Raw genomic sequence first — 144,179 nt, 5'->3', positions numbered from 1 at the left:
TCTCGAACAGCTAAAGCACTTCCGTTCTATTTCTTGAGGTTAATTTATGGGCAGAATCACCACTCTGCTTCTTTGACCTGCTTCAGATCTGGTTGAATCAAATCTCTGTACTGCAGTGCCTTGCATTTCTGGTTCCAGATTTAGTCATGTCAGGTCCATTACCAGTCATTTTACCTTACTGAAAACAAATATGACTAAAGCAAACTGGTGTGATGCCATCTTAGGTGTTCTTCGGCACAAAGAAAATGAATAGTGGCTAGCAGAACAGCAATGCTTGCTGGCATTGGGACAGTTCTTCACAATGTGTGAACTGCTCCAGGTAGTCCATATCCATACAAGACATGGTCCGTTGACTATATCCGCATCAGTAAGTAGTGCTAAGTCTCTGAGGTTAAATGGCCCAGTTTGGCCATGTTCATACAGTTAATCTCTCATGTACCAAAGCATAGATGCTGCATCCAAATTCCCCATTGGGGATGGTCCTTGTACTCAGTGATGACTGGGAATTGTTTGCAAGGATCTTTTAAGCAAAGTAATTATGAAGACAACCAAGTTCCAGCACCTGGGACCATTACTATGTACCAGCATGGATGCGATCATTATTTCTGTAACAGTGATAGGAGCTCCAGAAGAAGCACAGCACCAGGTGCTGAGGAGCTGAAATGTCTGGAGCTGCACATGGAAGCACTGTCTAGTTCTTAGGGGTGCTTTTAGACAATGGTGGTAGCAGTGCCTATCAGAGATGACAGTGGTTATACCACTGGCCTCCCTTTTCTCTTGCGTTCTGAGCGCTAAAATGTGTATGTCCAAAATGTGAGTGTATAGAACTGGAGAGCCCCCCAAACAGGGTCTGGGCTAATGCCAAGCTTACGGAAGAGAGTGGATCCAATAGTGCATCCAGCTTACTGTGGAGAATGCTGTAGGACAGCCCAGTAAACTGCTTTGTCACCTTATCTCCTTTAGAAGGATAAACATTTGATAGCCAACATGATGGTTCCTAGAATAAGCCATTCAATTGCATTCACCATCAGGGACAGAGTTTTGTTTTGTGTGACATATTCAGAAGAAATGGGTTCTGTTTCTCTTAGCTTGTAGGACATTCCAATAAGATCATTAATAAATATCTATAATTTAACCCTCTGACATTAATTAAGGTGTTTTTAAATGAAACTGGGATAATATGTCACTCCCTCTTTGTTTTCTTTATATAACTGTTTTAACCTCTGAGACAAAGAACGCTTCCTTCAAGAATTTACCCTTGCCCTATTGGGAAGACTTGTTGCTTCCAAATAGTGCTATTGAGGAAATGATCTCTGTCATCTAATGGCTTTTCTGATAAAGAAAAAACACCTTTGAAAAATTGAGTTAAATAGCAGATTATTAGATGGAGCCATCACTTGGTTTTGGTCTGACAGCTGTATTTATGGGCAGTACTAGATGAAAGTTAAACTGGCATTTTTATGCCCATTCCCTTGGCCAGATGCTTGGCAGGACCAGATGTTGCTCTTGTTTTCTTCCAGCACCACTTACAACAGAATGAAACATAAAACATACCCACTGAAGCCACCGCAAATTGCTAACTCTGCCTCCTGAAGGCCTAGGGGATGTTTGCAAATACTGATCCACTGAGTCCTACTCTGCTGATTATTGCTGTGATATTGCTTGGCTTCCAGCACCTGTGGGAATATCACCTGAGTATGGACAATCGACAGCCACAACTGAGGCTATTTGCTCTAAGCTGATGCGTGTGATATGTAGATGAACAAAAACAGTTTTTCAAAATCAAGCACTTGAAACTGTTTGTGCTTAGAAGCAAGCCTTTGTTTTTTTCCCTCCACAAGTATGTGTGACCACTCTTGGAAAAAAAGGTTCTTAAAAAAAAAAGTGGAAAACAATTTCGTCATTCATGTTTCTGTTTTAGTTTAACATATTTGATGTTCCTATTAGTTCCACTTGGAGAGAGAAAAAGGCTTTCATTCTGCATTAGTTGATTGTTTCCATCAGTCTCCCTTCCCCCTTCCCCCCCCCCCCATTTTTCACACCTCCTACTGTGTATGAACGCCTGCTGCACCATTTATTTTTGCAATGTGTAAACTGTTACTTCCTCCAACAAATCAGATCTGCTCAGGGTGAAATTAAAGATCTGAAGGGGTGACCGTCCTGCTGGTTTCAACATTTTAAGATTTTAATGCTATGCAAGAAGCAGCTGCCCTTTTCTGCCTATAGATACTTACTAAATCTCCAAAGGAATTATGGAATCAGAAATGAATTATTTTGGCATAAAAAGAAAGAGGGAGGAATCTATTCCAGGAAACACAAGCTGAAGTTCTTGCAGTGAGATGAGATCTGGCAAGAAACAGGGTGAGAAATAATTAGCCTGTCTTTGGTGTCTCCATGCAGTGGGCAGGAGTGCCTGGAACTCAAATTTTAGTGCCAAGGTTAAAAGTCATGGTATAAAACGATTTAAAACTGACAGATTTGTGTGCCTAAGGCAGAAGACGGAGTGTGGCCTCCTTGTACAGATCTTGGGCCCCATTCTGCAAATCTCTACTCATGTGAGTTATCCGTATATCTCAAAATAGCTCCTTTGGCCTCAATCAAATGACTTTTCTTGTATGCAAGGGTCTGTAGGATGGAGTCTGTACATTATATACTAAAAAAAAGTATAATGCTGCACTGTAGTCTGGTATCTCAGCAATGAGCAAGTTGTAACTTCCAGGACAGGAGCTGATGCACAGATCCAGAGGATTTTACAACCTGTCTAACATGCCCTAGGTTAGGACAAGCCATGTCACTGGCCCTCTGGGTGTGCCACTGGCTGTAAAGGGAATTGAGGCTGCCAGGTGGGAGGACAAGCCTATGTTTCAGGTGGCTGATGATGGTTGAGATGAATTGTGGCTCCAGGAGAGATGCTTGTCTCACAGTGAAAGGCAGGATCTCTGCACCAGAATAACTCCGTCAAAGCAGGCTTGGGGCTTTTTCATCCAAGCTGCTTTTTTTCTCTCTCAGATCATGTTCATGACTATTTCTAGATGAACAGGCCATTAAAGGAAAGGAATCATCTCCTTGGCAGACAGACTTCGGGCCAAATGTGCACCATAACCACTGAAAGGTTGTCGTTTTCCTCCTTCCCACTCCCTCATTATCCCATGGATGATTTTATGGCATATGATTAACAGGCAAATGCCAGTTGCATTTTTATTCTCAGCTTGCTGTCCATAGAGGGATTAAATCTAAGAAAACAACATGACCTGCTCCTGGAGGGAGGGAAGACCATGAAAATAACTGAGGTACACTCCCAGTTCAAGGTCTGAGTCTCCACTATCCACTCACTTTTTAGCACCTCACACCAATGCTCTAGTTGCACAAAGACCATTCCTACCTTTTATTCAAGTCTATTAACTTTTTTTTTTCACTACAAAATATATGCATTTATCCTATAGCAGTGACTACTACTTAGCCTTACTGGCTGAGGTAAATGTTGGAAAACAACTGAAGGCAATTTTAGGGGGCAATTCAAAGCCCTACTGCATTTTTTAAAATTTCATTATATCAATGCTTCTTATCACTATAGTAACTGCCCATCTCCTAGTCATGTATTAAATGACATGACGTGACTAACATCTGTTGCGTGCAGTTTGTTCTGTTTTGCATCCTCTTCCAAAATGATAGAACTAAATCTGAGCTGAGTGTTCTGGGTTTGGTCCTATTCTTTTAATTGTACATGAAATGTAAGAAAGGACAGAGTGAAGAACTACAGCCTGTGCTCAGGGGAGGAGAGCTAACAGAGGTAACAGTCTTCAATCCTTGTGGAAGTTTGCTTTGCCCTGAAAAAGTTCATAGTCACAGTTTAATTTTGTGCCATAAAGTAGTTGTACCAGGGAAGAGCACGAAAAAGAAAGAAAATAGCCCAAATCTGCCAAGTTAGACATTCCTTATGGGTATGGCAGTGAAAGTGGTTGGATGCTTGGTTTGAGTTCACATCAGTTTAAGTAATCCAGCTTTAAAAAGTCTATCTCCAAATGGTTATGGACTCCCAGGCAAATATTTGGGCACCAGCCCCAGATCAGCTGTGGGCCACTGGAGCTGGGCTGCTGCTCAGGAAAGCAGTTGAAGCTATTCAGGTAGCTCTACACAAGACATCTTTGAATGGTAAGACCGTTTGAGCTAAGAAATAATTAGGAGAGGCTGGGGAGACCGGGGGATGGATTGCTGCATCTCTTGGAAGCAATAACCAGGACAGTAGGCTTGAGAGTACACCTGAAGTAGCAACTTACATCATTCTGGGACCACCTCTGTCAACTGCACATCTGCGTGCTAGCAAACCTCCTCATCCTTCAGAACAGAATGGCTTCATGCAAACTGTCTGCTGGGAAAGGTCCTCGGCCAGATTTAATCTGTGACCAGTGCCAAGAAGTGGTTTCTTTTTAATTTACCAGTGTGAGCAAATCCTACAGAAACAGAGTGTAGCAAAAGAGAACTTTTTTCTTAGTTCCCTTGCTTTTTCTGCTCATTTGACAGCGGCATCTCTGCATCTGTACACACGCCCTGCTCTTGCTGACCTCAGGCATTGCTCTGGGCATGAATGAGGTTACTCAGCTAGTTTTAATGTTGTTGGGGATTAAGGCCTTAAATCATTACAAGTTTTCTTAAACTGCTTAAGGATTATCAGGAAAGTAGCAAAGGTGAGGCAAATCACTGTACTAAAATCTCCTGTAGGGAGAGAAGACTTCTTATTCAGCTTGGAGCGGAATTTGCATTTTTCCCTCAATGATACTCAAAGCTGAGCACAGTGCTTTTGAGCAGCTGCTGCTTTGGAAGCTGGTTTGTTCAGTTTAGGATGTAGGTAGAAGTGTTTTCCTGCAAAGAAAATAATTATACGCTCCCAAACACACAGAAGCATCAGAATTCACAGCATGCTTTTTACAAGGGTAATAAAGTTTTATGTGCATACACAGAAGAAACAGTTTGCAGCAAAATACTTAATGCACCCAATTATCCCCCCAAATAAATGATGGGAAAGAAACAGGCAAAATTTGGCTCATGCTTAATTATTTAACATTTGAACTTTTCTGTTCTTAGCAATAAATTTCCATTTCTGCCACCCATTTCTTGGTACTTCACTTGGCCTGGACTCTTGTAACTGCACTCTAAGCATTTAGGAGACTGCCCAATGTCAGTGTGAAGAATATGGGAAAGGCTTGACATCAATTACAACATTACACAGAACATAAAATTTAACGGCTTGATTCAGCCTTTCATTGCTATTTAAAGCAACCATGTATGGTTTTTCTGAGATCCTAAAAATTAACCAGCTTCTAAAAGGTCTAAATTTTTCAACAGCACAGGATCTTACTCTGAGTTTTTTACAGTGTTATTTCAGTTCCATGGTATAAATGGCGGGGGGGGGGGGGGGGGGGGGGGGGGGGCGGCACAGCGGCGGAGTGAAGTTTAACAGGTAAATAGGTAAATGGATTTTTGAAAGTAAAAAAAATAAAATCTTCTAGGCAAAGGAGAACTCTGTGGGGTAAATTAAAAGAAATAAAGTCAATCAGATTCTTTGCTGGCTTGCATTCTTTGCAACTCCTTTGAGAGGCGGCAAGCTGAGGCAGTGAGCCTGCTGGGCTGAGACCTGGGGAAGAATTTGGCCAGTAGGTTTGTATGTTTGTTCTTAAGTAACTGGGAATCGCATCGAGGACTTGGGTGGCTCAGTGATAAAGTGCTGCTTTTCCACCTTTGCGGCCAGAGTCAGAATTTACGTGGTGGCCCCAGCTTTGCCTCTCACTGATGTGCAATTGTCTTGTAAAACACCAGTTTCTGCCCAGGGGAGACGCAGGCGGAGCAGGAGCAGGACCTGGCTTACCTCTCACCTCCGGTAAGGGTGGTCCCTGCAGGTCAGAGCTGAGGTCACCCCGAGGGCGGCACGAGGAAGCTTGCTTGTTTTGCAGCTGCAAATTCTGGGCCATGGATAAATAAAAGGCTCAGTTTCTAATTTTTTAACTAAATAATCAGATAAAACTTGGAAAAAGAGATCCTGAAACTGTTCTTAAGGGAGGAGGGGAAAAAAAAAAAAAAGTCCTCCGGAGATCTGCAGATATGTTTTTACTCGGTGCGCTGGGGTATAATTAAAAAGCCACTTTGAGGCAGAGTGAAATGGTTGCACGCAGACCTTGACCATCCCACCTTTAATAAGGGGCTAGTGGGGAGAAATATATAACCTTTACATTAGGAATGTTTCACTGATTTTATTTACAGTCCATAAAATTTTACTTCTCTGAGCTGCTGCTGTCTGCCAGGAGTAGCTTTAGTTTGGACTGGATGCGCAAGGATGTTTAGTGAGTTTTATTTCACACTATATGAACACCGGTGTTGGTTTTTTGGAAATATTTTTTTCCCAGCTGAAGTATAGCTGTAACCACGACCTAGGTCACAAACATTTCCTGGAGGGGTTGTGAAATTTTCCACAGAATCCAATGTTTTAATTGTTGATATTTCCTCCATTTAAAATATATCTGGTTTTAAGTAGAGCATTTTGCCTTATCAACACCGGGAATCACATGTAACTTTTACTGACTATATGGAAAGAAATAGCTGTAGGCTCTGGTTTAGAAGTCTCAGGTTGTCTCAGAAAATCATGGAAAGATCAATCAAAAGCTAGTCACAGTTGCAGGTATTTGACAAGCAGCTTTTCTCCTGTAAAAGCTGAGCATCTTCTGTCTCCCACCCCAGGCCTGGGAGAGAAGCCAATCCCTTCCTACAAAAGGACCTAAAGGAGACAAGGGGGACTGAGATTCCCCAAAACAGTCAGCAAGGCCTCTTGTTGCACCCTGGGAGATTGGTGAGGGATAATTCAACTTCCATTAGATCTCAGGCCAACACACACACACATACATATTTGCTGCAAAGCGTCTGAAACAGTCTAATTCCTCATCCAAACAGCATACCCGCTCAAAGGGAAGACTGGAGTCACCTCTAATGTACATGTTGTGATTTGATAGGCAGTATGAATGAAATTCTCACACAAAAAATAAACACCAGAAAAGAGAAACTGATCCTGAACCTTGCGGGAGGAAAATATCCCAGATTAAAAATCAAGCATTGGCCATAATGTCATCTGGAAACTACACCAGCTGGTCTTTTACCTGGTACATTTTTGGAACATAATAAAAACAAATGTGAAATGAACCATTTTTATATTGTAAATTATCTAAGAATTTATTATCAGAAAATAAAATCTATTTCATTACCTCAGTGGTTTACAGGTCCCCAAATCTCTGTTTAGTTTAATGGACAGAAAAAAATTAATAAAATAATATTTAAATAAAGCATTATCTGCTGTTGGACAGCAAGGCTTTCAAACCGCAGCTTACACACTTCAAACAGCCCCCAATGACTTAGCCACACAAGACATAAAACCCCCTAATCAACGCCATTTATACATAGAAGCAAAAGACTATGTTTCCCATCATAAAATGTTACGGTGTTTACACAAAAGCTGCAGCTAACCTTGTAAAACTATTGATTTCCCAGTGGGGTCCTCAGAGGACACTTGGCTGAGTTAGACGACACACTGATTTCTAGCACCAAAATAACCCTGGTTTCCTTTCAGAGCCTGGATGCATAATACTGCTCATGTCAAGTGGGTCTTTTGATACAGAATTCCTTGTTCATAGAGCTACCTCTCAAGAACTTCAACTTCAGTAGTCTTTTTATGAAGACAGACAAAACCACTGGAAGTAAATCACAAAATTGCGAATTTCTGTTATTTTGCTCTGGGTTTTCTTTGGTGGTAGAGGAGTTTTTGCCCTTTTAAAGGAGTGCCTTTCCTTGAGCATTGTTTAATAGCTACAATAAATAGCCCAATTCTTACAACAGCTAAAGATCAATAGAAGAAAAAAAAAAACAACAAAAAATACCCCAAATCATCATCAGAAAAAAAAAGAGAAAAATAAGATTAACAGAAAATCTCTTCTGCAGAATTAATTTAATTTTAAATGAGGCATATACTGAGAATTTCTATTTGTAAAACATTTTTACACCAGGCAATTAAGCAGACTTTTCTCCAAAGACAACAGACTTGCCATATTTTCAGAAACATGTCAAAGGATTTTTATATGATAGTCAACATCAAATGTCTGATTTTTCCACAGGGTAAATAAAACAGAATTATGTGAAAAAAATAATAAAAATATGACAATTCTCTGTTGTGGCTTAAAATGTGATATAAGATTTAAAGCCTTATAAAACCTGAAGTTTTCTGGTAAAAATTCATTGTTATAAAAGGAAAAGCATAGGAAAAAAGAAGCAATTGTTTTCTTTCTGTTCTTGAATCTTACATTCATAGAAGTCAAACGAACTGAACAAATTAAATCCTTTCTAAACAGTTACACCAACTCCAATTTGATTCTGTTGCCAGAAGAACTTACTCCCCCCACTCCTATTATTTACTTAAAAGCATCTAATATTGGTGTCTAAATTATAAAGGACAAGCCCTACTCTTTCCAGCTAACAGGAGCTGGGGAGTGCTTGCTAGGGAATAGGATCTAGTCCTGCAAGATCAGAGATTGCAAGATCAAATGGATTGAAAATAAAGATTAATTGTGTCATATCATAGGTATTAATTTAAGACAACTCATTGCAAAGACCTTAGAGCAGCTAGTTTTGAAGTACAGAGAAATGTCAAATGAAAAATGGAGAGATAAAACATGTTAGTTGGGAAATACTCGTCTTTTACTAATAAAGGCTTTTAATATGTGCTTTTCTTTCCCCTCTTGCTCAATTAAAAATATGTTAATACAATGTTAAGTTTGAGATTTAAACCCACAAGAGTCAGGAAATTCAGAATTAAGGCTCCTTTGGGAACCTTAATTCTGTTCCCATTGTGCATATTATGTTTTATGATAGGGGCTTTCATTACATGATCACATAACACTGGGGCAGTGTGACATGCAAAGAGTGGTATTGAATATTGTGGTTTGTTATGGAGGTTAAAGAAATGTCAATGTTACCGAGTAGCCTTGCAAAAATGTAACAATTACAGGTTTTATAAAATTATTGTTTCATTATAAAAAGAAAAAAACACCACCACTTTGAGCATACTGTTGTATACAGGCATCCTCTTCTTAATAATGGTATGTGCAAATGCAAGGAAAAAAGAGATTTTTCTCCTTGTTTCTCCGCAGACTGTTCTCAAACACTTTTGGAGAGGATCTTCAGGAACTGTGTAATTGCATGTTAGGAACCTCTGCTTTCTCTTTTTATCTTTGGAAACGATGTAGGTTGTATCAAGCCCTGGGAAGATGCTGGGCTACTGTTCTGGAAGATTAATTGTTTTGTTAACCACAAAAATAAGTTTTGGGAACGTTTTCCTATAAAAATAAAAATGCTTAAAAATATTCCCCAAAAATATTTAATATCTTATAAGTAAGGTGTGAGTCTTGCCAGCTTTTGAGTCTGGGGGATCTTTTCAGAAGTACTCTCCTCATTTCTGAGAACAATTTTTGATTTGGTGACATAAAGCTGTATTGGAGGCAAAGATCTGAGACATGAGTACTCAAGCCCTCTTGACTGCATGGGCATTAACATGCCAATTTGCTTGGACATTATCTCATAGACATATCTCATACATAAATTTTGTAGGTCTGATAAAAGCCTACCATCTTAAAAAGACACCCAAAGAGTACAAAGATGCACCCATGGCTCCAAAGATTCTCCCAGTGCTCAAGTAGGAAATCTTAGTCATATTTGGCTTTTATTTAATGATGACCACTGTGTATTAGAAACATGCCAATATGTTTGGTTTTTTTTTTTTTTTTGGGGGGGGTGGACACCATTCCGATGGTGGAAAAACTTTTAAAGAAGGACTAGTAGTTCCCTGGTGGGTGATAGGAGGAAAGTTCTGCTATGCATGTGTCCTGGCAAGCTCTCTATGTAACGGTGCACATGCCAGGATCAAAAGCACAGAAATATATTCAGAAGGATGATTTGAGAGACGGAAGACATCCCAGATGTCTTGTCCAAGTAGGGCACGTGCTACAGCCAATGGCAGAGATGGTTGAAATGTTTCAAAATTGGAATATATTGAAAGCAGCCCTACAGAGAAAGGCTTGATACTGGTGCATGAAGAACTGAATATGAGCCAGCAATGTGTGCTTGCAGCTCAGAAAGCAATCTTGTCCTGGGCTGCATCAAAAGAAGTACAAACAGCAGGTCGAGGGAGGTAATTCTCCCCCTCTACTTTTGTGAGACCCCACCTGGAGTACTGCATCGTTCTGGGGCCCCCAGCATAAGAAAGACATAGACCTGCTTGAGCAGATCCAGAGGGGGCCACAAAGATGGTCAGGGAGCTGGAGCACCTCCTTTATGAGGACAGGCTCAGAGAGTTGGGGTTGTTTAACCTAGAGAAGACAAGGCTCTGGGGAGACCTTATAACAGCCTTCCAGTACTTGAAGGGGGCCTACAGGAAAGATGGAGAGGGACTATTTATCAGGGAGTGCAGCAATAGAATGAGGGGTAACGGTTTTAAAATGAAAGGGGGTAGATTTAGATTACATATTAGGAAGAAATTCTTCACTGTGAGTGTGGAAGCACTGAAACAGGCTGCCCAGAGAAGCTGTGGGTGCCCCATCCCCGGCAGTGTTCAAGGCCAGGCTGGACGGGGCTTGGAGCAACCTGGTCTAGTGGAAGGTGACCCTGCCCATGGCAGGGGGGTGGAACGAGATGAGCTTTAAGCCCTCATCCAATGAAACTGTTCTATGATTCTAGGAAAATATAGTTCATATTTTCAACCTTTTGGCCGGGAACCTAGTCAGCTCTATTCTTTACAATGAGTACTTACAGGGTTTTTTGCTTTATTTTTTTAAATAGATTATTTTTAGCCTTTTTGTAAGCTTGCTTTATTTATCTTACAGACATAAGGTGGTGAAATTTAATTACCCGTGACAAACACAAAATCAATTTAAATGATATATAGAACTTGTCTGACCCTGAACTTCCAACTAGAGAGTTGGACCCAATGATCCTTATGGGTCCCCTCCAAACTGAGATATTCTGTGATTCTATGGTACATTCATTGATCAATTTTGGAAGCAGTCTAGTTGCCTAGCTTAAACATTTAACTTGCAAGGAAATTTTAAGTACTTGGTTAATAAGCCTCAAAGTGTTGAAGTTCTGTCTATAGATAATGAAAGGATACTGGTGCCTCAAAAATGTTACCACATAGTTTAGAGAATGAATCTTCCCTGGACGGTACAAGGATGCAGGAATCTGAAGATGGACGTTTTGGCCATAGAGGCACATGCAAGATCCCCTTGCCAGGATTTTTCTGTTCCAGCCCATATGGAAGCCAGGGGGCACTAAGCATACTGCTTAAGATGAAATTTCTGCTCAATTAAAGTCTTAAAAGTAGCATCTTAAAAAGCAATATAATTTTTTCTGAATACCTGTAACTTCAAGCTGGCATGGCAGTGGACATGCAGTGCTTCTTAAAACTAGAGATATGTTACTAGGAGAATTAAATAGAACATAAAGATCCAAAAGTCTGGTTTTCCACTTCTAATCCTCAAACATATTTCAGTACCTAACGTTTAGTAAACTCTGCAGGAGTTATGAACCTGAATGAAATATGCCTCTGAGCTAGGCCCATAGGCCTTGGTTTTCTTTTTAGTAACATGACAATGACAGAAATACTGAGCTCTTCTGCCTGGAGGAAGGCAGGAGAGAGGAAGAGCCTTCTTGGCATCTCTTTGGAAAGAGGATCTGAGTTTCCTTCCAGCTAGCCTAAAACATGCTTAAAGCCCCATTCACTAAAGTTAGGACTTAAGCTAAGTTAGGAACTTAGGGGTCCATAAAAGTAATGCTCTTCACTTCGGTAACCTGCATGTAGGAAAATTAAATTAGGTGAAAGAACCTTTGTCTACAAATGTGACAAAATGTAAGTATTACTGCAGTATGCTCTATTAATGCAGGATTGTTCACGATCACTTATCTTTCTTTTTCTGGCTGAGTTTCTTGCTTAGTAAATGGACATTCATTTTTGTTGCAAAGTAAGACTGCTCAGTTTTCATGGATCATATTTTTAAAGAGCTGATGCTAGGAGAGGCTAGTGATGGGTATTTTGTCTCCTGCCTAAGAGTATTGTTTTAGTGACAAGGATGGAGAAATAACTGAAGTGTGGCAGGACAGCAAAGAAAAATGGTGCTGTGTTCACAGTCACCACAGCCACAGTTCAAAGCACCAGCCCTCAGCCCCTGGTGGGAATTTGTAGTTTCAAGTAAACCAACTAATCTCTGGGAGCTCCTACTATAAAATGGAGGTAATGTAATCTTGTCCCTCCTCCTTTTATGTATTCTCTTAATCTTTTACTTCATGGAAGTCTTTGTAGCAAGCACCATCCCTTGCAATATTTAACAGTCATATTCGATGACTGAATGAAGACTTTAAGGGGTAAAATTAAAGGCCGCAAACTCTGAGGGCAGACACATGCTATACAATACCAAGAGGGTTTAAAAGGTTTCTTCTTCCTCTCCTCTTCTTTTGGATGCTGAAGATATAATTAGTAACGCCTCAGACAAGAAACATAATGATACTTTGTCAGTACAGACATAAAAGGGTTAGATTTAAAACGGTGGCATTCCCCATACTTAACTAGATAGTTTCAAAGAGATTTATAACCAGCTGTAAAGTTTTCCTCACGTGCCTGCCCTTTCAGTTCCAACTTCTGAAAGTCTCTGGTGATCCTAAAGCCTTGCACAGTTTGACATCTGAAGTGTAAAATTTTTTGTTTCCTTAAAGTAGCAAGATCCTTCTTACTCCTGGGGTTTCAAAAAATGAAAGGAAGGAAAAAAAAAATAATAAAAAATATAGACTACCTCTCATTTGGAAGAAGTTGCTTTGTTGCTTTGCCAGGTTCATTTGCTAACATCCAGACTGTCTTGGACTGTAAGCACGCTTAATGCAAGCAATCCTTTCTTGCACTAAGTCTTTATGTTGGACCTCCTCAGTGATCTAAATTTTAGTCCAGCCCTTCTAGTGGCAGGCAGTCTCAGGGCACTGTGAGTGCAGCTCTCTTTTCTGCTTGATGGGGCAAACAAGTAGCAGTGGGAAGTCAGAAGAGTGAGGTCTGTGGGCAGTGAAGCATCCTTCTGCATCCTCATGCAGCAGGAGGAGTACAAGAGGGAGAGTAAAGGCACCTTCCTCCCTCCCCAGCCTTTGCACTTCTCCTCTCCTACAGACAACACTGGGTAAAACAGTGAGAGTCAAACCCAGGGCAATGGGAGTACAGTTCTCCAAGAATCTTGGCCTTCTAGCTTCCGCTGTGCTTTCCGCCCCCACCAGTCCCAGTCCTGCTGCCTTATTTGTGTCTCAGAGTGGTTTGCCCATGGGTGGTCTTAGTTGGATGAAGGGGGTTGCTCAAAGGGCAGCTCTGGGTGTCTCACACCAGAACCCCTGTGAAACATGGAGTGATGCAGTACAGGATTCATAATGCACCAGAAAGATCACCTGAGTGGAAATGCTGCTCATTTTGTCCTTGGCTTGCTCTAGGACCACATGATGCAAAAAGCCGGCCTTGCTTTCATCTGGATTTTGATATCTGTTTTTCTCATTTTCCTCTTTGCTGGGAACAGATTGGATATACTAGTTAGGATTTCGGTATTGTAACCATCAGTTTTCTTCTTTTGTTTGTGTTTAGGCATTTGCCAACCATAAGGAAATGTATAAATTTATAAAAATGACAATATATATCTCTCTATATATGTATAATATATAAATCTATAAATAATATGAAATTAAATGGACCCAATGGAAGCTATTTGTGTGCAAAACAGCTCTAATCCTTGTTAAAGGTCATTAAGTCATCTGATGTCACTTGGAACATGGTCCATGTTTGTTGGTCCTCCCCTCATAGTGAGGTTTCATTGATCCAGCAGTTTGTAATCAATACTGCCCCTGCATTCCTGCTTTCATTGGTTTGTCTCTAATGTCACTTGCCTTACCCTGTGGTGGGCTGTTTCAGCCCAATAAACTGATAGCAAACCAATCAGAAAAAAGCCAGCTGCTGATTAGCAAGCTCAGCTGGCTCATTAGGTGGTCAGGTGAGGGCAGGGGCTGGGGCACTGGCATGGGCTAGAAAACAGCAAAGGAGAGAGGAGAAAAAAAGGCCCTTTTTCAGACACAGCAAACTGTAAAATTGGTAAAAGTTCATTTTAGCACAAAAATCTTAAATGCCAACACTTGCAGGGTGAAAAGGCTACAGATATTAAACGACTGTATAATAACAGCGATTTTTTGGTGGGATTAATTCCCTACTCTGATTCACTAGGTGAGTGCATGCTGTGGTTTAACCCCAGCTAGCAGCTAAATACTCACACCCCTGCCATGCCCCTGGTGGGAGGGGAAGGAGAACTGGAAAAAGGTAAAAACCATGGATTGAGATAAGAACAGTTAATAATTGAAATAAGTTTAATATTAATATTAATAATGAGAATAATAATGAAGAGGAGAAGGAGAAAAAGAAATAAAACCTAAGGGGAAAAAAACCAATACCCGGATGGCCCCCAAGCAGCAACCAGCCCCTCCCAGCCAGCTCCTCCCCAGTTTATACACTGAACATGATGCTCTATGGTGTGGAATATCCCTTTGCCTAGTTTGGGTCAGCTGTCCTGGCTCTGCTTCCTGCCAGCTTCTTGTGCACCTCCTCGCTGGCACAGCATGGGAAACTGAAAAGTCCTTGGTTTAGAGTAAGCACTACTTAGCAACAACTAAAACATCAGGGTATCAATATTATTCTCATACTAATCCCAAAACACAGCACTCTACCAGCTACTAGGAAGAAAACTAACTATCCCACAGAAACCAGGATAGTGCACAAGCCCAAATCTCATTAAATTGGCACAGGTTAGAATGTTGTCTAAATTAAGTAATGTAGTATGACTACATTAAATGAGATGAATGTCATGATGACCTATGTGTGTCAATAACATTGTTCAATAAATATCACCCTAAAAGCTCCTACACCTTTCATACTGTGGGAAAATGTTTGACATTAACTATTTCTTTTCAATAACAACATTATTTTTCATTGTACAGTTGATAATAACCAACCACAATGATATTTCCAGGCCCTAAGCTAATTGTGACAAATGGACGACTTATTTTCTCTTCCAACTCTGTGACCAGTATGATGAAAGTCTGAGCAAGCAGCTTTCATTCATTTTCCCCAACCCAGCCTGCAAAATGAACATAAGGATAATTTGTAATTTATCTTACAAATTTTGAAAGAAAAGTACTGAGTTAAGTATTCTGCTCCTGAACAGACTGCTATGCTGCTATGGGAAGGGGGATCACTCAAGGTCACACTGGAGTGATGGTTAGGTTTCACTTTTTTTGCTGCTGTGTTCATATTTACTTATTAAATATGCCACCTGTAGTCAGTAGGAATTGTTTATTTTTTACAGATGTGCTACTATTGGATGTTATGTAGGGGTCAAGTTAATTTCCTCAAATATCTTACTCTGTCAAACATCTTTTCTTTTGAACGTTGTTTTCTTTTTCTTTATGTATGGGGTTCTTTATGCTGAATCAGTAGCTCATACACTTGCAGTTAAATATGAACTGGTACTGTGGCTTCAGTGAGTCATCAGTTTACCCTTCTGCTATCTGAGAAGTCATGCAAAGGGGACATGGAGGTCACTGCTGTTACAGGAGCTTGGTCAGCTTGTCGGGTTATTATGATGGGTGCTAAAAGTCAGTTCTGATTTCAGACAAAATATTTATGGCGAGATTTCTTCGCCTTCCAGGAAAGGATAGTTTTAGTGTCAGGCATCAGGACATGACAGCTTTATGTCTTTCTCTCCACGGCCTGATCTCACTCTGTATGTTTAATTCTACCACCTCTGGGACTTATAATTTAAATATACAAAGAGCAAACATTTATAACTGTAGGTGTATCTTGATTTTGATTTTAAATGTGCTGATGCTAAGCAATGCATACCAAGTAGGATCTGCTCCTGGGCTTAGTGCCCTGCTCCTGCCTCTGCTGCCTGGGCAGAACTGAGGGAAATCTGGGCAGCCCGTAGAGCAGCACCATTGCACTGCAGAGCTTATGTGCAGCCCGATGGCTGATATGGCCTCTGCAGGTTCATGTCTGGCGCTGAGTCACTGATGGAATGAGATTCTTGCTGAAATATTATGGGCATAGCCTGTAACACAGTGTGCCAGGGGGAAACTCTGAAGAATGAAAGAGCTGAAATTGAGGGGTTTATGTCAAAGCACCTCTCGTCTGGTTTGTGGACTGAATATATCTGTTAGCTGTTGGAGCTCATGGTGTGCTGTCCTGGATGGAAATTTCTTGGTAAATTTAATCCCAAAAAGCTCCAGTTCCTGCAGCAGGAGAAAAAGTGCCATAATTGGGGATGGTCAGGAGACTCCAAAAGTACAGACATAGCAGCAGTGTAGGCACTCTTTGACTGATTTCATACTACCATGAACTCCCATTCTGGTTTCATGGGACTGAGCTTTTTTCTTCTGATTTTATCAACTATTCTGTGATTTCTGTAATTTATCTAAATAGTGTCCCTAGAATTCAGAGTCCCAGCATAATAAACAGAACTTTCCAAAGCTGTTATGTCTTCTTTATTTAGTTCTAGTAATGGTTTGCCAAACTAGACCCTCAGAGCTCTTTGAGATATTTACATACTGGCAAAAGGATATAGGAAAGTGGTCGAATCTCCCTTCTACTGATGCAGAAACCAAGGCAGGTGCTGGAGGCCAGCTTTAACATGCCTGCAGTTTAATAAGAAAACTACAGCCCTCCGGGCCACAAACAGCCTGCAGACGTGGTCCAAGTGGGTAAGGCAGTGCCTGGATGGTGAGGCCGTACTGCCCTTTCTGCCTGCAAAGCAATAATGAAAAGCCCGAGGTAAAGTAATCTTAAGGGAAATGTCCTGTAAGGTTAAAAATAAAATGGGAAAACAATAAAAGGATTTGTTGATTGTCTCTGTTCTCTATCCTGCCTGGCATCCCGCTTTATGGTCTGCCTTATGGTCCAGCCAGTCAGGAAATAGGAATTAAAGATCTGTCAATCACAGATAGCAAATAACCGCTATCCCATCCCATGAGCCTTCTCTTCTGCAATGTGGCTACCTAGTCATCAAATCCATTTCCAGCTGTTTTTGTCTTTTCCTGCATGCTGGATGTGGCTGATGAGTATTTGAAAGACCATTCAGCCCACTGCTGGAGAGAGGCTGGCTGTTAAATGTGCAGCATTTAGGACTGCTGCTGGAGAGGACGAGAGGAGAGAAATGCACAACAGGATTACGCATGGTCATCCTGTTTGTGAGCTCCTGCTCGGCTCCCATCCTGCGTCCTGGCCAGAGCCCCCGGGGGAGGGTCACCCGGAGGACGGCATTCTCTGCTCTTGCTTTGAAGTCCTCCCCTGGGAGGAAGTGGGTGGTCTGGATTTGTACATTACCCAAGACTGAAGGATGTTAAATTCTTGTCTTCCTGGAAAGTAAAGCCATTTCTCCTGTCAAGGGGGCTGCTGGAAGTGATGGGAGAAGAGGTTACTATATGAGACTGAAATCCAGGTGAAGAAAAGGAGATCATCCTGTGAGAAAGCAAAACCGCCTTATGGTTCTGTGTATTTCTGAGGCTGACTCTCTGGAAGCGGACATCTTTTGAGAAGCACAAGCTAAATGTATTCCCTTACATTTAGGGCCTCCAAGGGAGCACATTTCAGAAAAGAACATTTCACCTTCAAGACCATTTCCCTACAGTCTAATAGATCCTGTCTTCCCTGAACAGCATCGTGGCTTATGCTTGAAGCCTGAGAGTCTCTCTTCTCTCTTTCTTTCTCTCTCATTTCTTCCTTTCTACCTTTTTTTGTTTGTTTGTTTTTGTTTTTTGTGTTTTTTTTTCTTTTTGTTTTTTTTTTTTGTTACCACTTCATTCAAGTTTTTGTGGATTGTGAGGACTAAGGAGGACTAGTTACTGACAGAGCTCAGATCTGTCTAGGTAAAACAACTATAGCAACTTAGACTGTGCAACGGGTTTCTGATTTTGCCTTAAGTCCAAACAAGGTCTTTTTTAGGTTCATTTGAAAGCAAGTCAACCAGAGTTTCAACTCCTGAAGAAACATAGTAATTTCTGGCAGATGGGAGTAAACTCTAGAAATTCAAGGAAAGAAATCAGAGCATGTACTATACTGCTGAGTGTATGTTTGACTTTCCCTCTAAGACCCATGAAACAGGTAAAACAGTGAAAGTAACACTGCTGATAGCTTCCGTCTTTGTGAAATTATAGGTAGATCAATTCCTATTAACAAAAAAGCCTTAATCTTCTTTCAGTGGTATTGGCTGTGGCTAGAGGAGAGTCAGGCTTCTTTCAGGATTTTTCAGTTTCAGGATTTAGTGTGAAGGCATTGCGAAGACAACAGGATTTTATCCAAGATGACTGCTGTCATTTTATTCTGCAGTCTTCTTTGGTCAAGGAAATAGTTTCAGATTCTCCAGCAGTCCTCCAGCTCAAAGTCTCCTGCTTGCCATTGAGATGATCAGGAAAGATGTACAGCCCATGCACTAAATATGCTAAATCTACCTCTTCTTTCCCCAAAAGGCTGTTTCAGTGCTTGCTCCTGTCCATCAGGCAGGTGAAGGGAAAGGACACACGTGTGTCAGAACAGCTACATAGGATCAGACTAAAGGTCCCCTTGGTCTGGTATCTTAGCTCTGGCAAACACCAAGGGAGGTGTCCAAAGCCAGCGAAGGTCGTGCAGAGATATTTCCGTCTTCTCTCTCCTCCCACCCAGCCTCCAGCAATCTGGTATTTCCTGAGCACGAGGTAACATCTTGATGGACCCTAAATTTAATCTGAGTACAATGCCTTTTTAAAATTACTGTATTTGTTTGTGTTGGTACAGATTGTTAGCAGCATAGACTGCACAGATGTGTTAGGTGCTACACAAACACGGGACAGAAGGACTGTCCCAACAGAATCATGCTACTGACAGTGAATTTACAGTGCTATGTAAAACACATGAAGCAATTTAAAGTAGAGGAGGGTGAGGCAGCTGTGAGACGGTATTAGTCTTCAACAATATCAGCACATCAAGCATCTACATATTTTCCATTTTCCTGTAGGTATCATGACAGAGGAAAGTGCAACAGAAGGACATGAAGCATTCTTGTTGCCAAGGAAGGGCAATGCAAAAGTTATACATCCTGTCATCTTCTTTTTATTTTAAAGCTTTTTAAAATAATTTCCTTGTTTCAATTGCTTACAAAAAATTCTTCTTGAGCATGAAGGGAAAGTATGGGCAAAAATATAAGGTACTTCTTTTCTAACTGGCAATGTGGATGCTCAGGCTCCATACCAAGGAAGATCACTTTTTTGGTATGCATAAGAAATGGGAGGAGGGAGGTGGGCAAAATACAGGGAAGGACATGAAGATACATCAAAGAAAGGAATTAAAGGAGAGAAGCAAAGAACAAAGACAGGAACTGGTCTGGTTAAAGTGATGTAGTGGGAAAATGATTTTCCAAGGGACATTCTGAGTTGATATGAATGGAAATGATGCTGTTGCCCAGGAAAAAAATCACTGTGGTCTTCGTCCTGAAAAACTGCTCCAGCTCAAGTTTTCTCTGTTCATTTTCTTGTGAGAAAGAGTGGTAAGAGTTACCAGTCACTAAACACCAGTGACCTATTGTAAATCCCTGGGATCAGCAAACAGCCATGATGAGTATCAGGCAGTAATTCCAGCACTGCAGAGCTGCAATTCCTGAAGTGCTGAGTGTGGAAGAACTTGGGAAAAATTAAGTTCCTATTTGAGGTTTTTTGCTTGTACTGTCCGATAAAGGCTGTGAAGTACATAGGCACAGTACCCACATTTTCCTGATCTGCTAAACGCTTAATGTGTTTTTTTCAGTACAAAACTTTTAGGTTTCAGTTTGCATGGCCATAAATCTTTAAAAAAGATCCCAGGTTATTATTGTGAAAAAAATAATTTAAAAAACCTTTATGAAAGGTAATAGTGTATAATATTTTCTTTCATACTAGACTTAATCTTATCTTGGTTTTTTAGCATCCACATCAACATAGATAATAATACTTTTAAAATTTTTCAGTGATTTTATTGAACATCGTGCAACTGAAGTCAGCACTAGTGTACAGAACCTGCCAATTTCCTTCCATTCCCATCCCTCTCATAATTTGCTCCTTTACGCTGGTTCCAATAGCCACTCTCTCTGGTAGCAGAAATACTGTAACATTGATGTCTGTCGGCTTCTCTTCCTTTCTCCTCTCCCTTTCAAGTATATAGCGTACTGCTCTTCTCCAAATGTCAAAAACTCTGAAGAACAACCTCTTGCTTAACATGTCAAAATGTGAGTTCTGGCTGGCAATTGCTTTGGTTTCGTTCCCTTGAGATCTGACAGTGCCAGAAATCAAAGCATAATTTTGCAGATGTTGAGATCCTGTAAGCCCCCTAGGTTGCAAAGCTAAACCATAAAGCCAGCTGGCACTGTGTACGTGTGCTAAGAATGTAAAAGTATACATTTTTAGTTTTCAACCAACAATGACCGACTGCTGGTAACTTCAACAAAGTGAAGCATTGCTAGCTTTATTTTTGGAGAGTGAGTGGCTCTGTGAATTCCCCTGAGCTCTTCTGTTATAGTGCTGCTGTTTCAAAGATGCTGTTCAGAAGCATAGAAGTTTCTTTGGTGCCTTTCCAGCATATCTGCTGTTCTTTAAAGGGATACCACACTCTGACAGCACCTTCAGTTCATGGCAGATAAATGAATAGTTATTTCAGCCAACCTTAACCTTGTTGATTTTAAACTGTTTTACCTTTCTTCTAAAGGAAGTGCATTTGAGGGGGAGAAAAACAACCCACAATGTCTAAGTGAAAATAATAATAATATGATGGTACAGCTAGCAGGCTCATCTGCAAAGAGGCACTAGATAGCCAAAGTGCTATCTATCTTTCCACTACGGGGAAAATTGAAAAATACACATTTAAATTTCTAAAATATTTGGACAAAAAAGAGTATCATAATATCTTTTAATCTGGACTTTTCCTTTCATGTCTTCATGTGAGTCCCTTCATTCAGTGCAATGTGCCTTCGCTGAATCTTGAGAGTAGAGATAGCTGGTTAAAGCAATGATGCTGGTGAGGTGTTTTGCAGATAGGTGTGCACAGAGCAGGGCAGGAAAAAATTTTCCACTTCCTCCAAAATTTTAGAATTTGGAAATGATTTTTATTTCCTACTAGGACAAAGCAAAGGCCTTTCAGTTCTTATACATGAAACCTATTCAGCGGAGACACCGCCCCAGTACAGAAAGATGTTATGGGCTTGTGATCACTCAGGATTTGATAGAGTCAGCTTCAGACTAGGACAATAGAATTCACCCCTGGATAAACAGCAGGCTGAGTCAGGATTTCATTGATGCTGTGCAAACCATGCAGCAGGCACTCATGTTTAGTTCTCCAATGTCCAGCCTTGTACTCTGATTACGTTACTCTGAGCTTTTATTTTTCCCGGTTTTGATCAAAATTCCAGGACCTGAGAAACCTTTCCTAAAGCAAATTGCACCCAAACCACTAGATTCTCATGCACAGTTTAAATTTCAATGAAGTGGTATTTTCCAATGAAAAAAAAACAGTTTAATTGAAAAATTCCTGACAAGCTCTAATCCTATTAACTTCACTGTGGTTGCACATATGCTAATGAGAGCCGTGTGTGTGAGACTGTTGCTAAATTTGAAAAACACAATACCCAGGACATGCATATTATATGTAGTTTGACACAGGCACATATGGTTTATATTCTGTATTCTAAAACAATATTATGAACATTTTATAAGGTTGCAAAAGTGAGTATTGTAAATTCAAGAGATGCAAAAGTTATTGAGGCATGCACTTTGGACTCTCTCTCTCCAGTGTAATTGGCCATATACACCTTCCACTTCCTTTTCTCTCCCTGCTCGTCCCTCTCATATTCCTCCTTTCTCTTCTCAGTACCTTTCTTCTCTGGATAGCCTTCCTTTTTAGCAAATAGCACCTTTCACACTAACATGGCACCAGAGGTCATCATGAGCTGGTACTATATTGCCTTCTCTTATCTTCCTTCTGTCCTGTCAGGTCAGACTAAGTTCTGCAGGGAAAATGATATCTGCTCCATGGAGTGCAGGCAGTGATTACCATGTAGGTGCATTGTTCTTGATTGCTCTTTGGAAACTTCACATTAAGCACAGTTCAACTCTAAATAAATGTGTTAGGACATGTATTATTGCCTTTAGTTAAGCAACTGTTGACTTATAAGGGATCACATTTTTTGACAAGAAGGTTCTCTGTGTACGAAAATTTTGTCAATTTTCCTGTAACAGTGTATCTTACAGATAAATAGTTATTTACATTTTTGCTAGGACATGTGATCAATTCATTTTGAGCTGTCCTAACCCTACACAGAAGTCTTTGCTGGTGTGAAACTCCAGTGAAATCGTCAGGGCACTGTTCATGCACAAGGATTTGCCCCTACATTTTAACTTTGAGACTGAGGACAAACACACAATTTTCCTCAAGAAGCAGAACAGACAGACCTTGTTGGGAAGGATGTCAACCCAAAGGGTAGGAGCATCTCACTGCTTTCAGCAAAGTTACTGTCTAGTCTAAAGTCGGCATCCAAGTTCCATCTTTAATTAACAGAGAAAGGTGTAGAGATGAATTCTCCTTCACTGTTACCTATCTTAATTATCTATATTTGGAGAGAATAAATTTTCTCCTGCAGGCATTTATCAATAAATTTATCAATTATCTCCCTAATCAAGATATTTTAACCATGTTGTTTAGACACTATAACTAATTTTTAGATGGCTACGTTACAATGCAATGAATCTCACATTTTGTTTCAGTTTCAGGTGACTCTTGAGCTGCCATACTGAGTCCTGTTGCTTTCATGGTGTGCTGTCTTGTGTTGCCACTTGCACAGTGATGGGGAAGTTGGCAAGATGGGGACTACACTGTATGTGTCCTGCAGCAGAGGAGCTGATCTATGCTGCAAGTTCCATGATGCACCGCAGCAGTTCTAGTGTATTCACATTAATATCATGTTGACCTGAAAGTCAGAGTTTTTATTCAGCTTGACAAGCTGAAATATTTAGAATCCAATTGACTTGACCCAAAAGAATGTATTTTGCTTACATTTTCCCTATGGAAAATTGAAGCATTTCTGGAAAAAGTAACATTTTCCCACAGAAAACTGTTTTTCACTAAAAAACAAAACAAAACAAAACAAAAGTTTTCATGGAACGTTTCCAACCAGCTGTAATTATAGTGCATACATAAAAGAGGCCAAATTGATGCTGTAAGGGCATTCCTAACTGTAGTCAGTCCATAATCTCTGAGTGCTAGTCTTTGTAACATCAGAGCTTTTGAAAGCTAAGAAATGTTTGTATCATTCAAAACTTAAAAATTCACATAAATGCACTATGTTGTATTCTATGTACTTTGGCTTATGCTAAATTAAAGGGCAAAACCATGATAAGGGCAGTCACCCATTAAGCAGTGGGCAAAGACCACCAAACTCATGTTCATGTCTGAAGCTGTTGCTTGTGTCTGATTCCAGGTCCCTGAAGGGTTTGGTTTCACATCACTAACAAGTCAAGAGGAGATGCAAATCATAATTCCTAAAGTGTGAAAAAGAATTTGGCCATGTTCAGATGAGCTGCAATCCAGTTTTCTTGGAAATAGGTACATTTTGGGGAGAACGGAGGGTTGTTGCTCTCCTCCCCGCAACCCCCACTGGAAGTAACAAGCTTATTGAATTTTACACCCAGGTGTTTGCCATAGAATCTGACACATAACCGTGCCCTGGAAAACTATAAAACAATATAATTTATAGAAATAAACTGAGTGAGAATCATTATTTTTTATTGGTACCACTTAATGTGCAGAAAAAGCATACTTTCCAAAAATATGGAATAAACGTTCTGTTAGCCTTATTGGGTCCAAATGTTAGGGTTTAAATTATTTTACTATGCAAACTTTCTTTCATATCTTGGCAGTAGTGATTTCCATTTTTATTCCTTTGGTATCCATAATCTTATTAGAATCAAAAACATATGCTTTGAGATCATTGGACAGATCCCTTCTCCCACCCTACCCCCTTCTCTCCATGTTAAAAAATGCACCAAAAAGACTGACACTCTAGTATCAAGAATAACAGGAAAGGTATAGGAGAAAACGATGCAGACTACCAAGCCTGAATGGGAAAACCGTTTGAGAAGTGTAGTTTGGTTTTCATGCTTTTGATTTGCAAGTCATTAAAGGTGCAAAAGTCTCCAAGCCTCCTGCTGGCTGCCATTCGGAGCCCCACTCCCTCTCCTGCAGCAGGAGGTGCTCGCACCAGGATCACAGATTTATAATACAAAAAAGAGTACAGGCAGATTTGAGCTTTATAACACTTCTGGGGATGTAACACTTGCTGCAACGCATACATCTTGATGTCAGGGAATTGTATCTGTGGGGCTGCAATGTTAGCTCATAGCTATGGATTTATGAATATCCTTTTCTTTTTTTATTAGTAGAGCAATGAAAAATCTCTTAACATGCGAGCCCAGCAGTTTATGAAATGTATTGCATATTCCACCTGGTTCCCTTTTAACTATGGGATACTCAGCAGATGACAGGGAGTTGGTGGCCTTTGTTTAGATGTTTTCATGGTAGCAGACAGAATTTTCTTTTAAATTTTCTTTATAAAAGCACTTAATTTTTCATTAAATTAGTGTGTATGACAAGTCCTGGCTATTAGAGGTAGAAGCCTAACAAAATACTTCGTTTTCTCTTCTGAGACAGCTACTTTATCCTTTTATTAAGCTGTAGTATATTCTGTATGAAATGAGCTTTTATCCATTCTGGTCTTTGAAGCTGGAATGGGAGTTGAGATTCCTGTCAACAATGTGAGGGAAATATGAATTAATCTGGTTGCTGTATATGAAGCACTGAAGCTTCATATAAGTGTAGCGCAAAGGCTATACTTAAAAATAAATGCATTCTATAGTATGTAGATTCACTCTAAATGCACCCAAACCATCCTAATTCCACCTGGCAGTGACATCATGTAATGACTCTTTGAATAAGATTAGAAATGTTTAATGTGAAGTATAATCCAAACTCTAACTTTCTTAAGGGAGTTGTCATTTACTGAACTGCAGCCCATCAGCTAATGATGCTTAGAAACATCACTGGGGATGTATGAGTTGTTGCTATATTTTTGGGACAGACGTTTTTTAAATGTTGTTGTGGGAACAGAACAGAACTCAGCCCAAATGAAAGATTTGCAGCTTGAGCTTTTTTAATTATATTTTGACACACTCTCATTTCGAGATTTGTGTTCTGCTTTCAGCTGGATGAAGAATCCCCACTAATTTCACAGAGGCTGATAAACACCTTCTGGATGTAGAGGATTTTGAGAACCTTCAATCAATTCTGCTGCCATGGCCCAACTTGGAGTAGGTCATCAAGAGGTGACAGGCTCTCAGTTCCTTTGCTGTTTGATCCACAGCGTTATCCTTACATCTTTCAATAAGAATGGTATCATATGTTATGAAACTGGAACTTTAGGGAGCTAGACAAGATTCAAACCTACCCCTTTAAAGACAGCACTGATTTTCATGTTTTGTTTGATCCATCATTTACTCTGCTTGCTCTAGTATCAAGAGTTTTGAGATGGTATTATACCTTAAACTTCAGTACACAAAGTACTTAATTGAGTGCACAATAAAATGCATGACCTAATCCATTCCTAAAATGGTTTCAGCTTTCCAAGAAAAAGGAACTTTTAATCTGGAAAAGGCTTCCTGGGCTATTTAATCCAAATATCAAAGGAGGTCAGAGTTGCCCAAGCACATTCTATAGCTAACGCAGAGACACAAACCCTTCAGCCTGGGTTCATATCACTTAGTTTTACACACCTGAAGATGGTATGTGCTTCCTCCATGGGAAAACCAGGGACCGCTGAAAAGTTGGGCATTCCCCACCCGCTCTCAAACGCTGTCTGTATCAAGAGCCTGGGATGACTGGTTCCTAAATGTTACTGAATTTGTAGTCCATGCTATTTACATTACTTGACGATTAAACTAAGAAAGAACAATTGTGGTTTGTTTGAACTTGTCATGAACTAAGGTAGTTTGTCAAATTGACAGTTATGGCTGAACTATAAACTCAAGTCAAATTTTTCGAAATGGATATGCAAGAATCCAACCCTTTTTATTTGAGAACCAAAATAAAAGGAATGCAATATGTATGTAAAGAAAAGGACATTAATTTTAGGCAGTACTAAAGCAGCTCCTATACAAACAATTTTTATGCACCTGAACTGGACAACAAATATCATTACTTTCTGATATTTTTTGTTAAACAGTAATTGAACATACTTTATGCATGATGGAGAAATGGTCTTAGCTATAAATAGCATACTGTTCAAGATAATTAACAGTGATCTTTTTCTCTTCCAGAAAACATCCGTAGAAATTACAAAATGAAAACAAAAATATTTTGCTGAAAAAAAGTAACTTTTCCCGGAAGACATGAGGACTGTTTTTCATTAGTATGAACCATGGGAAATATTGCAGCTTCATCAGTGAAGGTCTGACATACGATTTCTATCAAAGACACATTTCATTTACCCTAGGCTTATTCAGCACTACTCTTATAATATGTTCCCTAGCAGCTGTTGTTGCTGCTGTTTGCTAGTAATTAATTGCTTTGCTCCTGGCCTGAGAAATAGTGTCACTTAGTGCTTAAGCTTCTAATGGGCTACCAGTCTCTTCCTTTACCAAATATTAATTGTACCAAAAAATACAGAAAGGTCCCTAACAAAACCTGGGATGCAAGTAAAGTTTTGAGTTTTGTTGCTTAATTTCATCCTTCCATACATAAAGTACACTGCGGTGAGTATTCCTGCCTCTCTAAAATAACACAAATTTGCTAAAGTATCTGTTTCCTTATGTATCAGCCACATGTTCTATTTTTATCTCAGCAGTGAATCCAAGAAGTTGAATTACACATTACTAATGGTCATGTGGCTGCAGGAGCTGAAGGTCCAGAAAATGCAGAGAAAATGCCTGAAAATGTCTTTGGGAACACATAAGAGAATCACAAGTGTCTGCACTTTGCAGTAAATGATTAGACAAAGTTATTTATTTATTTATTTATTTATTTTTATTTATATTAAACTCTTTAAAAAGTAGCATTCATGGCCATTCTTGTTATGGATTTTCATTCTGGCTTTCATTTTGCTGCCACATATTAATTTAACTTGAGACTACACTGCACAGTCATGCCACTGAGACTTCAATAGTACTGTGTGCACCAGTACTATTTACAATAGTAAATGTGCACCAGCACGTGCCAAGGCCATGAAAAAGGACACACTTTTATTGATTTCCTTTTTTGGTAGACAGTATTTGCTGAGATGGGCAGAGAGTTGGCTTTGAGGATTCATGATTGATAAATATTATGAAAGTGATGAATTCAAGCACAGAAGTGAGACTAATGGATTAATGTAGCATTGGTTTTTTCTTCTTGAAGGGAAATTTTTTTTTTGGTAGTTTCTGGTAAGGTGGAATCCTTGTTTAAGTTTATTTAAAATCAACCAAAGCTTCAATATAATTGATGCTGTATTTACATTTGATTGATGCTTACAGATGTCTTCTGTATGTGGCTGTCTGACAGTCACATTGTCAATGCCACCACCCCCATTTTTGTGATTTCCTCCAGTTCTGGAAAAATTCTGTGGGACATGTTCTCCCTGAAGGGTCAGAAATTTGTTATTTACTCAGCTATGTTACTGCCTCCAGTTAATGAGGTCTCCATTAGAAAAAAATCACTTTATATAGAAAAAGAAGCCACAAATTTGCTCAAAGGTGTATGTATTCAGTTTGGGGAAATGCAATACAATACATCCCACAGTATAAAAAATGCTTCAGAATTTGCCTAATGACAGGTTCTGTAATTAGATTAGGCCTCAGCATTCCTGTTAATGATGTAAAGGAAGTTAGATATGCATTAAACATTTGATAGTTTTTATTCCAGACAGAAGTTGACAAAAGACATTCATTAGTTCTAATAAGTAGGAGTACTGAACAATTCACTGGTAAAAGTCAGTTTATAATTATAGGCATAAGATCTGGACCTAAATATGCAGAAAGAAATCACCACATTTTTCTTCAGAGGTTCTAACCACAAAAATTTAATAAACATTATTTCCTCTTCATGTGTGTCCAAAGGCAAAGGTGAAGAGAATTTTTAAATCTCGGGGACAAGAACTTGTACTGGATGTTATCCGGTCTTGTAATACTACTTTTAAAATGTAGGCCTTTCTGCAAAGGAAAGAATCAATCCACTGCTTTGTGTTCAGATGCTGATCAGTAGGAGTTTTCCTTGATGAATGAGTAAAGATTAAACCAGAACATTATTCTGAAAGACATAACTGCGGACGTGATTTGACCATTATCAGTGTCCTGGGCCTGTTCATGGGGTGTCATAACGACTTTCTGATCCCATGTGCAGGACTCATCGTAAAGGCTTGGAGTCATGTAATGCTAACATAAACAGTTTATAGTCAAGGAAATTGTGGTATAAAATGTCTGAAGAAGAGAATGTAGGCACAGTGTGTGTTTTGAAAGTGCACTTGGGACTTGGATGAAAAGCAGGAGAGGAAGGAATTTTGCAAACTTTGCACAGATATCTGGTCCACTTTTTTCCTATTCTATGCCAAGCTGTTATTGAATTACATTGTAATTAGCATTTCTAAATTCTAAAAATTTGTACCATGACCAGATACATAAAAAATATCAAAATAAGGATTTTCAGAATGCGCAGCAAAAATTCTTTGTGCCTCTTTATTATTCTTCTTGAACTATATTCCCAAGAGGGTGCTATTTCATCATCAGTTTTCCCTGAAGCACATTTCATCACTAGATGGGAGCACATCATTTTCACTCCCATGCCAAAGCCCCCCCTGGGCTCCCATGGGCATCCCCTTTGCTCCTGCCCCTGCCCGGAACATGCTTTCCTTAAGGTCTGTGTATCTTGAGCCCATTTGCTGGGTTTGCTTTGTAATATTGCAATAATAAAGGGAAAAATGCATGCTAGTGATTCATTCTTTTGGGAGAGATTAACATCAGGTGAAATAATGGTTTTATAAATTCATAGCCAAGTGAATCCGGGTTGCTGAATGTCTGGTACTGTATCAAAGCAGCCAGGGACATAAACCGAAGGACTTGCTGCAGAAACACTGGCATTTATAACAGATCTATAATAAATGACCACTGAAGCTGGAAAGGAAAATAAAACCCCAAACCATAACAGACCATCCAATAGATTGTCTAGAAAGTGAAAGAGAGTTTCTTGTAATACTTTATAATGTCTATGCCAATGTTAAAGCTGCGGTTCAGAAGGTTTTCTGTACATGTTGTCCAATCTTACTTTCTTGTCTGTTCTAGTTCAGGTACAAAATCCATCTTCCTTGTTATTTCTAAGAAATTAATTCCTACTAAAATTAAATGTTCAGCTTTGGCTTAGACCCACAAGCAAATGTTTTGGGGATGTTTGGTCAAAAATGCTTTTCTTTAGTTGTAAATATTAAACAGTATGCTCTTCACAGCTGCTATGACAATGAAAGTTGTATTTAAAGCCTGACTTATGTATGTCCCATTGAGTGTTCAAATTCAAGACAAGTTTTAGCTTGAAATGCTTAACATTCATAAACATTTCTTCCACTAAAAGAACCTAAACATATTCCATTTGGACATTTCAGGACATTCCAGAGCTTCTTATGTCCTCCGAGTTGGTGACAGACCAGTGTGACCTATCTGTATGACAGCAAAGCGTAACAGCCTTGGTCAGGGATATGGGAGGGATATGGGCCTTTCCATGCAAAGGAGGATATATGTCCAAGAGGGAAAGATGCAATGTTTGCAAACTACCTGCTAAATATATATCACTATGAATATTTATGAATACTGTGTGATTCTTGTAATAATGAAGACAGACACAGATGTAAAGGTGGATAAATAAATCTGTGAATAATAATTTTTTCTCTCTGCAAGATAAGCTGCACACACAGCTCTTTGTGTTTTCTCTCTTTTCATCTTAGCTCTGACCCATGCTCTTTGTTTGCTTAAACACAGAACAAGGAAGTTTAATGTGCAAAAAAAGTTTAATCTAGTCTGAAGTACACACTTAAAAACCAGAAAAATACTCAAATTAAGAGCAAAAGTCCAAAATTAATTTGGAATAGATTTTACCTATTTTACTTTGCACAGTACATTTTCAAAGAGATTTAACAGAGCTTTAAGTACAGAAAAGAACATTAACTGTTCTAAACTGATGTATGCCAAGGTTCATTGTTTTGCTCTCAGATAGTCATGTATTGAGTGTAGAGTTAGGTTAAACTAACACATTTCATCCCTCAGGAGTGTTAACATGAGAATTAAGGGCACTGAAAGGTAAAGACGCATTACCTGTTCATGTATAGATCCAGTGAAGTTGCACCCTCCTTATAGAGAGAAATAGGAAAGCTGAAAATAATTATTTTTACAGTTCCTTAAACTTTTCAGAGGATTGAAAGACGCAGATCTCAGCCTGTTCAAATCATTATCTGTTTTTCTGCTAGGAGGATGGGAACAGCATCCCCTTATTTATCTGTGGTTGTCTGCTCCCTTGTCACCTAGCACTCAGAGCCCAGGAAAAAAAACCCGGAAAACCCAAGCAAATGCCAAAATTTGTTGTAAGTTTCCTGCAATGCTTTTTTATTTTTTAATAATGAGGAGCCCTTTGGATCCATTGTTAGCTTTTTAGGACTCTGTCATTCCAATGTGCTGGACTGTATTGAGACCATAGCATCCTTCCTGCCATTCAAGTGAAATCCTCAAGAGAACTCTGAGTGACCTTATTTATCCCTCAATAAACAGGCTATGATATCTATTCCTAACTATGGCTGTACTCTCAAGACAGGAATTCCTGTGTGTAATGGATGACAGCAGATTTTGGATAAAACTGGGATACATAGAACTAATGTGAATACTGTCTAAGGTTTGGATTTCATAAGCATCATTTTGGAAAAGTGTGACAAAAATAACTAGATGCATGTCCCTACTCATGACAACTAGTCTTTATGTAAACTCCTTTCTTCTTTTTGCCATTCAGAAAACTTCTCTCAAACCTTTACTCTACAGACTGATATATAACTAATGTTTAGAAGTAAATTACTAGGTAGAATTATTGTGTTTTATTAAGGAATTCAGTGCTTTTCCAAAACTGGTTAAACAGTTTCTCCCAAGTATTATGGTGTAACTAAACAACTGTTTTAATTAGTACATCCTTTAAGATGCAGAATTAAGCAATATTGTTTCTTAATGTTTGATTTGTTTTACTCTCACAAATCTGACTTCATCATCCCTGTATTGGATTGCATCATGACTTCATCAATAAGATGGAGAGTATCTCTATTCTTTAATCTTTAATAAACTGATTGAGCTGAGATATTTATGATTTGCTTTTCAGTATGGCTGAAAAATTAATTTGAGTTAGACAACTTCCTGAAAGAGCTGGTCTACCCAGCAGGTTTCAATCTCCTTTTCATTCAGGTCTTTCCTTAGAAGATTTGCTGAGCTCAGACCTGTATGTATCTATCTTATAATCACAGAATCAGAGCCCGGTCCTTACATAGTCTTCAAAGCAGCCTTGTGGCATTGGCTTATTCAAGGCCACCTCAGATACGATGTCTGATACGATGTAGTTGTCCACAATTCTTCTGCATCCACTTATTCAGCCACTTCAGGCCTACCTCTGAAGTCACATCTGAAAAGATCCTGTTTCATGCTTCCTCATCTCAAGGACTGAAAAGATGCCTAAAAACATTTTATCTCCACACATTGACAAGTAACCTAGTCTTCACTAAAGAAAGAGCCAGAATATTGTGGTCATAACAATTATTATGGTCATGATAATATAGAAGTTTCCTGGTTTTTTATATCTTAGAAAGGTCTTGATTTGCATCTGAGATGAAATCTTTCAGAGTTCATAATACTTCACATTTCTCTTTCTTTTTTTGTTTTGATAACCAGCAAAATTTTCATATTTTCTTCTGACGTTCTCTAGAATAAGGTTAAAAACCATCTGTCAGGGCTGTTTTGGGAAGAATTGATTTTACTTTGCCTCCAGGGATTGGAATAGATGATCTCTTGAGATTCCTGCTGTCCTAATTTCTGCGAGTTAGTGATTTATCATCTTGAAAAATTTTCAGTAACACTGATTTTGAGTTCTCCCCTGAAAAAAAATATTAAGAAGTAATGGGGGCTAAGGAAAGAGGTGTAGTAAGAAAGAGTTTAGTAGATAGGTTCTCCAAATTCTTGCGGATGTCAGCCAGCTATGTTATAGGTAATCATCTTTCCTTTGTAACCCTCTTATGTCTCATTCATGTGACATGGAAACAATTACATGAAAATGCAGATGTAGATTCCAGTAATCTCTTTGGAATAGATAAATAGACTTTGAAATAATTTACAAATGATGCACAAAATCTGTGGGCCATCTGCTCACTGTTGGGGAAAGAAAACACATTTCTCCCAACAGGCTTTTTATATACAGAATTGCTCTTTTCACACAGCAAGGAGGAAAACAATAGATAGCCAGCAATCTGGAATGCAACTCACTCACACACGCTTTGAGAGCTGCATTGTGATCATCTCTTGTGAAAGCAATTAGGGCAAGAACTGTGTGTATATTAAGAAACTGCTTTTTCCTCAGCCACATGTGCAGCCAGGGCAAGAACCACTCACAGCAAGAACTGCCTGTGCTATCTGCTCTCCAGAAGCAGATGAATCGATGTGAGTGTAATATAGAAGAAGGCAAGGTGGGATTATAGCAACAGACCACAGTGGGTGCTGCCTATACTGCAATACTGCTTCTATCAAGCTCCCAACAAACCTGAGCACAGTTTCTCCTGGTGTTATACCAGTACCTTGTGGAGCTCTGCCTATGCAAGTCTCTGACAAAGCTTTCCTTAAAAGTTCTTTGTATTCATGTATAAGATAAACATCTACTTTCATGCAGAAGTAGGAAGGACTTTGTTATGCATTGCCCTTTTATTAGCCAATTCAACAGTTAAAATCCCTTTGAATTAGTGATATGTAGACTGCACTCTAAGAATAATAGTCTAGAGGGGTTTTGTCTGATTCTTAATCATGTAGGTCACTTAAACATTACTAGTGTTTGCACAAGCCAAGTCACAGTCTTCTTGGTGGCAGAATTGTCAGCCTAAACTCAGCTGATCTACAGAGGATAGTCCTCTACTGTGAGTCATAGTCTACACGTGGCCATATCAGCACTTCAGATTTTCTTGACAACCCCATCTGTGTCTGCTGGCAAGGCTCTCTAAGTTTGACCAGAGTGGAAACAATTCAGTATGATTCTGAAGCAATTAAATGCTGGTTGCCAAACAGTAAGATTCCCAGCAAGAAAGTGCCTCAGCGCAGCTGACAGATTCCTTCTGCCAGGGAGATCCCACTGAAAAGTTCTGGTGTGAAGAAGATGAAATAAAGGCTTGGCAGGATTTCCTGTGAGTTACAGGGAGGTGAAAGGCATTGTGGTGCAGTGGGAGGTCAGGTGAGCTCTTGGCATGTGCCACCATTCTGACTGAAGCGTCTTCATGGTGACTGTGAGACAGCACGTGACCAGACATCTGTTTGGGTTGTAGGCTTCCTGATGTGACGCATGGTCTTCTCTTGGTGTTGCATATCAATCAATCAAATGTGAAACAAATGGGCTTAGAGTGGAGTCCAGCAAGTTGATAATTTTCAGTTAGAGACCAAGGGTAAAGTCCTGAAGAGAAAGGGTGCAAAATTCCCAGGTATATCCAGAATAGTTAGCTATTAAATCCCACTAGATTGTTATAGGTCTCAGTTTTGGCAGCCAGTTTTATGAGATATCTCTCTCCTAGTAGGAATGAAGTCAAGATAACCTGAGTGCAGCATGTTTCTTCCATCACAACATTCATCTCCTGAGTTCCACAAGATTTTTGAGTTTGAAAAAATGCATACAAATTTTTTTGAAGTATTCAGCACCAAATATCCGTTTTGGTCAGTAATCAAACATGACAAGCCATATCAAAATTTGGAATACACTTACAGTAGCAGTGATTTGAAACTGAGTGCTAAAGTAGATCTCATCAGAGGTGATAGATTTCTAGAAAGTCTGATGACATAAAAGTTAAAAAGAACTGGCTGTAGTTCAGATCTTTGAGATAAGTTGCTCAGCTGGGACCTTGAGGAGTCAGCCTTCCTCATATGCTTTCCCCAATTACTTGGGCAATGCTTTCCACCCAAACTTAAATAATTACTTACATGACCATATTTGGAAGAAAATGCTCAAAATCTCAGTCACTGGCCAATGCAGGGCCATCCTTCAATTTGCCATATCACACACTACTGAGGGAAATCCCATTAAACTCAGTGAGATAAACTGTTTGAATAAATGCTTATCAGTGGGAACTACTGCTATATGAAGAAAATTGAAGATGATTAGATTCATACTTGTTTATGGTATGAAGAGATGTATTTTCCCCCACTTCTTCTTCCATCAAGTTTTACTTAACTCTGTGAAATATCTCAGTGCAACTGGTAGTAATGCTGCTGTGATAGGGTACTGTCCCAAGGGGATCCTATCTTGGCTCACTGTAATTTCAAAGGCCTAGATATAAGAGCTGTTTAGATCATTTGCAAATTTGGATGGGGAATCTGTAGTACAGCAGTGTTGCCACACAGCATTCCCACATACGGTTTTTGTTACCCATTGTCTGTTCAAAGTGCTAGACACTGGCCGTGTGACTCCTATAAAACTTTCTTTTGTAATTTATTTATCTAGGAAACCACAGTTTACACTCAATGTCTGGTTTCCAGTGAAGTTTTGCTTTTATTTCCAATTGAACTTGCTGAGGCACGAAGAGGTCAAACAACTAGTGAAAGGTCACTTGGTGATATTAGCCAATGGCTCAGGTCAAATCACCACCCAGTGCCTTCTGGTTAGTTGGTAAATCTCTTAGGATTTCTTTTTTTTTTTTTTTTCCTATGCTGCTGTTCTACTCACCTGTTTAAACTGCTCCATTATGGCAGTTGTAGTGTAAAACCTCCACATATTGCCTCAGAGAAGTATTTCATGACTGTATTTGTGGAAAAACCCATACATGATAATTTTGTAGAAGTGGACTGCATACCAGATGAGAGTATACACTGCTGTATAGCCTAGTTGTCCAGGCCTAGTGATCTCACAGATATCATAGACCTCCTGTTCCTTCTATCTATCTGCACAGGCTATGATGGAATGGAAAACAGTAGAAACAGATGAAGCACAAATCATTCCAAACCATTCTGGCTTGGAGTTGGCACAGTCTCCCCACAGTGACCATGGATTTGGGATCAACCCTTATAACAATAAAAAGTTCATACAACATGTTTCAACTAAAATTATTAAATTTTGATCCTCATGTGAATCTGATAGGTCATGTTTATTCAACCACTACCCTTTGCTTCCCCCACTCTGAAATAAAAATAAAATAAAAAAATCCCCTACGACAGTGCCTGCAGTTTGATTGACTTACTAGGATGGCAGGGTGACAGGCAGCAGGACCAAAGGTAAAACGGTCAGGACTAGAAAGGAGCAGGATCAAATAAAACCAATACAATAAGCTCTAGTACTCAGGTAGCATTTGAAAGAGAGAAGAGTAATATACCTTTAATTACAACTTTGTCCAGTCATTTGCTTAATTCTACTCTAGCAAATGAAACAGAATTTTCTAATCGAATAGACTGCAGCAGTCATAAGAAAACCAACATTAAGAACAGACTAAAAATTAATATACTTTTTGCCTTTACATAAAGGTCCCCTTCAAGAATTGCCTGCTTTCATCTGAGGTCATACCTGAGCACCAGCTTCCGTCCCTGTGTGCTGCATAGACAGCAGAATGGCCATCAGTGTGTGGGAGAACCAAGCAGTGTGGGAGGACACTAACGCATAACTTTAAGTAGCACAGAAAAAAACATATCTTCATCTTAGACCTGGGCAGTGGAACTATAGGCCCCAGCCTAAAGAGACGAGAAATTAGGAGAAGCAAAATAAATGAACAAGTACATTTTATTCAATTGGCAAGAACAGAAAACCCCTTAACTCAACTACTCAGTCTTCTGGTGGGCTTTCCCTGCAAATGATCGCTGATGGACCAGCCCTCTTCATGAACGTGGTTTCTGGGAGAGGAAAATAAAGTCATAAGTGTTGTAAATGCTCTGGGAGACACTGTATTGTTCTTCCCTGTGCCCATACAAAAAGCTGTATCGCATTTGTGGTTATGCATTGCATAGTGTTGACAATTCCAGAGGATCAAAAATTACAGGCCTGATTTGCAAAACTGTGAGATTAATTCCCAAAGTATGAGTATATTTCATCTGATTTATTTTAAAATGACTACATTGAATTGTTTCGTCTGTCTTTAAGCTTTGGAATTCTTCCTGCTCTTTTCAGCCCCAGAGCACCTGATCCCCTAGAGCAGGGGTCCTCAAACTACGGCCCACGGGCTGGATACGGCCCCCCAGGGTCCTCAATCCGGCCCCCGGTATTTACAGAACCCCCCTGCCCCCCCCCTGCCGGGGGTTGGGGGGGGAAACCAAGCAGCCGCAGATGGCCTCCTGCCACTTCATCCGCGCGCCGGCCCCCTGGTTAAACAGTCTGAGGACCCCTGCCCTAGAGGGTCCCTCTTGAGTCCCAGCTCCCACAGTTGCATAGGATAAGATGATTCAGTGTCCTGTTCCTAGAGCTTTCCCATCATTTCTAGTCTCATCAGTTCTGTCACCACCCATTTATCTCTTCATTCCACACAGCCCTTTCCCTCCTCCAAAGACACGTATCCTTAGTTCTTCCCCTATTTTCCCAATAGCATTTTTTCTCATCTTGAAGATCCTAAAGATAGGTATCTTCCCCTGACACACCCATCTCTCCATTCCAAATAAGGGTGACCACCTTAGGATTCTTCCAATATTTCTCCTGTTCAGCAGGAGGAGGGATGGTGGAGGGACATATTAAATCCAGAAGTCTAGGGATGAAGAATTCACTCCCCAAGAAGTTGGGCTTTTCCAGTCCTCTCCTCCCTTCTCTAAGAATGCCATTCAGTCCTCAGTGGTAAAGGAGAGCAGTTGACTTTCCCCCATTAGGTCCTCTTCCCTGGGGCAGGAAGAGTGGAAGACAACATGAGATGTTTTTTCCAGGAAAACTAAAATTCAAGAGGAAGCTGGAGCTGTTCTTCAGCTCACAATGGCTCCAGCTATAAACAAAATATTGTCCCCTCCACCCCCCACCAAATTATATCATAAAGATTGCTTCCCTCTGTATAAAAAATTATGAACACAGTGTCTGAAGAGTGCACTGATAACCCTATCACCAACCATCTACAGTTGTGACAGAGAGCCTTGGCTACAGATTTTTCTCCTTTTATCATATGGTCCATACAACCTGTCAGAGGTCAGCATTGTTTCACAGCAGGGTTCTGCCTCCCCTGATGGCCAAGCTACTGTTTCTGGGTAGAGTTCACCATGTAGTAACCTGAAGCCACAAAACATGAGGTGTCACAGGAGCTTCAGTGCTGGGACCCAGGCCCCTGCTTGCCTGCTGCCTGTGCCTGCCAGCTGCTGTTTCCTGTTGTAGATCTACCACACCACTGAACATTGTGAAATGTTTTTATCAGGGATGGGAAGTATCCAAAGGAAGCAGGCAGGATGAAAGGAAGGAGAGTTCACTCTGGCTGCTGGCACTGTAAAAAGAACTGGGAGTAATTTAGAAGAGAAATACCTGAATAGTTAAAAACTTCAAATAAGATGCTGCTGCTGCTAGCTGTGTTCCTGTCACCTCCATAAACTATATTTCTTTATTCAGATGCTTGGAACAATTTATTTTTATCTTCCTGGTAAGGTAAACCGATGCTAACAATTTCTAGCACTTGAAGCTGTTCTTGGGACATTTCCAATAGATAGCAGTATTTTCAACACATATGTATGTGCATGTGTGCATGCATTTTACCACAGTTACTAATCCTCTTTCTAATTTTTATCTGTATATTTATACACATATAAGTTTAATACTTGCATAGGCAAGTGTATTTCAGAGATGGTAACATTTTTCAGAAAGGTCATATTTATTTAGAGATTTAACTCTAGTTTTGGTGTTCAGTTCTGTAGTCTCTCATCTTGCAAATGGCTCCCATGACTCTATCATAAATTAAAAAGACAAAAATCACCTCCCCAGCATTATTTGGGCCTTGCAACTGAGCTGCTAGGGAAGTAGCAGTTATTATAAACCATTTGTAATGAAGAAAAATGAGTTAGAAAATAGATGTGATCTATCAAATAATACTCAATGTGCATAGGTTATAATCTTTTCAAAATGTAAGATCTGGAAAGTAGGGCCTGTGGTTTTTTGTATTAGTTGGGTAATACAAAATGCCATGAGATACTGAATGAAAATGTTAATGCTGTATAATAATAGTAATAATGATAATTAAAAACAGAATTTAAAAATCTTGACCCCTGCTCCCACTCTCTTGTGTAGTTCTATCACAGTGTTGTCCAAGAAGCTGCATCAATGATCTTAAGTTTTGTTTGCTTGAATTAGTGCCTGACCCATCTGAGACAGTGATTCTACAACCTGAGTTGGTGTGACATACTCTCCTGCTACTTTTCCAAAGCTGTATGCCAGAAGTTAGGATCTGTTATTATTTCAGTAATTTAAAAAAAATATTGTGGTAATTGGGACTATGTAGTAAATTGAGTTATAGTCAAAAGGAATAAATCCACTTCAGGCATCCAGTTTGATGTATGAAGAAAGAAACTGTTTGTCAAGTTATAGATGTTTTTTGTTTTTAAATATCCAGTGGAGGAAGGAAGGTTTTTTGATTGATATAAAGACTGAACTGGGAGTTAGAAGACCTGGGTTCAATTTGCAGCTCTTCACAGACTTCCTGTGTCACCTTGGATCAGCCATTTACATTTCCCAGTTCTTCTCTTTCCTCCCATCAAAAAAAAAAAAAAAAAAAAAAAAAAAAAGGAATAATTATATCTACTGACATCACAGGAGGTCTGTGAGACTAACTTAAGAAATGAGACGAACAACTTTTAGAAGAGTTCTGGCTCTTGGAAGTTACTCTACAACCTCCCGTTCTCAATATGCTCAGAGCATTACACTTCAGAGCACCCTGGAGGGTCTATCTTATCTACGTATCTGTGTATGAGGAACTATATTAGACTGAGCTGAATTGGAGGGATTGTGTTACTTGGTACAGTGCCTCTGGAATGCTGATTTCTGTAATCTTTGCATTGCTGCTGGTCTGGGCTGGTGTCTTTTGTGACTTGTGACTCAATTAAAAGGACGTCTAGGATGCTCAGTGTATCTGCAGCAAATACAACATTTAAATAAATAAAAGATGAGTAATATCTGTGTAAGGACATGAAACATTTGGAGGGGACTTACAGAGTTGAAGTTCTTATGCATTGTTAGAATTTGTAATTAAAAAATTTCAAGTTTTTAATTTTTCCTTTTTGTTAGAAAAAACTTTAGTCCTTTTCATTTGTAGTCATTTGACATCAGGATACATTCACAAACAATGTATAGTTTGTGTGTGTTGGTGCATGTATATATTTATACATGTGAGTATGCATTTGCACATGTAATGTGTATGCATAAAGAAAGTTGCTTCTGAGTGCATGAACTTGTGTATGAAAGTAGGAACAATAATTTTTGTATCACAGCTGTGGCTGTTTTCAACATCAAAGTGAAAAGAAAACAGTAAAAGTAAAAGAAAAGAAGGGAAAAAAAGAAACATAAACCAAAACTATTATTAGAGAACAAAGGAACTGATCCCACAGACAATTTTTCAACAGCTGGCAAGGTTCATCAGCTATTTTTACTGGTGTAGTGCCGGTCCTGTTAATTCTGTCATTTTTTCTATTTTGTTTTGTGCACTTTTTTTTGTTCATGAGTATCACTTATGGTTGGATTGATTTCAATTATGCAGGTGTATGTGTTAAGTAAAACCATACTGAAGTCAAGGAAGTGCAAAAATCAGCATCCTCAATAGTTCTGCAGGGACTCATTGCCTTGATCTGCGAGGCAGGTGGCCTTCAGATAATATACATTTAACAACTGGTCCAGTATTTCAATTGTTCTCCCTGGAATTTGTCATGCTGTAAAGCAACCCTTCAAGTAAGCACCTTCATTCCCCTTTTTGCAGTGAGCTGAGAGACCCTCAAGACTGCCAGCCATTGACATTCAGAAATTGTACCGATCGTCAAACAGTGAAAAGAATGACTAAAAAATCATGTGATTATGTAAAACTGGGAAAGTCCTGATTTCTTTTGGTTCATTCTTTCTAGCTTGCAGTTTTGGTCTAGAAACTGGAATCTATTTATTTTATAGGAGGAAAGCTGAGATTCTTGCTTAATCATATGACCCCAGGAGCTGAAGCTTAATGGAAAAGAAACAGTGAACTGTCATAAGGCTCAGGATGCAAATTACGAGAGTTGGCAATGCTGAAGGCACATACTCCTCTACTTCTGAATCTTGGATTGACTAAAAGAGATGGGTTTTCAGCATCCTGCAGAAGCTGTACATGTATCCAGAAGTTTCATCCATAAATGATTCCTGCTGAAGCAGCTTCTCATCCTTTTATGGGGCTGATGAAAGTATTGTAACTGGTAGCAAAGATTTTTCACTACCAATAATATTCCAGAAATAGGTTGTGAGGGAAACCTGAGAGAATATTTTTAAGAATGCACTGACTGAAGAAGCTTAAGTGTCTAAAAGATGGGATCTGCCTATCAGGAGGTAAATATTTGCAGTTAAGGCTTTGGAAAAAATTAATCAGTGGGATAAGGGAATCTAACTGTTGACTAAAGTGGAGTAGCACCCATAGATAGGGTACAGATAAGAACAATGAAAACTGTTTCATTTTGTCTGTCTTGGGAGTATTTTCTAATTATATCATCTAAAGAAGATACTAATTCACTGAAAACCAAAACTGTATATGCAGCCAAAAATAAATCAAATCAATAAAAGATCATTTGCCCCATTTGTGATGTTATGATTAGTCTGTGACAGGCATATAATTATTACTTCCCATTGGGTGAGATTCAGAATTCCCTCCCTCAGCAACTGTTTCTGTCAGTGCAATGTCTATAAATGTCTATCTGGACACAGGCAGGGAATCCAGATAAGTGGTTTTCTTACATGGTCCCTGTAGGGATGCAACAACCTCCAACAAGTCATTCTTTACTCCTGAAAGTTAAGTAGCAGCTGCCTAAAACTAGCCAATAAGATAGACTAAGTACAGGGACCTGGAGTTAGCATTTTTTTTTCAGACTGCAGCTCCTAAATCCTGGATGCTGATTAAGCATCTTCACCTGCTTCAGTACGGAGCAGAACCTCACTGAGGAACTTTATTATCTGCATTTGGATAAGTGCTCAGGTGTGAAGACTTGTGCTCATGTTTTTGAGAGGTTTAAAAGGGTAATTGCCCTTCTCTGAGAAGCTTATTCCAATCAATAGTCATTCAGCAGGCTGGCTGCGCAGATGAAGAAAACTCACTGCATTTGCCTTTCCTGTGAGCTTAGCCGCTGCACAGTTAAGAATGCAGTAGTCATGGGGACAGTATGAGCCCCTAAGGCTGAATGAAAATGATTCCAGGCTCATGTTTTCCGCCTGCTCAGTACATGATCCTACTATTCCTCATTTTATAAATGGTTGCCTTCTTTGGTCTAGATGAAAGTCACCATGATTGCTGTGCTCTGCATAGAAGATGGTGTCCATGCTCATGCTCCAAGTTCTGTTTGTGCTTCATGAATCAGGTCTTCCTGGGTGGCAAGGGCATAAGTAGGTTGTGCCTTACCTTTTATATGGATTACTGGGAGCTCAGACCAGGCTAGAAGTGGACCTGATTGACTGAACTAGCAAGAGCAAGTATTCCTCAGTTCTTTCTCCAGTAACTGGAATGGATTCATGTCTTTCTTTGGGAACCTTTAATTTATATACACTGAGCCTTTCAAAAGGACTTTGTTAGATTTTGATCATGACTGTTCTTGGGGTGAGTACATTTAGTTTTGGAATTACTTGATAACATGTGGAATAATATTTACATTGGCTTACTATGAGAGGAAAACATGAATATTTCAAACTGTGTTCCACATGTTTACTTTTTAAATCCTTCTAAGCCAGCTAATTTTTACACTGAGTCTGTACATTCATTACCTGGTATCACACACTTAAAGAAAATGTCTATGGACTAGAGCTAAGAGGTCATCCTGCTGATTTCCCTGCACATATAGAATCATTCCTTACAGAAATATTTTTTCTTGAGAGTGCTGTTTTATTTTAAGAGGCTAATCAATGGTTCTACGATGAGTTTCCTTGGGAAAATGTTCCACTGGCTGGCAGACCTTGCTGTTAGGAACATGGGTCTGGTATTTAGACAATTTTTTTTCCTTGGATCATTTTGTGCCTTATCATTTATTATTTAATTTACCATGATGTCTCTTTCTCCATACAAATGAAAAAAAAAACAACCAACCTTCTAAGGCATCATCACCAGGGTGTTGAGGAGGTGCTATGAACCTTCATAGCTGGGGTTTGGTCATAGATGGCTCGATTTTATTCCCTACCAGTAGGTACTTTGTGTCCTTTCAGACTTGGTATGTGATCCTGCCTGGCCTCCTGCTGCTGATCCAGAAGGTCCTATGTCAGACTTTGCCAGCCTTATATGGGTGTGTCAGAGGGTGTCTCTGATGGCATTCAGTACTTGCGTTAAGGCAGCTGAGTTGCACAAAGAACCACCGTTTTAAGAATATGAGTCTTCAGAGTAAGGTAAGTACAATAAGAATGTGAAGTCTTATGAAAAGTCTTCTTCGATGAGGATCCCATGGTAAAAGCTGGGCTTTGGAGTCAGCCTTTTTTTTCTGACTAGGTATAATCTGTGGCTCTACTTACCAAGCTTCTACAGGATGGAAGAGATATTAAAGGTGAGATTCAGCGGCTGGACCAAGATACCTACATGAGCACTACAGTGACCCAGGCCTGGCCCTCTCTGGCTGTATTGGCTACCCCTTACAGTGGGATTTTGTAGCTCACATAATATCCCTTGTTGTGTGAGCTGAATCTCATGGCCAAAATTCAGCTGCTTAGCCATACATGTCTTCTGTCATTTGAAATATCCTGATATACCCAAATTACCCACACAACCTGTTTTACATATAACATAGGATGTGCAACAGACCTACACATGTCTGGAGAGGTGCGTGAAGGTGGTGGAACACCTAGGCCATCTAAAATGGTGCTAAGTACCTATGTTTTACCTATGTTTAGACAACTGAATCTCACCCTGAATTTCTGAAGGATGAATACTGAGATGTCTCTCAAAACTTTCAAGTATATTTATTCAGCTAATTCAACCACACAAAATCTTTCTTTTATTATTTAAAGGTTTAACGCTTTTCACTAATGTTTCATTTAGTGCATGTAGTTTATTGTAGGACAAGTAGAGATTAAAAAAGAAAATAAGGGGTACTCCGCTGATACCTAATCCAAATATGCCTAAAAATTATGGCCAAAGCAGGGACCTATCAAGCACGTGATTGCAATGGCTCATGGACACCTGGGGTATTCACATTGTCATCTGGCTTGGCATCAAGCTTGAGTATCCTGCTTAGAAATTGCTTCCTCTCCCCCTATCGTGAACAAAGCACAAAGCATGGGCGCTCTGAATATCACCTGAACCAAAAGTCTAAAATCAAGAGTGTCTGACTATCACCTACTGAAAGCAGTTGCAAAATATTGTTGTGGAACTCTGTTGTTTGAATGCTTATTTTCAAAAACTAAGGCTTCTATTGCAGTCTTTATGCAATGCCACAGTGATGAGTCCCAAGAAATGGACTAAAAAGACTCTTCATTGCCAATAACTGAGAAGCAACACAACTGTGTACTCAAAAAAGATATTTGCACGGACAAGAAATTCTCTTACTACTTATTGTCCAACATTTAGTTGACTCTAATGTAGTAAAAATAATTCCATATAAATAATTTATGTCATGTCTTGCAACAAATTTTACTTCTAGAAGATTCTAACAATAATTTTTGCTGGATCAATTAATTATTCGAACTTCTATGAACTTTTTAATACATTCAACTTCTCTATGCTACCATGTCTGATACGAAATATTTCAAATTTTTGGTTGTTTTCTTCACTGTCATGAGTTGCAGAGGAATTCTTGTCTACTGTATTTGGATGTGAAGATTTCTTAGGGTACTGCTTTTTGTTCCCTCCAATTTAAAAAATGATGACAAAATTAATGTTGGTGAAATGTCAGACTTGGGAATATAAAGCTGAATTGCATGATAACAGTAAGTAAATTCAGGAAGAACAGATAAATATCCCTGTTTACTCCTTTAACTGAGGAATATCATAGAATCATAGAATGGTTTGGGTTGGAAGGGAACTTAAAGATCACCTAGTTCCTGCCTCCCTGCCATGAACAGGGTCAACTTCCACTAGACCAGGTTGCTCAAAGCCCCATCCAGCCTGGCCTTGAACACTGCCGGGGATGGGGCATCCACAGCTTCTCTGGGCAACCTGTGCCAGTGCCTCACCACCCTCACGGTAAAGAATGTCTTCCTAATGTCTAATCTAAATTTACTCTATTTCATCTTAAAACCATGCCTTTGTAAGAAGTCCCTCTTCAGCTTTCCTGCCGGGCCCCTTTAGGTACTGGAAGGCTGCTACAAGGTGTTGCTGGATCATTATGAAGGCGAAAAATGCAGTAAATATATTTATTTACATATGAGAAGAATGCTACTGATTTACTTATTTTAAGGCAATGTTTTGCAAACCCAGTTATTAACAGAACTAATAATGTAATATACCAAGACTTATACCCACAAATTCAGCCTTACAGATACTCATGCAATAATGTCTTTGAAATTAGACCCTGGAATTTTGCTGGCAACCCTAAGTAGTAAGAAGCTACCTCTGATGTAGTATTTGTCTTGTGCTTTACACAGAGACTTGCAATGCAGAGTATGTCTGCATTTCTGCTGACCCTGCGCATTACAAATCATGAGCTGCATCTTCTCAAAATCATAAGATGGAAAAAAAATCATAAATCTGGAGTTTTTTTGATTTACCTTCTGTCATTAGGGGTGTTAGCTTTGAAGTCTTCAGCAGTTCCTTCAGGCTTGATAGTTTCCTTTTAAAAAGAGAAAACTAAGGGTTGTATTTAATCCTGAAATGAAAAGTGATTTAAAAAAGAGAAACAAACACAACCCCTCACTTGAGGGACCCCTTATGAAAATTCTGAGGGTTTCCAGTGCTAACCCATCACTCCCCTAGTGTGTTTCACTTTATAACTGCATATCTGTATTTATCATATAAATTTATTAAGTAAGATGGGAAGATAGCTCAGAATATATTGTAGTGTGCTCCACCGCATTCTGGACTAATTTAGTGTGTCTTTTTTCATGTTTTTTCATTCCCTGTGAGCAGTACTGAGGAACCTTCACTTCAGTCATTCTTTTCTGGGGAAAGGGAAAATATAAACTGCCCTTGCTTGCGTGTTCCTACTAAGAACGGGCTATTGCCTGTAATTCAGATGACACGGCAGCTCAGGGTTTCCCAGGTGTCATGGTCTCACATCCTTCATAATCATGGCTGACTGATGTATGCATACCAGCAAATGCAGAAATTTACTTTGGGTCAGTTAATGTGGCCTTAAAATTACCAGATGGGTAAATGCAGCGCTTCCCTCACAGTGCACAAAAGCGCTTATCCAAGCTGGAAAAGGATCCAGCCACACCCTGCAGAGCTGAGGCTGTGCATACATGCAAAACTACTTGTGTGGACGCAACTGCAGAGAATTTAATGCTGAAGCCTCAGGAAAGCAGAGCCGGAGTGTGCCCGCTGTGGCTCTCATGGCAATAACAGGCACAGCTTCCAACTTGGCAGCTTGTCTCAGCCTGAGCTTCAAATATTCGCCAGAGGAGCTAGTGGAGATTAGCTTTCAGAGTTAAGTCAGGAAAGTTGCTCCCGGTCTTAATTCTCATAAACACAACCCATTCTTATCCTGTACTCACACCACTGGGTACCTGAATGTTTCGAGTAGGAGAGGTGGGTTGAAACATGAGTGTACTTAGAAGGTATTCATGGCAAGAGTGCACACATGTGAAAATGTCTCCAGGCTTTTCCCTTTGAGCCATCATCCTGCAGGCGATGGACACAATGACATATTTTTGTCCCACCTAATTGGTTTAAACTGATGTTTTTTCAAAACTGTATCCACCAAGACAAAGGAGAACAAATTCCTTTTCCTAACAAAAAAAGCTTTTACTGCTCCTGCAAAGGGCAATTTTCACAGAAGCCCTCTCTTGCAGGAATTGCAAGACTCATCTCATTTTCAAAAGCAGGGATTAACAATACTTTATGTATTTACTGAGTGTTGCTACCCAAAAGTAACAGGTGAGTGAGCACCTGCTGGTTGATATAGTGAGTACTGGAATAAAAATCAATATATTTTTGCAACCCTCCCCAATTGTTCAAAGTATACTGTCTAATCCCCAAAATGTATGAAATCACTGCACATATAAATATATCTTTTTCTATATATGAATTATTATCCATGATAAATCAGTATGGATATTATAAAAATATATTAATTTCATACTTTCTTTTCAAGCAGGAACTAGTCAGATCTACCTGAAAATTTTTATGAACAAAATTTTAAAAGGAGGAATGATAAATGCAAGAAAGATTATCAGAAAGGTCTTTCTGTAATGATATGTACCTTAAGCTGTAACTGCTCTGAATGTTGCTGAATAATTTGTAGTCTACTTATAATCAAACTGTAAATTAAGCTCAAAAGAATATTTACACTACATTTTTGGTACAGTAGTTTACCTGAAAACATGGATTGTCATGTTTTTCCTGTATCTCTCTACTTCCTGCACCTTTTTATGGATGTCATAAATAAGGCAGATGTGTACCTTATATTCTTCAAAAGGAGTTAGATTTTCTCCCCTCCGCTCTTATTTGCAAAAGGGCATTAACTTTGTGTACCAACAATGACTAAGTAAACTGGATTTAGAGCTGCACTGCGTTAATGGTGCTGGAGCTTGCACGGGATCAAATCCTACTGTTTTTGAATTGATGGGAACAAAACCAGGCTCACAGTGTAGAAAGCTTGTGTTAAACTTTGGTTCAGTAGAAGGTATGGAAAGAATATAGTTTCTTCTTAAAATGATTTATTTAAATGGGTAGACTAGAATTATACTTAAAACTAAGTGTCTAAATGCACCTGTTTAAGTCAGCTTCTTGTTCTCTCAGGTATTTAGGCATTGAATTTTCCCCATTAGCAGCATGATTGACACTGTGGTCCTTACAATAACACATGATTATAACTCTGAAAATAGCAATTACATAAAATGGAAACCAGATGTTGCATGGAATTTGACTCTCTTGGTTTCTCAGTGAAGTAGATGAATTTGTAAAGCAGAAAACCACAATCATTATTCAGATGGATTGTACATGAATTAATGACATAATATCTAAATCATATATGGATGAAAATAATTATTAACTTCAGCTATCAAGATAAGCTAATGGAAAACAGATTTTTTCAAGAAAAAAATCAAGGACATGCTCTTTTCAATATATTTTATCTTTACAGTAATAACAAAACCAGACCTGTTTTAACATTTCTTTATCCCTCAGATATCAAGGATATATTTAAAAAAAACCCTCTTCACAACTTCTAACCTCAGGGAGTGAACTGAACAACCGTATATGTTGTATCACATTGAACACAAGTGCTTTACCTTCTCACGCTGGAATAAGTTTAATCGGATCACCTCTCTGTAATGATAATGTTTAGTGAACAAGCTTCAGCAAAGGTTCAGCTTTGTGCCTGCATAGAGCACAAGCACCGCGCTAACACTCGGTCTGTGCAGCCACGTCCACAACGGAAATGCGCCAGCAGACACTGCGCGTTGCTTTGCAGGACTTTAATGCGTTTGTAACAATGAATATCACACACAGATCTCAACCCTCAGTAATTAGCAGCATCCTAAATGGTTAAATTTATGAAAGCTTTGGCACATAATTTTCACTATCGTGTATTCTCAATGACATCATCATTGTAAAATTAGGAACTTTCTTTCTCTCTTTCCTGCAGATGTGGAAGTTTGAAATTGCATTCCATGGTCCTGTGCCACATTTCATCAGCGTTTTTCCTTTGCTTTCTCCAAAGACTGGCCACATGTGGTGTGTAGATTGCTGGTGCTGTTTGGGATCTCATATCAAATACTGCTACCTAATCCCAGGCGGGCCTTGGCGGGCCCACACCTGCAGCTGATTGAATCCTCCCGGAGTACAAAGGCCTGATTTACAGCATCAAGGATACAGGGCCTGGTTGCAGCTGGGCTCCAGCAGGAAAAGGAAGTTGTTCATCATCTTGTGTGCATTTCATTAACAATAGTGTACCCGATATGTAGCTTATACAATAATTTCAAATCACTGACAGAGAGCATTATGGTATTTGGCATTAGGAGGAAAAATACTTCAGGATGGGTAAATTAAAAGTGAGCGTGAGGTTTTCATGTGACCCAGCGAAGGTCCACACACTGATTTACACTGGGAGGGCTAATCTTGGAATATTTTCTTTCTTTAACTTTATCCCATTTCTTTCCTTTTGTCTGATGAACAGATGGATGCAGCACTGTGAGCTTCAGTGTACGAACATGGGGGAAAGCCACCTCAAGTTATAACCCTTTCAGAAGAAAAGGCCTGAAAAAGAGGGCTGAAGAAAGGGATGGTCATGGCTACAAACCTGTTGTTGTCTTTAATAGCAAGGAAGTCATGGCTGAGAAATGAGCCTTGAGATAAATCCTGCCACGGTCTTGCTGGGGCACAAAGTGATTCATCAAATGGAATTTTCAGGTGCCCAGATCTGTATTAACTAGCTGTGTAGCCATGGGGGAAAAAGGGCACAGTTAAGATGACGTTCTTCCAGCCTGGATGTCTTACCCTTACAGAATCTACAGTCCCCTCTTTTAAGTAGGGCTTGTGGGTGCTGTTTCCTGGCAGGACAAATCTTGCACTCCTAGCACTGGTCTAAAATGTTTATGACTGACTATTCAGTGGTTTGACTCATCTATAACAAAGGATTCTTTACAAGAAAGTTGTATTCTTTGTAAAACTGTGTCTTTTGAGCATTCAGCTCACTTTCCTCCTTTATAAGATGACCTGGTTTCTTATTTCAACAGAATTATAGATGGTTTTTTTTTTACTAAATAATGCTGTTTTCTTCCACTTTCTTTAATCAGAACGCTTACAAGCAGGCTCAATGACTATTGCATATCTGAGTCTTTCAAATTCAAGACACAAACTTTGGTAAAACAGTCTCTAAACTGAAATCAGTCTTTTTTCAGAAACAATTAAGTAGTTTCCTGGCAAAATAGTATTATTTACACTCAAAAATCATTGAATTTCTGCAATTGTAATGTCAAATATAATTTAGATTTGAAGGCATTGAGCTGAAGAATCTTTAAAAAATGCATCTAATGTCTGTACAAACTAAGCATAGGTTTGGTGCTGGTAGGACAGATAACGCTAAGACAATTCAACACGGATTTACTTGGTGATCAGGAAATTTGAAAAGATATCTTGAATGATGTGAAGTTTAAGAACTACACAACGATAAATGCAGTTTAGATGGGGTAAAATTTGCACTCAGAAAACCTTAGTTCTTTAGTTTTATTATAACATATCATAGTCTAGCAGTGTTCTTACTGAGAAGGAAAGAAAACTACAGAAAGCATTTCTCCTTGAAAAAAAAACAATAAATGTTCTATATCCATTTATTTCATTAATCTGCAACGTGAAGTATTTTACTGGGAACAATTCTGTCTAATTTGTAAACACAGTTGATGACTTCAGCTCTTTAATCAAGAAATATGTTTAAACAATACAATGTGCATCCTCAGTAAGTTTGCAGATGACACCAAGCTGGGGGGAAGAGATGATCTGCAGAAGCATAGGAAGGCTCTGCAGAGGGATCTGGGCTGGTAGGATTGATGGGCTGAGGCCTGTTGTACGAGGTTCAAAGAGGCTTAGTGCCGGGTCCTGCACCTGGGTCACAGCAGCCCCAGAAATCACTAAAGGCTTGGAGAAAAGCAGCTGGAAAGCTTCCTGGCAGAAAAGGACCTGGGAGTGCTGGCTGATGGCCAGATGAACATGATCCAGCAGTGTGCCCAGGTGTCCAAGAAGGCCAACAGCATCCTGGCTTGTATCAGAAATAGCATGGCCAGCAGGACTAGGGAAGTGATCATCCTGCACTTAGCACTGGTGAGGCTGCACCTCAAATCCTGTGTTCAGGTTTGGGCCCCTCACTTCAAAAGGGATATAGAGGTGCTGGAGCGTGTCCACAGATGGGCAACAAAGCTGGTGAAGGGTCTGGAGCACAAGTCTTATGAGGAGCGGCTGAGGGAACCGGGGTTGTTTAGCCTGGAGAAAAGGAGGCTTGGGGAGACCTTATTTCTCTCTGCAACTACCTGAAAGGAGGCTGGAGTGATATGGGTGTCAGTCTCTTCTCCAAAGTAACAGGTGATTGGACAAGGCGAAATGGCTGCAAGTTACACCAGGGGAGGTTTAGGTTGGATAGTAGGAAAAATGTCTTCACAGAAATGGTGGTGAAGTATTGGAACAGGCTGCCCAGGGAGGTGGTGGAATCAGCATCCATGGAGGTATTTAAAAGACATCTAGATGTGATACTTAGGGACATGGTTTAGTGGTGGACTTGGCAGTCCTGGATTAACAGTTAGACTCAATGACCTTAAAGGTCTTTTCCAACCTAAATGATTATATGATTTTATGAGAAGTCTACAAAAAGAAAAAAGTTACTTCCTTAACTCTCATTCTTGTGATCACAATTTACATGTGGCAATTGTGCGAATAACATGGCATTAATTAATCAGGTTTTCTGAAAAAAATATTTGAAATGTGTGTAAGGTATTACCCAGAAGATTAATTTAAGTAGATAGTTTTAGAGGTATGAATCATGGGGAAAACTCAACCGTGGCTATTGGTTTGTTCTGAGATTCCCTTTATTTTCAGTGCTGTGAGCTTCTGAAATTATTGACTAAACATTGCTGTTACAGGACATGTAACAAAAAATGTAAAAATAAAAAATAGGTATGGTGAGGATGTGTGTGCATCTTTGAGATGGTTTTCTGACTTCATCCATATTTCCTTTAGCACCCCATGCTCAACAGCATCTGCAGACTTGTTCTCATGGGCATGCAGTTATGCAAAAATTAGAACTACTTGATTTACCTTAGCCTCCTCAGCTTTTTTTCTGCTGTTCCCTATAATTTCTCCTCATACATCCTTCCCAAACTTGTCACTTCTTACCCACAATAAGGTCTGTGTTAGACACTCAATGCAAAGCCTTTACATAGTTTCCTATTTGCTTTTTCTCCACTGACATTTACTCTTCTTCTCCTACTCAAATCTGATTAAATCGGGCATGTTTAATATTTTTTTCCTCTAGCATGAAGTAAGTGTGCGGTGTGTTTGTAAGGCAGGGGTACTTCACCAAGTTTGAAGTCAACAGACACCCAACAACAAGCTGGTGCCCTGCAACATAAACTCCTAATGTACTTATAAGACACCTCATTACTTCACCTTGTGAGCTCCTGAGACAGCCCCCCAAACCTCACTGTCTCCAAAAATACCTTTTATTGTCTGCTTCCGTGATCACGTACCTGCCTACCCTGCTAAATGCTCAAACTGCTTGGCTATCCAGGGCGTCTGATAATGGCCAACATCAGCTTTGTAAGTGTCCTAGAGTCTCAGCTTCTCTACACTCTCTCCTGTGCCATTTTGCTCATGCCCTAGGTTTTGAAAACATTAATTGAAAATAATAGGAATTAGGAAGTCTGAAGAGATTTCCCCAAGGTTGGATATCCTTATTTCACAAAGGTATGAGTATAGGATAAGTTATCTTACATTTCTGAATCCAGAAATATGAATCTAATTGAGGACTGGAACAAATCCATTGAAATTGTCTGTAAAAATAATTTCCCTTGAATAGTTATCCATACAGTATTGTTGCTGATACAGTTGTAAAAAACATTTACCACTTTATAATCCAATCTCTGCTCCTATGCAGGCCTGGGAACGTATTCTGCTTAGAAGGGTAACAACTTTTACAAAGTGTTCCTCATGGAAATCACCTGGAAGACTTCCAGGATGGCATTCCAGATGTTATAGTTTTAGCAGTCACAGAAATGCACCGCACTGCATTTCCAGATCCTACATATAGTAAAATGATTGTATGGGGTAGCACCTTCTCCTTAACCCAAGAACACTGTTATTGAATTGTTTAGTGCTTGATATGCAAGATGGGATATTCTAAAGCTCTCAGTCATTGCTGGCCTACCTCTGCTCACAGAAAAGCCAAGGGTAAGTCCTGAGGTGACTTTACAGAGAGCAGAGTTAGACCAATACAGAAAACCTTTGGCAATTCCACATACACTCTCAGATCAGTCATGTACAGGTAACAATTCCATATGTATAAACATACATGTTGGGGAAAGACAAATTTCTCTTTGAACATGGTTTCTTTGCTACAGATATTTAGTGAAGGGCCCTTTTGATAATTTGGCTATATTTTTATCTTTTGCACACCTGCAGTCCCAAAATATTATCTGGCAAGGTACACAAAATGTGATGACTTTAAATAATGCAGCAATTACTCTGAAACATATACTACAGCATTTAAAGAAAACATTTCATATTATAAACTTTTAGGCTGTTCCGTAAGTAATGTCATCAGGGTTTGAGCCATCAATTAGACAGGATGTTAGGCTTTTATCTTGGTGTACAGCAATATAAATAACACATAGCATGGATAAAACATGAAACTTACCTTTGGAGCCATGTCAAGCTTATAGCTCACATGTAACTTAAAATATTAAATTTGCTGTATTTGATTGACTGTTAATAAAGCTTCTAGGAACCCAATGCAGATTTGTTAGACCACTATGCTAGCTACTGGCTGAAATGCACGCATCTAAAAAGCAATATCTTGTAGTGGAATGAAGCTGGGTTAATTAGCATTGATAATATACAGCTGTGGAGAGGTGGTGGGTTGGCTGATGTAGATAAGGTGCAGGTGAGGCTGGTTAAGATGTTGGGCAGCCAGGGAAGAGAGAGCAGCTGAGGAAGGAGAGAGAGAGGAAGAAGTAAGAGAAGAGAGGGCGTGCCCTGGATGAGGTGAGGCTATGAGAAGGCAGCAGAGGGACTGCCATGAAAAGTATCATAGTATGTGATGGTAAAAGACCTTGTTGCAGCTGGCTAGCTTGGAGAGTGCTGTGACAATATCTCCTTCAATAAATGGCTATAGAAATATAAAATAAGGAACAACGACAACAATCAGAAAGTCTGAACAAGGTTATACAAACAATCATAGTGCTGTTTCAATGACTTCAAAGAGTGAGTTTTCTGGCTCTTTTCTGAGAACTAGATTTCACCGTAAATGTCTAGAATTGGTACAGATGCAGAAGCCCTGTGCCTGTTCTATGAGAACTGAGTCTAAATGAGACACAGTGCAAAGGTCTGGTCAATCATGCACTCTAAGTGGGATTAAATACACAAAATTATGGTAAGCAGCTTCTTTGAATTGCAAACTAATTGATTTGGAGTTAGGTTAGATGTCACCTCATTCTTCTCCTCCCATCATGTTTCTTCAAAAAAACTGTGATAGGAAAAAAAATATTGATTGGTTTACAAAACTTCTTGAATGTAGTTTATTGGCATTTTATTTGGTAAAACATCGTTCCCTCTCTTGATAAGTGTGTGCTCTCTTTTTAAGACCCCCTCAAGAAAGAGATAAATTTCTTTCTGGTTGTTCGGTATAGACAAGCTTTCTAAGGTTTATTTTTTCCAGAAGGAGGGAGGCATTGAAAACTGCAGAGTATACAGGGAAGATCTCAGGAGGAGAAGGCCTATTCAATTTATTTATTTACTTATAATTCTTCAAACATGATCCCTTAATGATGCTAACATGAGGATCTTTCTATCCCCTGTAAAGTAATTGCGTTTCACTTTGGAGAAAGTATCTCCTTAGAACCATTTCTATATGTAGTCTTTCTCTCCTTGAACATTTCTCCAGAGGTTCATCTTGCCTCCTTTCATTTCAGTTCACAAATCATTATTTTTCCAGCCAAAGACTCCTTTATTTGGTAAGTAGCAGAGCAGAACTTTATCCACATGTTGTCACCACTGTTTTCCAAAATAGCCTATTCAAGTGGGTTGGCAAATTTCAACTGAAATGTGTGTAGAACTGAAAACAATATCTGGCTTCTTGAGTTACCAGTCTTAATTGTGCCAATGTATGCTTTCATTGCCTGTTGCTGTTCCACAACTTTCTCAAACATAAACAAAACAGAGTTCCAAAATATTAGAACTTTCCAGCTTTGAGAAACTTGTTTTCTTCCTCAAATCGGGTAAGGGATTTTCTAGCTGTCAAAAATGGAAAAAGTGTTCAAAAATATTTTTTCTACCCAACTGCCTTTTAATGCTTATTCCGTATTGCATTTTTACCCATCATGTTGTTGATGTCTTGGAACATACAGCAGGGGGTGGCTGCCTACGGTTGACCACCTCCATGCAGTGTCTGTATTGGCATAACTGTCTGCCACTGCACTGAGTGCCAAGACATAACCCCTCATGGGCCACTAGTTGGGTGCCCTCTTAACTCATTTAATCACAATATAATTATGCATGCAAATTAAGAGCAGCTAATAAATTTTATAGTGTTTTTTAATAGAGGAGAACTACACTTGAAGGATTTAGAGAATCACATTTTAACCCTATCAGCTATGTTCAGCTTGAGAGTCATTCCTGTGATCACCTGCTGTCTACTGTGAGCTCCTTGATTCTGACATACCATTAGATGTGCATATGAATATATTCGCACATGTTTTGCTCATGCTTCATAAACTATGTTTCATAAAACTAGAGAGAACACTCTCCAGGAATGAAGATAGCAGTGGACAGCTGTGGTTTAAATTTCATTGTTTCGCGGGAAAAAATTATTGGATGAGAGCAACATAAAGATGAGCTCAGAAAACTATTTATTCTAGTGCTAGACACGTATGTGATTTGGAATTCATTTGATTTCTTTTTTTATGACCAAGATTTAGTGCGGTATTGCTAGCTTTTCTCTGCAAATGCTTATCTGTAGCAGTGATGCTACAGAAGAGCAAACTAAAATGGCATTACCCATGTAAAACTTGATTTATTTTAATGATCCCAGTGAGTAGGGGTACGGTTCTCAGGTTAAGCAAAGCACTAATTAAAACAGCTGCTCTGCCCTGTTTGCTTGTTTCCTAGCTGCTTGAATTCTTCTTTATTACAATTGTTTGGAGAATTTTTGAGGCTTGAATTACGAGGGTGTGGATTAGAAGCTGACTACCCTAACTGCAACATCTGTAAACTCTTAATTTCTGCTACAGCAGGTGTCAACTTTTCCCTAGATGACAGTCCTGCTGTTGTTCTGGTTACATGTAGCCTTGTCAACAAGCTGTTTGTCAGCTGTTTTTCTCATGTTTCCCTTCCTTCATGACCATTGATCAAGCCAACAACTGGAGAGTATCTAGGGTGGAATTCCCTTTAGTTCTGTGCTGGTTGATTTAAAGTGTGATCAGACAGGTCTGAGAGCAAGAAATGTCATATGAATGATTGTGAGTGACACTGTCTTTTATGATACTATATTTTTCAAGGACCTGCAAATTGTAATGCATTGGAACGTTAATATATTGGAACTAACTTGACTTCCTACTTAGCAAAAGCCATAGGAATTCCCTGGATGTCTGAGTATATGTTTCACTAAAAAGGCCAATCTGATGAGCACATTTCCAGTGATGTAGAATCCACTACTGCTTTTAGAGTGTTGATCCTTTTAGTTAGTATTCCTTGCTGCAATTTCATGCCTGAGTTGTATTGCTCTGGTTTCCAGCTGTTGGAAGGCATTTTATCTGCTAAAATACTATTTCCTAGCCTGATACTATCAACTTTCTGCTTTTAGAGATTGCGCAAAAATAATGTCTTAGCTTTTGTATCCTCGTTATGTTCATCACAGCTAAGTCCTTGTGCCTCGCAAGAGTCATGTCCAGTTCTTTAAAAATTCTTGTGACAATGCTCTGAACTATCATCAAATATCTCCATCCATATATTTTTGAGTGTGCTTGGTTAATGATTAGCTGTGAGACTTTCTTGAGACATGCCATGGAACAAAGAGTCCTGATGAGAGGCAGAGTATGTTAACCCAGGCTCAGTGCCACACTGATAGCTGTATGCTTAGCTAACAGCGAGTTTGTTCCAACGCCTGTTGAAATCAGTGGCCAAGCTCCCATCGATTTCTCTGGGTTCTGGAACAGGCCCATGTTTTTAGGACTTAACAGATTTTTCAATAACAACAGTACTTTGTGAGATTTTATGTCTGATGTGAACCCCTATTCAGTCCCAAGTGACTTCTTTCTATTATCATTTTGAGTATCAATTCCAAATAATAAATAGATGAAAAAAATACTAGTAAATCTGAAACGAAGCATCACTTTCTGCTTGGTTTTCCTACCAGATACAAAAAATTCAATTTCCAGTCTCTTCACTCATTTTTTTCTGATTAACCATCGATTATTAACTATTAGGTTTCGTATTTCCAGAGTAATTCTGATTAACCTTCTCAAATCTCATCCTGATTTGCTAAAACCTGCCCCAGGCTCAGGGTCTGTGCTAATGTCAAGCCTCTGCTTGCTCTCAAGTTTATTGAGCAAAGTGTCGTAACACTTTATTAGGACTGCATGGAAATGGAACCTAAATGTGTAAATAAGCACCAAAATTGGATCAAATTGCAGCTGGCTAGCCAGAAACTCACAGATAAGAAGGGATCACCAGTAAGGATGAATAAGATTATCTAGTTCTTCCACATAGCTGAGTTCTGGCACAGTTGTCCACTCTGAATAGACAGCCTTTTTGGTGCTGGATGCAGAATGCTGCCCATCTGCTCTCACCAGGGCCCAGGCAAAAGAGATGAGGAACTGATCTAGAAGTTGCAGAGCTGGATCAGTGTTGTGCAGTGCCTGATGCGGTAAGTCCCAGGTCAGGGTAGACCAACCCACGCTTGGCACCGCTTCGTTGTTCCCTCACAGCTCCCAGGTAGCAGTCAGCAGGGGGTAAGGCACCTTCAAAAGATGCTGAGGTTAGTTCACAGCTTCCTATAGTTAACCATGTAGGTGAACTCTTCCTGCCTGCATGTGCATGCTCCAAAGCTGTTGAATTCAGTGGCCAGACTCCCACTGGTTTCTCTGGGCTTTGGCATTTTGGCTCCGGGTTTTTATGCTTTGGAATGGCACCGTGCTTTCTTGGATTCCAGAGTTTCTGAATCAGTGTGTTCAGTCTGTCAATATTTCTGCATGTTTCCATTCTTCTGAAGGAAGCAGAAGATGGAATATGAGCTGGACTGTGTGCTTACTATGTGGCAGTTGATGAGAGTGCCACAGATTGGGCACTGCTGCTTGAATAAAGGAAAAATAGGTTTATAGGCAACTGTAAGAATAAAGTAAGTCAAAAAGGTGCCAAGAAAATCCAAGAATAAAATTCCAGGGATCTTTTTTAACAGAATATGATATCTTATATTGAAAACACTTTGATACCTCTAAAAATAATTTTCCATTTTCCTTGTAATTGCCTGAAACAAATAGTCTATTTGCTTCTATTGCTCAGCCCTTTCACAACCCCAGTTCAAAATCACATAACTGTTGGAAGAACTCTTGATTTTTATCAAATAGGTTCTCTATTAATATCTACCTCAGTGAAGGTGTAGTAAACTTGTTCGCTCAAAACCCGCAGAGGCAAAGCAAGGAGTGAAGGTGGAGGCATGTGGGCCCATCTTTCAGACTGCACCCTGGAGTTAAATCAGGCTAGCTACAATGACATTACTAAACTTATATTTTTATCTGAGGGTGTCCTCCAGCTTTTCGTAATTCACTAAAGATCATACAGTGTGTTATTCTTTGACATCAAATATCTATGATAAGACAAGACTTCTGCTGTCCTCACAGAATATTTTCTTTCGCATCCTTTGAAAAGCAGGAAATCTATAGGAAAATTCAGAAAAGCAGAAAAAGACTTGATAAATAGGAGTCTCAGCTTGTTTCTGTGATGAATTGTCTCCAACAACCTGGTAAGTAGGGTCATTCAGTGCATATTTCCACGATTAACTCAACTTTCATTTTAGCTTTGCAGTTCACCTTTAAATATTTAGCTTGGTTCCTGTGGACAAATGTTGATGTTGGCTCTCATGTCAGACTGATGAAAATGTTACACAGATGTCCTTTGGTGATCCAGTACCACTAAAAGGCCTGCAAATTGCTAAATTATGAACTCTCTTTCTCCATCATTCTTTTGGTTGGTGGCTTTCACTTAAGATCCTTTGTTCCTCATTCTGTGTGCTTGTCTAATGTCCCTGCTCTTCCTTCATGCAGTAATGCCTGAATGTTTTATTTGCTGGACAAAACTGGCTGCACAACACTCTTCTGAGAAGACTGCATTTTGCTGGCTGCTGATTAGAACTCATGACAATGTCCTGTATTTTCTTTAGAAATATCTCACTTGGTAAAGCAGATACTTCAGCAGTTTTACCAGTAGCTCATAAAGAGCCCATCCTCTAACAGAATACCAGTGGCTCAACCTCACATGTCATTTCAGGAAACCTAATTTAGTCTGCACAAGAATACTGTTTGTCAGGTGTTTCACCTTTTTTCTCCCTCTCCTTCACTCAGGCCCTGGAAAATGTCAAATCCTCTTTCTTCTTGTTGGTTTCCATAGCTGACTGGGTAACAAAGGCACTTCTCCCTGACTGATCATTTGGGGAATGTTCTGCTTCACTCATTTGAACTAGTCTTTCAATGTTTTTGAGGATCCTTAACTTGCAAGGGAACAAACAGGAGACAGAGCAGTAGTCCCACTAATTTAGAAGCCGAGAGTTTAGGAGACTGCTTTCCTCAGCTCACTTGCTGTATAGCCTTAACCCAACATATTCCTGCCTTATTTATAATGCAGAATGCTGTATTTGAAGGGGAGGCTGGAATTGAGGTCAAAATTGCTCTTGGATGCTTAATCCATCACATTACAGACACACATCTAGCTGCAGAACACTTGAAAGAAGAAAACTTTCAGTTAGCACTTAGTATACAAGCAGTGAGGCTACTTTATCAAAAGGATAACACTAAATTTCTCAACTTCTATCTAATGCTCTTTAAAGGCCACTGGCTCTTGTATTCTTTCTTAAGAACAGGCAAGGGGGAGTCATGAGAATTGTCTGTTCAACACTGTCCTGTTGCCTAAAGATCAGTTTTGGTTTTGACACTTCCTTCAAAATCCAGAACTCTCACTGGCACTCTCCTGGCACTTTCTCATTGGCACATGGAAGGACTATTTTCTTATGTGAAAATTTTTTTACCCTCTAAATGCTTTTTTCAACCTTCTTCAGGCTCACATGGTGTTCAGTCTACACCTTCCTGCACTGAGGTACTTGAACTTGGCCCATAGGAAGCTCAATGCTTGAATAAAATAAAAACCAGAGATCCCAACAATATGATGTCAGGAAAGTTTTTATGATACCATTCAGACACAGATCCAAACATACATTTCTATTTCTTTAATCAGTTAAACCAACTCAATGTTCAGTCTTGACTATACCAGTGAGAAATAACTTTCTTCAGCAATTTAGGTTCTGTGCACCATAATTATGCGATGCATGAGGACACTTTTCAAGGAATTTATTGATTTCATGTTGTCACCTATGGACTATTAACAAATAGTCCATAAAAATTCTCACTACGACAGTCTTCCACGTCTTGAGCACTGCACTTAACCAAAGACGCAATGATTTCACTTCACTTAGCAGCTAGATAGGGTGAATGACAGACAACAGAGTGACATTTTTGATGGATGAATGTGATTTCTTTTCACCATCTATAGTTTCTTCAATATCTCTAATATCATGTTGTTTTCTGATGTCTTATGGACAGCTTTCAAAACCTAGTGTATTCCATTCTTTGGGAAAGCTGTTCTGATTTTAGTGGGTGAAGCGTCATTCCTTTAGTGCACCTAACATTTTGGCCATATCCACATTAAACAACAGAGCACTGTGCTTGCAACATGTCAGCTTACACTAAAAGAGCTAGCATGTCCACAGGGAATAGCGTGGTGCTGCCTAAGATACCAACCCAGCTCTAAAGAGCACAGCAGCTCAGAGGAATGGCTAAGCAATGTCTGACCCGAGTCCTGCTGACACGGTTGTAGTTCAGGGGATTGCTTGTTCAGAGCTACCTTGGTTAGTTCTTCTTGCACTTGTACTCTGTGGTTATAGAAATATCCCACTTTAGGGTAAATCAAGGGATTTTGTACTGTTTTTTACTTAATTGTGTTGCCTTTTTTTCCACGTGCTGATTGACAGTTAACCTTGTGTTGATTAATTGATGCAAACAAACCATAATTAGCATTGCTCCAAAGGCTAACTTTCATTGCTGGAAAAATGGGGTTTAACTTCATTCATTTTCATGGACTAGAGCCTGCTTATGTCAACACTGACTTTGGCTTCAGAGAATGAAAACAATAGAGTCATACAAAGGAGAGTGCTCTTTTTCTATCAGTGTATTAAACAAAGGATAATATTAAGTTTGGATAGTGGATAAAGTTAAGCTATGCTAATACTTATAATCAACTACCACTCTGTTGAAATTAGAAATCATGCATTCCTGAGGTTTCTAGCTATTTTTCCTGCCAAGAACATGTAGTTCTTCTACCAACTGCATAGTAAAAACAAGAGACAAACTTCCTCGCACTGAAGCAGTCAGCAGTTACTGTAAGTTCACCTTTAAATCATGGACACCTTGATTATTGATAATTTAAGAAAATACACAGAGCATGGAGAGATATTGCTTGATGAAGAGTGGTGAAAGCATTATGTAGTTTGGGAAAAAGCAACTGAACAGTGTTTCTCTGGTGTCAAAAATCTCATTTCAGAAAGTAACAGGGGAGTGAGTAAGCCTCTTCCTCTCTCCGTTTCTCATTACTAAGAGGAAATTTGCCTGCTCCCTCCAAAACTGTCATCCTGTCAAACTGGAAATTTTCTATAGATGCTGGGCTGTGGATGCTGCAAGTGCACCCTAGAGCCCTGTGTGCTGGCTTTGGTGGAAGGATGGCCTCTTGGGCCTCACCTAGACTAGAAAAAATGAGGTTCAGATTGGACAATCAGTAACATTGGTGGAATTTTCATCCTTAAGTGATTTTTGACACTTGGCTAAGGCAAGCCACAACTGGCTTGATCTAGTGATAGGAATTGTCCTGGAGGAGGCTGGAGTGGACAGACCAACCAGAGGTGCCTTCCAAGCAACATTTCTGTATCAACTTGTACTTCTCCAAGCCTCAGTACAGACCCAATATATTCATGCACTTCGGCCTGGGTGTTCTCTAGAATAAATTTCACAATGGAAAATACTTTCTCATGTAGTGCATCATGTCTCATGGAAGGTCATACAAATGTAGACACTTTCCTCTAGCTATGACATTGCAAAGACACACACCACTACAGTAATACACAAGGCTGAAGAACAAAACTTGCCTTAAAGACCTAGACTTTTCCATAATTATATGGTTTATTAGATCTTAGGAAAAGATGCCTACATTTCCTCTGTTTCCTCTCCCTGCAGTGTAGTAGGAATATGCCACATTTTATAACTGGACACTGTATTTTTGTTGACTGTGCATGGGAGAGGAGATATTGTACAGTTGCTATTTTACTTTTAGATATACTATGTCAATGTCCGAACTTCATACTCTTCTGGATAAACCACTAGTCTTAAGGTACTTGTAAATTTATTTGTATTTTGTAGGCAATGTGGAGCAAAACACCATTCTTTCTAGCACTGAAAATGGACTTCAGACTCAGTTCTGATGTTCAAAAAAATTCTGAGAGGCAGAGTGCCCTCCCTCTGTTATAGCAAATAATACAGAAGGAAATGTTCAATTCTAATCTGAAAAGACTATCAGCTTTTAGAACTAAAGCACACATCTGACCTTCTAACTGGGAAGTGCTAGTTTATATTGTGAGCCAAATACTGTTAATTTTTAGTGCTCCACCCAGGGTTACAAGAACTTTATATTGTGTATATTTTTTCCACTTAGTGTAATTAATAACAACTTTTAGTCAGTTTCTTTTGCCCTAAAGATGTAAACAACTTTATGAGCTTATTATTAAGAAATAATGGGCTTTCCACAATTATAGTGGTCATCGGCTTCCATTGCAATGCTTTATTTTTGCCACCTTATAATTTTCACTTGCAAAAAAAAAAAAACCCAACCAAAAAAACCAACAACAACCTTGCCTGATAATTGCTGATTTTACTCTGAGGGCAAAGGAGAATTATTCTGTGGAGTTTGATGAAAAGCGACCAAACCACACCTGAGTAACAGGCCATTAAAAATCACCCATATTTCAAATTTTGGAATTTGGCTTGAACTTTACATTTGACACCTTTCTTTTTATGAAAAGTGTCATTCAATCTTTAATGATGAACGTTCAAACTCTGGACCTTGCGCTTTATGTCCCATGTGAAAAGTGGTACCTTTTGTAACATATTACACCTTGATTTAGAAGTAACATGGTGCCTTAGAGTTATGGCTGCAGCTCTAACCCACAGTACTGTAGATCCTGAATGGAAATATGTTTGACCATGGAGCTACATGTGAGTGCAAAATGATTTAACTGCATCACTTATACTCCTTATAACATCAAGTATTTCTCCAGTGCTTATCATACCTGTCTGAATTATTGTTACTGGTTTTTTTGCTTTCCTATTAGTATCTTGTCTCACATTTTGACCTGTTAAAATGTGAGTTATTTAGTGATTAGTGTTCCCCAGATGTTTATTACTTTATTCTTTCTGTACAGTTTTTTAAGGTTTCCATGCAATCCCAGAATCCTGTGGGGATTTCCACTTTCTCTGTTATAATAAGGCAAAACAGAGAATTGATCTAGACCTGGCATAAATGATAGAGCAGAGACCTCCATATCTCTCTGGGAAAGATAGCAACAGCTGGTGAAACCGAGCAGCCATCAGGGAATAAAAACCTTCTCCTGTAACATATTTGTTCTAAGAGGTTCCTGCCTTCTTTAGTCCCTTTTGTCATAGTGTTTCTTCCACAGACACTCACTGAGATATCTCCATGCTGATGTCTACATGTGCACTAGAAATTTGCACTCCCATTGTAGTCAATGGAGATTGCAGTTAAAAGAGTCCCAGCCATGTATTCATGCTAAGAGGAAGAGACAAATTTAGGGTTAGATTATAATTGTATAGGCTCAGGTTTTAGGGGCAAGGAAGATAGCTTTGCTGCAGTATCACAGAAAAATTCAGGCTGGAAGCAACCTCTGGAGACCATCTGGTCTGAACTTCTGTCGAAAGCAGGGCCTTAGGTTAGGTTATCCAGAGCACTGTGAAACCAAGACTTGAATGTTTTCAAAGACTCCACCACTTCTTTGAGCAACATAAACCCTAAGTTTTATTGTTCTCATGATGATTTTTTTCCTGTATTTCTCTTCTGTGTATGTAGGATTTCCCTTAAAGCCACTTTCTTGTGTTTCTTATGTCCTGTCACTGTGCATCCTTTGGATGTACATTCACATCCTCTAAAACTGGCTTTTAGGTATTAAGAGGCTGTGGTTAGATCCCCCTTAAGCTTCCTCTTCTCCAGGCTGAACAAACACAATTCCCTCACTGTTTTGTCATATGTCAAATTCTCCAGTCCTCTAATTGTCTTTGTAACCCCCCACTGGACCCTCTCCAATTCTTCTCTCTCTCTCTTACGCTGCAGGGACCAAAATGGATACAGCATTTGAAAAGTGACCTAACAAGGGTTGAACAGAGTTCATAATCACTCCCCTTGATCTCTGCATGTTGATCCCTTGCCAGTGATGCTGTTAACTTCACTGCTGCCAGGGCCCAGTGCTGGCTCAGGTGGAGCTTGCTCACCATCAGGAACCCCACGACCTTCTCAGCAGACCTACATCAGAGCAAGTCAGATTCCTTTATCTACTGCTAGTTGGAGTTATTCCACCCCAGGTGAAGGACTTTACATTTATCTTTTTTAAACCTCGAGCAGTTCTTGTTATCACAATTTTTCAGTCCACCAAGCTCTCCCTCTGTGGTGTTTTTTACTTCTGGCACTTAAACCTCTCTCCCCCACCATCTGCAAATGGTAAGGGATCCTTCAGCTCTGCAATCCACACTGTTAATATAGATGCTGAATAGGACTGAACTTCTGCCATTGACTTCTGAGGAATTCTGCTTGTGACTGGCTGCCAGTTAAACTCTGAGCCATTACCTACCATGCACCAAGGTCAGCATGGCAGTTAAACTCTGAGCCATTACCTACCATGCACCAAGGTCAGCATTTTAGACAGTTTTCCACCTGTCTTATGGCTCATCTATCCAGTACATATCTTACTAGTTTGTCAACAAGGATGTTGTAAGTGAATGTGTTATACATTTTGCTAAAATCAAAGTAGATCATGTCCACAGCTCTCCTCTTGCTTACTGAGTAGGTTTTTTTGTCATCTAAGGAATGAGATTGATAAAGTATGAATTATTCTTGGTAAATATGTCCTTTTTTTTTCCCAGTCATATCCTTGCACTATTCATCTGTCTAGAAATACCTATCATGAGGACTTGTTCCATAGTTTTCTCAGGGACTGGCTGGTCTGTATTTCCTAGATCTTCCTTTTTGCCCTTCTTGTAGATGGGCATAATATTTGCCCTTTTGTAGTAATCTCTGACTTCCTTTGATCTCCACAATCTTTCAAAAATGGTAAATGGTGGCTTTGCAACAATTAACCGTTGGATGTATCTCATCCACTTCCATACACTTGTATATTTTGATCTTGTACAGCTTGTCACCATCTTGACCCCCCTCTACTATTCATGTTCACCACTTGCTTTGATTTACTTCTTGACACAGAGACTTGGGGGGTGACTTTATCTGCAAAGACAAAGAAGCTTTATCTATACAGGGTTTGTCACAAATAAAGCCTGGCTTCTAGAGGTTTTTGAAATGCAAATAATAGTGATTGTATCAAACCTCACAAAGTAAATCACATTGCTATGCCTTAGGAAGTTGCTGAAGGAAATGGTAATGTTACTTAACTTTTGGTGTCTGCATATATGTGTCTACATTTGAGCTAGTCATTTCAGGCTACTTCTACTGTATTGGAGAGAAACAGGTAGTTTTAGAGTGATTTGCCTGACCTAGCTTAGATCTCTACTACAGGATGAGATTATTTGTGTAAAATTCTTACTTCAGCACAGAAAAAAAAGAGTAAAAACCTGACTATGATCATGTGGTGCAGCTCAGTTTATGCCCAGAAACCTGGTAGATCACATTAACCCTATCAGACACCTGAGCTTTCAGTGGCTTCAGTTCTAACTTCTCAGCAGAGCTGGGCTGAAGTCAGAAGGACAATGGTAAAACTAGTAGCAACATAGCACTTCCCAACCAGCGCACCTACTGTTGACACCTGAAAAAAATCAGCACCTCTAGCCTCAGCTGTGGCAGCTGCAGAACAGATGGAAACTAGTGCTGTTTGACTCCTCCTCCACTTCTAATTAACCTGTACAAAGGGGAAGGCAGTCATAAGATCCTAAGTGAAAAACCCTGTGCCTCTGTTAAGGCTTTTTCTCTGTAAAGTGGTGAAAAGCAGGGAGAGCTCTATATCTTAGCAGGTACAATTCCTGCCTTTCAACACAGAGCCCACACTTCGTGTTTAAAGGAGTTGCTTATGTTAATTCAATGCATCTCATCTCAAAAGCTAGTGCTGTGGTCTAAATGAAAGAATGTCTGGACTCTCAATTCTCTCATCAGCTGAGAATCTCGTATTCAAAAGAAACTTCGGGTGACATAACAAAGTCTAAACTCATCTACAGATGAACACAAGAGGAAGAGGTCACAAAATCCATGCTAACACTGTAAGTATTGACTGTAGAAGTTGTGAATCTGCACATAATCTGGCCTGAGACCTTCTGCTAGTGTGGTATTCTGTACAAATACATATGTGTGCATATACATACATATATATGTGTTCTAAATACTTGTAATATAACATAGTAAGTTTACAGCAGAAATGTGTTTCAAGAATTCCTGTGTAACAGAGGCAGAGCTAACTAAATAATAAACTTGTATATATAATGAATGACAGCCATTTGCACAGCCATAAATTTTAATATCCATGAATGGAGGTGGATTCTCATCCAAATTCTTATTTGCTCTTTATAGGTTTGTTTATTATTTATTCCAGGATGAAGCTATTTGAGAATGGGAATCACATAAGGAGACATACTTGGTGATTCGAAAGTATAAATTCTCATCTCTGAAGAACATATAAAATATTAAAACAGAAATACATCTCCATTCCCAAAACTGTAGTAAGTGAGCAGGAATAATTTCTTACAAACATCATGCTATTGCCATACTTTAAAAACAAAATAATGTGTAAATCATGTGATTTAACCTTGTGTCATGTCAGTGTTTTGGCAGTTGACTTGGTCAGATGCTTATTTAAAATCAAATTTAAAATAATTTGTTTTTAAAATAAATGTAAAAGTTAACAAAACACATCCGGATTAATAATTACAGATGGTGTTAGTGGGAAAAAAATGCTGAGCAGGTGTTGACCTAGCCAGTATTCTGACATATTTTATGTTATTGCCCAGTATAATAACATTAGACAACGACATCACCATACCACTTCAGAGGTGTAGGTATTCATCAGAGAGTCATTAAATACTGGATTTTCTCAGTGTCGCACAATTGCAGAAACAGTTGTGTTGAATATTTGTGCTGATCCACTGAGAAAACTGTCAGTGTTGAATGATCCCAAAATGTCTTGTTCTTTAGCTATATGAAGCATGCAGAGAGTTGAAATTTAAGTCTGTGTCAGCTGGTGAAGAATCAGCAACAGGTGGTTTTTTTTCTTCTTCTTTTTTTTTTTTTTTTTAAATAATACTGTCCAGGTTACTTTTGAGATTCCTAACTTAAGAATGTTAATTTTTTGCTCATTCTGTGTTTTGAAATTGCTGCTGTCTTCCATCTGTTAATTGCCTTCACTCAGATTCTTTAAGGATTCCTATTTCCCCAGTCCAAACATGCCACTGCTGCCTTCAGCTTCACTTTACTTCTCCTGGATCGTTTTAATCTGTACTTGAATCTCCCAACAGCTTAGTCTCTCCTGTGGCATTCAATTAAATTTTTTCTTTCTCCACTTGGAAGTGGACTTAGATCATTGTCAGAGTCTGGATCTTGCCATATGCGTTCTCTCACCTCCTGGATTCAGGATAACAGCTTCCTCTTTTCCACCTTTTTCAACTGCAACTTGTAAAGCAGTCGAAACGTGCTCAATTTTAATTAAATGAATTGGCCTACCCATAAGCTTAAAGCAAGTGTGTATTAAACACCTTGATGGACCAGAGCCCTATTGGCTTCTTTCAAGCTCAGAACAGTCTTTTGATTTACTACAACTGATACTTACTGCCATTGTCATTACTATTCTGAAAAACTTATGGTCACTGGCCAAGAGTCCCAGCCATAGACTAGCATTCTGTTATGTTTAATATGATGCACACACAGAATAGACTCACTGCTTTCTCCTCTCAGAGCTTCATGTGAAGAGCTGGACTGAAGATCACACAGCATCTTCTAGGAACATCTCAGCAGGAATGGGCAACAGTCTCGGAAATGAAAGGAATTTGGTTGGCCTGCAGAGGGTAGAAACTATTTCAACCAGAATTAAGTTAGGTAATTGGACTGCATCTGGATTTTCTTGTAAGAATCTGCCCTATGTAATCAAGTAGCTACACAGTTCAAAAGAATGTTATCGTGGTCCAGACTAAAGCTGTAAGATTGTCCCCTCCATGGCAGCATTGCAAGTGATTGTGACAGGGGAAGCAGTCCAGCCACCACAGTTGCTAAAAGTTATCCCCCTTTTTTTTTTCTTTTGTGAGAGTTAGGAATTGCAGAATAATAAGTATTTAAGAGCTAAGTTTTGTAGGGTCTGCAGTACTTCCTCTCAGAAGTGGCACTGCACTGGGTGTAGTAATGTGCTGGGTTTAGAGGGACAACAGTCCTGGATCAAGTATTCCACTGCTTTTAAAAGGGATTTCCATGTCAAATCTCCTGTATTTTAAAAACCATTTTTACACAGTTACATCAGCACTCCTACAACTTCTTACTTATTAAATATAGTTCCCAGTGCGACTCCCTGGCTTAAATACAACAGGTACTTTTATGAAACCTGGTTTGAGTTTTTAGTGCAGCTGTGCAAAACTTTTGTAATGAAACCCAAAACCCACCCCGGCTTGAGTTTCATTACAAATCTGAAACTCACATCAGGTTCTCTAAAGGGTTTGTCAGAGTTCACAGCTCTGAAGATTTGAGGCTGGATGAAGCAAGTCTATGCTGAGTTATAATTTCAGGTGCTAGCCAGGGAAAATGCAGTGGTTTGACCCCCAACCAGATAAAATCTGGTGGTTTAGGTTAAAAAGGAATAAGTCCTTGCAAACAGGGGATGAGTTTCATAAGCTCTTGTGAACCAAGGCAACCAGGTTTTAAGCTCAAGCCTGTGTAGGTGAAAGTTTCAACAACAGTTATGATTACTTATTTTGGCTTTCTTTTATTCATTTGAATCTGCTTAGTGTTTGTTGTATTGAAATTAAACCTGTTTGTACAGTTCCTAATCAGTCAAATAAAGGGATAGTATGAATACATAACAATTCTTCTGATTTAACAGAGAAGCCACTATTCAGGGAGTCAGAGACAAATTCTGCACATGCTCTGACAACTGACTGGTTATTTCATCTTGAGCAACAGCGTGAATATTTCTGGATGTGTATTTCATGTCTCAAAATTGCATTTACCCTCTAAATTAAAGCAGCTCCAGCACATACATGCTGTGTGATGGAGCAGTATATAGGGATTCTTGCAATAACACAGAATGAGCTGGAACATCTACAGGGCATGATGTACTGGTGTTCCAAATATTAGCCCTTTTCCCCAGCGCAGCAGAAGAGAAACAGTGTGGCGTATTGAAAGGACCAGTAATGAGTGCGTGCTGTGGCTCCTTAATAGACCTTATTGCATTGGGTACAAGTCTGTGCTGAGACCACCACACTGTTTCTCATTCCAGTGCTGCTTACTCAGAGCTAGCCTCTGTGCTTCCACATTGTTCTCCGCTGGAGGTGTGAGAAAAGCAGGTCTTTGTGCAATAAGATGCTAACATCACAGGTATAAAAACTTGAAAACTGCTCTCTCTGAATAATTAGTGGTTGTTCCCATTCTTGCTTCAGACATTTCCCCCTTTTGTCTTTCTTTTGCTTCATCCGTTAAGTGTCCAGTATGGGTTTTTATCAGAAATGCCTTTCCATACTTTGTTCCCACAGTTCCTAGGAGGAAACTTTCACATTTTTGTGGAATTTTACAGCTTCTGATTTTTGCCAAGACCCAACTAAAAGGTCTAATTGACAGTAGGCCCAAAGGCACGTTTCAAAACCATCCAAATAAATTACGAGCCTAAGTTCCACTTTAAGAAGTGGTTTAGGTATTGAAAAGACTGACGGTCACTGAAAGCTTACGGCATATCAATCACTTGCTAATCAATAAAATGAGAACTTTTTCCCCAAAATATGAATGTTTGAAGTGTTTATGGGTGGAATCATGGTTTTACAAATGGAGTGTATTGATATAATGGCTTTTGGTTCAGGTCCATCACTAATTTTAGTTAACTGTGAAAAGACTGATGCCAATTCTCATGTCTGCAGAGCTGGAGTGTCAGTGCAGACTCAGATTTGTGTCTCCCTAGTAATTAACATATTTGAACAGAAAAGATAGACTTTTTTTCCTCTCTTCTCCAGGAATTATCTGAGTGACGGAGAAAGATAGTGCTAAAAAATCATAAATCTGTCAGAATTAACAGAATTTACAAGCTCAGCTTTATATCCTGAAAACTGAGTGGGAGTAATCTTTACAGCTTTAATCAATGTAAATGACATACATTCTGTGGTCAAGTATCACTCTGTATATGCTGAAAAATCTTAAACTTGACTTTGAAAATGTCACCAGTCTACTAACTTAGACAAAGACTGAAGGTAAAAGTCGTCCAGTTGTTCTCTGCCTACTTGGTCCAACACATCATAGCTAATAATTCCATCTTGAAGACAAGGCTTCAGGGTCCTGCATAGGTCTGGAGGTGCTGGCAGTTCAAATTCCCTTTCTTAGCATTTAAGCTGTTCCTGCCCGATTGCATGGTGAAGAAGACAGCTTAGGCTAGGCTAAATGAAAGGAGGTTGCATGAGCTGCTGAAGCATTCCCACAGGAGGAAATCCTTAAAATGTTTGCAATTTTATTTGACCTTTTTTTTAACCTGTAGGATGAAGACATGGAGGCTGTTGTGTACCAGAATACAGTATTTTGACTTGTGACTGGAACTGGTGATGAGGAATGTCTACAATAGTCTTTTAAGTTGCAGAGAGCAAGTCAGCCTATATTGGATTCCCTCTGGTATGTGGAGTCACTTGGTTGTTAAATAAAACTGACTCGGAACTCTATTTCAGAACTGGATTTTGAGAGCACATCACATCACATATATCAAAAACATTGTCCTTATTCTTACAGCCACAAATAAGAAAGACAGACGAATGCTAGTTAAGCATTAATTGATCTGTGGATCCAAAGTCCTGCCAAGAAAAATCACAAAATCTACATGATGAAATGCACTGCATATGTTGCATTTGACTTTCTGCTTTTCCTGAGAGATGAAAAAAAATTACATGTTGTCAGGCTGCTCCCAATTAGTCAAACGTCAGAGGAGAGTCTGTGATTGGTCTACTTTACAATCAAGAAACATACTCTGGGAATGGCTGTTTGACATGATAGAGCATGAAAAATTGGACACAAGTCTCATTTCTCCTGTTTGTATCTGGACTATTTATCCTTAAGGGGATTATCAAGTATATGGTTTGTATATTTTTAAACAGCTATTCAGAATGATTTTGGAGAGCTGTGGTTGTCATGTAGTCAGCTGTTAGTCCCTTGGATGCACAGATCTTTCCACTTCTTGAAGGTAAGTGATTGTCCCTGAGGTCAGATCAGAAATCTATTCAACCTTTGCAATGGCTTAGCAACAGTAACAGAGACAGTTTGTGTGAAAAATAGAGAAAATGAATTTGCATTACATTGATTAAACCTGTAATTTTGGAGAAAATGTAATACATTTCAGCATTGCATTTTTAAACAGCAAAGATATAAGCTTCTCATGGTACTCATTGGAAATATAAGGGAATGAGCTGCAACTGTAATTATTCTGATTGAATTTGAAGAAGTTTTCAAATAATCTAAATAAACCACTGAAAGAGTGGGTATATTAGAGAAAAAAACCCATAAGTTTATGACTGAAACACATACTTTGCTTCTTACTATGAAAAAATGTCATTTATGTGCAAATTCTAAAGCTTAACACATTCTGTTACTCAACTCTTTCTTTATATTGCAGAGACATTTATGGACAGAATTGACTTCTATATGGTCGCTTTGAAGCAATATCGAGCACAGTTCCATCCAGGAGCTGGTAAAAGTCTTTCACCCATTTCCTCCCTCGTTTTGTGAAAAAGGAGCTCTCACGTACCCCCTTAATGTCTTCCACAAGCTTGCTGTGCCCAAAGGAGATGAGAATTCAGAGAAAACTGAGTGAAAACCAGAGTTATGTGGATATGTGCAGAGAAACCACAACCATTTCTTTTAGCCCCAACCCAAAATGACCCTTTGCAACTCTGGCATCAATGGAGTGATGAATCGGCATCTTCCTATGACAGCTGTAGTCCTGAAGGAGTAGTTCCTTCTCAGGTTTCCTTCTAAGCAGTAGATCTGAGGGTATGCAGAGGTCAGGCTGGAGCCTTGGCCCATAGTTTTACTGTGTGAATCATAAGAATATGTTCCAATCAGAAATAACTCAGTGAAAGACATAATTTAACCTGCCTAATTATATTGACTCTTATATAGACCATGAGTAAATAAATACACTGCATACAAGAAAACTTGTTTATGGAATAAATCTTAGCTCAACTACAATTTGGTGCTTTTAATACATTTAGAGTACACTTTTAATACTTTCATATGGCTGAATAATACTTCCACATTGATTTTCCCCCTTATTATTTAATCTACTGTACAGTGAACATACAACAATGGCTCATTGATTTATTGTGAGTGTAGCAATAGGTTTATAACTGCATGAATCATGCAGATTGCTCAATTCACCACATGCCTTAATAAAAGTTTCACTTTAATAAAACAGAGCTAAGGCAAATATGTCCAGAGCCTGGTCTGACATTCCTTATACATTACCCTGCCTCAGGAAATTATTACTATATATTTTACAGCAGCTACAGTAGGTTGGGGATCAGGATTAGAGCATAGTAACTACTGTGACATTTAGCAGAACTCCTGTGTACGCCATTAACCCTCATGGGGTGGACTGGCACAGAAATATTTTGGGACAGTAGTTTTCATTCTTTTTGACTGGTGGACTTAGAAAATTTCCTCTTAAAGGTATGAGTCCTCAGTTACTGAACTTAAGCCCCTAGCATTTAGTTTCTACCTTTCACAGGTGCTTTTGAAGTAGTTTGTGGACCTCACAGCATCTACAGGTCATAAACTGAAAATCACTGTTCCAGTACAGCTTCTGTCGCTTAGCTACACAGAGATGAATGTTACCAGTCTCTACCTAATTATGATAGTCACATTTTAAAGACACAAAATAATTTCAACAATTACATGTACTTATATCTAATGTCTCAAGGAAATTACAACAATTAAATCTCTGCAAGATCTACTGAAATGGATTGAAATATTTTCCAGCTGAGGTTGTAGAAGGTATCTAAACCTGTCTTTCATTGTGGAAAGAGGTTAGATTTTAGGCTGTTAGACAAAAGCAAGCTCACAGATGGGCGGGTCTGACTTTTTCTTCATTTTAGGCAGAATTGGTCTTACAAACTTTCAGACAGAAAGAGTGAAACTCTTGTGACAGCAGAAGTTTCAGAATCATAGAATGGTTTGGGTTGGAAGGGAACTTAAAGATCACCTAGTTCCTGACTCCCTGCCATGAACAGGGACACCTTCCACTAGACCAGGTTGCTCAAAGCTCCATCCAACCTGGCCCTGAACACTGCCAGGGATGGGGCATCCACAGCTTCTCTGGGCAACCTGTGCCAGTGCCTCATCACCTTCACAGTGAAGAATGTTGTCCTAATATCTGATCTAAATTTACCTTCTTTCAGTTTAAAGCCATTCCCCCTTGTCCAGTTACTACGTGCCCTTGTAAAAAGTCCCTCTCCAGCTGTCTTGCAGGCCCCCTTTAGGTACTGAAAGGCTGTTATGAGGTCTCCCTGGAGACTTCTCCAGGCTGAGAAACCCTGACTCTCATCCTGTCTTCACAGGAGAAGTGTTCCAGCCTCTGATCATCTTTGTGGCCCTCCTATGGACTTTCTCCAAGAGGTCCATGTCCTTCTGATGCTGGGGGCCCTGGAACTGGACACAGTACTCCAGGTGGGGACTCACGAGAGCACAGTAGAGGGGGAGAATCACCTCCCTTGACCTGCTGGCTACACTTCTTTTGGTAAGGACATAATTGGCTTTCTGGGCTGCAAGCGCATATTGTCGGCTCATATTGAGCTTCTCATCCACCAACATCACCAAGACTTTCTCCTCAGTGCTGCTCTCAATCTATTCTCAACCCAGCCTGTGTTTGTGCTTGGGATTGCCCTGACCCAGGTGCAGGAGCTTGCACTTGCCCTTGTGGAACTTCATGAGGTTCACATGAGCTCACCTCTCAAGCCTATCAAGGTCCCTCTGGGTAGCAACCCTTCCCTCCGGTGTGTTGACTGCACCACTCAGGTTGGTACCATCAGCAAACTTGCTGAGGGTGCACTCGATTCCACTGTCCGTGTTGCTGACAAAGTTGTGAAACAGCACAGGTTCTGATACTGACCCCTGAGAAACACCACTCATCACTGGTTTCCAGCGCTGATTCAAACTAGATTACATATGAATTCAAACCTTGGATGGAGCCAAGGTAGATATTTTTCTATTTATAAAAATGAAGAATCATATATTAACTTCCTCTGCCCAGGTTTCACCAGTAATATCTCTTTCCTATACCTTAGTTAGCAGAGCTCAGAAAATTAAGCACAAAGTGATTCATAAGATATATATTTTTAGTATATGTACTTGAGGTAGGGTTTAAGAAATGGTTGTTGTTGGTCTCACTAGTGAAAGCAGTACAAGGAGAACTACATCAGTGCTAAGTAGCAATGAAAGTTATAATGTCTATGGGCATGTTATGATGGTCTCTACTTGCATTAGGTTCATTGTATATTGCTGTCCTCTATAAAAATGCCAAAGTTCTCCAAAGTTCTGTTGTGAAGGGTCATAATTTTGCAGTTTATATGATTTTAATTTGGTGGGGTTTGGTTTTCTTAGTAAGAAGCACAAGTGCTATGTGTGCAGCCATAAAATTCTCATCTCTTACATTTTCTCACAATAAATAGATTTTTTTTTTGCCTGTGCTTCTTCATTTTGAGCATTGTTGCAGAAAGTTGATGTGTTTACAAAAAAAAAAAAAATATCCACAGGCTTTACTGTTCCTAGTGAAACCCCAAATATATATATATATATATATAAAGAATTGGGAACAATCAATTAATTTAATGAAACCCAGTTCTGGTATTACTGTCTTCCAGTACAATAAAAAACTTTTTCTATTGCTAGGTTGTCAGTAGTGCAAAGTGTTTTTCAATGCATAAACCTCAGACACACAGATAAATCCAAGTAAACTGGAGCCAAGGTTTGAAACTGGTGTTTGAAACATGTCCTTAAAACTATCTTCTTTGTCAGGGGAACTCCCTGTCATTTGGAATTATGGACTTCAAGGCACCCCCTGGCTATAAAAGGAGTGAGTGTGAGGATTTCACCATTATTCCTTTGTAACAGTATCTGAATTACACCTGCTGTGATAAGTCTAGATCACAATGACGATAATTTTAGACACGCTGCTTCAGATACTAAGTGCAAAATGGCTGAAGGTCCACATGGTTCCAGTTCATTGCAGCCTGTTTTGCTTATTAATTCCCATTATCTCTCTGCCTTTCTTCCCTTGGCTATTGACTGAATTCCTTTTAAGTGTTCAGGAATGAATTCTTCCGTAGCTGTCCTGAAATCTAACCACAAAGTGCATATGTGCATATGTATGAACCTAAATGAAAAAATAAATATACTTGTTGACAGAGAAACATTTTACATTATAATTTAATAAAATTGATGCTCTTTTGTAAAGTTGTGTGCAATCTGGAACTACATTAATCAGGAAACAGGAAAATTTTGTACTAAGATTGGGTTTATGAAGCAGAATGGAAGCAAACTATATAATTCAATTTAAAGAGTCCTGTTTGGAGCTCGTTTGGTTTGGTTTTCATTAGTAGTAGAGATGGGCCATAGAAAGTTTGTTCAACCTGCTTGGTTTGCATGGTTGTATAGGCTCATGCCCTACAGTCTCTTGTTAGTGCCAGACTTGAGAAGCCAGGCAGTGTTGACATTATTACATCATTCTTGGAAGTTGCATGAAGATAATTTTCCTTCAAGTGACACTGAAAATAAGACAAATCTTTAGCCTTTCCAATGTCTTCTAAATTAAGCAGGAATTTATTTTTATCTATAGATGCTGCTGGAAAATCTCTCTGGATGTAAATTACATATTCTTCTAGGATTCTTTTATTTGAAACATTTTTTATATGTTAATATACAGTAACTAATATATACAATTTGAAAACATTGTAGCATCACTTGTTAATTGCATCTCATAGTGAGAATCTAAAAAGAGCAAAAAATATTTTCTACAATGCAAGAAAGCATACATTGGTATTATCTTGAGTATAGCACATCAAATGTTTTGGCAATGATCTGAAATCTGTAAAAATAAAAGCAGTGGACCTCTGAAGATTACTAGTAACCAACAGATCACTAGTAACCTTCATTTGTGTCTTGCAAAACATTTTAAAATGCATAACTGGAACATGACAGCATACCTGGGAGATGATTATGAATTGCTTTCATTTGGCAGCTGGGTAGAGATGGCTGTCCTAACTGCAGCCATAACTAATTTTTAGATTTGCTCTTCCTAGACACAAAATCCCCAGCCTGAGCAAGGTTAGATACCTAGCAAGGGGTCTGTGAAGCTTTGTGTATCCGTGTGTGTACAAATGTCAAATTACTCAACGCAAAATGCTGAAGAGAATATTTTAAAATACTGCTTCTTTTTTTAGAGGCGGGTAGCTAAATGTTCCACCAGAGAGACTGCTGACCTTAGATGATGTTTCCAAGGCACTGCCAGCAGCAACGATCGCAGAAAAGCCTGCTGCAGATTTGATGTAATAACATAGAAGTTGCCAACAAAGTGGTAAAATAGGGCATCGGGTGCTTCTCAGTCAAAGATGATTTAAGCCCATGTATTATACTGCTAAGAAGATTCATTTATCCTATCGAGTTATACATGAAGCAGGATCAAAGGTGGCTTCCACCCCTCAGTGAGAGTCATGCCACTGTGTGGAAGGGATCTTGAGAACCACAGAGAGACAGAAAACGTGTTTACTTCACTGGGGACAACGGGGGATTTACCTTCCAACCCCTACATCCAAATGACAATTATGTATAATTATGTGTAATTACACACATTCTTCCATGTGTCTTTGAAAGAATATCTAGAAACAAAGAACAAAATCCTTTTTATCCCTTAGCCATGTCAATACCTTAGCCACTAAACCTTTGAATTGTGCTCCATTTTGTCTTGTCTCTTTTTATGGGGTCATGCATGTAGCATTTGGTTTTGCCCCATGATTCAATTTGAGCAGGTGAGATGATGCCTGCCATCACTGGGCTTAGCCAGGATTTGCAAGGACCTGGTGTGTCCTGCAGCCTGAGTGGCAGCTCTAGCTACTGGGATGTTGCATCTCAAAAGTGGAGGAGCAACCTCTGACTGCAATTTTTCGAAAAAAAAGTGACCTTATTGTGTTTTATGTGGAGTTCAAGCCAATCAGTATACAGATGAGACATACTCTGGGAACAAGTTTTATATCCCTGAGGGTCTGGGTGCCAATGCAATAGTCTACTGGTCTGCCAGAGGTATACAGGAGAGGCATACCTAAGCCAGCTGCATGGGGCATGTATAGAAACGCAGCATTAAACATCTACAGACCAGAGGAGGAAACACTAAGAGTTTAGATACTTGCTGAACTACCAATACACTGGGTAAGTTTTAGATCAAAATGCTAAACCCAAATTCTGCAAATCTGCTTTAGCTTTGTTGAAGACCCTTGCGTCTTTAATTATACATACTGGATTTCAATTATATATACTGAACTTTTAGCTCAGATTTACCCAAGAAGTGAAAAGGTCAACAAGGTGTTGAACATGATTTTTCTAATGGCTGGGAGCTGTCAGAAACATCTCCCCCTTCTCTGGCCGCAAATGAGAAAGCTGAAGAATTACAAAAGAAGTTTTGATTGAGCAATACATTAAGGATATTGTGATTTCTACCAGTAACCCTTTTTCTGCTAAATGTTGCTGCCAGTCCTCTGCCAGTAACCATCTTTCTGCTAAAATATCTGTGTTACTGATGGATCAGGGTTGAATTTCTAGGGTTTGCAACATTTGCTTCTCAGGCAGATAATATATTGCCATGGAACTACAGGCCATTTCTCACTGCACATTTCTAAGAGAGAGCATGGCACTATGCCATGTTATGGCTGTTAGCATCACTATATTATCCCTTCAGAGTGGTCTGCTCGGCTACCACTTTCCAAGGGATCTCTTTCAGGGCATGACATTGTGAAACTAGAGAAATGGTGTTTGGCAATGATGATGGCAAGATATGTCCAACAGCTGAAATTGTAGGCTCTCTTTCAAAAGCTGTCCTCCGCCCCATCATCACTGTTGATGGTTAGATTTGCTGGTCCCACCTCCTAGTTTGCACAAATGGGATAAAAGTCTAGGAGCAATACAGGAGCACAGTACACACTGTGTGATGTGTGTAAAACATCCCTCAGCATGAGCCTGGCGGTACAGATAGCCATGTAAGATGAAATGAAGTAAGTGTTCCTTTGTGAATAAAAGCCCTCTGCCCAGCCTTTGCATCACACTGCTTAACCTGGCCTACAGCCTATATAAAGATACATAGATTATAAAGAAAACACTCTTCTCAGAATGCGATGTGAAAACTTGTAAAACATTGCTTTTGTCCACACAATGTGTATTCATTCTGGAATGTCAAATAAACACAAGGACTTGCTGAATATCCTTCTTTTCATCTGGCATTTTGGTGTCCAAACATAAAACTGATACACTGCTAAGCAGGGATAAGAAATTAAAATCTGTGAGAAGTAAAACATCTTAAAGAGAGACTGTAAATTCTTTCCTGCTTGAAAGTCCAGGAGTCAAATTGTGACCTCCTCAGCATGGGTAGCGAACTGGGGGAACATGAAGCCTTGGTCTCACTCTGAGCATCGTCCAAGGAGATTCAACTCAAGATGGATCAGCTGTTATCTGAGCTTTAAAGGGTATGGTCCTATTAGGTCCTTTGCTGCCAAGTGAGACAATTTAAATATACTGGAAGTAACAAGAAAATCTGGTCAGGAAGGAAGATTATTTTGATAAAGTGAATAAGGTGTTTTGGTTTTTTTAAAAACATATTTTTCTTATAGGAAAGACTATTTTTTCTGATGAAATTCTTAAAAATCTCATTCTTGCTTTATCCTTTCTTACATGCCCTCGCTATAATTCTTTGCTTTCCATTTCTGCTAGTTTGTAAACAATATGAAAACATGGAAAAGGGCTTTTCCCATTTTGATACTGCCTTGCATTCAATAAAAGCTCTGTAATAGGAAGCAGAGAAAAATAATTTCAGAACACTTTTTTAAGGAAAAATCAAGATTCTTCAGGCATTTCTATTGTCTCCAAAACTATGTATTTTCGAAACCCAGAAAATGAAAATTATGTTTCCAACTATACCTTATTTTCTGCTAAGTACACTGTTAAAATGTAATATAATTAAAATAATCATCTGTAGTAAGCATTTCCTATTTTTTTTTCTTGAAGATTGCTCTGATTATTTTTAGATATGCAAATTCTAGGACAAGTTTCTAGGCTTTTCTTTCTTAAAAGCACTTTTTGCTACAGCTCATATGATATAAATCATAAACAACCTGACATCATTCTCAATAAATTCTTTCTCTAATTTTCACTACCTTTTTTTAACTGAAAGGCTTTCCTCTGCATTTTCACAGTCAAATAAATGAAGGGTAAATAATACTACCAAAGAAGCAGGACATAGCCACTGTGTGAATGGTGATTTAAATGCTAAAACTAAACAATGCTACTATTCATGATAAAATATTTGCTTCCTTTAGATAACCTTGGCTTGCATTAACCATCTTAATAACTTCATTTGCAGATCTTGCTGAAGAAGCCAGTGTGAAGGAATCTCTCCCAAATGTAGTGTTTCTGGTTTTTTGCTTTTGCATTCCTCTAGATATTTGCTGTATGCACAATCTGTCTTTGGGAAGCTCAGTGTAAAGCCTGGGATATGTCATCAGGAAGGAAAAAATGAACTGAGTAGCATTTGTCAAATATCTGTGATGATTACATTATCGTATGTTTCTTATAGGATGTTCTGCTAAAGAAGGGTCACATACAAGGCCTCTTCCTCCTCTCCCATCCCTCTGCCCTCACCCCATCAAAAAAATATTCTAGCTTCCGTTGATCCACATAGTGCTTAATGTCATTTTAATGCACGGCACAGAGCTGGCACCCTCAGGTTGTGAAAGTTATGTTCTGGTATGTGATGTGGGGAAGGGAACAAGTGAAAGATATTGCTTGGATTTGGCAACGATATCAGGAAAGCGAATGGGAGTTGGAAAAGCTGTTAGGAAATGTAGATTGGTAAGAATGTCAAACAAAGACTGAATGGGAAGGACTCAAGGGGGGAAACTGAAAGTTTTGTGGAGAATATATGAGGTGGCCGGCTGAGTTTGAAAGCATCCCTATCAACCATTTCAAGTTTGCTCCTCTCTTATTTCAGCTTCTCGTTTACTCGTCATTCATTACTCTGGTGGTTTACCTCTCTAGTGACTTTTTCCTGTGCAAATGACATTCCATGGCTTAAGTCAACCAGGTGCCCAGGTGCTTCCTCTCTCCTACCTTTGAATAACATCCCCTGAAAGCCAGGGAGCAGATAGGATACCTCATCATTTTTGTGAAGTCCAGGTTAGTGTTTTCTTTTGCTTTCAGTCTTGTGGCACCCATCCATGCTTGGGGAGGTTAACACTGTTTGACTGTTTTCTCTTACTGCTGGTGCCTCTTTCAGAGACTGGGATCCTGTAAGCCGTTTTTATGGTGTTGAGTTTATTTCCTTTACCCCTGACTTTCAGAAAAATCTTCCATTTTTCTTCTACCACATCCCTCTCCTTTCTGACTCCTCTGGCTATTTGTGGGATCTAATCTCTCTCTCTGCAATTTTCTCCTCCCTCTCACCCCTACTCTCCACTTCACAAAGCACTGCTTTCCCTTGCCCCCTTGCTGGGTAATATTACTATGACTTAAGCACCATCTCTTATTTTACCACCTGACTTGGCATCCTATTCTGATTCCATAAATAAGCATGGTTATGAAACATCTTGGACGAGTCCTTGCCTGGCACAGGTGTCCAAACATTCTGTTCTTTCATGGGGTAGTGTATCAGTTGCTTAGATCTCACAGAAGGGAATAGGGGGCCCAAGCTGTCCATATGCTTCTACTTTCTTTTTTTTAATCTGTAGGTAATGATTTTCAGATTGCAGACCCTCTGAGATATACGCTATGTTTCACAGGTCAGTCCTTACTATTTGTGGTCATGAAAGGGCTGAAGATGTCCGATAATAAAGGTGAATATAAAAATAGCTCTGTCCAAAATGTCACAAGGAATCGAGTACAACCTTTTACTTTCATGTTAAAAAAAATGTAAAAAATTATATATATATTCTCTTAGTAGGCCCTTTAAAAATAGTAGGCGTAACAGCAAATACTTTGCTTTGTAGCACAACCCTTTATGAAACATTATAATTCAAACCACAGCAGCTTTAAGACCACAGAAGAGACAAAACGTGTACAGGAAACAAAGGAAAAACCTAGGTGAAAATCCACACCTCTTGATTACAAATCTGTAGGACTCATTTTTGTGTGGGGTCGAGTGTGACCATCAATCATTTCTTTGATTTCAGCTGATTTGCTTCTTTTGTAGTTGTGGCAACACCGGAGGTCCCATAATAGTTTATATCAATGGCTAGACCACAGTCCCATTTCCAACAGAGGCTGATACCAAACATGCTTTAACTAAGAGTTTCTTTCCTCTTTCATTAGAAGAACACGAACTAATGAATTGACTAATGCTGCCTATAGCAGGTGATATTTTACAGGATCTCAACCTGAGCTCAAAGATGCTGAAACTATTAGGTGGATGTGCTAATATTTTCACTCTCAGATACATTTGCTGTTGAGGACTGAATTATGAGGTTTGGTTTTTTCTCATATTTCTCATACAGACAAATTGTGTGTCCCCATGGCTCTCTAAGGTGGACAACACCCCCGGGATACTCAAGAAGGAGAAAGAGCTGGTAAGACCAATCAGTATTACAAGTCTTCAGGTGTGGCCTGCAAAGACCAGTGGATGAGATAAACTCAGTCAGATATAGAGAGAAAATTCTAGCATAAAATTTTGCACTGTGCTTCATTTTGTGTAATCACAAAGTCATGAGATGAAAGACTATCTTGTTTCTCACAGGTGATTTGTCCTGTGAGTGTTAAGCACCATGGGATGAATAGCATCTTTGCTTGCTTTTATATTGACCATGGTTCAGAGGGAGCACCCAGGAGGGTGGAATGTCTCTGTCCCTCTTTGCTTGGGATGTCTCCTAGATGTACTCAAACTGCAGGTTCTTGGCTCAACATATGGAAAAAAAACCCCTGGTACTGGTTTGAATCTCGTAGTAGTGCTAACTATTAGTAGTGGGAAAACAGACAAAAGAGGAAAAATACTATAGTCGCTTTTCCCTTGGGAAGTTCCCTCTTTTAGCTCCAGCTCCAAAAATCTTATGCTGTCATCAAAATATTCTAGATTATGATGTTCTGAAGGGGAGCACAGATAACTTTTGCTTGCTTCTTCATTAGGGGAATCCAAAATGTTTTACAGAAACAGCATCGCCTTTTCCTGTACTACACAGGGAGATGGGTCCATGCACAAAAATGTGATTCTAGTTGTGGGTCTGAAACAAAGTTGATTAATGATCTCTGACTGAAGCCTTACATCTGTTTAGCCATTTATTCTCCTTTGATATTAACATTGTTTTGTTTTTTCTCTCCTTTAGTCCCCACCTCATGTCTCTGCATGAGCTATGGGAAGTCCCCATGGAATGTGCTTAGCAGAGGAACCTCTCTGGTGCCAGCCTTTGAGCTTCAAATTCTCTGTAGGGCATGAGCTTGCAAAGCAGGTCCTTCAGCTAGCAGCTGACAATGTGAACATTTCTGTTGGGAATCCTGCTACAAGGCAAGCAATAAATGAAGCTTTAGAGTACGTGTGGGCTAATGAAGTAACCTTCTGAAATGTCTGCATCACCCAGGACAGGATATCAGCACCGCTTTGCTCATGGAGGTCTTGCATGGCCTCAGGAAGAACAGGTGCTGGTGATATGTTTAGCCAGACAGTATCTTGCTGGGCAGAATGTACTCTAGGGACTGAGACCGATTTAAATGTTTAGACAGATACCATGCAAAGGAAACCATCAGCAACGTCTTAATCTAACAGGTGTTTTCAAACAGCAAGGCTCCAAGATCATTCCGTTTACATCCTTTTATGTATACAGCATGTGATTTTCTGACTGCTCAAGAGTGAATGACACAGAAAAGTAGAACTTGTGCTGACCTTATGAAATGGTTTATGTAGGGAAAGTGCTGATAAAGCTTTACCTGTAACTTCAGCTATATCTTGCTCAGTGTGTTCACCTACATTGAACTGCCATGTAAAATGAAAACCTAAACAAGACATTGAGAATGGATGGAAAGCAATCTGTCACCCCATCATATGTCTTGATTGAGCATCCAGACACAGTGGGTAATAAATGCCCTCTAACTGAAAGAGAAGGAATACCATTTGTACCAAGTTGTCATAGAATTTTCTGCTGCATGCAACATTTTATTGTGTTAGCCTATACAGTTTTCACTAGAAGTTTTTTAGTTGACCCCTGACACATGATATATTTGTCACACAATTAAAAAATATTTTAAAATAGTATAAATCAAATTTTTATTTTCCCATTTTTCTGATATTTAATTACTTACTCTTTTTTTCACCTTTCCCCCAGGTTCCTTTACTTAGCTCTCACACATAGATTAGCTGATGAAGAAGGCTGGCTCCAAATCTATTTCACAAGTCCTTTGAGACATGCCAAGACCGACCATTTAAACCATGTTTTCTCTGGCTAACCAACACCAGGTTAATTTTCATGGTTATCCTTTGCTTGGATGTGTGGTGTGAGCTTTTCAGTGCCACCAAATCATATACATGAACAGTAGACCAGCAGTAAGCAGTACAATGACATGTCCAAAATTTTATCAGGAAAAAAATAAAATAGCCCACCAAGACTTCTGGGACAAGTCAGATGAACTCTAACACTGTAATTTTAGTAAGCTGAAGTTCAAACCTGGGTGAAACACTTCAGACCTATAGTAAACTTAAAGTGGTGACCTCATGCAAAATAAAGCACAACCATGGAGTTTGTTACCACACAAATTCATTCCACAAACATTGCAATGGCTTTTAAAATGGAGCTAATAGCAGTGACTATATTACTGCTGCAGAAGAATTAAGGCTGAGGTTTTGACTGCCTTCTCTTCACATGTTTTGCAGGGGTATGGATGTTATACATATGGTACTAATTCCCTTATAACATCAAATTAGATTTTGCACTTCCCATGTGCCAACGAAGCCCATCCCTCTGCCAGCTCCAGCCCACATGGTGCTGAGACCATCCTTTGAGTTAATTCTCAGGTAGGTTCACATAGGGAAAATCAGTGTTCATTGCCTTTCATTGCCTGCCCTACTACACCACAGGGTCTTATCTGGTACTGAGCTGTAATGTATGCCATGGCTACAGACCACAATGGTACTGATAAAGAGAAGAGGCCAGAACCTCAGGTGATGCTGGACTTCAGACTACTTTCACCTTGCCAGGATGAGTGCCCTCAAACTGTTTTGAGGCTTTCCCTGAAACAGAAAACATTGTGTTTTTTAGGAGGGGTGAAGGTTATTATTTGTTTGGGTTTTTTTTAACGAAAGACTGCAGTCAGTCAGATGGAAACAGACTGTGATCATTAAGGAGATCTCAGTTATACATTTCAGACTATTAAGTCTGAGCTATAACAATCTGCAAAACAGTTTCCCTCTTGTACAGTGTTTTGCTTGTGATGGTGACCAGGAGTGGATGCTCAAAGAAGCTGCAGCTGTACACACCCAGCATCTCACAATCAGGATGTCCCATGATGTCCTGAAACAGTTTGCCTTTGGCCCATCATTTGTAATACCTGTCTCTGGATACTCAGAAATTTGTCTAACTCTCTTTTCAGCTACTCTATGCTTTTGACATCCAAAATTTACTGTGAAGATGAACAGCACAATTTTGTCCTGTGGAAAAAAGCCAAAAAGCATGTTTCTGTTTGTTAAAACTTCTATGTGACAGTTTCATGGCGTGATCCCATTTGCTTGTTCTGTGGGTGAGGTTATCTCCTATTCACTTTACTACATCATTCTTATTTTTAATCTCCATTCTCCCTTCCCTGCTTTAGTCTTCTTTTCCAGTGTCCCTGTTAATCCAAAACATCTATCAGCCAGGGGGAAAGACATTAATATTAATTTTTAAATATGAGGGCTTTCATTTCCAGTTCTATGGTCCTCCATACCTTCAAGGTACCTCTGGACTAAAACCAGTGAACTTCAGACTTACCTTGCCTGCAGTGTCAAGGTAACAATTTTAGTGCTACTAGATCTTTTCAACCTGACCTAGCTGAACATGTGTTTGAATCTCAATAGATATCGATGCAATTCAGTGAAGTTACAGCTACCCTGAGTTAATAATATAGTTATATTTTATTTCTTGTCTTCTGTCACTGAAGACCTTACTAATCTGAGAGGAGCAATTGCATGTCGAATTTCTGAACTCATTGGCCACCAAAACACTGTTATAATGAAGTAAGCATGAAAGAAGGCTATTTTGTTTATTATTCTGCCTCACCAGTATTCTAATATACTGACTAGTATTGTGATTTTTAATACTGAGATGCCAGAAAAGAAACCAATGCTTAAACACTCACTTTGGCGTTTGTTTCTATTAATTAAATTATTAATTAAAACTTATTGATAAGAATTCATTAAGAAGGATTCCAAATCCAGAGTATAAGCTCAGTTAGCAAAATGACAGCAGAAGGGTAGACCAAAAATCATGCTGAGAAGATATACACAAAAATCTTAGTCTAATGCTTTTGGTGCATGCCTATTTACTAATGAGGTAAAGGACACTCCACTGAAATAACTAAATAAGCTAATTGCAATGGCAATCGCATCTACCCACAATGGCATCCTTTTAAGGCTGCTTAGTAACTAATTGTTTTCCCCTCAAAAATACCACACATGTTTCATAGCAAATAAATTTCTCTGCTCAGGCAAAGCCAAGATAACAGTAAATATCACACTTTCAGGATAATTCTGTTGCCACAGAATTGCTATTATCACTGCACAGAAATAATGCCAAAGAAAAACAATGACACTAATGCAGAACATAGCAGGAAGGCATGTGAATGACAGCTTAACATGTGGCCTCAATTCTCTCTTGATTTAAATCTGTATTTAAAGCTCACAAAAGATAAAGAAAAGAATAAAAACAGAAAAGAAAAAAAAACCCACAAACAAAACCAAACAACAGGCTATGAAGTAAAAAAATACATATAAAGTGTTATTCCTTCAGATATTCCACTACATCTTTTCAGACATATAGGTAGGCTTCAACTTAGGCATGTAATTTTGGTGCCTAATGCTTGAGGGTCTCAATGAAGAGAAGGAATTGAGCAGAGGTAGCTGGCTGCATTAAGTACCTAGTTCTGAGTGGTTATGAGTACACTTTATCTCTTCGACAATAAGTTTTCTGGGGACTGGGCTGCCTTTGTATTTCTGTCTTACACAGAACTGAACAGATTTACAAACAATAACAATAAAAAATAAATTGCACTCAAATTAATTGATTAACAGTCAATTTTCAGTTAGTGAGCCTAAAAAGCAGTAACAGAGCAAGGTGTCTGCTGTGTCAGAGATGATAGACCTCTTGGGACACATCATAAGTGTGTAACACTTATTCCTAGATTCAAAAGTAATATACAGACTCCCGGAAAAATCTCAGCATGTGAAATGATTAATAGTTTCCTTCAACACCTAAATGAAAGCACACCTAGCAGAAATGTGCTGCTAAAATGAATGTTGAGTTGAACTATAGCAGTAAACGGGACAGGACAATCCTTTCTGAAGTGTCTGGAGGATAACTTTATGGTGCTTGTGAGGTTCTGCAAGTGCTGATGCCAGTGAAAAGACCGTTACAGTGATGATCATCTGCAATCATCTACATGTCATGTAATGAAGCTAAAATTTGCAATGTTTTAGTCTGTGTATATGAAAAAGATACAGATTAGAGGAATTTAAGCTTTTCATTTGCTGTGAAGCTTGCTCATGTGTGTCAGAGAAGTAGCTGGGATTTCAGTGTGTGGCAAGGCATGAGACAGAGGGTTAGCATGTCTAGTGAAGCCATGATCACTGTGCACATCAGTGTATTCTGCACGTGGCCAGTGCATGAAATCTGCAAGTGCCTGGAGATTCACGATTTCCAGAGCGTTCTGTGAAGCACAGGGACTGATTCTAAGGGTGCTTATGATTATTGACAGACCCCACGGGAAATTATTAGTACATAAAGGTTGTGTTTTTTTTTAAATACAACTTTATAGAACCAAACAGAAAAGTTACTTAGTGTGGTAAGTACATTTTGCAAGAGAAATGTCATGCTTATCCTTTTCCAATGAGCAAGATGGGGTATTTGGGCACTGCTAACAATTGTGAAAGAGACTGTTTCAGAGACAGAGGCTGGGAAACACAAACATATTATTTGTATTGTGATTTTAGCCAGTGTGAGTTTTGTCAAGAAAGCCATCTTAAGAGAACATTAATAATCACTCATACCCTCAAAGCACAGGGACTGACATTTGTGAGTTAAAGGCAAAAGTATCTAGCTTCTTTTCCAGATATTTGGAGATCATACACTGAGTGCAAGTGCCATAAATCAGCTGAAACACATATTGGCAAAACAGAGAAACCCAGATGCAATTATCACAATCCAAGGCGTCCTGTTTGATGAGGAAGAATACATATGATTTATGGACATGCAAAACTTGTGTCATGTAACAACTAGGCTGTTATCCTCTTGGCTGAGTGGAGAGGCTGAGGGAAACGTGCAGTCTTGCAAAGCACATTCTGAAACAAGCCAACTTAAATTGTTCTGCTATAGAGCAACTTCCATACATAACCCAGACATTCAGCCCAGCTCCACTGATGTGAGAATCACTGTGGAGATGACAAATGATGAGATGACAAGAGTTAAACAGGCAATCTAGCTGATAAAAGGTACTTTGACTGCCCTTTTAGCCAAAAAGAAAGCTTTATTTTGAAACAATAGCCAGGAGAGTTTGCAGGTACTTCCATCATGTGAAAATAGTTCATTTGCTGCCATGGTCATTAGCATTAATAAGCTGCAGTTGAGTGTCCAGACAAGAGGAAATGTGAATTACAAGTATCCCTTGTAGCAGGAGACGATATAGAAGGATTCATTTTTCCAATCACACTGTTGCCTAGAGCCAAGGGTTCCTCTGTGGTTGTACTGTTCAATCCCTTGTTTATGTTCATCTTTTATTGGCTTTAATCATAGTTTTGTGATTATAACTAATAAGGTAATTAAGTTCCTAAGTACAGGAGACTTAGGAGACAAAACCAGCAGCCAGGTGGGATTCATCTGACCTAATCTCAGCTGTAAGGCATCTAGACTTAGTCCTGGCTAGCACTTCTCTGTAGTCGATGGAGACTAAAGCAGTTCTAAAGAGAAAGTCAGCTCAGTTATCTTAGGAAATTATTTTACTGTAGAACAGGATCAGTCCTTTTCTGGTAACATTTGTGTCTCTACACTGACTGTAAAGTAAACCTGGATAACTAGCTTGGATGAGATGCCTACGTTTTATACAGCTAAAGGTAATTGTCTACTGTAACCCGTGTGGGTGAGTAGTTTTGCAGATTTCCATGAATGTTTTTATGTTTGTGACAAGGCATTTTCTTTACTGTTGTGACTAAATGAAAAAAAGAGGGATCAAACAAGCCTGAAAAGTTTAGGCACTTACATGTAAATGAAATAATAGCTGTAACTGTAGTAACATTTACTTGTTACTACTTGTCTAGTTAAAGCCATGGAAAAGGACATACAAAATATCTCAAGGTAGGTTTGTTACTTTGTCATCTGTCTGCATACAGAATTCAAAGGAATTTTGTTATACTGTGAATTAAACTGATCTCTTATAGACTCATAGCAGGTACAGACTGGTAAAAGTTGTGCTGGTGGAAAGGGAATGAGAAATAGTCAGTGGTCTCTAAAGTACATTTAAGAAAGTCACAGTGAGTGTCTGTTATGGAGCTACTTTTGGAGAGCTCTGGCATTTGGTTCTGCCTTCAGATTTCTGTCCAACTGAAGCATCGTTCAGACCAACTAGGACAGTTTACTCCTATTGTACTGTGTACTACTGAAAACTGAATATTTTTGCTACTGTTTTCAATACATATTTTCACAGGAATTGCTTTCTCTGCCCACTGGAAACTAACCCTTCTCCATCTCTTCCCTTACTAGAGTACATTTTACTATAAACTGGAGATTTCATGTTGATGCCTAAGAAACTAGTGCGGCCTAAAAGAGAGGCCACCCTAAAATGGATTGATTTAAAGAAAGCTTAGAAAGAAGCGGTAATGAACTGTTAGTAGTCTGAATTTCTCTCCAATTATGTTGTCAGTCCAGTACCACCATAACTGGACTTTGCAAGACATATTCTAGGTAATTAGTGTAAGCAGGATGTAAGACCAAATAGTGCCTCACCCTCACACCAACAGAATTAGATACCTAAATTCCTTCTCAGGTGTTGGAGGTAGGTTGCTCTGAAAGAGATTTTTAAATACCTAGGAAAAATATTGTGCTCTTCCAATGTAACACTATACAGCACCTAAATTAGCCTGAATATGTGCTTCAGTATTTGAATATATACCTATTCAGCCAAAGCTGCACAGGGGATCTGTACCAGAGGCAAGAAATGAAACTTGATTTCCTGACTCTCCATTTTGTTTGTTAACCAAAACTCTTCTTCCTGGTCAATAAATTGTATTACTGCCATTATTTAAATACAAATAGTTCAAAACTGTATCAGCAAGTCAGTCTTTTCTAATAAATATACTATACTAACCTGATACTGCCTCCCCTTTTAAACTAAAAACATAGAGTTCCTAAACCTAAAGGGTCTGTCAGGAGCCAATAAGCTGTCTCAAAAATATGTAAACCAATCCTGGGTACTTTGGAAGCCCTGTAGTCCTGTTAAATTCATTCTGTATGTAGTGATCAAAATTCAGTTTTTCTGAAATATAATGTACATTTCCCCCCTGTCAATCAAAGAAATAACTATTTTGTTACATAGCAACAAATAGTACTAAATCAGAGGATTTTGTTTTTTCCTATATTGAGGTTTCTAGAAAGTGCTAGTGTTGATTTTTGCTGAAATATTATACTGTTGTATCCTAAGATGTATGCAGCTTTGAATCCAGCTTTCCTGTGTCCTGCACCTGGCAGTTGGTTTGAAATGGTAATCTGCCACCAGGCCAAGAGGCTTGCTCATTAGAGCTGCCACAAGCAGATTAATTAATTGGGAATTTCTGATAGAAAATCAAGATAAAATTAGAGAGTATATGGGTAAAGTTCCCAGGCTTGTCTATCTTTAACAATCATGAATTAATTACAAGAGTGAAGTAGAACTGTGAATTTTTTCCCTTTTTTTCATTCTTTTGTTGGATTGTGTAGTGCAGCTTCAGAACAAAATATGAGTCTCCATTACAATAAAATTAATACATAGATTCTGAGACGTGACCATTATCACAATGTAGTATCACACAAACTAAAGCATGTGCTCACCCAGTAGCCTTTGCCTCAGGCCAATATTTTCTATTTAAGTTTTAATTAGTTTTTTTAGAAATTGACTCAAATTTGATTACAATTTTAAAGAGCCTGTCATATCCTTAGGTAATCTGTCCCAACATTTAATTATCCTCATTTAGTGTTTAATTAACCTCATTGTTTAAAAACAACCACACCTTGTATCTTATTTTTGTTGTTGTTAAACTGAGAAGTCCTCCCTTACTGAATGCTGAGCCAAGTTTTTCCTTATCAGTTATGGGTGCTGGCCTTGTAAGAGTTCATTTTTAAAGACTGAGACCTGGCATAAGTGGTGTCACTGTTTGCACCTTCACGTTCAAAAGTATAAAGGGTACATGGCCCACCTTCAGCCCTAGCAGAGACAGCTGCAGTGTCAGTACTGTGAACAGGATGAATGACAATGTCCTTAGCACTTTTGAACAGCAAATGCCTTTTTGTCTTTTGTTTGGTTTTTTTCTCCAAATTTTGATGTGTTCCTGCAATGTGATCTGTGTAACAGACTCATTGGGACCATCAAATTCTCTGAGCTTTACACCTGTGAAAAGCCCTTCCTGCTGGCACCTTTCTCCAGAACTGCACTTACAAGAAGGCAAAGATGAAGTGTGTGGTGATGGTATACAAAGGGTTTCCTATGGGAGAGAAAGAACAAAATGGAGCAAGGAATGCCAAGGTAGGTTCCTAAAGGACTCCTCAAAGTAAGGTGAGCAAATTGCTAGTTCTCCCAGGAAAGCTCAGCTAAGAATTGATTATATCTTGATGCAAAAAATGGTAATTAGCAGCAGCAAAGATTAAGCTCTGTAGGAACGTATTTCTCCAGAATTATCAGAGAAAGCCAGAGCCAAGGAAAGAAGTCAGTAAAGAAGGGGAGCTGACTAATTCCACTAAAATACAAAAACTCTTTCACTTGCAAAGTACTTGTCCAGCTAACAAACACCTTCCAAGCATTTAAAGATTAAGTGGTTTCAAACTGTTCCAGATTAGCAATGACACTTTAGAATCTCCACTGAGTTTTTGATCCAATAGACCAAAATTCAGAAGCGGTTAACTCTTGTAATTTTAAGTTTTTTCTTCTTAGAACATTAAAATGGAAAGTATAAAGCAGGTTGGTTAATTAAAATTAATGAAAATCTTGTAAAAATAATTGACAGTAAAAAAGAGGAAGGGAATTACTTTAGGAACGTTAACATAAATTGAATAGTGGGAAAAGGGAAATATAGGCAGAATATTAAGGGAAGAAATTCCTGGCAGAGTGACCCACAGGAATGTGGGGAAGTGTCAGAAACCCCATTGCTCGTGATATTTAAATCCAGACTGGACAGAGCACTAGAAACTGTGCTGTTGGGAATGATTTTATATTAACTGGGGCATTGATTGGATGACTTAATAGATCTTTTCCGTATCTGATTTCTATTAGTCTAGGATTCCCAGCTGCTTTTGCTTCCAAAGCCTCTTCCAGTCTTTGAATTTCTTTCTTTAATATTGACTAATAATAGCACTTTAACTGGTGGCCCATTAACAGAACTTTAGCTTTTCTTAAGAAAATAATAAATTGGCAGGTGATTAAAGCTTTCCATTTTTCACTCCTCTTAAAAAGGGTAAAGTAAAATGACTGTGAGTGTAGCTGAGACACTATTGGAAGTTTCACCTGGGCTAATGCTACTTAACACAAGGCCTCCCATTTTGCGAGTAATGAAAGCAAAGGGTTCAGAAGTCTGAGAAGACTGACAAAGAAAGTACTTGCTTGTTGTGTGTGGTTTTTGTTTGGTTTTTTACTATCTAATCACTGTAAATAGGTTCTGATCAAAGCTTATTGCTACACAGCAGCTACTTGGCCTTCTTTCTGTGCAAGAGTGTCCTTGTGTTTTGTAACTGACCTTGCCTTGAGCTATTTGGCAGTGTTTCTTGCTGTGTTTGGTTCAACTCTTTTCTGTTCATGGATTGCTGCTATTGTCCACTCAAAGTGCAGCTCAGGGGCCACGGTTATGGCAGTTTATCTATTGAGGCTTTACACATCATCTGCTTTGTGTTAGTGTCTCCTCAGTGAGGAAACATTACCCTTTGGGAACCGCTAACCTATAAACCCACATGAAACAGGGAGACCAGACTCACTCTGGCTGGCTTCAGGTTCTCAAATGATTACTGAAGATAAGTGCAGTCATTCACATTTGCATTCAACTTCTAACTTCCCACCAAATTTCATGGATGTGATGGAGGACTTTGAGCTGCCGTTGCTGGAGGTTTTGAGAGAGGAAAAGAAAAATTATCATGGTGTGCCAGACAGCCCTGTTCTTGCATTCTGTCCTAGGCAACTGCACTTCATCACTGTTAGGTGAACCCACTGCAAGCTGGTGATTTTTTTGTTAGAAAGATTATTTGATATTGTATATAGACTACGGGGAGGGTGGCCTTGCTGGAGGTCAGGTTCTCTGGTTTCTGTTCCGGTGGGAAAACTGTCTTCCAAATATTAATATCTCAAAAACATTTTGATTAAGTTTAGTAATTCAGTCAGGGAACATCAGAAGTTTGAATGGGTTCTTATTTTACTGAAAACACTGAATTTCCAGAGCTGCTAGTTTCAGCATCTTCTTTGGCTTTCTGTCATGGGAAAGTCAACAAATTCAAAGATCAGCTTGTAGAATCTAAAACTAGGTAAATAACCTGACTTTAGCTATCTACCCCAGTCTAGGCACCAAGATTCCTTCTGCAATGACTTGAAAAATCCATTTCCAAGGTACATGGAACTATACACACTTTGGACGTTTGTAATAATAAAAAAAAAATTTAAAAATATCCCCTGTATCAAGCATGAGTTCACACACTGCATTCCCAATTAAATGTCCAGAAAGTTTTGCAGAACCCAAACGAAATAGGGTAAATCACCTTCTCAAACTGTCTTTTTTTCCACTGATTTTTAGGCAGCTTAGATTCTTAGTTTGTGAAAAACACTTTTACATAGTTAAAGATCAGTATTTCCATGTTGGTATTCCATTTTAAAATACATTGCACTAAAAACCCCAAACAAACAAACAACAATAAAAAAGTAAAAAAAAATGCAAAAAAATCCCCAGAAAAAAGTTATGAGATGGTAATGCCACTCTCCATTCACTTCCATCGTGCACAGTATTTTTTATGATGTGGTACCAGATCTAAATACAGTTTTGAAAAATCTGACTACATTTAATTTGAATGTCCATTGGAAAGAGGTTTCAACTGTGATCAAGATTCAGATTTTTCTCAAAACTCATTTCTGTATGGGAACCTCTGAAGCATGAATGTATGGGTACAGATGAATGAGTAAACTACAGAGTAGATTGCACTTGAAGATGAAGATTTTGTACAAGATACTGAATAGGCATTTACACTGAAGAAATTGAAAGAAACAACATTATGACAATATTGTACAGGGAGGAAAACAATTTTAAAACATTTATAGGAAAATGAGAGAACTTAACATTTCAAAATCTTTTTTTTTATTGTATATCAGCTAAACCATATAAAAATACATTTTTGTCATAGTTAGAATACCATTTTTATGGTATTTTAAATACTTGGTTTAATTTATCAAACTACCTTGGACTGAGTCTAAGAAAGTCTGCAGTGTTCAATAGGCCTCAAAAAACCTCCCTTCCTAACTGTGGTTTGGTTGCTGAATGCTAAATTGTTATATACACCCTCTGACTGTATGGAACTAGGAAGAAATGCCAACTGTAATCAGTTTTTCTCAAAACCACCTGCTACAAGGTTTAGCAACGCAGGAAACCAAACCAGAACAGAGGGTCAGCATCATGCTCTCCACTGTTCCCTGCCTACAGGGTATGAAACCTGCATGCTGCAATGACGGTACAACCTGGGTGATTGAGTACTTCTAATACATTTATTTGTGTCACATTTTTAAAACAGAAAATCAACTTTAAAGTAACAGATTACAAGTTGCACATTATAGAAGCACAAGAGGAAAGCCAGGCAATAGGCTCTGCATAAATTATTGGCTTCTTCAGTGAGAGGACGATATGTGTGCCGATCAAGAAGTGCATCTGAAAGGTGGTTGTTACACTGCTGTCTCCTAACAGCTTGGGAACATGTAGAAATGACTGAAAGCACTGATGCAAGAAGTGGCATAATATTTCTAGATTTATAACACCCTCATTCCACAGTGCATCCCTACATGTTCTATTTCTCATTTCCTTGCAGTTTAGATGCGGTATAGAATAGTAGATGAGACACTTCCCATTGAAAGAAGACAACAGCTAAATAGGTATTAGGAAGAAAATCTGAAATACACAGAGATATAACTAAGAAGGAAGAAAAGGATAAACTCTGTCTCAATAATAAGTCATGGTGTATCATGTCATATCCCTGTTTTACTCCCCCCGCCCCCCTTCAGAATCAAGGGTAACAACACCAATTAATGCCATGAACTTCAGGAAAAAAATATTCTGCAAGTCTATGGACAGTGTTGTTAGATCTGAACTAGCAAAAGGAACAGCAGCAAGGGCTGTCCTCTGGCAGGAAATCCAACTGTGATGGTCTGGCTGCTTCTATATTTCTAAACTTTCCTACCATCCAGAACTGGGTGGCTGACTCCAGTTACTTAATGGGAAGGGTTTACTCTCACTCTCAAACTGTGCCTGGGAATCATCCAGCAGAGTGTTAGCTGGTGCAGGCCCTGTGCGTGCAAGGGACCATTCCCGTTATTAAACTGGACTGAGTTTCAGTGTCTTGAAAGTGATTTAGTAGTGAAAGCCAGTGCAAACTTGGGCTGCCAACCTGTGCTGAAATCACAGCCCTACAACTCCTGTGCCAGGTAGTTAAAGCTAGCACAAGCACTGCTCCCACTTCTGCAGTCTCTGCTTCTTGTCCTGTGTGAACACGCTGCTGTAAGAGGAGCGTAATTTGTTGCTCTGTTCCCTAGCCTTTGGCTCAATTTGTGTACAAGTTGGGTGGGATCCTCTCACTTAGACATCTGTGTGTCGACATTTCCATCTGACACCATTTATACTTGGTAGGGAGAAACAGACAGTTTGGCTTGCTATTCTAGCTTCTCTGAGAAGTCTGTGTTAGGATAAGATCAGTCACACCCAAGAAGCACCTATTTCTCCCCAAAGGGAGTCTCCAGTGATAAGGTCAGATGCAGAAGTTCATATTTTAAACACATCTGTTTGAGCAGATCAGTTTCCTCTTTCCTGCTTCCTTTTTAATTTGCACCCTTTTACCTCCATCACCCTCGAATCTCATTTCTGCAAGTGAGGGAACACACAGGATTGTGGCCAGTGTATAAAAAAAGCTGAGAAACATAGTTAACAGCTAAAATGTTGTTTATCTATCCAAACTTGTCAAAGCTGTCTGTGCCTTTTAGACTTGCAACACTGCAAATGTGAACTATTGCTTTATGGGGGGGATATACATGCTTTCTGCCCTTTTACTTGGTTCATCCAAACTTTATCTATAACTCTGTTACATAGATTTGAAAGTGGAAAAACAAACGTCTACCATCTGCTCCATGTTATTTATGATGATTCCTCCAATTAGGTCCAATTAACTTGCTGTCAATGATTAAATGTAATGGGTAATAATAACTTGACTTCATCATTACCACCAGTATTATTAGCTCATTGATTGCAATAATTTCAAAAATTACCCATCAGAATAAAATATGTTTAGCACCTGGTTTGTCTGTTTAGGAACATCTGCTGTAAATGTGTGATATATGTGGAATCTAATGTCTCTTGATGTGAAAGGGAAGCATATAATCTGTACTTTGAGAGTCAGTGCTGGCACAAATTTATCATGAGACAATGAGAGGATCAAATAAAAATCAGGTCAGAATTTATTGCTGGACTCACAGAACTGTCAAAACAGGAATGGAGCTATCGTATATTTACCAACCTGAATTTTCACGTCTAGCAAGGAGAGTTCTGTTCAGATGATCTGAATTTATGTGCCTATGTTGTCCTATAACCTGTGCTCATGGATGAGTTGGGTGGGTGTAGACTGCTGGATGCCCAGCCTATTTTCTGCAGACTTTGGCTTCCTGCTTGCCAAAGAGATGTTTTTATCCAAACCCGTGGGTCTAGTTTGTTTGGCCTTACCTCTTGCATAAAAGCTTTACAGTGGTGGGCTGCATCTTCTTAAACATGGCATGCAGCAACTGAAGGCATGGTCTTCGTTTCCCTTACTGTCTTGCAACAGCAGCTCTCTCTCACCGTGCTCCTGCTGCATGCAAAAGAAATACATTTGTCCATGATGAACTGTATTTGCCATTTGTAAGTTTGCCATGTGGTTTAGGTCAAGTATCTTACTGTCGTTCAATTCTGTTTTCCCTGTAACCATATGAAAATACCACGGAATAAGTGCTGTCTGGAATGGCTCACAGCAGACTTTAAGCGTGCCAGTTAGTTCCCCTTCCTGCAAGTAATTTTTTTATTTAGCATCATGAATGCTGATTCTCCTAATTCTCCCCTGATTGACATCCTTCGGTGGTGATAAAGGGGTTGTTCAAAAGAGCAAACTTTGGTCTTCAATATAACCGGAATTCTCTTAACCACTCCCTCAGAAATGCTGAGGATCAATATTTTATTTTCACAACCACCTAAAAAGCATCTCAGTTTATGATTTCTGAAAACTGAAAAATTTGGAGAAAAACTAATAAAATGTCTGGCTGTTATTTATACACTGAATGCATGCTTATTGGCTTGCCAGATCTGAGAAACATTAATTCTGGTGGTGTATTTCTGATTGAGCCACACTTTTTTTTACCTAACCCAGTCTTGGAAAAACAAGCAAGGCTTTGGCTGGTCTCGCCCCTTTTCTAACATTTCATTGCCCCTTTTCCCCAATTTTTCCATCTGGAATGTAAATTAAGAGGGTTTTTTTCCTTAAAAAAAAGCCCCATCATGTCTTATCAAGTTTTCATTATTTGGCTATTTAACAAAATGCAGATTGGTAAGCTAATGCTTATTCGGTGTGATTATTCCATTGGATATTTGGCGCAAAGTCTTCAGGAAATTTAGTAGTCCAGCCTTTAACCCTCTGATCTTTTTCCATTGGTTGTTCCTAGGAAATATGAACTACCAGAAGCTATACAGCTTCATGTATATTGTCTGACAGCTTGCTTTAATGCAAAACTGTGAAAAGTTTCCCACCCAAAGTCCTGATTAATCTCTAAAGCACCACACTCTGGAGAGGGTAGTAAATGTTACCTTTCTCATCACGTGAATGGGAAAACAAATTCATAGGCCTTCCAGCAGTTTCCCAGCTCAGCTGTTCTTGCTTCCCAGTATTTTGCACGGCCTGTCCCTATCTTTAAATGTCAGGTCAGGTTTTCACTTGGAGCTTTGTTGATTTACACCAGATAAGGAAGAAACTCCATTCACTTTAAGCATGCAAAAACATTGCTAGGTTGGTTCTGCTGCTGTGCAGTCCTATCTTTGTAAAATACAGAATCTTTCAAAAATACTTCATCTTGAAAATTATGTTGCAGAAGGAGGAAAGAAGCTTTTTCCAGTGCGATGCTCATCATTCTCATCCTCCACAGTTACTGTTTGACTGCTATGCCTGACTCAAAACAAATTCAGGTGCCTCAGAAATCAAATCTTTCTCTAAGCTAGACAAAACATAGGGTGTTTTTTCTGGAAATGCAGAAAGGTGGTCACAAGACAAAAATGCAACTTTTACAGTACTTCAGCTATGATACAGTTGTAAAGCAAAAAGAATGTTATTTCAGAGAGATGACTGCTCAGGTGAACTTGGAAAGTGTGAGAAGAATCAAGATTTTTTTTGACTCACTGATGTTTATCTACTAAAAATATATACCTTAATTATGATTTGTGCATTTTTATTAGATTGTATCCAGAAGATGATCAAAAAACTGATCTGAGCTGTGCAAGATGGCTACCTAATCACCCTAAGCTGACATGTCCAGAGAAAAAATAATTACAGCTAAGATTTCTGGCAGTGCATCTGCCTTCCATATTACTAGAGCAGCTACTTTTCTATTAACAGGCTGTAGGTGATGTGAATAAGCTCCCAATGAAGATGTCTCAGCTACTTTAAAGCAAGGTGGGATGTATCTGGACCAGGGTCTAGGAAACTAATTTACCCCATACAATATATCACAGCACAGATGTTAAAAATCAGTACACCCAGCTGAAGCCAATGGAGCTATACTCATTTATGTCTGGTTCTATGGACAAAATGGAAACGAGGGTTTTGTTTTCAGGAAATATTACTTTTTTGTTTGAGATTGATTTATGAAATAGAGATAAACACACAGTATTTAAAAAGCAAAAAATACCCACAACCAGCATGCTGTCCTCAAAGAACATCAGCTATGTAGGTCAATAGATAACAAATACAGTTCAGCAATGGTGAATTTAAATTAATACTTAGGGGCAAGTAATCAATTTGGATGGTTTGTTCTCTCTCTATTAGCCCCTCTGCACTCTTGAACAAAGGAAAAAACATAGGGATTATAGAGAAAAATATTGATAAAAACAACACCACAAACAGCTGCATTTTGGGAGATAGAACTTGCTTTAAAAAGCTATGATAAAAAATACTTAAAGCTTGTATTCCTCTAAGAATAAACACAGAAAACAGATGCTATGGGAGGTATTTTATACAGCAACTGAGAGAAATACCTTTCTTCATTAGGAGTCATAATACATCTGTTTGGTAAATCTGCTTTTCAAACAGTCATTTAGGCATAGATTTCCTCTCGTATTGGTCTAATTGCTCTTTAAATCCTCATCCTGTTTCACTGCAGTAGATGAAAAGAGTTGTCATCTTCTTTCTGCTGGGAGATCTAGGCTTGCACTCTGTTGGGAGATTTGGGCCCATGAACTCTGCCAGGTCCTGCTTCCCAGTGTGCCAGTCATCACATTGGAGAGTCATGCTGGAGGCAAGCTGGTGAACAGCTAGAGGTGTTCTCCTAAGGGGACAGACCTGTTCCTAAAATCTGACAGGAAAAACTAATATGTGCTGGTGGGATCAGCAGGTCAGATAGCCCAGGCAGAAAGGTTTCTCATATGGCTTTTAATGACAGCTTAATTATGTGTCACCTGAAGTCACAGTCCTCCCTAGGATGTAATGCTCCTATCTGAGAAGCAGCACAGGGAGCTAAATCTGTAGTGTGTTTTCTTTTGCTCGATCTTAGCTAATATGTTGCTATTTCAGTAACAAAATCGATGATGGCACAGCAGAAAGAGGTCAAATGAATCTGGAGACATGTTAATACCCAAGCGTTATTGAAAGGTTTATAACCTGATACAGTAGATGAAGTACTCCTGAATCCCAGCAAATGAGGTCTCCTTCGGTGCTTAATATGCCACACATTTCCTTCTGAAGAATATTTTGTACTTCTATAGATCTTCCCATTCTACATTTTCACAGGAATTCACAACTTTAACACCTTTAACCTCATAAAACCTGCTGGTTTTATTATCTCTGTCTAACAGAAGGGAAAACTAAAACAGAGGCGGTAGAAGAATGTACTCCACTGGCACAAGGTGTCTGTAGCAGAGCTGGTGACAGAGCCCAGGTCCCCTGACTTTTCAGTCTTCCTCAAAGCCACCCCTGGATTGTAAACTAGAGAGCTCTAGTGCTTTTATACATTGCCAACTGCCCAGAAAAATCCCATGCATGATTGTTGATTACTGCTTTGTGGATTTCCTATTTAAGGGTCCCAGTCCTTACTGAAAGCCCATTGTGCTCAATGTAAAAACACAGATAGGAATTATTTTTCTTCCAGAGATTATAGTGTCTAGGTCCAAACAATCTTTAGTTGGAGAAAATCAGAACGGATGAATGGAAGACATAAAAGCAAGGTTGCATGGATACATACATTTGGAATTCCCCATCAAAAACTGTTCATATTTTAAAATTAGTAGAGGTATAATATTATAACGCATAAAGAAAACCAACCTCATACTCTCAAAATTCACTTTATACTTGAATACTATTTTTAATAGCTTTACTCTGATAGTATATTACATCTTTATTACATAGAGGAGAGGACCCAAACTAACTTCTCAGTTATTCCAGCCGGAACCTTTTTCTGTTTCAAAAAAGATCACAACCTTTCTTTCATATTCTTGAATGGCATTTCTACCCAGCATGCATTTTGGCCTACTGCCTTATATTTTATTTTATACATTCTAGTGTATGACTGAATGTTGCTACGCACAGCCATTAAGTTCCTGCTCTCTTATCACAAGGGTGTTGTCTTCAAGCAACTCCAGCTGATCAGGTCTCTTTATTATTGGCATTTTTAGTTAGTTAAATGCAACCTACTTGCTTCCACACTGCCTGCTCTTAACCAAACCACACTTTCCCAGGTGTTCTTCCTACTGCATAGTTTAAAAGTTTCCAAGATTTCCCTTCAACAGATGTTAAACTCACTGGTCTCTAGTTTCTTGGTCTTTAATCTCCTGACCCTTTTTAAACTAATGGAGTTGTATTTGCCACTTCCTAATCCTCAGGAATCTCCTTCATTTTTAAGAATGTTGGTTAATTTCATGCCTTTTACTAATGCTTGAGATAAGATGTTACTTGGACCCAGGGCAATATCTACCATAAGTGTACTCAATTTTTCTTTTTCTAATTACAAATTTTGCTTTTAACTATAGACTGTATTACTTTTGTCTCTGGAAAATTAATCCATTAATTAATCTTATTCTAAGACAAAAAGAGAGTAACTGTTTAACAGGTCTTTTTATTCCCTTGTGCCTCAAATGGTAAGCTTTACTTGCACAAAGGGAAATGAAGTTGCAGAAAGAAAGGCATCTCTCCTACATTTTGCTGTCCTCAGTGGGACTTGAGCATTTCCAACATTACTTTAGAAATGTTAAGCCATATCAAAAAACCCTCAGCCTGATCAAGAATTGTGAGATAGCCAGCAGTTAAGAATGATGGGTAATGCATTGAATAAATAGTCCCACTGCTTTTCTTGTGTTTCCTTTCTTTCAGTAAGATCTTTCCTTTCTTCAGGTAAGGAACCACTTATGACTTACAGACCAAATCAAGTGCTCTGTTGAATTGAAGCCCACGTGTGCTGAAGGGAAACGTGCTGGTATATTTTCTTTCATAATTGAAACACTTTCTAGGCCACCCTCACCTTCAGACAATTATGAAGAATGTCTCTGAGCATTTTGAGACTGGGTTTTTAACAGCCTATCCAAATGGGAGTTAAAAAATATACGCTAACAAGTTCCAAGAAGCATATTTTGACTTTTTGTTGAGAGCTATGAAACCCTTTCCCACTGTCAGTTTTCTCTTGGTACTCTAAAATCTTTTTCCCTAGTTTCAAGGTTCTTTTGCCCTTATTCCTTGGAATCTCATCTTCTCATAAGCAATATTAGGTATCCCTAAGGCTCACATTTGCAGCAGCAGTCCATACTTTATCTGATATGAATCATATCTTTTGGCTTCAGCTGCAAAGTTCTCAATACCCTTGAAATCAAACCCTCTCAGATGTGATCCGTTCAGTTTCTGAAAGCTCTATCCATGTGGTATTTCACTGGAGTAATTTTGGACACCCATACATGTTCTGGATAATATAGAGATTTGAAAATTAAGAACTAATTTTTTTCCCAGATGTGCTGGGAATTTCCTAGGATCCAAAATAAGTAATGTTTTTTTTTAAAAAAATCTAAGACAAAAACTATTGAAATTTTATTTGTGATGAACTTGTCCGATTCCCTTGTCATTATGGGCAAAGGGCTGACATCTAAGTTTATTTCCAGCATCACTAAGCAAGGGAAATGTAAAAAGCATGAAGATCCAAGAAGTGTTGATGAACTATTCTGTCAAAATTCCCACAGGAACAAAGGTCTTTAAATGTACTGTAAATCATTAAGCTTTTGCTTTTGAGTGCCATGACAGGAGAAGTCAGTGGCATTGTACATGGAAAATTAAATGACAAATTCTAGTGCTAGTTTTAGAAGGCCAGAAATTTAATCTTTTGAGGTATATTTTGCGTTGAAGAAGAACCTTAGAAAAGAGGAAAGTGCAGCAGAAAATCAAAAGGAGCATTTTATAGATGCTTTTAGACTGCCTGCTGAATTTCTACAAAGACAGAAGACTCCTCAGTTCCTCCAGTGTGTATACAGTATACTTACTAGACTGAATAAATTACAAACTTCACCAAGAAAACTAAAAACTGAAAAATACTAAAATAAAGATAAACAGCCTGAAAACTTTTCAGTCCAAAGTCTTGTACTGGTAACTGAAAGCAAGGACTGCCAAGCAGATGTTATCACTGTAATATTTTACCAAGAGGACATGAACATCCTTTGGATAAAATGGAACAAGGAACTGGAGAATTCTGAGTGTGTGTTATCTGAGGTTTTGTTTTGAAAAAGGCTTGCTCTGGGTTCATGAATGAAAAACTGAGATTGGGGAGCCAGTTGCATTGTAAAGGCAGCAGGAGAAAAAAAAAAGTAGAAAAAAACCAAGTAAGGAAAACTTAAAAGTGTGGACTGGAGGCAAAATGTGAAGGCACTGGTAAGATTTCCACAAACTTTTTATCTGAGCTAACTAAAATATTAGCATTTACTATTGTCTTACATATGATATGAAGTATCCAGGTATATATTTAACTAGATTTCAGATTTCTTTGAAATACCATTTCTGTGAACTCTTCCTCACTTTATTTATCTGCATTCAGAACCAGAAAGTCTAGCTACGCAGTACTTTAAAACAACACCTTGGGTTCTTACTTTTTTGTTTCCAGTGTTGCTCTGAGTCTTCATTTTTCATGACCACAAAAATGAAAGAATCTAAGACAACGTCTTCAGATATCATCTTGATCAGTCATATGGTCTATATATGGTCATTCTACGATTTTTTAAAAAGAGATTATCTGTTACTATCTAGATGAAAGCAATTAATCTTACATTCCACAGCTATGGCTGATATTGCTGGAATAAATAGTCCTTTATTATTTTCAGTAACATTATTCCACTATTCAATTAGTATTTACATGATTAGTGGGATGATCACGGGCTTGGTTTAATTAAAGGCAAAGGTGTCAAAATAAAATATTCAACGAGTTTAAATGACCTGACATTGAATTTACATTTTCAGAACAGATTTAGGCACTGAAACATAGTAATAGATAACATCTTAACTGTTATACACAATTTTTGAAAATGGAATGTAAATTAAGCGCTTTTGAATGCTTATCCCCTGACGTAGTTCCATGGAGTCCAGGGTCTAGAAAGTGTTTTGCAATTACCTTTTCACATTTGTTTTCTCTTGAAAATGCTGGCAAATGTTCTTGCTGTAATAGCCACATGGAAATACACCCATCTTTATATCAACTTTATTTTGTGCTGCTGTCTCCTGTCACCCTCCCACTTGCCTTCCTTATTTCTTGTCACATCTCTGAACCCTGTAGACCATCCGGATTTAACTAACTCTCTGCAACTCCCTGCAGAACGCATTCCTCTGTCAGCACATATGCTTCTCATTCACGAATATTGTTATGCATTTGATTCCCGCCTCGCCCTCACCCCCACCCACCCCCTTTTTACTGCCACTACCTTGTTGGCATTGTAAAAAGAGAATACCTTTAATGGGGCCTGAACCACTGTCATTACACGCTCCAGACAGCAACCCAGGGTGCAACCGGCATCTCACCACAAGTAGGAAATGAGAAATTCTGTGCTATAATGAGAGCTATTGAATTTTTTTACAGCAGCTTAACATAGGTTATTTAGCTCAGGTGTTTCAGTAATGGTAATGCACATGGAAAAAGCAGTGCTTTAGGCCCTTGAGGTTTTTCATCTTTCTACCACCTCAACATATGAATCAATGTAGTTCTCATGAAGGAGTATCAGTAGCCCTGGCACGACCTGATTTCAAGCTTTTGCTGTATACTTACTGGTGTTATTACTAGTACATCTTTGGTAGCTGCTTGCTTCTAGGATTTTCCTTGGTACCCTGTACAGTGGGTCCATTGTTCTTACATACAGTCTTCTCTGAGGCAAGCATCTTTTTCTTCCAAACATTTTCAAGCAATCTTTTAGAAATGCTTTAATTCTTCTCACCTTTTCCCCCTTCCTCCTCCTCCCCCCGCTAAAAAGAAGTAAACCCTTTCCACAGGAACATTTTTACTTTGTAGGAAGGACAGTCAACTCACCCTTTGGGTTCTGCAGCCATTCTGCAGCACAGCTGCAAAGACTGAAGGGCTCGAGAATGTGAGGAGAAAGCCAGTCTGGGCCCCTCTGTCTTCAGCATAGCTAGGATTTCACCCCATGTGCCCTGAAACTGGAGGTCATGGCCAATGTCTGCAACATGAGACTGGGATGAGGTCACTAATCTAATCATGACCTAAGTTTATGCTGGAATTCCTGACTTTGGAGAGACAGATGCTAAAGAAACTACTTTTGGGGGCCCTAATAAACCAATTAAACGCATCACAGTGGTGTCCTCATTCACCAGATTTTTATATTCATTCAGACTGTCTTCTCCAGAATATTCAGTAAAGATGCTGGTCTTTTTCTGACTCAAAACTGTCAGGAAAAGAATATGACTTTGTTCAATGAGATTGAACTTAGATTGAAAGTTTGTTAGGACAACAGTTATCTCCTTTAATATAACTACATATCCTGTAGCCGTATGGAAATCTGCTCCCTTCTAGGGCCTTTAGGATCAGGAAAATATTCAGTATGAAAAACAAGAGTTGGTTCAATGCCAAGAAAAATATTTAAACCTGTTCATAATTTAAAGGCATCCAAGGGAAGAGCCATCTCTTTTCTTACCTGTACCTGAGGTTACTGTCCTGTCACTGTTGGTGAGTTCGGAGATACTTGCGTAAGCCAGGAGGCTGTGGACATTCATTTGCTGAATAACATTTTTACCCTAAAATTTTATTAAAATGTAAACAGTTTTGTACCTGAAGCTTTAGGTGATATTCCTCCCAGTCCTGAATCTCTTGTGGAGGAGTTATTAGGGAAAGCTTTGACTTTATTTCAGGTACTGCTGGAATATACCTAAAGACGGTGGGAATGAGCAGAGCCCAGGAAAACAAAGTGAACAGCAGATCCTTTACTGCCACTGATGCATAGTAAGGTGGATTTTTTGTAGAACTGTTTCAGATAAAAACGCTTTGGTTTTCTTTTGTCTTCAAACAAACAAACAAAAAACCCCAACCAATCTCTGGTGTATATTTACATGCAATTCTGCAGAAATCTGTAATATTATTACTTTTCAGTATCAAAAAATTAGTAACTCTGGCATGCTTTCAGAATACACAAGCACTATGGTGAAGAGTGTAGAAATAATAGAAATGCTTACAAACAAACAAAACAAATGGACAGGTACGGGAATTCTAACCTCTTGACACTGCAAAAATCCAGCCTTCTGGAAAAACTGTGACATACACAGAAGACAGTCTATGAATTCATGTAGTATTCCACTGTGATCCTTTTTTGGTCATTTAGTTAACAATATGATGGTGTTGCAGAGTAAAAAGAGTAAATTTTCTCTAATATAGCAAAGAATACTCATCCAATCAAAGTACATCATAATCTATGTGAGGCTTTTCATTTCTAGATACATTTATTATTGCTTAATGTCAACAAAAGTGTGTTTAAATACAAAAGCAAATTTCTTTGTCCTGAGAAAGCAGATTTGTTTTAAGACCATTGAAATGTACAATGAAGAGGAGAAGAAGCGATATCTCCACTGGACTTCTTATTTTCGACATCTGGTTGTGGTCTGTTGGGAGAAATGTAAGTAACAGTTTACCACATGGATTACAAATGTGCTGAATTGCAAGAATGAATATTAAATGAAAATATCCATAGCACCTGCAGCTTTTCCAGGAGAATTCCCCTTGTGTGTTGTGGGTGGGTTTTCTGAAAAACCCCTAGTGAGATGCGAACTGCAACTGCAGCTGCTTGTAGTAGCAGCTTGTCTAGTGTTACCGAAGAGTTTGCAGATTCTGTTGCCTTCAATGAATCAACATTGATCAGGGCTGCCAACACGCTAAAAAAAGAAAGGGAGGGTTGCAGGGGAAGGATTATGATCATTAGGATTATTCCCCCAGGTTTTAGATGATCGGGAAAAATTTAAAAATAGTGATTAAGAAAAAAAAAAGAAATCAGAAAAGAAAAGCGAAGCAAAGCACATAATAAAATATAAAGCTGGTTTGATGCACCTGGGTGAGAAAGCAATGTTTATTCTGTCCAAAGGTCAGGTCTGCTTTTTTCACAATAGAAACTCTGCAATTCTGTGTTTTGCTGACTTCATATACATTTTGAATATACTGAGCCACTGTACACGTGACACTTGGCTAGATTTCAGTTGCTGTATTAGAGGGGATTAAACAGTGGAGAATGTTTCCCCCTTAGTATTATTTTTTTATTTGAAAGAGACTGAGCTAATTCTACGTGAGCATTCCTTGAAAACATAGTGGCTTATTAAGAAGCGTCAGACTCCCTACTTTGATTTTACCCTCCAAAGAAATGGTGAAGAACAGACTCTGCATGCTCCACATCTTTTTATCTGGTCTCTCTGAACAGGACTTGCACATTTAGGCATAGCAAAGTGGAAATCAAAGGCAAACCAATGCTGGCAGCACAAAAAGGGAATTGCTAGTCTTTTCTCTGGGTTGTATAATGTCAAGATGGTAAAACATATGAATGACAAGTGGTACTTATTTTTTTTTTCTGTAAGAAAAAAAAATAATACTTTTAGTTGCGTGAGGCTGCCAAATTACTCTGTTCTGGAATTTGTGTAGGATCTTGCTGATATTAAGGAACAGTGAAGAACTTTACACACATTTCTTTGTAGCTTTTTGATAAAAGAGGTGAGCAAGGAAACACCAAGTTGTGCAGGGATTAGAAGAGAGTCACATGGCAAACTCTTGTTACCCTGAGGCAGCCTTGGTGGGTGACGGCCTCCAAATGGTAGGTTCCCCCTGGAGGTGATACTTCTACCTCTGGTTCTAGCCTGTTGTACAAGTATTTGGAGCATGTCTACAGAAACCCATTGAATCGAACTGCCTATACACTGCTCAAAGTTTTGTATCCCTTGATTTTATATCCCTGTAAATCACAGTCTGATGCTGACAGACAGGATATGGAACATACCAGATCAGTAGTAGAGGCCCCAGCTGGGCGCCCGACAGCATGTGTCCTGCCATTGCTCATGTGAGTGTTAAGGTCCACAGCCCGAAACGGAGTGAGTGAATCAGAAGAGGGAGCTCTAGCTGTGCTAATAAGGCCAGAAGGGGACTTGTGTTGGAGTATACCCAAAGTAGTAAGAAACAGCTTTCCCTCTGGTTTTCATGGAGGAGGAGGAGCTGTATTCCTTTCTGCCCCTCTGGAAGTCCATGTTTTCATCCTAGTTTAATAGCTCCCAACAGACTCTCTAGCAACTTATTGTGCTGCACTTCTTGTCTCCTCCCTTACTCTTCTTTCCCTCCCAGGCATCCTACCAGGAAAGACTCCAGCTCTCCAGGAGTCTCTGATGGGAAGATTTAATTCAGTTTGCTTCAAACATTTTAATGTGTTCAGTTTCTAAACCTATTGTGCAATATCATATTAATCTACACAAGGGGACTTCTACATGATGCTCTTCAGAAACATTGCAGAACGTGGGACAATATCTTTAAAGGTATCAGAACTGTAAACTTTCCCAAATAAGGAGCAAATATTGGCTGTCCCTTACAATGGAGTGAGATGTGGGAGAGAAAAAGTGTTTCCTACCCAGTGTGGCCTTTTGTAGGCACTTCCTTCCTTATCGCTCTTTTCCCTCTCAAAATGAATGAAGGATCAACAGAAGTAAACAAGTGTGATGTTGCTTATGAGTCCCACTGACCTGCCACTGAGAGGCACAACAGAGGAGACTGCAACAAGGAACAAGGGCTTTTGTCTGCTCAGAAGCTTTGGGAGATGTCTGGTATGTGGCCTTCGAGGAAGGGCCATGGTGCCCCATCCCAATCCTGTCAAGCATAGTGTTCAAAGGGATGTGCAGGCTCCTTAAAAACAGTGCCAAACTGACAGTACATTAGTGTTCTCAGTGTTTCACAAGTAATTTGTCTAACATTTTACAGGCAAAATTACTTTCTGGAGATTCAGCTAAACTGCTGTATTGTGTGCTAGACAGAAACAGTTTAAGAAATAGAGAAATGTGACTGCATCCTTAAGTTCTCTTGTACAAAGATTCCTGAGTTTTGACAAGGAGCAGGTGTTCTGCATATTGCTTACAGTTCTTCTTTTTGCTGCTGATTATTGTGTCATTAAAAATTGAATTAATCATACTTTTTAGCCCATTGTGAGGGATACAAAAGTTAATAAAAAGCTTGACTGATCACCATTGGAGGTGATTCAGCTTTTCCTGGGGGAGATCAGTGGCTTTGATTTTACATATACTTCTAGCATACACAAGCATACAGTCATCCAAAGCCTGTGGAGGATGCTACTGCTCTGCAGGGATGCAGGCAAATTTAGTGACAAGGACAGAAGTTGCAAAGGGTCTGTCATGTGACGTAGACAGAGTTGCACTGGGCAGAGCTAATCAGAGAGACAACAAAGATACTGAAAAGAAATCTCCAGTATGAAAAAGTTAGAAAGCAACTAGCATCAGAATACCAGTTTTATTGAACAGTGTGCCTCTGTGTAATAGGAGTGTGCCCCCAAAGAGCTCCTGTTGACAGCTCACTGAGGCACCTCCAGGGCTGTGGTGGTGCTCCCTGCAGTGGGCTCCTGGTCAGCTCTCCAGGGAATTGACACCTTCAGCTTCCAACACAAAATGCGAAGACATTTGCTAAAATGTGACTTAAACAATAAATACAGCAGGCCAGCGTCATATTTTTTCTCTCCAACAGACACCATTTTCCTTGCTAAAAATACCTTAAGTGGACACCTGCATGTGAATATGTGGCAGAGCTCATGGGGTTGCATATAATGAGTAAGGTAATTGGGAGATTAGCAATTTCTCGTTTGGGTTAGTTTTTAATATTTCATCATGAGTTTACTGGAAGTGTGCAGCTGAGATCTATATTACCATAATGCTTACATGTGCGGCTTTTAATGGACAGAAATTGAAAGAACCTATCTTTCTGGTTAGTGAAAACCATAATTACTCATTATTTCCTGCTCCCTACTTTAGCACACTCCTTGGAGCCTGCTGGTGAGCTGCATAGAGGTGTTTCTTTTACAAGGGTTATTATAGAGACACCTGTTAGGATTGATATAGTTATTGCTGCATCAACATTTCCATTGATTTGGTTTATGACCCAGCTGTAAAAACTCCTTTTAGTCTGAGATTTGATGAATGATGACTGAACCAAAGAGTGCAGGCAAAATAATGATTGTAACTTACTAGAGGGCAACATCAAATTAGATGAATGAGGCATAAAGAAGTTTCAGAAGTTTGGTATACATATTTATAATGCAAAAAGTATTTCTTTCCACAATGAAAGTTTCGAAGTTTTTTAGACAAAGCCTAGTGCCTCTGTGTACATTTAAAAAAATAAAAAATAAAAAATCAGGGGATTTGAAGCAGAGAAATGGCTCCTGTGCAGGTTGGTTGATTATTTTGCATTAGGAAATGCTTTGCTATTTTAGTGGAGAATTCCGAAAAGGCTATGATTTAAGGTATAATGCCCTTTCCGTTTTGGCCAGATTAAAGAATCATTTGATACTCTACTGAGGAAGGTGGAAGAAATATCACCATCTTTTCTCCTTTATAAGATGGGTAAGTAGTATGAAAATCATAAAATCTCTCTGCACTAGTGTTTATTAAGTGATGGCACAGAAGTTCTGCATATTCTGTCCCAAGACAATCCACAGGAACAAGTGACCCATGTGAAACAAAACTTTGTAAGGTGCTTCATGTACTAAATAATTTGTCTCACCTTCCCCCTTCTCTCAGGGTCCAAAACCACAAAATGCAACCACATGTTTGGGTAATAGTCTTCCAAACTGAAAAGAGGACCATTAACAGAGGGCAGATCTGTTTTTAAGCTTAGAGTCAGCCATTATAGCAGTAACAGACATGCTCCTGCAACTGGTGTGTCTCATCCCTTCTGTGGCAGAGGTGGAGGCAAGTAATTACAGGCTGGGAGCAATTTCACCTGCAGAGTAAGAGCTAGACTACAGGAAAAGATGACAATGATGTCCCAAGGATGTGAAATTACAGAGAACTTGGTCTAAATATCTGAGATAATCCACATCCCTTTGAAAGCAAAGGGTGATGCATGGGTGTAACTATTGGTACTGAACCTGAGCTCATTCATTGCACCTGACTTGGGGCATGCACTGTTAGTTCCATTACAGTATATTGTAACTTAATATTTACACATGGAAATATCTGAGTGAATGGCCTCAGCCTGGGTGACTTATGCTACACTCATCAAGGCAGTCAATCTCCTGGAGAGTTCCAGATTTGCTTAACTCCTGTGGGTTTGCTAAATGTGATATAAATAATGGGGCTGGCATCACTTTTGTCAACAAGAAGAAAAGACTGATTTACATAGTAAAAAACCACCCATTTGTGAAGACAATATTGTCTAAGGCAAAATGTGAGAGCTGGGGTCTCAAAGGATGTGGAAGTTTAAGAAATTGTGAGATCTGATCCAGAGTTCGCTGAAGTCATGGAAAGATTCCCGCCCCCCCCCCCCCCCCCCCGCCCCCCACTGGTGGGTATTGAATGAGCCCCTTGGACCAACAGAAATAGAGGAAGAGCCAGAAAAAAGTTATCATGACAGATCAGAAAGATGGCAACAGCACTCACAAAAATATGAAAGGGTAATAAATGTGATGTAAAAGTAATGCTTTTATTTTAATAGTTGGCATTCTATCTCATAGTCATCTTGGTTAAGTGCCAGAGTCAAAGTATTTAATATCCATTAGGAGGTTTAGGTCTGATTTTTTGATCATTACTCACTTTCAGTAGCACATGTTCATTTGGTGTTCTTTATATGGTGACTATGGCCAAGTTCTTGCTGGCATATTCCCTATTGGACACCAGTGGAGAATTTACTCCAATAGTCTGTCCCTGGAAGTAGATAGATTTAGTTTAGCAAATCTTCATTAATTTCAAGTGATGGACAGGGTTATGTTGCATGTATTAATTCTAACAAGTTTCAGGTGGAATAAGATGGTTATACACATACGCGCACACATGTACACACACACACAAAAGAACCATATGTAGAGTAAGAAATATGTATTGTAAAGAAGACTATGTCACTACTTTTATTGAGCTAAAATTAATCAGAGACTGAGCTATGCAGTGAAGAAGGAGCTGCTTTTTACAAGACAATAGTCTTCACGTGAATTACAGCAAAAAGCAGCACAATTTTTTACCTATGGTCTTCACAGCTCAGATTTAAGATGGTATTTAGACAACTCATTTGCAATCAGTGGGAAATAGATATCTTGATCTTTGTACTTGACTGGTAGAATTTTGGACTAAGTATTTACATTTCTACTACTCTGCAACTCTAGCGAGGTCAGGATGCAATTTTAGCCATGGAGTTGTTCATTGCAGGTGTGTTGTCACAGTTCAGGCAAAAGATGCTGCCTACAGGCTTCTGAGAAGGTGATGGATGAGAAAACTGCACTCTTCTGCCTGCTAAGGACCAGTCTAAATGAGGTAAGGAAAGAAGTGGAAGGGAAACTGTGCTTTGGCAGAGAATAAATCTCTGATCCCTCCTTTTCTTTCTGGGAACTTATCTGCTTCAGACGCAGGCCACAAAACCACTTTTAATTTCACAACTTACTGTGGAAAAGCCTTATTGAAGCAGAGTGAAAAGCAGGATGTTTTTATGCATCTGTGAATGTAAAGGAGACATTCTGAATTCCTTGCGCTAGCCCATCAGTCACTTTCTATCTTGCTTGGATAGGAAAAAAGCAAAATCGTATGAAAAATGGCGGGCAATGCTTCCTTTTAAATGTTATTCAGGAGAAAAACAATCCTTGGCATACCATGTACTTTTTCTCAAGTGTACCTCGATACTGTGTTCAAATTACAACTCTGAGATCATTAATTTCAACTTAATAATTAAAATGGTATTTAATGTCTATAATGATTTTTACTTTAGCTTTGCCTTCTGAATCAAATTTATAAAACCCTTTAAATTTACATTTGAAACTAATCTTAGCAGGAAATTAATATGCAAAATTTATTGAGTGCAATCTGTTCTTACCTTTTTTTACAAGAAGAATGTTCTTTCTACTTCTGCACGTGAGGTAAGAATGGGCATAAAAGCTTTAAAAAAATGAAGAGAAGTGGCATCTGAAAATAGAACATTAAGCCAGTTCCTAGCATAGGACTTGTAAGATACAACATATTCTACTGAATCTTTAATACCATGTATTTCTTGTATATTACCTTTCATCAAATTTCAGTTTTCAATAATCCTTACAATTTCCTGAAAAGGAAGAAAAGGTGGTTGAACTGGGTTAACATAATTTTGTTTGATGAAATCAAAGTCTGAAGTCAGATATTTGAGAACTAATGTATATCACTAAATGAAATCCTTTCCCACTTCTTCCAGTTTGCCATTATTTGTTCTCAGATAAGAGTTACTTTTATGACTGGAGAATCTGTCATCAATTCTTTGATATAATTTAACTTTCTGTGAATAAATGAATGAGGTAATAAAATTCAGCATAAGGAAAATCAGACAGTTTTAAGTGAGAAATACAAGCAGTATTCAGTCAGTGAGCATTTCTTTCTGTCACTCCACTGATTGCCACCCTTCCAGAAATAAAAACTGCAAGCAGGCAGCTTTGCCTAGTATGCAGAGTGACTTCTAAGAGCTGGAAGACATTTCCTTCCAGCTGCAGGGTACAGAGATAATCAGCCTTCGAAATCAAATTATGACAAGGTCAAATCACAACCAGGGTAATTTTCGGTATTATGCAGCATAAAAATTACATAGGTAGTTGGACACAAACATTCATTCTCATTTTTTATTCTATTTAGATTGAAGATGTAACATTGCTGTTTAGTTATAATATTAGTATTATTTGCTGTAAATGCTCATTCATTGTCAAAATGGCAAATATTTTATTGTAATAAACATTTCACATTTTTTACTGTTTTTAAGGCAGTTTAGGTATGTCTTGAAGACAATAAACTACACAACAGATTATTCCCTTTTAATTTTTTAGGAATGATAATCAGCAAAGAATATTTATGTGGCTAGATATCCTCATGACCAGATAGAAAAATGCAGAACTTATTTTCTTGATTGAAAAGAGAGTTCCAAGACCACACAATTTCAGGTAAGGGGCATTCTAGGAGAACAAGACAATATATTTGCTATTAGAATGAAGTAAGCTATAAGGATTGTTACAGCTAATACTATAGAATGCATTTTTGTGCATGCTACGGTGCCACAATGTCAATATTACCCTAATCATTCCAAAAAGTTACAAACTGCTTTTTGTCTGGGGCAGAGGCGATTTGAAAGGGAAAAGGAGTTTTCCGATTTCAGTATCACATTCATGGTCAGGGTCATGGTTCATGCACATTTTTAATATGACCAGCTAAAAATACACAGATAATAACTTAGATAATGCAAAAAGTAGGGTGGTTTTGGGTTTTGCTTGTTTATTTCTGTGGTTTGTTTTTGGTTTTTTTTATACAAATGAAGATCAAGGTCCACTTGTAATTTCTGAATTTTAAAAAACATTTGACTGATAGAACAACTGCTTTTCTGTGATAAGTACATAGTGTCCATGACGCAGGTCCCCTTTAAAGCTCAAGAAGGCCTCTTTCACCTTCCAGTGTAGTCACTTTTTCAAAAGAATTTCCCAGAATTTGGTTGCCAGACTTTAAGTCTCCGGTGACCCCTTTCTCATTGCTCTGTTTTCAAGTAGTATATCCTTTTTATGAAATTTGGCTTGGGAATGATGCTGACCTTGAAGAAAGTGAGGTGAAGGATTTTAGTGGTTTGTGCCAGGACTCTGGCTGCTATTCCTGTTTTGTAATCACCTTATCTATGAGGGGTTTGTATTAGCCAATCAAACTAACAAAATAAATAAATAACGCAGTATAATACACAACGTGTTATTTTACTTTGTTAAGTTTTGAAGGATTTTTGGCCGTAGATAGTTGGTGTGGTTTTTTTTCCTGATATCATTGCTAAGGCTTATTAAATACCATTTTTTATCTAGCTGAAGCGTGTATAAGAATTAGCGAGCTAAAGTGAAACCCACCCATCTCCAAATACTTAGAATGAGTCTATGCCTACTTACTAAGTCAGAGCCACAGAGAGCCTGTGCTTGTGTTTAGCATTCAAACTGCTCTTCCTAAAAAGCATATTACAGGCTTAATCCTACTTCAGACTCAGTTGATTTGAATTTGGCTTTAGTTCTTCAGTTGCATTCTGTACAGACTGATTTAAACAGTGTATATGTTATGTCCCACCATAACCCACTTCATCAAGCGCTCTGAAAAAACAAATAGCATGTAACCTTGAGTTATAAATTAATTCTGATTCATTTACAAATTACAAGGGTGACAGTCAAGACTGTTTGTTGATCAAGCATGCAGAATTAGAGTCTGTTCACTCCAAATATTTTTATTATTTTTTTCACATGGGTTCATTTAAGGACCAGGCTGTTATAATCTTACTGATGCTGAGCAATGCTTTATTCTACATGTAGTCTGTGGTGGTCTTTCCAGTGACAGTTGCTTGGCAAATAACCATGTTCTTAGCCACATCGCAATTACGGATTAGTTTGCTTCAAACTGCACAAGTCAGCATTGCTACAGGTTTGTGTCTGTGAAAGGTGTTGATATCACACAAAAAGTGCTGTACAGAAAAGAATTTATGAACTCCTTACAGTAAACTAAGCACACTTTGCTGCTGTTTTTTGAGCTAAGTTCTTCAGAACTTTATTTTACTAAGCAGCTATGTGGTGGTTTGGGTTTTTTCATATTGGATATGCAGAAGGCAAAACAAACCTAATTTGTGGAGATTCTGATTTTGTTTGCTTGGTGGATTTTTCCTGCAAAAAAGGCAGTGGGTAGGACAGCACTACACTCCATAACACTGTGTCTTGCAGCTTTTGAAATTTCCAGGTGTTCTGCAGTTGAGTGGAACTCACAACCTTGGGTTTTATGTGTGAGCTTCACCTTGTGATATATAGGGATAATAGGAGTTTCAGAAACCTTAACACCAAGAAAATCTGGCCATTCTGCAAGTTTTGAGGAGAGGGAGGGTGGGAAAAGAGACTGTGACAAGCCCTACTCTCTGCTGCTCAGAAATCCCTGCAGCCAGATTCGAGACAATGAAACATCTTCAAAAGGTAAACAAGCAATCCCTTTCAAATGAAGTACTGTCTTCCTAAAGTGTGGAGGAGAAAGATCCCTTTTCTCTTTTAAATTGATTGTTGAGAGCTTCATTTCTGAGGTTGGAGATCCTCCTTTCAAGCACACACACGCATATGCGTGCACAACATATTTGTGCCTACAATCTTTCCTTGCCTAGGGGAATCAGTGAATTATGTTGTATTATTAAGTGTTAATAGCTTTAGTGGCGGCAAAAGGAAACAAAACAGATCTAACATGAAATTGCTTCTGACAAAGTCTCTGCTTTGCATATAGTTTTGCACAGTTCCCATACTTTTGGTTTGAGAAAAGAATAAAAAATTAAGTAGATGAACCTTTTGAATAAGTTGCACATGAATATGAAAAGATGTTCTCTGACTACGTTCCTAAGATAAAATGCAGTTAGGTCAGTGCACTTTTGGGGCATGAAAAACAGAACAAAACTAAACCCTTTTACTACATTATTTCCTGTTGTGTAAGCTCTGAGAGAAATCAGAGTTTCTCTTTGTTGAAAAATTTCAGACAAAATGCATAACACGGAACAAAGTTCTAGGGAATCATTTGCAGCATCTTCAGTTTTGCAACACTTATTTTACATGGCCAGAATTATTGCATCCCATGCTTCCTAAAGTTTTGCTTCTGCCTGGCAAGGAAATAAACAGTGATTCAAGAATTTCGACATATTTCTGTGGAAACCTTTTTTTGTTCATGCCGGTAAATTTGTAATGAAACATTTTAGTTTCTGAGAAGTTAGGTTGTGTGCATCTATAAAAACCTTGTATCTGTTTGTACCCTTATGGATTCTTTCACTGTTATGCAAGGTAAATGCATGTTTTGTATAAAACACTTCAACTATATCCATGTTAGTAAATAAAATGGCCCAAATCCATTGTCACCTCCTGTGCATATATTACGTTTATGTAGTTAAAGTCTCTTTACCCCTTTGCCTCCAAACCATCATATTGAGATAAATACCCAGCCCACATTATCTCCTGACCATGCCACAGCTAGAGTGTAGGTTAGTGTCAGCCAGTCTGCATGAAAAATGTGTCAAGGTTCAACCCTGCCATACCTGGGTTCACACTGTGGCCCTGGTCTGTGTACTGCTTTAGAGGTAACCTAAGAACGGAGTCACTATGGATAAATGATTCCCTGAAAACCCTGCACTGATAAGTAGGGAAAACAATGTCTAAACAGATAAGCAAATAAAGGTTCAGGCTTTAGGATGAAGATGGGGTGGCATAGGTGACCCAGCCATGCTCTTCTCTTTCATTGCTTCCCTCTGAATAAAGGAATTGTTGGAGGAGGAAAAGGTGGGAGAGGAGTACGTGGTCTTTCGCTCGTGTCTGTAACCCCTGAAGCTGCTCCAGTCAAGGTCACTATTGCAGAAGTTTTTACTTTAGAACTAATAATAATGTAACCAGTTTTTGCTGAAAAAGGGGTCAGCAAGAAATTGCACCTTGTTCTACTTCCTGGTAAATGCAAGAGTTTGGATGCTCCAACCTGACCTACCAAGAGTACACAGTCACCCCGTTTTTCTTCCTTCTTTCCACTCAGTGGAAGAGGCAAAGGGCAGCACGGAGCTAGCTGGGTTAACGCTATGAACATTGCAGCCAAAGTAATTCTGGAGTTTTCCTTGTTTCATTCCAGAGCAAGGTACTTAGGGACAGAATATATCAGAAAATCTGCAGGATTTTCATCCTTATTGCAAAGGTAATGTAGCAGTTGTACCACTTGTATTTTAGGGACTGAAATAGCAAAGGAATGGATCTACATATTCTTAGCAGGGAATAAAGTGGGCAAGAGGTCTTTTTGATGTAAAAAAACAAACCAAAACAAAAATACCTGCATAAAAACTATGCATACCATGTACGGTACATGCAATTTATCACCATTGTGAGCAGGCTGGAGCGAGCTAAACTTTCCAAACACTGTTCTTGCTGTGGAATGCAACCATTCTTCATGATAGTCTTCAGGGCATAAGTGTTTCTAAACCCAAAGTGTTTCACAGCATATTTTAAATAATCAGTCATCATATTAAATGTTCTCAGTGACTCCAGTGTTTCTGCATTTGAGCTACTTATTACGGAAAAATTACAACAGTAGAGAAAATAACTATTTCACCCCCAATACTAGATAATCAAAACCGTAAGTATTTTCTCTCTCTCTCTTTTTTTTTTTTTTATTCCAGTGTGGATTTCTGAAAACTTATAAATAGGCTGGACATAAATACAAGTCTTAAAACAGACTTTTAACCAACATTGTCCTTGAAACTCTAGAACTAGCTAAAAGACAGCTTTGGGTACTGTTATAAGTTCTCCTGATAGGGAAAACTGTAAATGGTGGTATTTAGACCTAAAGCATCTATACAGTATCATTCACCTCAAATTAAGTAGTGTAAGCTGGTCATTGTGACTCCCTGTGAAGTCACTAGGAAGGGAAATGCACAGAGGCACACACATACACAGGACAATTAATTCCCCATCTTTGAGACATGTATTTTAGGATGGAACAGGTTGCACTCGGCAACTCTACTTATCCCTTGCTATTGACTCAAGAAAGAACATAAATGATGAGCTTGTCAGGCAGTGCTTCCTTTCCGCCTCACACTGTTTTGGAGCAGTGTGCTAGAAACTTATCAGAAGATATGCATGTTACTGCCTAAATGCTCAAAAATCAAATTAGGTGTATGACTGAGAAATTACTATTTGAGACAGATATATATATATAGTTACATAGAGCAAAAAGTGTCTTACATCATAACAGATAACAGATAAATAAATATAAATAATATTATAATAAATAAAAATAAATAAATATAACCTCTGGGTACTCCTCTCTTACAACAACTACAGGATCTACACGTATGAGGAAGCAAGAAAAAAGGACATGTGGATTTTTTTGTTTTGCTTTTCTTAAATATTCCAGTCTGAGAGAGATGTAGTACTTTGCTTCTAGAGGGAACTGGAATCAGTCAAACAGATTCTCCTCTGTTCAGCTGGCCCAGTGGATCCAACTCTGAAGCTAATTCTTAGGATTTAATCAAATTATCACCATGTTCAGTGGAATTTTAGGTTCAGTCTGGACAACACAAATGAGACCAATTGTCAGACAAAATGATGAATGAGGTGCTAAAATGAGGTTTATGGAACCATGAGGAACATAGTCTACATTACTCCAATTTATGTAAAACTCACGTGATTTCATGTTTAATAAAAACATTAGACTCTCTGAGTGAACCTTAGGCATAGTTTTGAGTGAACCTTGGCTGATTTATGCCTTACATTCTCACATGATTTTGACAAGGAGCCAGATAAAATTTGGCGGTTTTGACTGTATTTCATTTTGAGTTTATTTGGATCCGAAACACAAGCAAAACTTGTAGCTGTGACCCCCCCAGAAAGAAACTGAAGAAAACAGTGGACCCAGCCCTCCATAAAATTAAATGATGGGTTTTCACATAATTCTGACATAAAGATGTTAGAATTAGGTGAGATGAATCTGTGCTCCAGGAACACCACTACTGGTGACAAGAAGCACCACAAGAGAGAGCAATAGCTTCTAGCTGTAACCCACACAGACACTAGGAGAGATATTTCCATATTCTTCTCTCAGTTGCTTCTTCCACACAATCACTGGAAATGGTAGAGCTTTTAACACACTGGCCACCCAGCTGTACCCCTACACCAATCTCCTCATCTGTCTACCATGTACCACCACTTGCACTCACCCGAACCAACTTCCTAACCTACTTAAGGTAGATTCACCTAAAGAACCCTTCCAGTCCACAAGCTTTTGCTTCCCAGAGGCTTTTTGTCTCCTGAACCTGGTCCTGCACCCTCAGGCAGGAGTACAGATCTTCTGGCAGAGGTGGGAGCGCCAAGATGTTTCTGTACTCAAGTACTTAGCTGAAGGATCTGTCTGCAGCTCTACTGCATGTCTCCAGCTAGACAGACCTGGTAGCTACTGGTGTTATGTATCATTTCAGCAGCCTGAAAACTTCTACACCACACTAAGCAAAGCTGTGTATCTACTACTAGCTTTCCCATCCCACCAATAAACTTATGTCATGCCAGGGAGGCATGACACTTGGAATGAAGTTTTTTCAGTTTTGCAATGTCACAGGCATAACAAACAGTACAAATACAGATAAAGACAATTAAAGAGAGAATAATTCCCTGCTCAAGAGAAACAGGATTATAAGAATAAAACCATTTACATACACACACAGATTTTATGTCTAATTTCAAGTCAGTTATAGTTCATTAATGTATTTTCATTTCTTCCAATGGATCACATCTTTTGCTGTCTTAGCTGTAATATTGCCAGTGACGGTGAACTGAACCATCACTGGTGATAACAGTTCTGGTGATCCATCTATGCACTGCAACCCACACTAAATTCACTAACTTTCCTTTACACCTTCAGGAAGCCTCTAGTTCTTCATTATTGTTTTCAGAGCTCCATTAAAAAAAAAAAAAAAACACAAACAAACAAACAAAAAAAGATCTAAAAGGCTTTTCCAGTCATTTAACGGTATGTCATTTAACTTTCTATTTGTTTCTGATCTTCCTTCTCACAGAATGCAGTTCAGAAGATTGAGATGTTAGAGACTTTAGTATCAAAATAGCAACAAATTATACCTCAGATTGAAAAAAAAAATACATGGTGAAAAAACAATATGCAGTCTGACAGTGATTTTTCTCCAGGAGATTTCTTCTCAAATGGTTAGATTTGTAAAGGAATTACAAAACAAAACATGCCTTTTACTAATGGTTAGTAGTAGTTTGAAGGAATTAACCATGTTTTCTGGCATGTATCATTCATATGTATGATTTAAGGAATGGTCTGTCCAATTTTAACTCTTCAGAGTCTCAAAGCACATCACAAGCTTAAACATGACAACGCTGCAGGAATCATGAAGAAGCAGGTCATAAGCAGGCTTAGAAAACTAGCTCTATTGGCTTAAATGTCTCTTAGGTTGAACTGAGGAATAAAGAAGTCATGAGCCATCTTAAGGTTTGTCCAGTAAAACTGGCAGGGGAGAGAATGAATGACAAGTTGTGCTCTGCATTCTCTCACTATAATTAATACTGTAACAGTATTGCTTATGAAATGACAAGAAAGGGAAAGCTTTTGCAAGGAAACACAGCCTTGACCTCTAGCAGGAAGAGTTCCTACAGCACAAAAAAATTCATCTGACCCCATTAGATTAGTGAACTTTCACCCACATAAAGAAACACACTAGGATAAATGAGATAACTCAGATGATCAGCTTCCCGGTAGTGTTAGCTATTTAAAATGGATTGATTGGACACTGGTGTGAAAGAGAACATTTAAGTGATGGGGAGAAAACAAAATAAAAATGCACCACCTCCTCTACTTCCGCCCCACCCCACCCCCATCCTTTCCTTCATCTCATTCCGTCCTTTACAACAGAAGGGGGGATGACTTAGCTAAAACATTTCCTAGAAGGCATGAAGAAGGGACATAAAGATTTCTAATGATGGAGACTATGTACAATGAACAATTTCAATTTAACAGATGAATTACAAAATATTAGGACAACCCCAAAATGTTGTCACAAAAAGGAACTATGAATTCAGAATGAAGGCAGTGTCTTATGACCAAAACAGGCAGGTTCTCCTGAAAAAGCTCCAGGTCGGAGAGGAAAAATCCACTTCATACGTTTACACTGAATGCCAGTATGCACCAGCCTAAGGGAGAGAGAAGGAGCAGACTATATCTCAGACTACAGTGAGAAAGAAAATGTAAGCTCAGCAAGCTTTCCAAGGTGAGGCCAGGCTTTGAAGAAAGAAGGGGAAATAAAGGAAGAGAGATGGAGAGGCATTACATTGCCAGACCTTTGCACTCATCATAGCCAAGATACTGGAACAGCTAAAAAGGAACTTTGGAGTCAGATATATTTTAAGTTTCTGTTTTCATATTTCATTTTTTGTTTCCAATTTTGCAGTCAGGAATTCATCTCACTGCTTGCTAGGACACATTTGTTTCCTTCTTTAGGCTTGTCTTGTGTTAAGAATGGGCTGCTTTGGCAAAAGGCAAGCTATGGAGACATAACCTGTGATGTTGGATTAACTATTGCTGGACATTGTCCTTTGCCACGTGATGAAGGAGAGCAAGGGAATTAGGATGCAGAATGTCTTGAGAAGTTCCTGCTAGACACAGCCCCCGCATGGTCTCGAAAATCAAGTTTCTCAGAAACATAACTCAGCCAACAAGGAACTGTGTAAACCAAGTACATGAGTGCAGAAGAAGCAAAGTGGAAATAAGACATTAAACAAGCCTCTCTTCTAACTCCCCCAAACCCTTCCAGATGTTAAAACAAGTAAACAGCACGTGACAACTGTGTTTTATTATTAATCCTGGTATTAGGGTTAACTTTACCCTGCTTTTCTGCCTTGTCTCCTTATTATTACAACTATCGCTTGAGATTCCAAATGTGTTAGTTTTAGCTTTATGTTAAAGGTAAACATATGCACTAGGTCACTTTTGTTATATAGTGAGCAAGATAAATTTTAAATGTAGTCCTACTCAAATATAGCTGGTAATCTTTGTATTTTAACAAACAAGAATGTGTTCCCCTTTGTGTTGGCAACAGTGGCAGTTCTTATGTGTAATACAATTAGCACTGGTAGCTGAAGTTCCCCACAAGGAAATGATTCAAGACATATGATAATAAAAAGGGGGGGGGGGGGGGGGGGAGTGGGATGTGGTTACAGCAGCAAAAATCTCACTTATTATGGTTATGTCTTCACTGTGGAGTCACTCATCTGCTGCCCCCCGTTTGGCAACAACAAAGACCTCTGAACCAAGTACAGTGATGCCGTGATCTAAGCAAGATGAACTGCAGAGCTGTAGGTTACAATCTGTGCTTTAATTATTTCTCCTCTTAGTCTGATAAATAGCTTACTTTGCAGAGAGGGTTCAGACATCCCTCCTGTGCCTTACACACAGTTCCCTCTTTTCTTTACTCAGTTCATAAGAAAACAGTCTCTTCAAAACCACAGGATGTCTCCATGAAAGTCCTGTCTTACACCTGTAACGTAGACCTAGTTATTGTTATTCTGTGTATCATAAAACACTATCATATAGCTAAAGTTATTGGTGCAACAAAATATGAAAATGGTACTTACACCAGCAAGGATTAATCTTCCTTCACTTCAAATATCTATGGTGTAGGATATGATCCATAGGATCTAATTTAGGTGTCTATGTGACACTGAGATGAAGATAATCCTAAAACCATCTATTCATTGTCTATAGAGAGGCCAGCTGAGATGTAGACTTTTACATTGGCTAAGATGAATCCCATTCCAAATGACTAATTTCAGCTGGGAAAGAGCAATCACTTTTTTTTGCTGCCTTGAGCTCAGATCATTGCGTGTCAGAGTGAGTGCTGGACTACAGTGTTAAATAAATTAGCTGAGGTCCTGAGAGATGCAAATCAGGGTGGAGCACAAGCAGTTAGTCAGACCCTGGTTACCTGCCCTTCCCCAGCTGAGCCAGATCCCTGCTGCGGTGGGAACCCCTTCCTTTCTCCTTTCTGTGTGGTTTACAGCAGCCTGCTCATTAATGAGCATCTGCCTCAGCTGAAATGTGGTTGTCCTAAGATTAATGTTTGCCATCAAGGTGGAAGGTTAGACCAGAGACAGTGGAATAAAAGATGAATGCTTGTACAGGCAAGTGCCAGACAGTAGAAAAAGTCGTCATTTGCAGTGGAGTCTGGTGTGAACAGCTCTTTTTTGCTCTTTCCCACTACTATTTAAATGAAACTGCCTGAATTCATGCTGACTGAGCAATGAGAAGAATACTTGTGCAGGCAAGAATCTGTCTGCACCAGGCAGCAATGGATTTAGCTAAGAGATTATAGCTAGGAGTTAACAAATGAAAGCCCTTCCTGTTCAATGCTGCAGCTTCTGGAGATCCTACAAGATTCCACATAAGGGAGCTAAACAGTCTCCAGATAGGATTGTTTTCTCACTGGAGGGATGTTGGAAAATTACTAGATTCAAACATTTTGAAAGTTAAGGACATAAGCAAGATTAGACCTGATAAATAGACAGGTGATTGATAAGATGAAGCAGAGAGAGAAACCATACAGTGTCACAATACTTGTAAACACTGAGCTTTAAAGACTTGAGTATGTAGGCATGGGATTACCATTTCAAATGTGATTTCGCATCGTGTTTGTTCTGCCTAAAGGTTTCAACAGTGCAAGTTGGATCTGCCATGAACAGTTCATCTCACAAACCATAGAGTTTAATTAACCCTGGAATCAGTCAGTCAGCCAGACAGGTACTCATCAGTTCTTCATTGTGTCCTTTCATTTTCAAGAAAAAACAAAACACAGACATTGGTCAAAATAGATTTTCTTACAGAGTATTGTGGCAACTAGTGGTTACCATAGCTAACCATCATTACCCATCTGAACACCAATCCACCAGGACAGATGAGTGGCCTGTTCCTGGGCAACAGGGGGAATTGAAGTTACTCACTTTCAGGTTTGATCTGGCTGCCATTCACACAGCTACACAGTTCAGTTTGTGTTACTTTACTTATATTCTCTATCACGTACAAGAATGCATAACCCAATCCATTTCAGGTACCTGTTCGCTGGGTGTAACCACCTTGTTTGTGAAGTTTGTTAACTACACGACAAGGCATAAACTGTGGCAAAATAATTTCAACATCCAACAACCACACAATACCTTATCTCACATTTCAGCAGACAAAAGCAAGACTACACCATTTACCATTTTATGTGTGAGTAGACCCCAGGCCATAAAAATCAAATAAGACTCAACTAGGAAAAAATCTGGGCTAATGGAAAACTTATGTTAGAAATGAAGAAACTCTGTAGGGCCAAGTACACATTGATTTCATAATCCAAGCCCTGTAAGCTGCTTTTCCATTAGCTGGCAAAGCATTTCTCCAAGATTTGCCTTGATAGAAAGTGCTGTTTTTAACATGATAATGAGCTTAGGATCATTTCTTAAATCCTTATCACAAACAGAATTAGAGCTGAAGTAATCAGAATGATATAACTAAGATTTACTTGTATCTCCTCTGTTCAGTTAGTAATGATCAACATAGTGTCAGCTAAGTCATGTCTTCTTGTGTGTTCAAACTCTTAGTTATGACATTGCCTGAAAACCTTTGACAAGCTGGGACATCGCATTTCCCCATGGATGCCCTCGAGGCTGATGAAAGTGGTTTCATCATGAATTCTGTTTGTAGGTTTGCATGCCTTCTCTATGAGTATGATGCTTTTCCAAAAAAAAAAGTATGATGAGAAGATCTATATGGCAACTGTTTTCCTGTTCCTGAAGAGTTTATTTAAGACCTTGTAACTGACACTAAAATCTCTGGGTTTGTATACTTGAAGAATTTTGGACCATCTTCATTGCGACCCTGGTACTTGTGAATGCTTGGGAAAGTTAATAGTTGACATTTAGTTACATTGATATTTGCAACAAAACATTGTAATAGACAGTGTTTGCCAATTCCCTTTACCATGGTCTGTGGATGGTCTAGACAATTCTGTTTCCAGTGGAAAAAAAATATATATTAAGTATTAAAAGTAAGTCTGATCTATGGTTCGTTGGTTTTAAAGCTGGAGAAATGATCATGATTAAATCTGAGCTTCTCCATCACCGGTAGATTCTCACAAACCTTTTCGCTCAAGCCCATAGCTTCATGTCAACCTAGAAATGTTTTGGGGTTTTATTTTGGCCGGTTGTGTATTTTGGGAAGGGGGGGGGGGGGGGGGGTGTGTGTTTGTTTGTTTTCAATCTGATTTTTAAAAAAAAAAAAAGGAAAAAAAGAGCAGAATTTCAGGGTTTTAGCTCAATAAACTGGAACCTGGAGTGGTCAAGTGGCTTTGCCAAAGCCAAGGGACAAGTCAGTGGCAAAACTAGACCAGCATGCAGACTTGTAACTATGCACCCCATGTCCTCATTACCCCAGCAGACATTCAGTCAGACATCTCTGCTTTACAAGATAGGTGAGTACCACCAGCCTTGCGGGATCAATTCAGAAGCCAGGCAAATGCACAAGATCTGAGACATAACTGAGCTCATTCAATAGACTAAGGAAACCAGCAAATGAGTTCAATACAGCAGCATGAGCAAATGATGGAACAGATGAGAAAAATTTTGATTTACTGAATTAAAACAAATTATGTAGATATAGCTTTGCCTAATGTTCTTCTGGAAATCACGTGTTGTCTAGTGATGGGTTTCTTTTTAGTATGGACCCCTTTCCTATTCACATTTCTGGACTACAGAAAAATGAGAAGCATGCTATTTTCATTGAGGTTCTCAATGATTGAATAAGGATTCCAGCGGTACTCTACCTGACGTTTTTACCATCAGAGCAGATACTCTTCACCTCCTGCAAGCCAGAGGCCTCTCCAGAAATTGTTGTAACCACCTGCTGAAGTGCTGAACTGAGCTTGTGAAACTGAGGGAAGGAGCTGACAAGACAGTAGTGCTGTTAACCAGACCTATTTTCTTAGTACTTCTGACCACTGAGGCAGAACATGTTACCTTCTGCTGTCAGAGGTGGCAATGTTCTGAAGCCCGTTCTCCAGGTGCTAACCAATGCTATTCACCATTGTGTATTGTCGGTCCATGAAACCAACTTAGGAACAGCTAAGATTAGTCACTTAAGTAAGGATATGTGGTAGCAGTAAAGCTCAGTGACGTTTTCAAGACAACTTACAGAAGTCTTAAAACCTGGACTGCATCTGTGTGTGTTCCCACTCCTGCCTTTGCTTTTCCTGGGTGTTGGCAGTGCTTCTCACACTATGGGTCATGACCACTCTAGGGGTCACAGGAGAGTTCAGAGAGGACCATAAACTTCTAGAAAAAGCTTACAGATGCTTTTTAAGAAAAAAACCCAACAACAACAGCAACAAAAAATTAACAACATGAATAGCAAATTGTGCTGACTTAACATTTGATAAAACACCAGCAACCCTTCATTCAAACCACACAGTCCTTGCCCTTGAAATGCTCTACCCTTTCCTTTTGAATGTCACAAAAGATATTCAAGGGACTTTTAGGAAGACAGAGGGGTGAAAGGGCTTACAATTTTCAAATGTGATTTTTTTTTTTTATTTCAGTTAATTGGCTCCCAAAATGAAGTGTGTTTGTGGAGGAACAATGAACTCAGAGTAGATATGGAGCATGTTTACATAAAGGGAAAACCCTGCTCTGGAGGGCTATAGTTATCCGGTCAGGGAACAGCCTACAATCCCATGTAATCACATGAACTTCAAACTAAAATTTGTGCCCCTTCAGCATCATAGTTTTGGTTGCAAAATTAGCCCATAACTTAGTTTTTGATAAAAGTGACCAGTGGTGACCTGTGTGAGCTGACTCTAATGATTACAATAAAACTTGACAGATCTAAATCAGGTGTACTATATAAAAATAAGGTAAAGGAACATGTGGGGTGAGCTGGATGCCAAGCAGAAACAAAACTGGACAGGTTGCTACTGCTTCTTCTGTTGTGCAAGAAGGAGAGCTGCAAGTCCAGTGTTGTGGAATGAGTATGATGGTGAGGCAGAAGGGCAAGAGGAACCTAATGAGAAAGGGGCCCAGGCCACCAGAATCTCTTTGGTTCTGCCTAGGAAGATCAGATATTCCTTACTAGGCCTTTCTATGCAGATGTTTTTGCAAGCTCATTTTGATTGCAGATTTAGATTTAATGAAAGGTGAAAGTCTGAGGTTACCAGAACAGTTAGTGAACTTTCTGCCAATTAAAGGTTTTGCCCCAAAGACCACACCTTGTGATGGCTGAATTTCACTGCCACCCCTTCCAGAGTGTTTTCCCTCTACTACCTTGTTATTGTAGTGATGGTGTCATTGTAAATTATAGTCCCAGCTGGATGAAGAACCCTTCTGAACCGATCCTAGTGCTGCTCCCTGTAGTATTGCTAATGATTACACAGCTGCCTACTAGGCATTCTAGAGCCTAGGCTTGTGGGTCTGCCTCCAGCACAAGTTGCAATAAAGTTTATTTTTATTCAAAACAATATATATTGGGATTATTGTCAGAGCAGCCCCAGAGGCTTGCACAGGGGGGTCTAGTAAGCATTGGTAAGAAAATTGGAAGCCTTGAGGTTATTAATGTTGCTAGAACAGCAAGCTTAGTGGCCAACAGAGGTATAATTTACCTACACTAGCATCACACGCTGGAGCAATGCAATCAAGTAAGAGGTCAAGGGACTTTAACATAACATAAGATAGATATATAGCCCCGAGCTTTTTAGGCCAGATTCTCAGCTGCTGTAAATCAATGTAGCTTCATGGGAATCAGTGGACCTATGCAGTTTTCAATGTGCTAAGAATCTGGCCTATACCCTTTATGGAAGTAATCCTAAGATCTGAAATGAATGCAGCAGCAAAACTCAATTTTCATTTTTGCTTTGTTTTAAAGCCAACACATGACATTTCTAGCTCAGCTGTACATCGGTTTGGAGAGCAAGACTGTAGTTTAACACTTTGGCAAGCACACATCTCAAAATGGTCATGAAAAAGCTGATGAGATTCCATCAATACACATTAGCTAATAGAGAGAAAACTTAAGTAAATGCAGAAGGAGCAAATATCTATTTTTAACTGATTAGTAACCAAAGTTCAGGTAGCATGTAGTCTTTTTGCCTGCAGCTATTGTTTCTAGTCTATGTAACGGCAGTTCATGATCCTATTTATAAAAATGACTTAGCATATGTTTGGCCAAAAAGGTAATACCAGCTTTTGGTGATTTCAGTGACATGGAAGTGTGCTGTGCATTCATGCCAGGGGATAGAGTGAGGAAGCTGACAGAGGTAGAAGAGAGTGTGGGAAAGACACAAACAAGTAAAATGCATGCACCATTCACTCAGATACACAAGGGTCAGTCCTTCTCCTGGGTACGTGTATATATAGATCCAAGCCACAACTTTTACTCCTGGATTGCAGTCCAATCTATGTTTCAGTGCAGTCCCAGAGCTGACAGAGTTTCAGGGAGCAGGGAGGGGATTGTCTCTTGTGTTTTTGTTCAGAATAATTTCTGGCAACTCATAAATATAAACCTTGCGGTAACACTTGAATCTCTACCAGACACTTTAGCCTTCAGTAGTACTGCTTCCTGTTCTCAAGAACTCCTTATACTTACTGATTTATCACAGTTACGCATAGTATCTGTCACAGGAAGAAGCTCTTACTACCTTCCTCCAATGAAAAACGTGATAATGAGCACAAATTCAAGCGTAGACATTTTTCTGAAGAGGGGAGATCAATCTGTGAATTAATCAGTTTACCTGCCCTACATATTTGTAGGGACTAAGCTCCTTAAGAGCTTGAGTCCCACTTTTGTTGTGCTCTGTAGTTGTTCTTGTCCTTTGTTTAGGCAAGGACCTGGCTCCGATTGTCCCATGAGAGGAAACTTTGTTGCTGTAGTTTGCATTAATGCCTCAGTATTTGGAATCTTTGTATTTATTTAAAGTCTTGAGTTTCAAAACTGATCTGACATTACAGATGGAGCAGACTCATTAACAGTCTTCTCTAATAACTTTGCTCTTTCTTGGCCCTGAATTTTAATCAAGACACATGTTCCAGGTCACTAAGGTATTAAAAATTGGAGATATTACTTTACTTTCAGCAAGGACACTAGAAAACTGGATCAGACAGGGACATCACAGGTCAGAATTGAAAGACACATGGTGTTTTGTTCATTTCAAAGCTTCTGGCAAAAATGTTTTTAAAAGTTTAAGGTAACAAGGTGATAATATACCCTATGCTGAGACCAGACAAGAGAACAAGAGGGCATAGAAGGGAATTGCAGTTTTCTACTCAACATCTTCCTCCCTTCTTTACTTCACCCTCGAGTGAAGAGTTTATTCCCAGTTGCGCTTCCATACAGCTTTTCCGTCCAAAAAGAGCAGGTATCCCCACTCCCATACCTCCCCTTCTTTTGCTTCCTCTCCATTTGTCCTCAGTAAATAGAATCAAGCAGGATCCTGATGAAGCTTGAGGCAGCTGTGTCCCCTCCATCAAGTCATGCTGGGGTGAATTTAGACCTTCCCTCTCCTACCTGCCTACCCCCAGCCCTGCCAGTGGCTGCTCCTTCCCCAGCAGCAGAGCAGCCAGTTCCTCTGCTAGCAGAGTTCACAGATCATCATACTCATTAACACAAACTGAACTCAACTGTGACTTAAATTGATATACCAGACAGTCAACTGCAGTTGCTGGGGAACCAAACACACTAACTGTTCTGTTGCCACCACTGCTGCTGGGGAGGAAACCTCCAGGCAGAGAGCTGGGGGCAGAGCTGAAGAGGATGACTTCTTAGGTTACACCAAGCTGGACCACCACAGAGCCTTTGGAAGTTCCTTCTGTCACTGAGTTGCCCTGGAACAGGGCTGTAAAGCATGTGCAGGGCCAAGGAGATCTGTTTTGCCATGCTGCTTTCCATGGGTAACTGAAAACCCACAGACTTACTCAACCCATCTCCTCAGAGTATTCATTCTCTCTGGAAGGAGATCTGCCTTCCAGAAGCAAAAGCTGGTGACAGGGGACCAGCTGGCATGCTCATAACCCTTTACTTTTATGCGGGCAGCCTGCCAGGCTGATCAGAATCTAAATTTAACTGTACTGCTTCAGGTATTGTGAAAACATTGTGTTTTTGGATCACTAGGGATGCTGGGCAGTGAGCCATCCCAAGGACCAGGAGCCAGAAGGTTGTCTATTGGCATGTTCTATGGAAAGCATATAGCTGATTCTTTCTTGGCTGTTTATCTCCCATCCCAAACAAGGGGCAGAAATTTGAAGTGTTAACCCTTCCAGATATGTACGAGGAGGTGCCACAGGCATTCATTGACTACTTCTGAATAAGCTCCTGTGTAAGAACGGAAACTTTGCTGCTCAGGATGAAATCCTTACCTACATGACTTACAAGGGTTTGGTTTTACTCATCTCAGTGGCTTTTTGCCCGTCATTACTTTAAAAGAACCTGACCCATAGTTCTCCAGAGCTGTGAGTACAGGATCAGATCCCGTACACTATGTTAAAAGCATCTCTTGGTGACTCCCAGAGCACTTGCAAACACAAAAGAGGATAAAATATGAGATGAATGGGAAGCTTGAATGAAATAGGAATTGTAAACCTTCAGGCAGAATTTCTCTCTGGAGAGTTCAGAGTCTCCTCTTACTAATAGGTCAGGATCACATGGCCATTGAGGATCACAGGCAACACCACAGCAAGATCAAAACATAAAAAACATGATTCCTGTGTTATTTTAGCTAAATCAGGAACAAATTTGGCACCATTTAATTGGTCTTCCAGCTCTGAGACAGGGCAATAATGGTGCTCATGCCAGCTGGCTATCTGCTCTGCAAGAGTCAACAAGTTTCTTGACATGCAATGTCCTTCTATCTCATTTGTTGATTGGAGCTGTGAAATATTTATGAACTGCCATCAGTGTCCAGCTTTTGAGTTTTGACCCAGTAAAGGATAAATATGGGACAATTTGCCTTTGGCCTTTCACTTTGGCCAGTGACCAGCTTTCTGTCTGTTTGTGGTTTCAACTGGATGGGGAAACAACCGTCCCCTAGGTAAAACCCTTTCCATATCTATGACTTACTCCAGAAATAAATGGTTTTAAAACCAAACACATCAAGTGAGAAACAAATCCCACACAGTTGTCCAATGGCCTTTGACCTTCTGATGGCTTGATGCCATCTGGCTGCCAGCTGGCTACCTCACTACACTAGGAAATAAGTTTCTCACAGACAACACTCCCTTCCATTTTTAGTTCCATTTTACCAAAAAAGAAAAAGCAAACACACCTTTCCTACAACACCCTTTCAATCCAAAAAAGGGAGAGATGTGACACAGGTGGCTGTTGAACTTTCAACTTTGAGTGGCACACTACCAACTAGCTACTGCTGGACTTCACACTCACACAGCAAAACAAAAACTTGCTTAGGCAAATCCTTGCATCTTGCGGCCTTAAAAGAGGCATTCAAAAACAGAGAGAGAATAAATAAAGAAATCAAATGCAGTGAGAGGTATTGCAGACCATTTGTACGTGACAAGCAGTGAGTAGAGAGATGTGTACTTTTTGGCAGACATACAAAGTGCTAGACTTTATAATAGGCTCTGTGCAAAAGTGTTCCTGCTTTGCATAAAAACAGGGGGGATATGACGGATAGTTACTTTGCTGTGGAGATTTTTCACAGCCTGATTCAGCAGACATTTGCCTAATTCCTGGAAGCAGAGAAAATGTGCGCTCTCACTAGTGGGCATGCAACCTTCCTGACCCTTCCAGCTGCCTACCAAAATCTTCATACTGGTAGGACCCATGAGATGCATAGGAATGCCTCAGAGAGCTGAAGGAAGGAGGCCCGGGGAATAGTTCTCAGGCAGGTGATGACAGGGGCTCCCAGAGGTTCCAGTGCTCTATTGCAGGATGAAGCTGGGCTAGGCATGCAGCTGGATTGGAGAGTGACCTGCTGCTGCAGCTCATTTCCTTCCACAGCTGGGTGTTGCAATTATCTGACAGTCCCCACATCAACATCTACTCTCCTATGAGATAGGTCCAGCATGGGAAATGCATATATGCTGCTCAAGAGCAATTGAACACCTATATATTAATCATACAAGGGTAAGACTTTATATAGGTTATGTACTTTTTTCCCTTCTTTTCCATTGGTGCAAAATGTATGCATGTTTAATCAGCATTAGCTCTTGTCATTCAAACAAACTTCTTTAGCTCCACTGTGATCTCAGGATTTCCCCTTTCTCAAGCCTTCATTTCCCTTTTCTATCCTTTGGCCCTTGTAGCAGATGATGTCCACAGACAACGGGTGTCTTCCCGTTCTCTCTGCTCCATCTGCCCATGAAGATTCTCAGGGCTGCAGAAGATGTGATTCTCCTCCTCTACCGTTCCCATGATAGATTCTCTTCCATCCTGTCATTTACATTTACAGCCTGACTCCAAGCCCATTTATAGCCAGAGAAGTCTTTTCATTGACTTCTGTGGGCTTTGAATCAAGCCCTTATAAACCACACATGTACCCAACAGGTATTTATTAACATGAGCTGGCCATGTACTGTATGCCATGAGTGTGGAAAAAACTAACAATAACTTTACAATTACCCACCTAAGCCCTCTAACAGGCTCCAAAGGCATACCTCTTCGCCAAGCAAGCATTGAATCAAGTTTGACATTTCTAGGGTAAATCATTTTTGTGTTCTAAAAACCAAAAAAAAAGTTAGGAAAAAGTCCAATGAGTGAGAACATCCCCATTTTTGGACAATAATATCATCCAAATGTCCTATCCAAATGGCTTCAAATGTTCCAGAAACAAATGTGCACTCTGGGATATGACCACTGACTGCTAGGTAAAATTTCAGGTGGGTGTCCTTGAGGTTGGCAAGATTAAGCAGGGGTTAAAACAGGATTAACAGTGTTACTTCCCCCCTCCCCAATTAGCCATGGAGATATTAATGCTATTCACAATCTTTCCAGAGTGCTTAGACAGCTCTGGATAGTAATGTCTTTAAGTATTGACTTTACATTCTGATATTTCAGTTCTTTCACAGGTTTTGCCTAAATGTATCTTCCTTTTGAGTTGTAGGACATGAAATTAGAAGTTATTTTTTGGTCTCTGCTTGAATTGAATGGGTGGAGCCTGTACCATCAGAGATGACAGCTCAGCACACTTGGAAAAACCCCAACCCGCTGTGCGGGTGAGGTGTCACAAAGGACTTTCCACACTTTTATCAGAAAGTAGCTCTAAGCCAAAAAGTTTGGATTCAGACCTAGATAAAAAGTGCCTCCAAGGACAAGTCTGCTGAGCTCAAGGGTTTCTATGCAGGCCATTTTCTAGCTGTGATGTAAGACAACGATATTTCCCTTAACATATACGTTTTGCATCATCCATTCTCTTGTGCTTTTGCTTCACTTTTTGCTAGTATTATAGTGATTGATTTGCTGCAGAATTTTAGTTTTGTCTTGTACACTTTATAGCTCAGTTGGGCTTGGTCCTGGTGAAAAATACACAGCTCTGAGGAAGTGTTTTGGAGACAGGTATCTGCTAACAACTAGTTTTGCCTTGCTCACAAAGGCCAAAATCTGTTAAAAGTAGATGTCAAAATTGTAGTTTTCTGAGTCCTAAACAAGCATTTACATGAATACAAGTGTCCTGCTTTTTATAAAAAAAGCACAGCTACCCTGTGCACATCTTTAGCAGACCCTTTTGAAAATCATGGCTGAAATAACTCATAGTACCACTCAGATCTTGGTCACCTTTTCTTCATTAGCTGCCTCCCTGAAGAAACATGTACCTTGGTAATTTCTTCTGTTGCTCTAGAAACTGTATAGTTGCAAGGGTTAAACATAGAATTGTACATTCACAGATGCAAAAATACATATTTTTTGGCAGGGCAAACTCACTAGGCAACTTCTGCATGTTTGTGCTTTGAGTAAGGAGGCCACCTGCTTCTAATGTTACAGGAATATGTTGGCTAGTGGAAAGGCAGACACCATTTTTTACTAATTGAATAATCTGTGTGTTTTATCCAAATGCCAGGAGATTGCTTCTATCCCATGATTAGCTTGGAAGTTTGATGACATACTTTTGAAAAAATATGCATTCCAAAGTCAGTTTCCTGTTTGGTCCAAATATTTAATTCATAGCACAGAGCAATGGGAAAACAGGTACTGGATGAAAGAAATGTTAAATAGGAAACAATTGTTTGCCTGGATTACCAAGGCAGTTTCTGGGTAGGATACTGTTTGGTAGGTAGGCATATTCAACTGTTTGGCACAAGCACATGGAATAGCAAACACATGCAGCCATTAAAATCAAGCTTGCATTAATGATTTCATTGCCTGAACTAAATTTGTAATGTAAATCATTCAGAGGTGCTCTAAGGCATTTCTATTCTTAGAAGAAAGTCACAAACTGGAAAGTACGTCACCTTTGCAATCAGCACCCCCTTTAGCCTGTAATGTGGAACACATGGTGGTTGAAGAGGTTACAGTGTTACAGAAATGTCATTACAGAATTTCTCTGTGTTAACATGTATCATCTGTCACATAATTGTTTGTTTTACAACCCATACCTATAATGGGCTAAGTGGGGACTATTTATATCAGTTAACAATGAGTGCCTTTAATTAGTATTTCATGCAACTGGAACATGTTAAAGATTCTGACACAAATCTGGCTTGGGTTGCTAAATTCCATATGAATTTCATTATGAAATTGCTAAGACATTACAGTTGCTCAGGTATTGAGGTTTATAAGTGCACTTCATCTGTTACAGAAATGGAGTAAGTCAGTCATATGCATGTTAAAGACAGATCTTCAAAACAACAGCCTGGTATCTGACACAGTTGAAGTAGAGTTTAAAACAGGAAAGATGAAACCCGTTTACAATGTGAAATGTGCCTGTATTTTCTCTAAAACTGCAAATTTACCAACATCTGCACAGCTGAAGCATTATATAGAACAAAAAGCTGAAAATGGGGAGCTATATTGTACACAAAAATTATAATGGAAATTTATTAAAAATTGATGGGTCAGCAGTCAAGCTGTTGCTGGGCTGCAGAATGAAAAGATGGTCTTTTGCTGATGGCTGAGACCGAGTGGTTACAAACATGTCTCATGGTTTCTGAGTGAACTTAAGAAAAATATTTAGACTGAGATTCTCACTCCCACCCCAGCCCCTTAGTGACCAGTCAACAGGAGATTTTGGAGCAGTTCACATTGAAGGAGACAGTCAGCCCCTGTGGAACTTTCACCATAGGCACTCATGAATTTGCAGCATGAAGAATGCACCAAGGAGCAGCATAATATGCAGAGAGTGATGTGAGGAAAATGTGCCTGAGGTTGCTGCTTTAAAATTTGGGCAGTGTCACGGTCCTTAAGACTGATGGAAAGAACATGCTAGAATCAGGCTTATGTCAAAATTAGAACAGTTCAGGAGATTAAGGGTGGGAGAGCAAAGGATGACAGGAAATCCCAACAGCTTCATGCTTCCACGTCGTTCCATTCCTCAGTCTGCCTCAGTTCCTGAGCCTAACATTATGGTTTTTTTCTTCTATACCTGTTAGACTTCCAAATTTACATCATAATGGCACACTAATTCAGCAACTGTTCCTACAACCTGCTGAATGAGGAAAGAGAAGCAGCTAAGGATGTCTTATTTTGCTCCTCCCCCATTTGTATCAACTACCTGTATCAGCACCTACAATTTTCTGTCTAAACCAGTTTCTGACAGGCAAGTACATTATTATGAAATTACTTTACAGATAACTTTAAATGGAACTTTGTGGGTCATATCTGATCTATTAATTAATATGCAGATTAAGATAATGGAATGACAGAATCTGGTAGGTTATCCTAAGTAAACTCTCTCTAACTCCTTGTGAAGTTACTAATTCAGAGCCTAGCAACAAGCCTTACAGTATAGCTGTTTATTTTTCTTCTACTTTAATAGGTGGCAAATGCTTTTTGTTATATTAGGTTTTCCACACAGAGCCACACCAGTTGTCCTGTCCTACCAGACTTAGACTTGGCAGTAATAAAGATCTTCATGGTTTGTCACCTTTGTTAAAAGAAAGGATCTAATTTGAGGTGTGTTGTCAGTATTTCAGATAGCAGTAAAGCAGATCATGCAATGCCATCTCTGATCTTTTTATATTAACTATCTTTTTCGTTCTTTTAAATTGCTTACTAACAATTTGGTGCTGGAGTTGCATTTGGTTTCTACCATAAGTTGTAATATTTGAAAAGCTGCTGATAATTTGAAGTCATGTTCTCCTTTCTATCCACCTGATTCCTTATGAAATTTGAATATTTCTATCATTCTTACTACTAGCAGATGGAATAGTCAGAAAATTTTTAACAAAGAGTCATAAACAACAGGGAAAAAAAGAAGAGGAATTCTAAAGTCCTCATGTGATTGCCTTTGATACCTACTACTCCTGTTACACTTACTTAAACTTGTATTTCAGTTGAAGTCAATCCTTAACAAAACTATAGTTTTCACAAAGAACTGTAACAAAGTTGTAGTTAGTTACAAGATTCCTCAGGCATAGCACATCACAAGGAATAATATCCAGGATGTATGTGCTGGCTATTTTCACCTATATTCTCTTTTTTTCCCCCTCTTCTCTGTCCTCTCCCCTCCTAAATAATTTTATCTCAAATCCTGTTTTTAGACCAATTGTCTCTGTTACTCTGGAAAACAACAAAAACTTGCTAGACGCTTTATGAAAAGAAAGTCTCTCCTCCAGAAAATTCTGTATAACACATCACAATAAAAGACAAACTTTAAGGAAATGGCAGGGACAACAGGCAATTTCAAAATACATATAAAAATATACCTCTATAGTGTGGCATATGAAGGCTGGACCCCATGTAAGATCCCCCTTTGCATACATAGCTGCTAGCTAGATACAATCACTTACTCACCCAAGTTCTGCCCTGGAAAGCGCCTACATGCAGCAAAGCACATTTACAATCCATTCACACCCCACCAAGCTGCTTAGTCCCTCCATACTCAACTAAGGAGAGCTCTTCTTCCCCAACATTTAAGCTGTGGGAGGTTTTGGGCACTCCCCCCACATTGCAGACAGGTGTGCACAGAATTGATTTGCAGGTGAGCTCAGAGAGCCAGATTTAGTGCTAATTGCTTCCTCACCACATTTTAAGGCATAATCACTCTGCAGCCTGGCACCTAGACAATGAGCAAAGCCTTTTCTCAGAAAGGGCCCTTACATATATCTGTGTATTATTTGAGTAATGTTTTTAAAAGCTTAAGTATGAGGAGGTATAACTGATACTGATCAGCTGGTCTTTGCATACTAAGAAAATATTTCCCATAAAGAGTTAATTTGAGTACAGTACATTGAAGTAAGTGATCATAAAAAAAACTGGTGAGAAGTCATGCAACTAACTTGCGAGAAAAGGTTACATGCAGGAGTAGGGCTTGCTCCCTCGTGATCCAGTGAAGGCTATGAGTGAGGAACAGGCTTGTTCAATAGGGATTTCAGTTAAACCTTGAACAGAGTTACACTGGCAAAAAATAGTTTCTGGACCACTGGGGGCTTTCTAGAGTTCCCTGCTGGTCATAGAAAAGTGTTTATGCCCCAAAGAAAAGCTTCAGAATATGATTTGTCACCACACACTATTGTGCTTTCACCCCACTGGCACCCCTAGGAATATCAGGTTTTATCCTGGCAAACGAGTTGGAATTGTACAGAGGTATCTGGCTTGGAACTTCTAAGGACTGTCACCCAGTTTTAGGTGTGCCCTTGTGAATGGTGGTGTGCTCATTTGAAATATAATAGCATAAGGCATTTATGTCCCCCCATACCGTCTGCCTTCTCACACTTTTTTTTTTCTTTTTTTTCTCTCTTTTATGTGTGTGGTTACTTAGGGTTTTATACTTGTGATTTGAACACACACCCTTCCACACATCTCAAAAGCCACTGGAAATATAATGTGCACAGTAGTTTGTAAATTAAATATGCTTAAGTAGCAGAAAACTGCAGTAACTAAGGCTGATATATGGACTTGGAAGACTAAATCTAACTTTGTGGATTCAATTATAATTACAGCTGTATGAGCTGGCGCACTGGCAAGATGAACCTGCCAAGACTGGCTTACTAGAAACCGAAGGAAGGCTGACCACATCATCAAAGAATAGCTCTCTGATGACATAGTACCTGCAGCTCCCCAGCTGATGGCCCACAGGTCCATCAGAAGACACTAGCTGGTTTGGTGGGAGGCAAGCAAACAGAATGGATGATGGTTTACTGCCAGGGTCAAAGGTAAGAAGGATGTTTCGTCTTAGAAAGTTCAGGGAGAAAATTTAAGTCTCCAGAACAAAGAAGGGGAAATTACAAAAATATATTGGATTGTGGATGAATTTGGATAGCTGAGGCGTGTCAGAGCCAGGTTACAGTTACTTATTAGGGAGGAAAGGTTCAGAAATGCAGTGCTTAACACTCTCTCCAGCTCTGCTAAACTATTTATGAAGAGGTGACTATAATTAGAAATCCAAATTTAAAAAATTGTAAACCAAAAATTTACTTTAAAAAAGTGGGCAGATGGCCAACTATTTTTACTGGGCAGCATTGGAATGTTAATGAAAAACATACGTAAAGCTGTTATGAAAAAAATACACCTCTTTAATGCTAATATCCAAATAGAAGAAATGATAATTGCATTAAGCACCAATTGGGAGTCATCACAGGTCTCTGAGAGCTGGAAACCCACTACATGTTACAGGATAAATTGTTACTGACAGAGGTAGTTTGAGATATTTTTCTGCAGGAAAAAAAATAAGAAATGGCGGAGGAAACACAATTTCTCTTGCAGAATGAATGAAACTGTTTTGTCACTTAGTAGTAATCAGAATAATACTTGTCTAATTTTACTGTGTTTAAAGTAAACTGCATAGCATGTGTGTAACCTCTTATCAAGTAATGGATGTTGCGAATAATCTACACAACCGCTTTCCCAATCTGGTTCATCCATTTGGTTAAGGTTTAAGAAAACAATCACCTAAATCAGCAGCCTGATTTTGTCCCTTAATACATACCCACATGGAATCGTGGGGAGAATTTATGGTGGGTGGAATGTAATTATCTGACCTGGAGTTTGCTCAGAACACATGAGGTTAATAATGCAAAGCTTTCCAGGCGCATATTTCAATTACCGATCACTATTTCTTTATGGTGGTCTTGATGATGGGTAAGCCAAAATCTCTAGGGTGAGAATTAATGTAAAGTATTTCAAAATCTGAATGCAAAGGTTACTGCCATATTTTGGGAACAGCCACATCAGAGTGGCTATACTGAATCAGGCTTCTTAGGTAGTGTTTCTTCCTGAGTGAAGGGGATCCCATTACAAAGAGTTGTGGCACAAAGCCCAGAGGAAAAAGCTTTGCTGGATTCATGCTACTGCTCTCCAGAACCAGCCTGAGCACCTCTACATCCTGCTTCTAGAAAGGGCAACTAGTGTGAATGACTCTGGCTGGAATCAACCAGGTGCAGCCAATGCTTTTAGCTCTGTCTCAGCACTGATGTTATTAGAGCTAAGAGCAAAGCTGGTTATGGAAGGACAAAGAGGATCTGTGTACATGGGAGGAAAAGAGAAAACAGAAAGGGCATGCTTTCCAGGTGAGTCAGAAGAACAAGTCAAGAGCTAAAGTGAGAGAAGGATCAAACTATAATTTAATTAAAACAAACTTGTGACACTTGTGACAACATTAATCTTTGGTCTGTCACTGAATAAATGCACTGTGCATTCCCATCTTGAATGTAGGTCTGGTCCTGCATCCATGAAAATCTATAGAACAACTAAGGAAAATACAAAGAAAAGCAACAGAAGTTAACAGAGATATGGAACAGTAATCATATGATGAAAAACTGAACCAAAAAAAACCCTCAGCTGAGAGAGGACATAAAATCATGTTCTATGTGAAATTTAGGTATATAAAATAATGTGTTCTGTAAGTGAGGAATTATTTTTAATTGTATTTCACAAATTGAAGTATTAGCTGAAACTGTCAGATAGGACATTCAAGACAAATATAATTAAACTTTTTTTCATACAACTCAGAATGCAACAGTGGAACTCACTGTCACAAGATACTAGACATGCCAGAAGTCAAGTGGGGTTCAAACACTAGTGAGGCTCACCCACCAAAGAGAACTACCACAAGGGCTATTAAACATGAAGGGCTATTAAACACTCTAATTTGGGAAGTTCCTAATTCTCTAATATCTGGAACTGGGGGAGGCTTGCTGGGGAAAGAGCACTCTGTGTTGCTCTGTTCATTCTCTTTTCCCTAGACTTCCTCTACTGTCAGGAACAGGCTACCGGGATGAAGACACTTTGGTCCAATCAAAAATTGACTTTTGTAACATTTTCATTTTGATATTTCAGGGCAACGTGCACACAGGCTGCTTGGGAATGACAGATACTTCCTAGAAGCTCTGGACGTACTGTACAGTTGCAGAGTGACTATGGAGCCATTAAACTGAATGCTTCCTATAAATAAAGGCACAGGCAGCTAGGCAGCCTGACATGTATTTCTGGATGTATAGCATCTGAGTTGGAGATGTCCAGCTAGTTGGGGCTCCAGCCACAGGGAAATCTGAGACAAATGTGTAACACTCCCCCACCCCCACCCTGCCCAGTCTGCCTGGACAAAACTTTCTGGCAGAAGAAGGAAGAAATGTCCAGGAAACACAGCCTCAGGGTAGCCCTAAGGTTTATAATGTACATAAAATGGATTAGTGAGAAATAGGCAAAAGAAAGCGGTGATCTTCAGCCACTTGTTTCTATGCCACATAAGAAAATAACTCAACATGCTACTAAATCCATGCCCTTACAGGAAAATCAGTGTGTAGTACACAATCCACGTTAAAAACAGAATGATTGGTTTGCTCATGATCTATTGTATGCCAGAAAAAAAAGTAAGCTGCATTAATGCTGGAGAACTTTAGTACTTTAACTGGAAGCCTCGTACTGTCTGTTTAAAACACTCAGGATTTTACAAAGTAAGATGTAACAATTCAAAAAATCTTCCAGACAACAAAAGGGAATTACCTAGTTCTCATCTTGACATAAACCAATCAAGCCACTGCAGATGTGAAATCTAATAATTGCCTTGCGGTAAATATTTGCAACTTCTTTCATTTAGGATGTGGCTACAGACTAGTGTTTCTGGAGGGTTAATTTCATAAAGTTGGCAAGAATCAGGAATGTAAATCACCTGTAAAGAACAAATTTCAAAAACCAAAAGATTATCGAGAAGTCTTTAAAAAAAATTTCGCTCACTTATCTCAGATTCACAACCCTAGAATTATAAGATGTTAATGGTTGATAAAATAAAATGATCTAATAGGGTGGAGAAATTATGGCAAATACAAAAATTAATATTCATCTGGAAGGAAGATAAATAGAATGAAAACCAGCAGCAAAGAATAGTATTAGACAAGGAACTCTGGTAAAAATTGTGAAAGAAGCCAAAGTATGCAAGGAGGAACACTCTGCCAAAGCAGAGAAATGTAATAGCACTAAAGAAAACCTGTGAGTGTCCATGGCATTACGTAGTTGGAAATATTATTCCAACTGCTACTAATGACACAAAGGAAGCAGTGTTCAAGGGGTATTTCTGCTTTTTATTCAGGACAGAGCTGGAGGACACATTCTTATCACAGGCCAGTGCTGAAAATATTTCCAGTTCTACAGCAAAGCAGGAGGCTGTTAAATCAATAGGTAAGGATTCCCACATCTGTGAATGGGAACAGAGGAAGCACATGAACTGTCTGAAACACTGAAGAAATTGTAGAGGTATAAAAGAAGGCACCACAACTGTGGTGACACTGTGAAAGGTTAACTGTAAGAATGCCAGCTTTGTCATTAGTCCCTGGCAGAATAGTGTAATGGGTCATTCTTAATTTCTTTGAAAAAAAATTAAAGAAAAATATAATGAATATCAAAATGCAAAAACAGATCTTGTTTGTTTATTTCATATCATGTATGTACTTTCGTATCTTTGACGAAAGGAAACAGTCTAGTGATGATAAAGTTGATATTATAGATTTCTGTAGGGTATTTGACTTGGCGTTTTCTTTTACTATGACCAAGAAACATGTATGTTACAAATTCAGAGTATTGTTCCATTAAATGAAGCACTAGTTAAAACTGTGAACAAGGAATCACTTGTGAGACATCTTTGGTGGAGTCCTACAAGCTTTTACTCATGGTCATCTGCTACTTAATGTTTTTATTGATTAACTGGATGAAAACATGGAATTGTTATATATAATATTTAGAGATTACCCAGATAGGAAAGAATGCTCAAAAACAAAAAGAACAAATCAGTTCCACTGAAGTAATTTGGGTTCTGTGGTCAGCTGCAGGTTAACTGAAATGTTTTTCAGTGTAAGACAGACTTACAGACTATAATTACAAACTAGGGGAAAAGTACCTCTGGTGAATGGCTTGTGAGTTGTAAAGGATAAACAGCTGAGATTAAATTCCCAATATTGCACTGAAATGTAAAATGTAATGCAGTTTTTATATATGTGAGGAGAGGAAACTGGAGGAAGCTAGAGGACACTACATTATCTTTGGATGTGGTGATGGGAACCACTAATGGGACGCTGTGTTCTGAGTTGGGCCTTAAGTCCTGTAGCATATTGTGGAGGTAGAGGGAACTTGGACATTAAACTATAGGATGGTGACGGATATTTTACAGCTAAGACTTGGGGACCCCACTCTATCTGCAATACCTATGAACAAAGTTGTTGACAAGGATCAAGTTTGATGTGAGTGGATGAAGAGATGTTTAATAGCAAAGGCTCTTCAACTTACCAGAACTGGTGACTGAAAATAAATACAATCACATTCAGCCTTGAAACAAAGTGGAAATTTGAGTCTTTTGTGAGTTGATTGATTACAGAAATTACTTACAAGATTTAGCTTGTGTTTTCTCTGTTCCTGGAAAGCATTAGATTTTGATAAGTTTTTCCTAGTTGAAATAAAAATAATTTGAGGAAGATTTATTGTGTATTTGTTGAGTCAATGTAGCTAATCATACTATGTTGTCTCACAATGCAAAGTCTAAAACTAATAGTTTTACGCTATTAATTTTCTGAGATATATTCCCAACCATTTGCCCCACAGTAAGGATGCACACTCAGTTTTGAAGCTGATTATAGTTATGCATACTTACTTGACACAGCATTTTGCTCCAGAATATTTGCGGACAATGCAAATCCAGAGTTACAGAGGCCTAAATGGACAGTCACCTAAAACAAGTCTGTTCTCTAACGCAGCCTGGCAGCGAGCATGCAGAGATCTTGTGAATAGTCCAATAGCAAATTTAGTGACCAACACAGCTTAGATCAAAGATGACATCATCTGTCACCAAGTTTTCTCCTTGACCCTAATAGGAGCTTTCCATAGGTCCTTCTAGTGCTTACCAAAGCAGTAAGTACTTAGCAAGTAACTAGTGCAGAGCTGAACTAATGTTTGGAATTACCTGTGAGGTGTAAATGTTACCCCTTGTTACTTGAATGAAAAGCCACTTGTTACAGTAGGATACTTTGGACAGTTCAGTATTTTTGACATGTATCTG

The 144,179-nt window shown here is 39.1% G+C and overlaps 1 long non-coding RNA gene across 2 annotated transcripts; it reads right to left on the bottom strand.

Moving 5' to 3' along the window:
- Positions 1 to 67,251: 67,251 nt before the first annotated feature.
- On the bottom strand, positions 67,252 to 116,332 carry LOC308064855. Of its 2 annotated transcripts, none has more exons than XR_013928570.1 (4): positions 104,824 to 116,332; positions 96,784 to 96,907; positions 92,804 to 92,925; positions 67,252 to 72,207 (listed from the first exon to the last, which is right to left on the bottom strand). It is a non-coding gene; the product is annotated as an uncharacterized lncRNA (long non-coding RNA). The 2 variants fall into 2 exon arrangements; XR_013928571.1 differs by having other exon boundaries at positions 104,835 to 116,332.
- Between the last annotated feature and the right edge of the window lie 27,847 nt (positions 116,333 to 144,179).

Source organism: Falco punctatus (assembly GCF_963210335.1).
Source record: "Falco punctatus genome assembly, chromosome: 5".
Lineage (NCBI taxonomy): Eukaryota > Metazoa > Chordata > Aves > Falconiformes > Falconidae > Falco > Falco punctatus.
The sequence above is the reverse complement of the archived record's forward strand: the minus strand, read 5'-3'. Positions and strand labels throughout refer to the sequence as shown.